Genomic DNA, 142872 nt, shown 5'->3' with positions numbered 1-142872 from the left:
CCATCTCTTGTGGTGATCCACTACAGCTGCTTTCCTCAACAGCCAGACACCAGTAAAGCACAGCTTTACTGTTTCAAAACCTCCTTCCCACATGCAGTGGACACAGTGAGCAACCTTTCACAATCCCCAAAATCAGGAGTCTGCTGGTGTTAGCAGTGTGGTCGGTCCAATGGTGTTTACTCCGTTACAAGTAAGCAGTTTGCATTAATGGTGTGCAAGGCCTTTAACGTCCTTGTGTTACAGAAGCATTTAGACTAATTACCAAAATCCACATGAGAAAGTGCGAGTTCCTGCCACCCCTCCCATTTCATTAGGAATAGAAGATCAAGAGGTTAAAGACCGGCCTTTCAAAAGTGACCGACACTTAAACGCCTTGGCAGCATGGCCCCAAGCAGTCAGCATGAGGCAGTGCCAGAGCTGCAGTGCTCTCCCACAAAGACTTCTGCTGCAAATGCTGCTTATGTTCCTACAGACACAGACCTCTTGTACCCTTGGTAGTAGCCCCATTTGCTGATACGCAGAGAGGTGCCTCAGCAGGGAGTAGAAGAAGGTCATAGAGTCAAAGTCAGGTTGGATCTTCTGCAGGTGCCTGAGAAGAGCAAATTTCCACTGCTCTTACAGTCTTCCTGGGCCAGGTGAGGACAGTTGGAAGAAGACTGATATGGCCTTTTTAGATATTTCTATTGAGACACTTCCATAAAACAGAAGCAAGTGATGCCACAACAGCTGACAGTGCCCTTATTATGACAGAAGAGCTATTCCCATGAGAAGCCCGTAGGTGTACGCATTCCTCAGCATGGCCACATCTTCCAGGTCAAGCACTGGGTGTTGTTTCCTGTCCAGCTATTGTCCTGCATTCACACAGGTCTTTACCTGGGTACACCACAACTCTGCCTATCCCATCAATTATGAAGAAAAATTAAGGCTTTATCAGAAGCAATAACATTTTTGGGCTCTTCTCATATGCAGAGCTAGCAGAGGAAAATGTGTGCAGCTCTGTGCTATAGCAGACAAAGCTAGAAGCCTGGATTTAGCCAAGCAAGCACTTTGCTACTCCAAGAGCATCCTCATGTGAAGTTGGACATGTTAATTTAACACAAAGAACAGCGTTATGTTGGCATGGAGATCTCCTTCCCAGGTTTTTTAGCATTCGAGACATTGGAGATGAGAGCAATACTACCCATTATTTCCTAATAAAAATGTTAAGGGGTCATTTTATTTTGGCATTGCAGTATTTGGTTTCAGGAGGGATGCATTAGGGAATACAAACTCGTACAGAACTGATTTCGCACTGTGGCTTGCCCCACCTGTGAAGGAACCTGGGGACTGCTGGTCAGTGAGACAGACTGGCTCCCCTGTGTCAGTCACCTTGACAGAGCTTGGTGCAGGATCAGCATCCTCTGGTGGGTTCTTCCAGAGATCTGGACATTCATGGTGATCGAGATTGCATCTACCATGGCCACATACTTTGATCCTCATCTGTGTGCTCATGAGAGCTTGTAAGTACAGCTGAACACCAGATAAAACACAGGAGTGGATGTTACTGACATTTTAGGTCTTTTCCTTCTAAGAGATTCTCTTATGTGCATCCTTAAAAATCCCATTTAGGTAATTCTTAATAAGACCTCTATAAATTCCCTGATACTTGCTCTTTGCTAGCTTTCTCACTGCCAATAATTATCGTGGTTTGCCTGTCTCCCAGCAGAACCTTTCTTACTTTCCTAATTAAAATTCCTTTGCGGCCATCATCTAAGAACTCGTAATCCAAAAAACTCAAGCCATTGCACAAACCAGATCCAAGTCATACCTAATACGAGCCCATTGCAATGGAGTCAACAGTTACACCCAAAACCAAAGAACCAAAGCCTGTAAGGAGCACCTGGACTCCTCCAGCCTGCCTTGCTACCGCTGTGGGATTGCTCCCTACACCAAACCTCCCTGAGATTTGTAGCACTGTAGTTTTCAAGACACTAATCTGTGCCTCTGGGATCTCATTTCCGGAGGCATAGCTGGATATTTCATCTGCATTTGCTTCTCCCCACCCTTACCTGCAACACCACGTGCTGTACTAATGAATGGTCGCATCCCTGGTGCTGAACCCCTCCAGCATCACAGCCTGCGACCACCTTAAGCACGGCTCAGCTAAGCTTGCCATATTCTGCTGGTTTAACCTTTCTTCTCCAACACCCCAAATACTTTTTGCCCTTCTCACAATTCTTAATTAGCTAAAGAAAAACCCCAAACCCCGGTGATGCCCAAACCTGAACACAGCCGCTGATGAGGAATATGTAACATCATGTGGTGGTGGGTAATACTCCGAAAATGCCCATTTGTCTGAATAACTGAGATTCATTCCAAAATCATGCCTAACATGGAAACTCCAACACACCACCCTAATACCAATTATTAGCTTCAAAGGCAGCAGCACAGACTAATGCTGTAGACAGATAATATCATACATCCCTATATTAAAGCAAACACAAATGATTTAATTTCATTTCAGATTCACCTGGAAAGTTCTGGCTCTCCCGTTTATTGCACTGGTCCCTGTGTGTCATGAGAATGGCATCAGCTGTGCTCACCACCCCACCTCTGCCCCAGATGTCACTGCTGCCTGCCTGCCATCATCACACTGCGTTTCTGAGAGCAGATACTGGGTGCACAGAGGTCAAAATAAGGCTCTCAGGAAAGAGCTAATGGTTAACTTTGGGTATTAAAAAAGAAAAAACACTTTCACCCAGGTTTCAGTGGTGTTCTCGTCTGGTTGATGTTACTAAAATGAGTATCAAAGCAGCTTAGAGAAGTTTGGGCCATACAGTGAAAGTTACAAGGTACCTTCTGATTCAACCAATTCTTAACAGAGCATTTTTTTCAGTTTAGAAGTGTTTTAGCAGCTCTCAGGAAGATTTAACTAGCTCGTTTCATGGAATAACGTGTTGCAACACGTGTCGGGTGCATGGTGCATGACAGTTAGTCTACACTGACTAATCCACATGGGTCCTCTTGGAGAAACTACTCGGGTCAATGGGATTGTCCAAGCTGAAACTGGCTGTTTGTGCAAGCTTTTGTATCAGCCTGTGTTTTCTCAAGAATTACCTCATTTGTTTCGCTGCAAGTATCTGAAGGTCTGCTCTTCTCACAAGCACTTCTCTAGCGCCCTGCGGTCCCGGCTCTCTCTGTTCTGTCAATAAAACCTCCAGGGAGCCATCCCCAGCCCTACTCCTAGCAGCATCCCACACTGGGTTATGCAGGAAGATGAGGAACAGACCACGCTGGAGTCCTCCAGCACATGGATTCTGAGGAAATGCAAGGAAAGGGGATAGCATAGTTAAAAGAGAATATCTGCATAATGCATATTTACCTTAAATTGCCAAGAATACATTCCATGAATGTTTTTATATGTCTTTTCCAAGGTTTCTGGCTTGACTTCTTCGCAAAGGGGCTTTAGGTCTCTCAGCACAGGCTTGCACATCTGGTTTCATTCACTAAACAGTTTGTCTCCTCATATGATAAAATCAAACCCGGCAGCTGACATATCTAAGCAGAGAAGAGCATTGCCGAGCCATAGCCAAAGCTACTGCAGTCCGAAGCTGGATCAAGACCTCACGAAATACTTTATGAGCTTTTCTCCAGCTTCTTGGGTGAGAACTCACTGCTCCATGCAGCAGCAGCCATTGCAGGGCCGCCAGCATTTGAGATCTGAGAGGAGAGAGCGAATTCACAGGCAGCTCCAACAGGGTGCAGACAGCAGAGCAATAACTCCCTAAACCCAGGCATCAGCCGTTCAGCTCCTCACTGCCAGAACACTGCTTATGAGAAATCCTCATGAAATAGGGATGGAAACAGAGCTATAAAAATGTTATACGGTTTTGTACAAAGTGCTGCAAAAACATGGAGTCTTATTTATATTCTCCCCCAACGCATCCTATAGAATTCTATACTAGAACCCAATAATCCTTTTAAACATGCAGGTTATAAAACAGCAGAAACTTTGGTCATTAAATTCTACAATTCCCTCTAACACTTGCATCTCAGAGGGACTCTCTGGGGCCTTGAACTGTACATTAGGAGTGGTCAAAGCCTTTGGATGCTTCTCTTCATGTGATATAGATCTCTAGCCTTAGGGCTCTCTACCAATTCCCTCTGCTCACTTGGAGTGAAATTCACTGCCATATAGAGCCAGGGCAAGGGCTGTGCTTCACTTAAATCCCCCTTAAACTGTCAGAAAGAAAGGGTATTGCTAAGAGCAAATTTGGCAAAGCAGCAAATTTCACTGACAAAAATAACACCAATTGCTGAAACATGTCCAATGCATCCCCTGGATCATCCCATGGCTATCAACTGGTGACTATTTCCCCTCACCCCTAAATTGTTATTTCCATCTCTAACCTTCTTTCTTTCCAACATTTTCACAGCTATTTGTGCTGGCCTAATCCAAATAAATTTTTAGAGGACCCTCAAGAAATTACTCAGCCTTATCCATTGGGATCCTATAGGAAGGAGGCACAAGGGGAGCATTTCCATTATGGGGAGCTCACTCCATTAAGTTCCCATGAAATGCCAAGTCCAAGCATACAAATCCACTACCAGGAATAGCAAACTGTAATCCCATATCTCAGGATAGGAACAAAATGCGTGTTTTCAGCTCGTCACTCTGAACTTTTCCAGACACTGAAATCTAGAAACACATCCTCCTAACGGGGGAGCAGAAGTGGTCCAACACATGCACCCAGTGGGACACAACCTGGGTTTACAGCCCAAACGCACACATAAATTGCTCAGAAGTGCACAAAAATAAGTCATCCTTAGAACTGATTTCCAGCAGCATGGGATAAGGAATACCTTGCAGAAAAGTGCTAGGACTTGAATTAGGATCCTGCTTTTGCTTTTTTGCCTTTTTTTTTTTTTTTTTTTCTAGAGAAGGGGGAGAGCACACAGTGTGTCACACATCACCCGGCCGTGACACCACAGAGCAGGCAGGACCATGGCACTGCTTCTTGCAGCAAGAACGTGCAGCAGGCGGCAGGTGTCCAGCTCCAGACAGGCTTTAGGATGTCCAGCACAGACATGCCCCAGCACCAGCAACCCATGCCTGGTCTTGCAGCAGATCACATGGCGATCCCATCCAGGATTGCTGCAAGCAGCCCACTTTCTTTCCTCCCTGTCCTCTTTTTTCTATTTCCCAGTAAATTGCTGCCAACTCTTCAAGAGGACCTTCCTTAAAAGAGACCAGATATATGCACTTTATTTTGAAAGGAACATTTGGCAAAAAAACCTGGTCTGCACCTTTGCTAAAGAGCAGGGATTTGGTTGGCTCAAGACTCCTGTCTCCACATTTTGTGGGGTTAGAGGTTGATGGAGACAGTTTTCCCTTTCATATGGCACTACACAGTCCTCAGCATGCACCAAAGCAAAGGCACAGCTGAACACATGGTATGAGTGTGGGCACACCGGGAAGGGCCCAAGGAAAGACTTATCTCATAACCACCTGTGACAAGTTATCTCAGGTCTGATCAAATCCTGTCCCCTACTCTGACTTAATAAAACTTCCCAAAGTACCTCTTCAGTTGGAATTCTGTCCCACAAACAGCCCATGGTGGCTCCGTGGGGGTCACAGGGACAGGGTTACAGAGCCAGCAGTTCCCAAATTTACACCCATTTTGGAGAAATCTGGTCACTGTTATCATGGGAAAACTCGTGTGGCCTGCTCCAAAGCCAAGGGCCAGGTTCCTGCCTGTCGCAGAGCAGCACCTCGTGCCCCCACCAGCAGCTGGAGGCAGGTCAGAGCACAGCACGTCCCTGAGCACAGGAAGGTTTGCCACCTGAACTCCAAAGCACGTTAAAACATTTTGTCTTCACAGACCTCAGCTGCAGTTGCCTTATTTTTGTTTTCACATCATAAAAGTTCTGCCAATTATTTTTAAACAGAAAATGAGCACAATTAGGGGAATGAGAAAGGAGGAACCCAAAAACTGACAAATACGAGTTTGACCTGTGCTGTCCGAACTTGCAGGTAATGGGTTTGTGTCCATTACCCCTACTGCAAGTCCCAACCGAGCACTTTGAGCTCCAGCTTCCCGGGAGATGCACCACGGCGCTGCGGTAATCATGTGTCAGCTGAAACCGAGCCAAAGCCCCAAACTTCCTTTCACAAAGAAAGTAAAAACAGATTCTATAGAACACCTGTGTAAAATATTATACCCACTTCATCGTTGCTCTTAGCTTCAACCATCCCTCCCCACGAGACAAGTAAAGATGTTGATCCTCTGCTGATGAGCTCAAACCACGCCAGGGAGAAGGATCAGAAACTTGGAAGTATCACAGTAGGTGTCCAATTAATCTTTTGGACAAGGTCAGCAGAAAAGGTAAGTGGATTTTTCCCCATGCCCTAAACACGGTTTATTATGCTGGGCGCAGAGGATTGCCACACCAAGATCAAAGCCTGACGCGTTACGCAGAGGCATTAACTGCAGGCTTGCTGTGTGCCATGAGATGCAAAACCAAGTTCCTGTGGTCGGTGGAGACCTCATGACCTCTCACAGGAGTTGACCACAGCATCCTGGTCAAACACCAACACGTTAATTACGTTTTGGCTTCAAGTGTCCTCCGCTGGCTAAGAGTAAGGGAACTTTTCCTCCCAGGTGGTTGGCACCAGCCTCTCGGTGGGCGAGGGGCAGGTGTCTGCATCTAGCTGGTGAGGAGCTGGTACCTAATTTAAGGCAATCTATAGGTAGACCTGGACCTTGCAGGAGCAGAGCTACTACAGCAAATAGGTACTCAACTGCTTTCTGAGCATCATTTCTCCTTCCAGGCCCTGATGGCTCTTAGGGCCTCACCTGTACGTAAGCTGACCTCCTGTTTCTGTCTCTTAATCAGGAATGAGCTTGTTAAAATCTTTTAAATGGCAATGCTCTGAAAGTGGATTTGCTGAATGTGGTTGCTTTCCTTTTTTGAAGAGTATCAATATGCAAAAAATGAAAGCTGAATCCTTCCTTTGGTGGTAAATAGACACAAATGTGCTATCTATGTTAAGATGCACCTTCATCCCCAATGCCATGGCAATGCAATGCAAACACCGCTCAGTTTTCCAGGTCAGCAGGGATGCTGGACACATCCTGCCTGCTCCCATGCATCCCAGCACTGGTGCCTGGCCTCGGGTCAAGGGATGTGACCCCTGTGGAGCTGACAGCTTCACCACTAGGAACATGGAACTGGGATTCCTTTTGGCAATGCGATGTGAAGTTACTTGAGGCCAAAAATTGCCCCTTATATTCACTCATCCCACTCCAGCTGGAAAGGAACTGTATGCCTATGCTGGGGAAAAGAACTGCCATTTTGTGATTGGGGCCATTCTTAAGGCAAAAATCCTGGCTCCAGAGAGACATCAGTAAAATTCCCCATATGAAAAATCTTTACAGAATGATTTACCTTCATCAGCAACCATTTTATTAACTTCTTCACCTTCCCCTCATCTCCCCACTAAAAATAAGCTAAAGCCAGAAATGTATGGCTCCTTTCTATAAATATATATGCTACTATAATCAACTTTTTTTTTTAATGGTCAAGTTTCAGTTCCCTGCCCTAGGTACCTATCATACAAGCCATATATGATACAACATAAAATTTATTTCAGCTGAGATCTCATAGCTTAACTCAAATTTGGACCACAACTCGTAATTCTTTCAGCAAGTTGTATCGAATTATTACAGCTTCCTTGAGACACCCAGCAGCTCCTTCTATCAGCTTGCCATTTCACCGTGATTCATTAGCCCCAAGCTCCAGCCAGGATTAATAATTTAAAGAAAAAAACAGTTAGCTTAATTGGTCTAAAAGCAGTCATTTTCCATTTTCTGTCCTTTGTGAGGGTTATGCTCTTGTTTTTTCAGATGTGGCTACCTCCAGTTTTCTCAGAACCGTTCCCTGTTTGCTTTCTCTCCCCTGCTCACGGGGCACTTGCGGACTGGAGAGACAGACACACAGGGGAGGTATTTTTAAAATTAAAAATAGGAAACTGAGAAGCCACACAAAGCACTCAGCGCAGTGGATGAGACAGAATCAGGCGCATTGCTGGGGGCTGCATGTCTCGCAAGGACGGTGCTGTCCCCAGGGAGACCTGCCCACGGCCCCTCTTGAAACCTTCAGCTGCACAGAGAGACTTTGGCAGCTGGAGAAGTTAAAGACTGAAGCCCGTGTGCTTCTCCATTTTATTTTATTTTATTTTTATGCCAAGCTACGCACCCAAAACACACAACCAAGACTGGTGCAGAGCAAGAGAAGCCACAGGCACCCCTGCAGCAGCTGAGGCTGCCCCGTGAGCTAACAGGTGGAAAGTCCGATTTTACCTTTACCCTCTCACTACTTTTATGACTCCTTCCTCCCTTAAGCACAACCCTGTGAGCAGCTGGGTGGCCTGGCACTTTGCACGGTTTCCGTGGGGCACCGAGGGCTGGGCTGGTGAGGCGAGGAGCAGCCTTTGCAGAAGAGCTGGCCATCGTATTCCACACACTGTGGGCCACCAGTGACTCACAACCAAAGCAAACTCAAACCAAAGCTGCACATGGGGAAGAAACGCCTAGAAGTTGCATTATTATGTAAAGCGAGTGGGATCTGTAGCGCTGAAAATCATTTCTGAGAAACCCACAATACCAGGCAGGGTGCCACAAACCCTGTCCTGCCCATTGTCCCTTCCCAGCCCTGGCGAGGGGAAATTACTGTTTTCATTTACAGCTCCATTGCTTGTTTTCCTGCATGTAAACAGCCCCTGTAAAATCGGGGCACTGCTGCACACAGGCAGCATCATCCCGAGTTCTGCACAGGATGGACCACAAGCACATCACCAAAACCCACCCAGGGCTGCTGAGGACACAGCAAGGGGGTAGAAATCCAGGATAAATGCACAGGATTCACTCCCCTTCAATTTTTGAGCATTAGACAGGAAAATAAGAGCTGGGCTTTGATCATGAGATGCAAGTGCTTCATGCCAGAGGGGATGGCACAGGGAGCTGAGCAGGGGGTGCCTTCACCATACATTTCCTTCATGAGCTGAAGCAAACCACTAAGTAACATAATCACGGCTGCACAATTAACACACACACCCATCTGCACAGGGTTATTGCCAGAGATCCTGTTGGTCAGACAGAACTCGCTGCATTTCCACTTTGCAATTGCCTGAGTGCTTGCAAGCACAAAACTCTCCCACAAGTTTTTCCTCTGCACCCAAAGAGCTGAAACCAAAGACTTTCAGCAGAATCCTCCAGAAACAGCCACAGAACCCTTACCATGGACGTTTTCCTCCCTCAAGCAGGCAGAGCTACTCCCTAAGAGGGGCATGGGGGGAAAAAATCAGCCAGATAAAGCTGTGCCCACACCTGCAGGCTCTTAACTTGCAAATTAGTAAAAGCCAGGGCTGATAACTGGGAGAAAGGAATGATCATGGGGGCAAGCCACAGGGCAGAACAATGCTGCCCCTGCAAACCAGTAGCAAAATGCCACTAGATGGTGACAGTGCCCACAGAAATTCAACCACCCAGGAGAGAATCCTCTCCAGCGCAAGGAGAGGAGCTGAAATAGTCTTTTGGGGATAAATAGTTAGTATCTCCTGATGTAAAGCTTTAATTTAACCCATGCTAAGGTGAGGAGCAGCAGGAGGCGGTGATTTAGTGATAAATGAACGAGTGAGAAAATTCACCTGCTCAGTGTGAGCCTGAGCTGGGTTATCTCCGTGTGGCCTATATGAGACATCAATAAACTCCATTTATCATAATTTAATTGCGACTGCTCCCCTGTGGCTCTGATGTCCACCACTGAGCATAACGTGTGCTGTAGGATTCAGCAGCCTCTCCTGAACAAAGCTGATGGCCTCCTGTGGGCCATGTCACCCCCTGGTCCCCAGGCTCAGGGCCCTGCCCATGCAATGCACATTTACATTTTAAGCTATTTTTTACAGCACTTTCAACATAACACTTCAGCAACGCTCTTGCAGTCCATTAAATTACATGAAATTCAGGAATTCGGTAAAAATGGGTGGTTAGAAATGATCCATAAAGTCTGCATGCACCAGTGCTGATAATTGTGTTGTCCAGTGGATACTGAATAGGATACTGTCTGGGAATTGTGTAGTAATTGGTTTATTTGTTGTATGAATGCTTGTGTTATGCTTGTGAAGTAGCTCCTGGGCCACTTTAATGAAGTCAGAGGTGTGTGAGAATGAGACCATGTACTTCCCTATTTCAGCTACGTGTGTGACATGATGTAAGACACTGGATTCATCTTTCATTTTACATTAATCACCTAAATCACGCTTTAGAGAAAATGCAAGTTTGTCAGTAAGTTAGTAGTAGAGGAGAGACTTTTTATTGGCATTTAATAATCGTCATCATCTCTGCTCAAATAACAATGGATAAAATAGTGGCTTGCTTACATTTGGTAGGTCATCTTCTTACCAAAGGAGATGGTTCTCTCATCCAAAACCCCAGCTAAAACCCGAGGAGCCCAGCTTGAAAGAAAACTACAATACCCAGATTCCTAAAAAATCCATCCACATGTTGTGACCTGCTGTTTGTTAGACTTGTGCTAGCTCCCAGCTTGCTGCAGTGTAACACTGGGCAAAACTGGAGTGATTGCTATAATTACAGCAGAGCAGAGAGCAAAACCACTGTGTTCTCTTCTGCCAAATAAAGCTGCAGCCGTGATGGAAGGAAGGGAAATGTGGAAAGGACAACTTGCAGAAACTGCGATGAGATTTGCTAGAATATAGGAAAGATAACATTCTTTCAAAGACAGAAGGATAAAAATCCTCTGGGTAACTCTGAAAAATAGGAAGACTACCAAAGCATAATTACTGTCTGACTATGGGCCTTGTCTAGCTCCTCCGTAAGCCAGCAGAAACTTTCTCCTTTCTCCAAAATCTCCTATAAATCCAATTGTGTGGGCACTGCAGCCCAGGGCACAGGAATCACCTCGCCAAGCAAGAGCGAATCCTCCCGGTGGGGCCCTGCTGCAAAGCACGCTCGATTACCAGCAGCAGGGTGGCCGAGGGTGTGCATTGGTGCTCTGGTAGCATTGGAGGATTTCTGCATTCTGATAAGGGGCTTGAAGTGCTACAAAAAAAAAAAAAAATATATATATATATATATATATATATATATATGAAAAAAAAAAATATATGAGAGTATGTAGAAAGAAAAGGATTTCTTCTCTGCCTTTGTAAACAGCTGAGAAGTGCATCTGTGAAGCATCTTCACAACTGCCTTTTGGGTGTTTCTGCAAACACCACTGCCCAGCTTTGGTTTTCTGTTTTTCAAGCTCAGAAAACAGAGTTTTCGCATAGAAGCATGCACACACATCGCTGTGCAAACTGAGATATTCCCATTGCAAATCCCCTCTGCTTAAAGATGGGACAATTATTACTCATTTCTAAACAAAGCCTCATCTCTTTATTTGAAAATAACTCATTTCTGAATGGAAAAAAAATATATCAGTGAATTTTTTCACCAAAAAAAAAAAAAAATCAGGTTTCGGTTTTACAGTGAGTGTGAAACACCCTATTCTGCCAGTTTTCACTTTTATTATACATTGCATTAATTTGCACAGCTCTTCTCTTACCCAAGCCAGCAAGACCTCTCACAGGAAAGCCAAAATTTTGCCTCTTCCAAGCCCACCCAAACCTTGGGCCACATGCACGTGGGTCCCATGGGCACAGGAGGAAGAGGAGGATGGGCCGAAGGGCTGAAGGGTGTCCTCGGCTCCGAATGTTGTAGGACCATGGACCCAGCAGCAGAAAACCTGGCTATAGAAAAGTGTTGTGTTAGGAGGCGCAAATTAAAAATCACCCCTCTCAAATGATGCTCTGGCTTCATCCTGGCTGTGCAAGCATTTTTTGTGAAAAGTGGACACCAAAACTCTGCTTGCGTGCCACCACCCGCTCTCAACGTGGAAACAAAGACGGCAAAGAAATTCGGAAAGAAAAGAACATCAACCTAGATTGTATTGTGTGCTCACCACCAGGCCTCGGGAGGTTTTCTCTGCTCTAACATTTCTTTTGTGTTCTCCATTTGGTTTCAAGCAGCGCCACACCGCAGGGCTCTCAGGCTGAGAGCTGGGAGGCAACGCCACAGGCGCAGATCCCAAACTGTGGTTTCCTGGGCAGAGTTCTCTGAATTGCCCCCAGACTGCCACAGGTCTGCAGCTCACACGCCTAACAACATTGTCTCAGTGCCAGAGCTAGCACCTGAGCTTGCAGCAATCTCCACGAAAACAGCTCTAAAAACTCGAGGGGAAAATGTTTTTACAGATTTACAGATGGGTCAGCCGAGGTTGTGCACGGCCGGGATGGGCATTGCTGGAAATCCTCACACAGCCGGGGCTGGGGGGCTGCAGGGGGGGATTCATGCCTGGTGCCACCGCCGTGTGGCTCTTTACAGGGTTCCCCTTTTCCACCTAATGATCTCCGTCGTTTGCACTGTGCTGGGCTCCCAAATTCCCTTCAGCAGCTGTAGGAAAAGCCTCGTCCCCACACCAGCTCTGCTGAGTGTTGTTGCCTCTGTTCGGGAGAGCAGCGCTTCCCAGCGTGGCCCAACCTCGCCCGCAGTAATAGCAGGGCTTCGTTATTGTAACCCGTGCTGCCAAGATGACAATTATTTTTCCAGACACACGAAAACCAAAAATCATTTAAATGTTGCATCATATAAACAACCTGATTCTCAAGCATGGGTTCACTTATTCCGTTCTGAAACAGATGTGCAGCGGAAGATGACAAAGCAAAGGGAAGAGACCACCAAACAAATGTTTTCTGCAGGCAGAGAATTTGTCCAGGTTCCATTAAAATAATCTGCCCTGTCCCAGCAGCGAACGCAGCAAGCTGTCAATGGTTTCCACGTTTCCCCAACTTTCTGGCACACACATGGAAATACGTTGCTGTAAAACGTACGCAAAAATTTCAGCCTAATTAAAGGGCTTTTATCTGGTTAAAATCATATCTTGCGTCTAAAAAAAAAAAAAAGACGTTTCCTTGCCTGCGTGTACTAAATAGCATCTTAGAGTATTAAAGCAGAAAGAAGTTGTACGAAGCTAATTTACATGACACTGTTTATTGTCTTCTGTTTGTTTTTGCATGTCTCCCAGTGCAGTCTCGTCGCTCCGACCTTTCTCCACCAGCACTTTCTAATCAATGGCGTTTTCAGACTCTCTCGCCTGAAAGCAGGAGACAGGACGGTTCAGTGGTTAGGGCACTAGACAGAAATGCAACTCCCTGCTGCCAGTATCCCGTGGGAGCCCGGGCAAGGTGCTCGCCCGCTCTTTGTCTCAGCTCCCCATCTGTAAATCACCATTTTCCTAGGGCTCAGCGCCGTCCCAAAGCCTTCTGTCTGCGCACCGTAATGAGGTGCAGCCTCCGCGAACGGCACCGCCGTTTATCAAAAAAAAAATCCCAAAACGATTCCTGCGAGCTGTGCGTTGTAATTGCAGCAGTAATGAACCTGTAGGTAAGGCGTAGGGCTTTGAAGGCAGGAGACATATGAAAGTGTGCGAGGGCACCTCAGTCCCTGGGGTGCAATGTAAATCCCAGCTTTCCAGGCAAACACCCTGCTCCAAAACTGGAGTGACTTCGTTCGGGCATAAAGGCTCGGCTTTAAATAGCACGGCAGTGCTTTATCTTTCTATCTCGACTATTAAGGAGCTCTCTGGTTTTCAGCAAACTGCCACCGGCCCAAGTGATGTTGCTGCAGCATATGACAGCGGTGTTTGAAATAGGATTAGACACAGCAGCAAGAGATGATCGTTTTTCTCCTTGCACTCTGTGACCAGCTGTCCAGGCTTGGCTGGAGCTGCACAGATGAGTGTGTAGGAGCAGAAGACAACAGGACCATCCCTGGCTCCATCCTGACATCTTAGACTGATGTCATGGCCTTGAAGACATAGCACAAAGCAGCTCTGTGTCCTCCCAAAAGCACATCCCTGTGCAACAGACCCAGCACGGGCATCTGTGATGTGCCACCTGTGCCTGTCCCTGAACTGCTTGAGGTGCAGGCACCACGCACAGCCCCAAAACCCAGGGTCTGCAACCTGAGAAAATGAAACCCCCAGCACGTCAGGGCAAGTAGGCAGTGCCAGAGAAGTAAGCGATGAAGCAGCCTCACAGCACTGCCCTGGGAACGGAACCACTGCCACACCAGCACCAGCCGGGGTCCTCCTCTGGGCCCTGTCGGAGCTCAGGGTCCCCCAGCAGATCTCTCTTTTTTTTTTTTTACCCCTGGAGCCTGAAAACACAAGCCTCAGCTTTGCGGTTGCTCTTGAGCAGAATCTGGAGAGCACCTGGTTTAACGCAAGCAGCTGCTCTCTCTGCCTTCTGTGCTGCAAAACACTACAGGTAGCTGAAGGAGAGGATATCGGTATAGAGTTCTCCACTTCAAACAGATAAAATCCATCCCAGACTAAGAGAGTCCACAAGACTACCAGCTGTCTGGCAGCCTGCGGCCCACGTTAGCTGCTTTGCTGACACAGGCAGCACCAGCATCTGGCCAGCCCTGCTGTGGCTCCTGCTGGCGCGGGGCTGTGCGAACGGGAGGTAACGGGGATAACCCCAAGCACCGGACCCAAACATAGGGCCAGCACTCAGGCAGGGTGTCAGGCTGTGCCCTGGCAATTTAAGCTTGCAATGATGTGAGAAAAAAAAAACATGAAATATTGTATAAAAACTCGTGGTTTGAAACTGAACCCCCAGAGCTTTGCCCGCGCTGATGGGCAGCTGAATTTGGTGGAGTTCAAAGCTTTGGGGTGCACCTGAGGCACATCTCAGGGGGTCAGCAAGATGCTCTGCTCTTTGGGGTGTGACACTGCGTTCTGCATAGGTCTGTCCAACCAGCTAAAAACTCTCCATAAATCCAAATGCATGTGTTCATCACAACTGCTGTGGATGCTGGGTTACAGGAACATATGCTCCTAATGTGTGCGCCGCTCTCCACCAAGGCAAACACTTTTATTTTCTACATATTACAGAGTGAGCAGCTCTTCTGTGTGTAACAGAACTTATGAAAAGGCATTAAAAAAATTATCTGTTGTTTCCCTGATGTACAGGCTAGCACAGTAACCTGTCATTCAGTTACCAGTAAGCTCTCACAACCATAAAACACACACCACTGTAAGCAGACTGAAAATAATAATGCCTACAATTACTGGGTAAAGCTCAGTTTGCCCTAAAACAGCAGTTGGCTCTAATTACTTATATTTCCCTAATTGCAACTTATCACGCCCCTGAATAAGCGTGGATCAGCAGCGCTTTCATGAAGATGCCTCCGAACGCCGTGGTACGCCCCAAGCCCTGGGGTGCCTGTTGGGACTGTGAGCACCAGGAGCTAATCCCTCCTCACCAGCTCCCGACGGTTCCCAGGGCCAGGCCACCCGGTGTCACACCGTGTCACATCGCCCTGCAGCGAGGGACCCCAGCCACCCTCAGCTCACAGCTCGGACACTGCCCCAAGTGTCCAGGAAGGACGGCAGGAGCTGGGTTTGGTTCCTCCGGATAACGCGGGCACCAACTGAGCAGACGCATGCAGATGTTCTCTGCAGCAGGAGGCAAATAGCTAAAAGCTTGTAAATGCTGTAATGCTCATTTCTGCTACGAGCTGCTGATGTGAATCACAGGTACTTATTCAGCAGGATCTTACAGCATGTACTTGATTTAGCTGTGTACCCTCGGTACATGTTGAGATGCTTTTCTGAATCAGGCTCCCAAATAACTAGCCTATATCTTGAATTATTTTTTTCCCCCTGAGGTTTTACATAATATTAAGAGTTAGAAAGAAAATTAGAAAGGAAAGGTTTCTTTTAAAGAATGCAAATAATCCCTTTCTTCTTGCCACCTGTCTGCAGGAATTTCGGGTGGAGATGGGCTGAGGGGCTGAACCATGAGGTCTGCAGCTGAGCGGTGCGAGCACGGCAAGCGCCACCCCTGAGTTGAGCAAACAGCACAACAGCACAACTTTCCAGAAGAATGCATAACGTCAAGTTTTGAATAATGCTCTCAGCTCCTGAAACAGGTACTGGAAAAAAAAAATGCAGTAGAATCAGACAACCATTTGGGCAGAAACTTAGCTGGAAACAGAAATAAAGAGCAAACAAAGCACGTTACTGGAAGGGCCTGCGTGGTCTGGAGGGCAGCTCACCCCTTGCCCGATGCTGTGCAGAGCACCTGCAGCTACCTCCCCACCCTCGCACACCCCAGCACACCCCAAAAAACTCCACGACCTCGCAATGAATCAGCCTCTCTGTGCAGCCTGGGAGGCTGTCACTATCATTTCAGCATGTCTCACTCACAGTATTATTACTAGTCATAATATCATCCAGCTGTAAGCTGTTAAAAAAAAAAAAAAAAAAAAAAAAAAAAAAAAAAAAAAAAAAGACAGCTATAATATTTAACTCTATGGACATTTTGCTGTAACAAGACTTTACCAGATGTTCTGCCCCTTGATTATGCATGCCACAAAAGCATGTTTTATAATCACATAAAACAAAGCAAGATGAAAGCCATGGAAATGCCTGTGTGTTCTTTTCCCAATGCAGCTGCTTTCGAGATGGTTTTTGCATCTGTCAAGCATAAATCAAAAGAGAAAAATGATCCTCAAAACTAGCCCATTTCTTGATAGAGGCAGTGTTTTCTGTCACAAACATTAGTCGATGTCAAGAATTATTCTTCATTATATACTTCCACTTCCCACACTCACGGGGAGGTTAAGTTAAATGTTATTAAAGCATTTCCAGTCCTGGAATGGGAATCACTGAGAATTTCAGACTGAACTGCATTTATTGATTAGCATTATGAAAAATAAATGATGGGTACTGCTTGTGGGGGACATATGCTAGCCATAATTCCTAATTTCCACTCCTAACAGAGCCAAAACACACGTGAGTGTCTACGGCCAAACCTCTGGCCTGGATGTAAGGTGCTTTCATACTTTTGGGGGACAGGCCAATTAATAGCTGGAATGCTCAGATAAGATTTGAGTAAATATTAAATATTATTGTTTAAACTTTTCATGTGACATCGCTGAGGCTCTGGCAAGCAGGGTATCATCTAAATGACAAACATGCTGAAGTAAAAAAAAGTGTTACTGCATAAGCACAAAATGCAGTGATACCAGAACGAGCACCCAATTTTTTCTGACCTTTCCTAAGCAAATTGCTACTGCAGGCAAGTCTTCGGCTGTACGTTACCTATATCCTGTATGAATGAATTCCTTTTTTGTGTGATTGTTCAAAGCCAGTATGTCCGTTTCTGTAGAAGCACCCACAGGATCACTGAAAACCACATATTCAGCTCTTGTTAATGTCACCAATGACGTACCAGAGCAAGTACTTGTTTGTCCTGAAGAAATACAGGACTTCCACCGCTCGAGCATGAGCCCTGCCGAGCGCCTGTTCAGAAAAAAAAAAGAAAAAAGAAAAAAAAAAAGTTGTTGACATTAGAGGAAAAACCAGGTTTCCTGTTTGAACTCTGACAGGTACTGGAAGATATGAGTAACATCAAATCTTGGTCTGCTCTAAAGGCAGTCTGTGGTCAGGGGGTTCTCACATTTGTTTGTGTGGAACAGCTTTGAATTGTTTGCAGATACCGCGCAGAAGAAACTCGGAGATGCTTATCGTCGCGCAGGGCCTGTTATGAAATACATGCATTTGTGAACAGGTTAGAGGAGATCAAAACGGCTCCAGATGATATGCCTCACATGCTGTAAAATGTGGTAGATGCTCCCGAGATACCTCCAAAAATATCACATGTCGCAGCGTTGTCGAGTACAGGCAGCAGCCACCTTTATTTCCATTTCACGCTGCATGGCAGGCGAAAGGAGTTTGGGGGATTTTTTTCCAGATCATTCTTCTTTTGTGCGTGCGTGCCTGTCTGACTGTTCAAATTAAAACTTTCCCTCATTACGATTTTCACTAACGGAGCTACCCAAACAGATCCATTGCAAAAGAAACAAGATGCTGGAGAAAATGCTTAAGCCATCCCAGCTTTGCTCCAGCTGCCCCATGCTGGTGCCACCGCCGGGCAGACAGGGGACGATGCTGGCACAGCAGCATCAGCTCTGTGCTGCTGCCCTAAGAGCCAGCAGGGAGCCCGTGTTTCAGCCCATTTGGCAGCAAAAGGGAGAGATTCAGTGGGAGCACTGCAGGCAGAGCCCAGGAGCTGAGAGCAGGAGCAGCCCTGATGCTCAGCCCAGCTTTGAGGTGTGCCAGCGAGAAGCACGTGGTTTGTAGCAGGCTCTCCAAAGTGCTCTGCCAAAAGTTATCAGCTATAACTGATTATAACTTTATAACTTATAAAAGTATCTCAGTTATCAGCCCAAAGTGCCTCTGAAGCCCTCTGTACATCACAACTGCTTCTGCCAGGCTCGAGGACCGACCCCTCAGCATCTCTGTGCTGCTAACAGTGGATGAAGCCTCACCAGGGGACTCAGCATCTCATGCAGAGCTCAGCAGCTCTCCCTCCAGCCCTTGGAGAAGGGAAGGAAGAGCCCAGAGGGCACTGCTTGGTCCCTTGCCTGTGATGAGCAGATCCCAAACTCCTGCATCTGCTCTCACGCTTACGATGCCATCTCCTCTTGGCCACCCCTAACGTTGTATTACGGTACCTTTGTATACATGAAGCTAACCCTCTATTTTATTTACTCTTAATGCAAACCATCTTTTTTGAAAACTACTAAGAAAAGACCTCCCAGAGCTCTGCTAAATCAAAATCATATCTGGGGATATAGCTGGTTCATGGCTTCACATTGCAACTTTGTGAGTAACTTAGAGCTGCTGTGAGTCGCTAATGGAGGCAAAACTCTCCTCCAAACCACGAACCCCTTGGCCATGCCATCACCTCTCACAGCCCAAACTGAGTCCACACAAAGCACTTCCCCCAAACCAGAGGCAGCTCTGCACATGCATGTGATGGAGACGTGATCCTCCAGGAGGAATGCTCTCCTTGGAGGACATCAGCAGCTTTACCCATTCCCATGAAACCACCAGGCCAAGGCAGCACAGATGAGCTGAACATTCCTCCTGGGCTGTGTCCTGCTAAATGATCCCCAGCTGGTGGGGGAAAGTGCTCTGCACCACCCAGCACTGGGCCTTCAAAGCCATCGGTGTTAGAGCTACCTCAAACCCGCAGCTGATGAGATAGTGCCAGAGAGCTTATTTTAAATACCTGTGGTCCCCCAGAGTTAAACATTTCCCATCCTTACAGGCAGCAGACCAAAAGGCAGGGATGGTTTGAGCTAGAGACTCACCAGAGGCAGTGCTGTACAAGCCTCTTACCGGCTGATTCTGCCTATTCTCCTGGATTTTGTTTAGATTTATTTTTCCAGCTGATGTGTGCAAGCCTCTTCCACTAGAGCAAGTGCTTACAGAAAGCAAATGTTCATCTTGCATGTTGCAGTGGAAGCAGGGGAAGCAAATTAAAAATTAAAACAATTCAATCAAGGAAAAGAACAATTCCCCACAACAGGGCTAGCCAGTTGCAGCTAAGTAATTGGGCTCTCAGATCTGGGCCACTCATAAATTAACTTAGCTTAAAAAAGACTTTCTTGAACTACTTTAGTAACTGAAAAGTTTGAAGTGAAAAAAAAAAAAAAAAACGCTGCAAGTTCCTTAGACACCTGATGCTCAACCCCTCAAGGAGCACCTGGTTAGAGAAAGAAACTCAGCAAATAATTATCCCCTTAAACCCTTTGGGTGTTGTGTTTGTCTTCATTTCTGAGCTGGAAATACTTAAGATAAATTCACAGTTTTCTATACTAATTTTTGTAAACTTAGTGAAAATTTATTTACCCCTCAAACAACAAATTTTGCCAGCTGGGTTTGAATTGTCTGTTCTGGTGAAGCTGGCACAAAAATGCAACATGAGCAACATGTTCCCAGTGTTCTGATTTGAAATTCCCCTCAAATCTCTGGGACCTAAGTGTGTGGTTAACTTAATGCCTGTGCTTAGGATTTTCCTGAAGCACGGCTCTAATTGCAAAAGAAAGCAGGAGGGATCCTCCTTTCACTGAAACCCTCTCATTTTTCTGAGGATATCAGAATTAAGTCATTAAACATTAAACTTTTTTGTAGTAATTCATACAAATGTCATTAGAAATGGACTTGCATAATTAAAAACTGCATAAGATGAAAGCTAACAGTATCAACAGTAAGAAAACCAAGTAGATTCATAACTGGAAATAATATGGAATTAGTTCAGTATTGCATGACGGTAGGGAAAAAAAATAAAAAAGGGAATGCTGGTTGTTCAAATACAGCACTACAGCATCATAAATTTACAAGTGCGAAGGGTTTCCTTTAACTGAATACTAATTTGTGGACAACTTTTGAATAACTTTCAAAGTGAAACTGTTTAAAGCAACACATTACAGGTCTTTGTTCCTTTGAGACTTCAAGTACTGATGTGAGCTATTACATTCCAAGTGCTCCCCATTGATTCAGCCTTGCTTTAGCAAATAATAAGGCCAGGTGTGTTTACACTCTTTGTAGGTTTTGAGTATTAATGGACAATTGGGAAGAGAGTCAAATTTAAACAAGAGATAAGAAAACCAGATTAATTCAATTATTAAATATGATTTGTGCTCATTATATTCATTAAGTATGATTTCATTAAGGAATTTTCCCTTTTTATTTAACTCTCCACACTTAAGTGCTGTTACCAAATGTTTTGATTCTTATTTGAATAAAAAAATTACAAGGAATAATCCTCTTAAACTTATTTAAATTTTTCTTTTCAACTTTCCTTTTAGCTTCTTTTATATGTTGGATTTTGAGACAGTTAATAAGATGCAATGGGGCTCTGTGCTCTGAGCAAAATCTTCTTTTATTATAGCCAGACTTTCCAGGTAACAAACACGCGATCCAGCTCTGCTTGCTAAGTCCCACCAAACAGCTCTCAAATTCCAGCCATCGGCTGCCACACACCTTACGTGACTCCAGACGAGTGAAGCTTTTTCAGAATATTACCCGATTTCATCTCATCAAAAAGGACAAGCAGAGGCCAAGAATCAAAATAAAGTGTTGGCTTATTAGAGAAAAGAAAAAAAAAAAAAAAAAAAAAAAAAAAAAGCATTTTTAAACCAAGCAACTGATTTTCAAAGTGTCTAAATCTTTTCTCTTTTTTTTTCTCTTTTTTTTTTTTTTTTTTTTATATACTTTCAGAATATCTAACCACAAGCATTTGAGCAAACTAGAGAAAAGAAACTGTTGGTAATTTTCTGTAAGTTTCAAAAGACAGCAGGATATACACGCCGTTTTATGTTTCTATGTATAGAGACCTACTGGCAAACGTACAGTGGAACAAAGATAGACATCTAGATATATTTGTACCTACCGTTCATGTGCCTATATGGAGATAGATTCTTAATTAGATAAGTAAACAATGGAAACTTTTAAAATTTGTAGTTTGAGTGTACTAAACTCTATATTTATCTCTCTTACTTCTTTAGTAATAAGGCTTTCTACGCCTTCCCTGAGTGACAGCTGATCTCAAGGCATCGCTCGGGGTGCGTGGTAGGGCAGGCGGTGTGGTTTTGGACCTGCCTTTGACCTGCACTGAAACACAACTAAATACATAAAAGTGAAATAAATATCTTTCATGCTCTTAACACCAAAGAAATATTGGGTTCGATTTTTATTTTTTTTTTTTTTAGCAGAAACATCATTTCTGAACTATCAAGTGAGGTGATTGCAACATGGAAGAACTTGAGCAGAAGTCGTGTGGCGAGATAAAATTTTAGAAATGTGGCTTTATAACCGGTGTGGTGACCTGGGTGTTCCCTGAGCATGGGATCCAAGGGGACCAACGGGCATCTAACTCCAGATGGGAAGAGTCGAACAATTTCCAAACTGCAAAAAATAGATACCTAGCAGATTACAAACCAAACACATCCAGTCCTCTTGTATTTCTTTTTTATTTTTTATTTTTATCTCTTTGCCTTTTATTAACATGCTGGTGCACTGATCTAGCCCCAGGCTTATTGCCAGCATCAGCAATAGCAGTTGCTGCTGCAAGATGCTCTCAGACAGCTCTGGGCTTACACAGCCCCCAGCCATGCTCGTGTTGGCTTTGGTACGAGCAGGGCTGCAGGTTGCTCACCCAGGCACCAGGCTGGCAGAAAGAAGCAGCCAAATGCCAGCACCGTCCCTTCACAGGCTCCTCTCCCCATCTTTGCCCAAAGATACTGCTCATCCCTGTCGCTCAGGGACTGGGCCTTGCCTGTCCCAAGGATCAGCAGGGTTTCCACTAAGCCTCAGAGCTCAGATGAAGCCCCAGTGAAGACATTCCTGTAGCGTAATGTCCTAGTTTATTAAAAACTAAAAAATAAAAAAATAAAAATAAAAAAAAAATATAAAAAACAATTCTAGGGTAGCAGATGAACAGTTGTCCTAAATCTGTAAAGCTCTGGACATTTCAGCAGGACTGTGACAACTCTCACAAATTCAGTTTCAGACCATGGGGTCTGAGATCTCAGGAGATCTGTTCACAGGTTTCCCAGCACTGCTGAAAGAGCTCTTTAACTGTCCACAGAAATCAATCACTCCCAGCAAACCAAAAAGCAGTTTTGCTTATTTTTATTAAGCTTTCTTTTCTCCTATACTGGCAGGCTTAAAGGAAGCAAAGATATAAAACAGAAATATTTAAGAGAACATTCATTAATTTGTAATAGCTACAACATCGTGTGTTTCAAAACCCAGTCTCTCTGGGAATCCTGTGTTAAATAATCATTCCGATAGTTACACAGTTCCAAAGAGGATATATATTTCTTTGCAACCAAACTTTAAAAATTAATGAGGGGAAATAAATAAATCCAGCAGAACCCAGATGATGACTCTGACCAACTTTGCTTTCTTAAAGAAATCTGATGGCTTTAAAAGCTTTCTCCTTCTATCGTGGTCTAGAGTTTGGTTTTAACTATAATCAATGTCTTCTTGGTCATTGTAATAAATGATAAAAAGCACAACCTTCATAAGTTGACAAGAAAACCTGTGCATAAGACTGGAATAAGAAACAGACATCAATTAATAGACTGAAGGCTTTTCCCAGACTCAGCACTCCATTCTCCAGTAAACTTCTCCAAGGGCTTGTTTCAAGAGCGCAGATACTGGAAGGGCTGTCAGGCAGCAGGCTTGGGAAAGGAAAAAAAAGGAGGTTCCTGGAGAACACCATAGAAGTGCATGTGATCTGAAAGTCTGTACAATGGGCAACCTATCAGTGAGCAGGGGGGAAAAAAATAGAAATAAGCAAGGTCCAGTGAAAATGCCATCCAGTACACTGGTATGGGAGATCGCTCTGGTGCAGAGAGCAGGGTTTATAATCTGTTTACCAAAGTGTTCTTCTGAAACAGGCTCTGTAACTTCATTCCTTCTTGGACATCTAAAATAGTCTCTGAGTGTAGGACAAAATCTAACATACAGTTAGGTAATACAAGTAACAAAACCAAATCCTTGAAGATATTGCTGTGTTTCATCTTAAGCAAAATATTAAATTTGTGCATTCACCAGAAATGAAAGTTGACATTCAGATGCAAAGCTAGCCTGGGATCTCCTATTTATGCATTTCTTCAAGCTTCACATGAGCTATAAAAGCTGTACAGATTTTGTGATAATCCCTTGCTTTATTTTATTCCAGGCTGGAGGGACAATAGAAAGCAAAAAGCAGCAAAAAGGATTAGTAAAATATCCTTGCCTTTTTAAGCAAAATGTTACTCTTAGGCTGTAGAATGTACTTTTCAGTTGGTGAAATTCTTAATCCTATCAAACCTTTTTGTGATTTTCACTTTCAAGGTCTGTAAATATTTTATTTTCAGCCACAATAGAGGCCATTTATAACCCCTTGATGTGTTGCTGGGGCTCCTATTGATGCCTTTCCAAGAGTCTCTCTAGCAACAGATTTCTTCCTAATTTTACCACTATCAATTTTACCCAGCCTATTGCACAGCTGGTAAACTCCAGAGAACCTCACGAAATCCAACACTAGGAAATCACCATGGTATTTTATGTCTAGATTTCAACACTAACTCTTCAGCAGCTGGAAATGCAGGCTAGAAGCAGTAATTCTGTTCCTGCAATGCAATAAAAGTACATGTTAGTACCACTATTTTTAGCCAGTACAAAGCTTCCACTTCCCCAAGCTAAAAAAAGGCAGAGATGAATGAGAATTGTCTGCAAAGTGTAAGTACCTACAAGCCTCTAAGTGTGCTTGCTCTGAGTGCTTTTTGATAGTCAGGACAATCCCAGTTTACTTGTTAAAATCCACACCAGCTCCATACATCAGGAGGTACAACTCCACTTTTCTTCAGCTTTCTGGCTACAATCAGCTCCCAGCTACACTTTTTTTCATGGGTCATCTGGACTTACCTCGACCTTCTGCTCCCAGTCCTGCTTCTCACCTGGCCTTGACTACTGGACCAAGTGCCCAAACCCAAATCATGCCTTACCCATAAGCTGCCATCTACACTGCAGGATTTCCCAGACAATATTGTGCAAATGCATATGTGCATTGTAAAAAACTACTATGAATGCAAACTTTCCTAAACCCTTTGATGACAGCAATAGAAAGTGGGACTGCGAGTGCTGATGTGATGTTGCTTACTTGCATTTCTCATTATTGTAACAAGCAGTCGAGCTACAGGCACTACAAACCAAATAGCAGCCAGGGACTAATTCTCCTCTGATTGCTATCCTGCCACTGATAAAATGTTACAGCATAGACAAATTCTGCCCTCAAACTTTCATATAAACACACATACATAAGCAGCCCCGCGAAAGGCACTCGGCAGTATCGTTCCTAATTAGGAAGACGAGGCAAGGCACAGCATTTGTCTGCTTGAGGAAAGTGCAGGAGAAGCTGCACCAAACCAGCAACATCACAGCACCTTTATCTGAATGGGAGCAAAACGCACCCGTAAAGGGGAGAATAGGAAAGGAACTGCATGGCACTGAGTCCCAAAGACACACAGAGCAAACTCAGCTCCCTCAGCCCCAGCCCTCTGCTGCTGCCATAGCCCTGAGGACAGCTGGCAGCTCCCCCGTGGTGCTGGTGCTGCGCTCACCACCCAGACAGGAGAAAGTTAATTCTCAAAACAAAAGCCTGAGCACGTGGGCAGGCTGGCACACAGCACCTGGAGTTTCAGAAAGCTAGCAGTTCACTTGGTTTAAGTTTTCTAAATTTGCTGTATTTCTGTTTTGGTTTTATTGCTGTTCTGTTCCACCTCCTCTCCGTCTTTCAGGGCCCCTGTTGTCAACATTACTTAACTGGAAAGGGCTTTCTCTAAACATTTCCAAGTAGCCTTTGGAAGGATATCTTTCCACAGCCCTTGAAGTTTCTACCGAAATTATTTTCCTCTCCTATCTTAACAATCTTTTTGCTTCAAGAGTATATTTTTTCTTGCTCTGCTTTTTTAACAGGCCTCCACATGGCCACGAGCCACCAGTCAGAGACTTTCCATTGACTTGAAGGAGCTTTAGTTCACACTTCAGGTTCAAAAGTTTTCTGCCCCTTCTCATCTTCAGATCCATTTACCGCAGCGCTTCCTACCCACACAGAAGCTCGTTTGTATGAGCTGGAAATCTCATGAGACGGTGGCTCTCAGGTTGTTTCCAATTCCCAAAGAAGGCAGTGTTTTTGCCCTCAGGCGGTTTCAGTAACTCCCATTCTGAACTGGCAATAAACATAATTTTTCAGGCACCAAAGAGCCTCAGGTTTATTCGGGTTTAGATAAAACAGATGGGGGTACTTGGCCACTTTTAGCCCTATAAATTTCATGAGGTTTGAGTAAATCTTTAGGGCACATGCCAGAGTGGATACCCTGATACCAGTTCCCAGGCATCTGGTCACAGCTGGAGGGTGAGCATCGACAACTCATTATCAAGGGGATGCACCAAGTGAGGGTCTGCAGGACACTTTCTCAGATTCAATTCTGGTCAATGTTTTCCCCAAAATCAGGGATGAACAAACAGAAAGGGCATGTTTAGACTTGCAGCCGATCTGAACGTTGAAGCCACTACTAGTATATTGAAGGGCAAGACTAAAGTTCAACGTGATCTTTAAAATAGAAATAAAAATTGATGAAGTTCAGTATGGACAGGTCATTAAGCACAACAACAACAGCAAAAAAAAAAAAAAAAAAAAAAAAGTAAGCACTAACACACAGTATCAGATGCACCTGGTGAAGAGGTTGTAGTGAATACAAGCCAGATTGTTTCAAAAAAGTGAAAAAGGAAGCACCAGACTGGTGTGTGTATGGAGTATTTCTGGTGCGATATACAACAAAACATTTCAGTTGTGTTCAGCATCACTGTGGGCTCACTCTGGGGCCTCAGCTCCAAGTATACACAGCAGTTGGAGAGAGTGCAGAAGGCAAAGAGGAATGGTTAGACCACCTGAAAACAAGGCCTGTGGGAGAAGACTGAGAAAAAGGGATTGTTGAGCCCAGTGAAAGGACCACCAGCAAGGGAATGGCATGGTTACAGTCCATAAGTGGCACTCAAACAACAAAATAGTTTATTAACCACATCCGTAGATGATACAATGAGGACGATACACTTCAGTTTTGGCAAGATTCGGGTTAGAATTTAGAGAAACTCCAGTGGCAGGGGTGCACTGGAACGGGCTGATTGGAGAAGCTGTGGCGTTCCCATCGTGGGGAGTCTTTAAGAACAGATTTAAAGGTTTTTCACTGGAATGACAAAGGTAGCTTTCCTTGTAGTGGTTCAGGGGATGGGTCAGAAGACTTGAGAAGTCCTTCCCTTGCTCATTAAATAGCTGGCTATGGTTAGGTTCTCTGGGAAGATCAAAGTGAACACTTAGCCAAGTACAATGCAACCGTAGATTCACGGATGTTGTAACAATACAACTTTCTGGATTTTTAAACCCTCAAAAACAGTTAGCAGCCAACCTTGCCTGGAAGCTCCACAGAGCTGATGCAACTGCACTCTGCTGCCAGAAGTCTATGGTGGGAACGGGGAAGAGGCCACCTTGATTGCTTTTCACTTCCAGAGCCACAGGGCTCTCCCAGAACTGGCTTAGCTTGAGTAAGAAGGATGGTGCTCCAGTCTGTGTCTAACAATCAAAAAAAAAAAAAAAGCATTGACAGATCTCTCTAATTTTTGGTCAGCCTATTTCCAACCCTACCCACCATCTCACCATCCCTTATTCTCCTCCACCACCTCTTCTGAGCTCCTCCATCACCTTAACATCTGAGCATTTAGAACAACACTAAGATTTTGCCCAACAAGGGAGACAGAATCTCTCCCTTCTGTGTCTTTAGAGAAAAGATCAATGCTGAGATCAGCCTTAAGGAAATGAATACATGAGGTAGCAAAAAGATGAGTAACAATAACTGTCAAACAGGGAGCAGAACCGCATATTGTTTGAGTGAAGCGAACGCTGTCCCAGGAGCCTCTGCCTTCCACACACATCCTTTCTTTATTCTTCTCAAAATTGGTCAAGCAAAGGTAAACAACCAGCAGAACACCCTGCACTTCACCCAGGAGCAAGACATTGTAATCCTGGGCCAAATCCTTGCTTTATGGCAATGATTTACCCCAAAGGAGGGTCCAGCCACCCGCTTCAGTCCCAGTCCGTCTCATTGTTCCCTGTGTGCATGAGGTTCATTCTAGTTTAGCTCCCTTAACTCTCCTGATATTTACTTACACAATTATTTCATGTAGACTTATTGTTCAAGCCTTCTCTTTTGTTCTTGTAAAGATTAACTTCTTAGAAACATGTTCAGCCAGCAAAGCATTTTGAAATATAATTCTCTGGTGGTCTATTTTCAGAAGTGAAATACTTGGTGGTCACTATGTTTTACTAGTAGTACTTAGTGGTTTTAAAAGCTGTTTTCTGTTCTATGCATTAACATAATTTGTTTACTATAAAAAGACTCCTAAACATATATTTCTCCAACCTTCCTTGCCCATTACAGAAAGAAACCTGAATGTTATATCAAAAAGACTCAAAGTCAAGTCTCAAAGTGTTCTTACCCCAAAACAACTTTACTTACAGACTATTTATTTTCCCAATGAGCTTAAAAGCCCTTTAAACAACAACACAGGCACGTACACCACAGACCATCAGAAATACAGCACATTCCCTTATTGCTGCAAGAAATGCCATGATAGCAAGAACCCCAGCATGCACGAGTCAGACACCCTGAAAGCACAGACCATGCTCTGCACTCCGCAGACAACATCAATGGAAAATAAAGAGTCATTTATGAAGTTACACGGCTTATAGCTGTGTCTCAGCAACTGTTCCTGCTCCCTGCTCCTGCCTGCAAATGAACGAGGCAAGCAAAGACGTCAGAGCCTTCAGAAAATGATTTTTAACTGAATGATAGAATATCTTGAGTTGGAAAGGACCCACAAGGCTCATCACGGGAACACCCCAAAATCAAACCCAATGATCAGAAAAAAACTAATCTTCTTCCCCCATCAGCCATGCTTGCCGCTAGTGCTTCATTCTGGGTAAATTTTTAACAGCGGGCAGTGTTTGATGCCAGTTTGTGGAGTACATCGTTAGGTGGTAGGACAGGGTATTTATTGTCCACGTGTGAGCTGCCCTGCTGAGACAACGGGATCAGCCAGGTCTGCACCCAAAACACAGCCCCCGTGGGCTGCCTATGTGGGTACAAACGCCAGCAAAGCAGCCTGTGAAGTTCAGAAATCATCATAAAATAATATTGATAAACGGCAAGCAGTTCAGAGCAGGACTAGCAAATAATGAAGAGCCTGAGGGAACGGATGGCAGAGGGAAGATTAGAGGAATTGCATATGTATGGCTTTGACCAAAGGAAACAGTCCAGGGATATCTGACAGGTATCAACTTCACAGAGAAGAAGGAAGTGCTCAGGGTGGGAGAGGATGGATAACTGGGAGCAATTAGAGACAGCTGAATAAAAACAAATTTCAGTTCAACACGAAGAAAGAGAATCAGAGAAAAAAAATAGAATATGAAATAGTTTGGGGGCAAAAGGGCCATGCGTAGAAGCTTCTTCACTGAAGAATTCAAAAGCAAGCATGAGAAAGCCCTAAATACACATCCAGCAAGGAGAATCATCCTTTGTGAAGCAGAGAAGTAGTCGGGGTGACCTACTAATGCTCCACCAGCTCCAGGATCTAGCACTCTATTTATACGTGACCGCATCGTGGGATACAACGCAGTGAAGTCGAACACGTTCGCTTCTCAGGAAGCCTTTTCTTGGTGCCTCTGCTCCCACGTGGCCGGTCTTGGAGGCAGCTCCGCAGACTTTTGTTGTGCTCTGGGACATTTGACCGCTACTGCTGGTGGCAGCAGGAGCCAAGCAAATGTAAGCAGTGTCACTCTGATCAGCAACCGGAGAGCAGAGAGCTGCCAGATGCTCTCCTCTCCCTAGAAAAGCTCTGGAGCAATGCGTGCGACTAGGTTCTTCGCCTTTTGCCAGAGTTTACATCTATGACACAAACACAATAGCCTTGTACTGACATTTGCTTCAATAAACACCGGGAGAGCTTCCAAAAGCCAGTTGCAGACAGTTATGAAAACTAACCAAGCCACTGAACTATTATATAAACGGTCTTCCAGGGCTTCATTATTGCAGTTACTACTGGACAATAACAAGACTCTGAGGGGCTCCTACAATGGCAAAGTCCTGTTTCTGATCCCAGAGGCTTCTGGCTCAGCCTCTTCTATTCAGGCGCACCAGAACTAGCCCAGCTCTGAATTGCAAGACACTGTGGGGTTAAAACCCCAGCATTGCATCAAGATTAAATACATCTGTTATGAAAACCTTCTGTGCTTTGCATACATGATTCAATAAAGAGCCTTAGTGGGATAATTATTTCACCCAGGTTATTAACCAGAATTTTCTTTACGTTTTTTATTATTATTATTACTCCCCAGAAAAAATGTTTAAGGTAAACAACTCCTAATTGTGCAAGAATTGCATTAAGTGGGATGCTCTACCCTGAATGCCCACTCCCGGATATTATGTACCATTACCAAAACTCATCCTGGTATTAGGAAATGAGTTTTATATTTCAAGAAGCTTCAAGCAGAAGCTGCAAGCAGGCAGCACACGTATGCAAAACATAACAGTCCCCGCGCAGGTCAGCTCCTGGCTGCCACAGGGGACATCAAGGGGCTTGTGAGATGCCAGAACTCGGCAAAGCCGGGGATGGGCGCTTGGGTCCCGACCACCCGAGGTTCCCCGCGGTGTCCCCATTCATCGGCTGCGGGAACAGAGCGGCGACAAAGCGGTGGCACCGCTCCGGGGGAGCCCCGAAAGCAGCCGGAGCAGGGCTGGGGGAGCCCGGAGCCTGCCCGGCGCCGGCCGCCAGGGGGCCCCGCACGGCCCCGCACCCGGCGGGGCTCCGGGGGATGCGGGTTCGGGGTTGGGATCGCAGCTGGGAGCAGGGTCAGGCCCCCAGGGAAAGGGGTTGGATCCTGGGAAGGCACTGGGGGGGGACAGCAGGCAGCGTGGACGATGTGTTTGGGGATATAAATTGTGATCTGGGCTCTTCTTGTGCCCAGGTGATGCAGAGGTTAATTTAAAAAAAAAAAAAAAAGATAAGAAATTATGGTCAAAGAGGGAAAGAGACACATAAAGATGGGCTCTGAAGCCCAAGACCCAAAGCAGCAGTGCTCAGCACTCCCATCTATTTGCTGGTGACTGCATTTAACCGATAGCTAGGGCCCCTCGCAGCGTCTCAGGGCCCAGCTAAGAACCCTCCGGAGAGCCCCGCGGCACCAGCAGTTATTTCACCTGGAAAGCCTGACCCAGGAGAGCCCTTATAGCACATTTTCCAGATCAGGTGGTGGCTGCATCCCTCTCCTTTCCGCAGCAGGACTCAGAGGTGTGGGCATTGGCTCGGGATGTGGGGATCACGATGCCAGACCTCTCCCCCCCACAGCACGCTGCCCACCAGCCTGCAGGATGCTTGGGTGGGCAGAGGCTGCACCTAAATCCTGCTCTTGATATTTTCCCTTACTAAGTATGGAATATACAGCTTGTGTTCCTGCTCACAGGACAGTTCATTCATCTTGGAGTTTTAAAAAATGAAAAATAAAATGCCTCCTTGCGCCTATTTGCTGTTAGGAGAAAAAGCACTCTAACCACTGAACTAACGCGAACGGAAGGGCTCCAACAGCCTTTGTGTCCAGAGCAAACTGCCATTTGGCAAAATAAATAATAAAAAAAAATCCCAGTCCATCACAAGTGTTGCTGGAGAAGTTCTACAAGTTTCAGCCCTTCCGCACAGACGGGCAGAGCTTTGCCTACTCGGCAAGTCCTGCCAGCGCAGAGGTGTTGAACAACCACCTCAAGCCCCAGTGTCGCAACACGCCGGCCTTGCTCAATCGCCGCCTGACCTTCGAGACTTCTGGAGCCTGCCAGTGCCTTTCTCCTCAAATTCAGCTTGCCCCACAACTTGAATGACACAGGAAGGTGTCCCGCAGTGCTTTGCAGAGGGCCACTTCCCAGCGGGGTTTTGTTAAGGGTAATTAGCTGAGTACCCACAAAGGATGAGATAGATAACTGGGAATGCCACAGTCGAAGCTGAGAGTGACCACTAGTCAGCATTGCAGCCTTTCGACAGAAAACACATTGTTTTCTGCTATGTGGACAAACAGGTTGGACTAATTACTACATATAATCATTATTATTTATGCTCCACAGACATCAGAGTTTTGTCTTTGAATGAATTTATAGAGGGAAAAAAATCACAAAGCCGAATAATCCCTTTAATTATATGCTTAAAAATCCTGAATGGAAGAAATTAGGAGACACAAAGGAACAAACATAAACTAATTATTCCTTGTTTTGCAACTAACGTATTTCTATGGTAACCACTATGGTCTTCGAAGAAATTAAATGAATTTTAAAAAAAATCAGTTCATCAGGAAAGTCACCCAGTAAAGCCACAAAACAAAGATCTTTCAAATAAGTCTAGAGATGATGAAGGAGAAAAGCATGCATTTTCCCAGCTGTTGATCATTAGAGCTACGAAACTGCATTTTCATTAAAACCACCAAGTAGATTCTCCCTTACGTGCTCTGCGGGGAGGTTGGTGGGTATATGAATGGGCACACACACACAGAATAAAGGAGAGAGATGACTTCTGTGCACAGTGTGCCAGTACAGCAAGGTGAACAGAAGACAAGAATGTGTATTTTTTTTTTTTTTAAGAATAGTTACACTTTCTGCTCACACGCATTTTTTGAGGTTGAAAACTTCCAACCTAATTTTAACACAACCTCAGTTCTCCTGTGCAGCTTTAGGTAGATTTTTAAGTGTTGATTTGAACAAGCAGTGTCCCAGATCTGTCTCTCCAGTACAGGAAAATTTTCCAGTAGGCAAAAAAAAGGTGTACAATTTTAATAGGTCAACAACACATGAAGAGTGATGTTGTACTCAGTAAAGACCAAGTTTACACATTTTTGCCCTTGAAATGTAGGAAATTAATCAAAACCAGGCACTTAAAACCTTAACCAGGCTGTCATCAGCTTTACATTATTAAAGTTTAGCTCAAGGGGTGCACTGCCAGAGGAATAATTCAACCAGAATGGTCCACGAAGCAAGCAGATTTGGGCTCTGCAGGAGGTTTGCGTCTTCAGGCTGTGCAGAGCTTGTTAGCCAAACAGACAATTCATGCAAACATGCCTTACTCCTCTTTTGTCTGCACCACCAAAACCAATGGCTTCCCCTATCACATCTGTGGCCGTGCTGGCAGCTACAGATAACGAAATGAACCGAATAGCCTCGTACAAAGAGATCCTCGGTTTTCAGTTGAGGAAAGTCCCTGCAGTTGAAGCCGAGGAGCAGGGTTCAAGCCCTTTTACAGAGGTTCAGAATTTTTTCCACCCTTTGTGCTCTGCATGGCGCTTTTACTGTCATACTCCCATGTCTAGCTTCATTCAGCACTGCAAACAGAACAGGAACTTTGTGCACTGTGTTCAATTTACAGTTTTCTGCAGTAATCTCTCTCTACGCTGGCATGAGTTGTCACAAACAGAAGAAATACCAAGACCCCTGCATGTCAACAGGGCAAAAAGGCTGCCCAGCTCCCTGCAGCATGGCTTTCTGTGTAACAGCTTCACCATTTCTCTTGGGTGGTTTTTGCCACAGCTTTGTAAGGAAAAAGACGTCACAAATCCCAGGCTCAGTCCAGCAACAGATTAATTCCCACCTTTGGTTAACATAAGATTATTAATATTCTTAATAATGGCAATAACAACTCCTATTAAGACAACCTGCTGGCTTTGGAGAACAGGTTCCTATTTTCCTCAGGTTCTAATTTTAGAAGCTTCTGGCGACTATGTAAACTTGTGAGCTAGAAACAAACATGAAAACAATATAAATCATTTGTTGAAAGGATGGGGTGGGCAACAAGACCCAAATATCCCGCAACACTGAAGTCAGCCCCAGACTTTCAGATCTGCAGAGTAGATGAAGTGCAACACAAGTGTTTCACGGGCATGACTGGGTTGATGCTAAGAGAAGCTTTCCCATCAACTTCACTGGAAGACACAAAGCACACAACAGAGTAACCAACACTGGGCATCAAACACTAACCAGATTTGGGAAACAGGGATAAGCACACAGCCATGTGGGGAACCACAAAGGCATCACATCACATGGGTGAAACTTGCTCCCGTTTGATACAAGACCCTCCAGCTCTGTGCTGTGCTCACTGTAGCCCCATTATGCATTTTCTCCACCAAATCCCTGTGCCCACTGCTATGTTTAGAAAGCACGATAGTGGTGAAATGCTCATTTTGCATTTGTTATAAGTTTTCTTCAAAAGATAAAGCAGCTTTTCATACACTGAAACACATCCCTAAGGTCAAGTCTGTTCATATTCCATTTTTCTTTCTCATTAATCCAGAAAAAAAAAAAAATCAAAAGCTACACAGCAATTTGCATCATACTTATAACAGACAAAAGAGCTGAAAAATCTTCATGAGATTTTTTTGGCTCTTTATTCTACAGAGCACTTAAGCAGAAGCTTAATTTACTTCACATGAGTAGTATGTGACTCCAGTGGGACTATGTATCTGATTAAGAATGAATCCAATTGTCTCTCTAGATCAATGCCATAATTTATTCCTCCCTGAGTATTAGATAGATCCTTAAAGTATCTTTGATAAACACATGCAGTGCAAAGGATTAAGTGATCCAAGCTATAAAGTCACACACACTAGTGGAAATCTCTCAGATACATTTAACACCATCACTCAATCATTTTGTTTCTACTACATTTCCTATTTAAATAAACTCCTTGCTTTTGCCAGAAGTCTGTACAAAGAGCTCATAAAAGCAGCCCCTCACCTTTTCCATCAATTTCTTGACAAATTCCAGATTAAAAAAAAAAAAAAAAAACATTTGTTGGGTCAGATCCCTTCAACAGGGATAAATTTTCAAGACTCTGGAAATATAACATACAGACATATATAAGAAATATAACAAAGATATAATATACAAGAATTTTGCAGACCAGTTACATGCCACTAAATCAGATACAGGAGCTGCTTTTGCTGATAGCTGACGCTTTGGACATGGGTTTCTTTACCTGCACTCCAGGGACCCTCACACACTAGACTCTGGAAGTTAGCACTTCCATCAGAAGTATGATTTAATAGCCTTCACAGCAAACAGTGACCCTACAGGAAAAATAAATGAGTATGTGTTGGTAGCTGAAGGCGAAGGCATGTTTTGCACACATGATGTCACTCTTGCAACTCAGGAAGAACTAATTGCTTGGCTTGTTGTAGTCTCATACTCCTTGGGTTCACTTGCAAATTATAGTCGTCTGGAGAGCTACAGTATGTCATCAGCACACAGCAATGTTGTCTGAAGCGTAATTAATATCTGCCTTTCTTTTCAAGTTCCTTATTTACCCTCTTTCCCCCATGACAAATATGTTAATGACCTCTCCAAAACCCACAAGTTGTCATTTTCAAAGAGCCCCCGTCTTTCTGCCTTGAGCTGAACACTTGAGACTAAATCACGGTGAGCCTGTTCTTGCCCCCATTAAAGCTGTTGAGGGTTTTGTCAGTGACTTCAGTGTAAGCAAACTCTCACAGGCTCTAATGGGAGCAGGACCACAGACCTATTTTACTTTGCACCTTCAGCCAGAGGTAAAAAAAAAAATAAAATAAAAAAGCAACACACCAAACAAACAATAGGCAAGGATTGTCTTACAAGTCGGCAGGATTCTGAGTTGAATCAGGTGCCCAAGGCAACATCAGGATCTCAAGCTATCCAGTCCTGTGTGTTGCAAAGCTTGCAGGGTCCTAAGAAGCTATTTGGTTTTGATCAGTTCTGAGAACGTGTTTTTAAAGTTCATTTAGATTTTCCAGCAAAATTACTGTCTGCTTACCTGATTCTAAGTACTTTTCTGCAAAGGGTAAAACATTTCCCAGAGCTGAATATAGCTGCATGTGAAAATAAACATACAAAATGTGTACATCAGTGACAGCAATAACTGTACTGCTAGCCCAGACCATCACTGTGGAACATTTTGATACCAGTTTATAAAGTACTGCTTGCACTCATACAAGGACTTGAATAATCCCAAATGCATGACTTTTTTTTTTTTCTTAATATACATGTATCTTTACAAATGAGTCAGGTTTACAAATAATAAATGCATTTACACTAAAACCAGAAATAGGGTCTCCTATATTTAATTACCCACAACTGTGTTCTACTTTTCCTTTTCTATTAAAAAATCCCCTGATTAAATCATCTGCCATGAGGCAGAAATCTTCATAAAACAAAGAAATACTATTTCCACTACTACATAGCTGTTAGTTTCATATGTGAATAAAGAATTTCCCTTTCCAAGATTTAAGCACATGGCAAGTCCCCATGGCATATTTATCAAGTTTTCACATGTTTCTATCCTGCCAATTACCAAGGTGGATCTTTTGAAATTCTTACCATATTACTAATATGAATGTACTTGCAGGAAAGAAAGTACAAGATACATTTCTTCGTTTGTATATACTGCTGTAAAATAGAGGTTCAGACACCCATATTTTTCTAAATCATTCTCTTTCTTCTCTGTACAATCTCCTTCTCCCTTCCTTAGCTTCTAAAGCATACTTTACACCTAGCCATACCCTGGTCTCGGTGATAGCTGATACTTAGCACACCTCTTATTGATCTAGCAGGACTTGCATGAGCAGACCCTCTTGGGACAATGATTGCAAGCCTGTGTTCATAGCTTTTTCTTCAGCTCACCCTCAGAAGCATTACAGCCACATCAGAAGCAGTGTATTTGAGGGTGAAAATTGTATTTGAGAGACACCACAAGATCTGCTTTGTTGAGACTGCAGTGTTACGCAGTAAATTTTGCCTCAACAGGAGCATCTTTTTCCAAGCACCTTTTTTCCCAGTCAGGAGCATCAAACCATCTTATGAGGTTTCCAAAGTGTGGGCAGGGCCAGGAGGGATAAGGCAGAGAAAGGACCATAAAACAGAATGACTCTGCTACCCCAGCCAGAGGCAGACTACAATAATTTAGGAAGCTTACAGCCTGACACAAGTACATGAGAGTCATCTGAGCCTGTGCAGCAACACAAAACCAGGAAGGGAAGTTTTGTTTTCGTGTCTTTCAGAGACAACACTTACAGAGAGCACTGGGGTCAGTCTTCCAGCAGGGATTTTCAAGATGCAGACTATTCCATAAGCATAAACCACATAGATCCCACAGTAACCCCTTACACTTAGGGCTGTAACACAGTCTCAGTCCTGCTGATGACAGAGGTGGAAGGAAGCCCATGGTCCACAAGCACCAAGGTACGGTACTCCACAAGCTACCTGCCATTTATATTTTTAAAAGGCTTTTATGCTACATTGATAAAACAACGTAAAGGGAACATAGAATATAAACATTTCTGAATGACAGAAAAAAATCAATTCCAGCAGAATTTCTTTTTTTTTTTAACAACTTATATTGATTCTCATTCCATCATGGTTTAGATGCATTTCTTCAGTGTTATTTTAAAAAGCCTCCTGCATTCATCATTTAATAAAGATAAACCCTCTGCTTTTAAAAGCTTTTATAAGTTTCTAAAGTTTGCCAGACCTTGTAGCAAGCCCAATGGATTTTCATGATCTTTTCTCTTTTATCAACAGCAGAACAGGGACCATGATTCAAGATTCCTGGTTTCTTGTCTTCATTTTGCAATACCATCACTGACAAGCTACATTTGACACCTCTGTGCCTCAGCTTGCCTAGTTCATAAATGGGCCCAGCAACACCTGTCACATGGTGTTAAAAGGTTGAGTTAATTACTGCTCATAAATCACATTGCGAAGAGAAATATATATATATATGCAAAGTAGTTTTGATGTTGTAATAGAATTGCATTGCTTTAAGATGCAATTAAATTGTTATGAGATTCATATTTCTTGTATCACTTTGCTACCCATTAGCATTAAATATTACTTCCAGAATATTCAAAACCTAGGTACAATATTTGTGCAATTCAAGACGACGCTACTCAGGACACTCACTGGGGAAGATACTGGAATAGGAACAACTTTCTCTCTCCATCTCCCATTGAAGTGCAGTGATTTTTGCATTCATTTTAAGTGCTGTAGGACCTGAATATATTCACCGTTGTTAATAAGCCTTGAAAAGCAACACTGCCACTTTATAAGACACAAATCCTACATTTAATAGCTCAGTTGCAAACAAACACTTCTCCTCCCTCCCTTTAACTAGCACACTGAGTGACTGAAGGATTTAAAATGAGGCACCATCACTTTGTGAAATGTTTTGAGATCTGCCAAGTACAAAGTAGCATTACGATTACCATTTTCACTTTGATTTTTTTTTTCCTCCATGAACTACTTACTATCAACTACAGCTGCTTTGTGGACGAGGAGCAGATAAGGGGTTTAGGCATGAACACCATACCTTTCAGAGTATCACACACAATCATACACACAAATGTGGCTTGCAGTAGCAGAAATAGGATCAAGTTATGAAGTTTGAATTAGATGAGAAAATTCCTATTTAAGACTGCAATGATTTCCAAAGCTTTTTTTCCTCCTGCCCACTAGAAAGACAAAGAAATATTACAAATTTCCCAGGTCCAGAATTCAATGGTGTCCAGTGAAACTGTCTTTATTTGGGTTTTACCTGAATTTCAGTTATGAGGTATAATCGAAGTAGACATTTTCTGTGCCTCTTCTATGCTACACTGAAATGGCATGAAAAGACAGGAGGAGGGGGAACAAAGCAACGAAGACTCACCAATGGAGCTGCCTATGGCAATAGACTCCATTTCCTACACATTTTCTTTCCATTTCTCTCATTGCTACAGTGGATTGAGTGCTCCCTGTGCCCCAGTCAAACAGCATACATGACCACAAGTGGACATCAGGAGGAGACCTGAATCCCTGCTGAGCAGTTCTGTCCAGATACCCTTTGACAAAATCCCAGACAATGACATGTTTATAGAATTGTTCCCCAGCACTACTCCATCAAGGAGCAAGCGCTCCATTCCCAGAACAGCTTACACAGACTGTTCTACCTCTAAAACAGGCTGATGAATAAATTAGTATGTTTTTTTTTAACTATTTCAAATTTAACTGTTTCTTTCAAAGACTGGATACGTTTAGCTAGTGAAACCTGAGGTTTACTATTGGGATTTTCTCTTTCTTAAATCTTGTATGTGGGAAAATAAAAAGATTACTAACAATGTAGAAATACTTAGCCTGCTTCACAAAACAGACCTCCTGCCTTGGAATTAGTATGGCAATTTGACTTTGGGGCTGAAATTTCATCTTCGCAGAAAAAGCCAAGTGAAGGTTTCTTAACGCCTCCTAGCACCCGATGAATAAATGACAAAAGTAGGTTGTAATTCATCTCATGCTTGAAATCAAGATGAGCTGTGGGTACCCTGGATTGCCCAAATTCTGATCTGGATCCAAAGTCACAGTTTTTAAAAGAAGGGGCTAGACTCAGAATATAGCCACCTCTATGCTAGAGAATGCAGACGGGTAATATAAATCATACATGACTGCAGGATCTGGCCCTCATTTGGGGGCAGAATGCTGAAACTGTAATTGCTCTTGCAATGAATAGCTGATGAATGAAAACAATTAGTCACTTTATTTAACCTGTTGTTAGTTCTGCCAACACAAGTTTACAGAAGTCATTAGTCAGACTGCACACAGAGAAAAAAAATAATCAAGAGATTTGATTTTAAAAATCATGTGATTTAAAAAGCTCCGAAAGAAACAGGTGAAGATGTTTGGCCTGCCCTTCTTTCCAAGCAGGATGGAGGGGCACGGCTGTCCCTGTCCCCCCTCCTCTGCTTGCCCCGCAGGGACAGATGGCTCCTCAGCAGGCACCGGACTCCCAGCGAACACCCTTGGCCCTGCAGCAGCCGGCCCGCAGCATGCCACCATCAGAAACAGCAAGAAACACCTCGCTTTTCTGCATTTAACCTTCTCGGGTTTGAAGGTCTGGAGAGACAGGGACACCACAAGCACAGGCTTGTTAAGTCTGCCGCCCTCCTGCCTGCCTAGCTGGCTGTCAGCCATTTTGTCAGCATCCCCAGTGGCATTGGGCTGGAGGGGAAGGGTGGCCATTTTGCTGCCCTTTGGCCCACACATCGCCCTGCAAGGCAGCAGCCATCTTCACTGGGGGCCACAAGTCTGTGGACAGCCCGTCTTTGAAGTGGGTTAACCGCAGACACCATCAGCCAGCACCACTGGTTGCTCAAACCCCACCAGGAGATGGCAGAGAGCTGCTGCCATGGGCAGTTGCAGCCAGCACGAAGCACCCCAGGCCCTGACAGGAGCCCCTCGGCACCACACGCTCCTGTACCGCTCTGTTAAGACAGAAGAAAAACACTGATTTAGCCTTCACTTGCTTCAGTTCACAAGTTAGAATTTTACTGCAATTAAAATGCTATTTTGTGTGAACAGAGTTACATTGTACGGAAACCATGCATGTTCATACTGAGCTCAGGAGATGTGTTATTAAAAAAATGGACAAATCCAATTTCCCCATGCTTCACAGTGGTGTGTTCTAGTATCAGTATTGGAAGAGAGACTACGAAATAGACTGAACACCAGCTTGTGACCAACTTTGTGCAAGTAACATCTCTCTGTGCTTCACTTCCCCAATATATAAAATGAAGGTACTTATGTACCTTAAAACTACTGCTAAGCAAAAGGCCGACCTCCATATCCATGAAGAATTACAGCCTGGATACTGTTTGTATTCAGTGTACTATGAGGTGTTCATGATCTCCTCTGCCCCAAGCACACGTTCTTTTTGTGCTTTTACTCAAAGCATCTCAAACTCTCTACATAAACTTGTTTGAGGGTTTTTGTTTTTGTTTTTTAAATAGGTGAAAGTTTAAGATGTTTAAAGGTCTTACAGACACATCCTTGTTAGATTCTAAATGAGATTAATCAATAGGTAAACATAAGTGATTTTTTGCTTTAGCCAGACCATCTCAGATATCACAACCAATATCTTATTTAAGGATAATTCAGATTGTTCCATCCACTTTCTAGATGATGATTACTACTCAAGAATGTCACAGACAGGAGAATAAGCTGTACAGTATTTCTGTACACCATATGCTTAGAAACAGAAAGGAGCCTTTTTGTGATTCTTCTGTTTGAGTGAATCCCTATGAATCTCTTGTCAGCTTGGTTCTCCAGGAAGTAGTGCTGAATCTCCTCAGCAGTGTTTTAATTGGCACCGTGAGAACATGCTGTCATTGCTCCCCTTCATTTTCTAAGGTATCATTCCAAAATCACAATGCCTACTTCTCTGATTATTTTATTTGGCAACCTAGAAAGAAAGGCAATTGCAATGTTTGCTATGAGGTTAAATAGAGAGAGAAAACACCAGATCATTTGGAGAAGAGAATAAAAAATAAAAGAATCAGACCAGTAGAACCTGGTTATACTCAAATAGGAATCTCCAAAGGAAATGTGTGATTGTGTGTGAAGTACTGCTGGTGACTAAGAAAGCCATTTTCTTTCAGATCAATACTGAACCAATACTCCAGTATGAGAAAAGGGGCATGGTAACACTGGAAATGTTATGTTCCCAAACAAGATGTTAAACAAATGTCTTTACCATGTGTGGTCATTAAAGATTTGATGTCAAGATGAAAGGTGTTAACCTTGGAAACCTGGCCAGATTCCAACATGGGTAATTACATTCTGTCTCCATAAGTAGTTCTCTGTAGAGTTTCAGCTGGACATTTCAGATCTTAAACCGTTATGTAGCCTTGCTGTGAGTGGCTTAAGAAACGTATTGTCTGATTACAGCAACAACTCAGTGTTATTCTGCATCAAGTACTCATACTATGAAACTGCAAACCTTAGAGCAGTAACAAATCACATCATGGAAAAACTATTCCAGCCCTTGTGCATTGCTGCAGCCTTTTTACACGTGAGTAACCCTAGGAATGCAGAGAAACCTACTGTGCTGATAAATTTTATGGGATGGACCTTTTCAAAAGCAGGAAAACAACAACAAAAAGATGGTATTTTCACTTGCAATTACCACCTTGGAAGAAACTCAGGGATACAGACTTGTGTTGGTATTTTAGAGCAGTTAGCTGTTAAAGTTTGCATTCTAAACTGTTTTTCATAGAGGCATTCCTGCCTGGATCTGTGAGTTACGGGAAAGTTTTGTGGAGTCTTTAACACCATTACCAAGTGTAAGCATCATATCTGTAGCCTGGCCACTGAATGCTACCAGCACATTAAGTACTGTCGCACTGAGACCTGCTCTGCAAGCAGAGCATTACAGTGCCAGACACTCTTCTGAAGGAAAGTTCCCCAGAGGCAGTATCTACACTGCTGGGCAGATGCTCTCTGCAATACACCCTGCAATCATGGTCCCTGGGTACACACCCTTGCCCCATGCTGACTCCATTGCAGGAGATCTGCATGCACACCCTTCCCCACATGCACTGGTTTCCTTTGTATGGAAGCCATGGCACACGTGGAGATGGGAGCTGAGTGGCATGCTGAGAGGTCCCCAGTGGGTACGATGTGCAGACCAGTGCAGTGGACAGTGATGAACTACAGCTGCCGATACTGCAGCCTGCATTCAGAGGTCAAGCAGAAAGCAGAACTGAGAATATTTTGTGCATCTTCCAAATGTTGAAAAGATCATTCTTACCATCCCCCTCATTGCCATTAGCATCTTTTCCTTCCAAAAGGAAGTTATACTTTAGCTAAAGCAGGCAACTCCTCCAAGTCCCATACCAAACACTGGTTCCATGCAAAATTCTGATGCAGAGATTTATCTGATACAGAGTTTACTGAAGCCTGTCACAGAAATTGTCTAAAGTTCAAGTGACTGCAAAATCAGACAGCATAGGAATACATTGTAAAGCGTGTTGCCCTTCTTGTGAATGAGAAGTCCTTATTTATGTAAAAAGTCATGAGCCTACCTGATCTTGTATCGATTGCCATATCTTAGATGTGTTCATTTCAGAAGACCTTTAATAATACTACACAATAACCTGAGCCAGTGACAGTCTCTTTTCAATGCTAAGTTTCTGAAACCACAAAGAACAACACGGATTATTTTCAGATATTTTCCCAGTGCTCAACATGCAATTTATCAAATTCCCTTCAAGCATTCATCACACCCATGCAAATAATTTATTCTACCCTACAGAATGTTTGTGTTTGATCACAATGACAACTTACTGCTGCTATTCTTTATCAAATACATTATGGCATTTCAAACCTGGGAACAACACCTAAATTACGTCGAGGAAACATGTTGAGATGAATGTCCGTTCCTGCAATCTGTGCACCTCATAAACTCAGCAAGATTTAGTTATGTCAGCAAGGTCTGCAGAACCAAGACCATGCTTTTGAAAAATGAGTTGTTAATCTCCAAAAGGATTATCGCATTGGAAGATAGGCAAACACTTATCTCAAGATTATTGTTACAAGAAAGGCACTTTGATTATAAACTACATTTTTATCATTTAGGAGTCACCTGTCCTGCAAATACACATGCACTAATTTGTCTATGAAATCCCTGGGAAACCACAAACAGGTTTTAGAATCTGCTGATCAGCGTAAGTAGTCTGTCAGAATACCTTCAGCAAATAAAAGAAATGCAAAATACCAAAACATACCTAGAGGACACGGTCTTCTGGCTGGGTAAGATTGCAGGCTGAGACCCAAATAGCTGGTAATTTGGGGCGGAATGACTTCTACCAATCAATCAGTACAGAAAGCTAACATCACACAAATTACGCATTTAACAGGCAGTGCTTGACAGCAAGAAACAAGCTACAGCACAGAAAATTTCTGTGTATTTTAAGTCTTCATCTCAAACTTACTCCTCATACAATTCATCTGCAGGCTGTAATTTACTAAATCCATCTGTTGTTCCTACAGCTTGCTTTCTGGAAATGCTGCATTTCAAGGGTCTGCTTGTTAGAGAAGGTCAAAGAGTAAAGCAGGCCCTTTCATTTTAAGTGACTTGAAAGAAAAGGAAAGGAAATTTATATTTAGAAATAGAAATGATTAACTAGGGGAAATATATTAGAGTATTAAAATAAGTGACATAGAAGAGCTCTTACTTCCAATTAGGCTGACTTTACTTCAAGAAAAATATTTATATACAAATATAAAAAGCTGAGGAATGCTAACCTATACTAAGATGAAAGTATCTCATAAAATAATTTAAATTTAGCCTTGAAAATGGAGTATCAGTTTATATACTTTTTCTTCTAGTTGTTCTGAAGTCTCTGCTTCTGTGCTTCCTTCTCTAGCCACCAAAACTTCTAGCAACTTGTGTTTCTCTGTTACCACACTGTCTCTTCTTCTAGCTACACACCTTCCACTTCTCCATAGTTTTCAGAAACGTATCATCTGCTACTACTGCCTTGTCCCAGGATTCATACACAGCACGAGCAGACAACTAACAGATTTACCACAGGATTAAGGACACAGATTCCCATACACCTCAGTCCAAAACTGAGGGTCTCAAGCTAAATCTGGACTAGGATCCACCAAGACACGCGTTTGACTTCTGACTGCATTCAGGGCTTCTGTTATCAGCACGCTTGTTTGCTGAGATAAGGAGCACCAAAGCCACTTCAGAAAAACAGAAGAAAGCTGTGGGCAACTCCCAAGCATATCCCACGATCCGTGAGGCACTGATGGTGGAGCCACACAAGACAGCACAAGTCAGCCCCGAAACCCCAAGGTGTGCCTACAACCCCCATGGACATACTCAAGCCTGTTTTAAATGGGTGAGCTCACATACCACAAGTGCTTTAGCCATCACGAAGGGGAGGAGGGAGACCGAGCCCCCTGCCTTATAAATACTCGGCAGCTGACGCTGTGGTTGCACAGGTGTTAGCTCCCAACTAACTCACTAAAGGTGTGTCACAGCGAGCTGCAGTCACGCTTCAGGACTGCGGGACAGACCACGGTCACAGCTTTAAAGGGGGCAGTAATTGACTCCGTACAAAACAGCTGCAGAGGAGGACACAATCAATATGGCTGGACTTCGACCAGGACGCTGGAATAGCCATCTGTACGTGTACAGAAGTTTCCCAGGACCTTTACTAGCAGAAGTAGCCAGGCTTTCAGCCTAGAAAACATCTCAAGCTAGGTGTGCTAACGTCATGCTAAAACACTGGCTCAGGCCTGACTCAGAAGATCCCATGTCACCTACTGAGTCACCAAAAGCAGCCCTTGCAGCAGGGGTTTCCTTGAAGTCCCCTTTGTAAGCCCTGCTTCGGCCTGGCCCTGTTCTGCCTGTCAGATTTAACATGATGAGAGTCAAAAGTCATATGATGTAATAAGCTGCATGGCACGCCTGTTTTCTTAGGGGCTCTCCCTCCCTCCAACTGCAGCCCTACCAAAAGGCCTTTGTCTGAGAGCAGAACAAGGAGCCCAACAGTGCATTTACTTATGGAAGACCTACTCCCGCAGCTCCTCTCAAGTCTCTGAAGTCAGCTCCAGTACAGTTATTTGGCCTAAGTTCATCTAAACTAAATGGGCTGACTTGGTTCAAATACATTGCACAACCAAATGATAAAATTGAGGGGGTAGGGGGGGAATGACTGGTGATGACACATGTACTTAACACTGCATGTCTCCTCTTTCCAGATTAGGAGGAGCTGGCAAGCTTCAGTCTGTACACATGCCAGCAGCGGATGTCGGCACATATACAACACTTTTCAGAACAACATACTGTTGAAACATGTAGTTCAACTCAAAGGCACCCCTTCTGTTCAGCTAGCCCAAAACAACTACAAGGATTGTCTTGCTTAATATGGTAGGATTTGTAGCACAGCTTTTAATGCTGCTTTAATCTGGCTTCTTTGGAGCTCCTTCAGAAGTGCAGGGATGTAGGTAGGAGTAACCACGCTGTGCTCTGCTCAAAGTCCCCCACATCCATTGGGACTAGGGGAAGTGATGAAACTGTTGATAGGAGGGAAATGGCAAGGATAAGGGGGGGTGGCATAAATACTGTGGGAATGCTCCCTTTAGCATTTACCTTTCCTTCACTCTTCTTTCATTTTTGGTCTGAAGAACAGAAAAGTATGAAGCAGGCAAGCTCACCCTGGCTGTTGACAGTGAGTCTGAAGAGTCACCAGTAAAGATGTGAAATAAATAAAATTTGCAAAATAAATAAAAATATGGTCCAACTAGTAAAGGAAGCATTCAGCATTCATTAGCAGAAGCAAAATTCAGATCTGTAAATCTGCTTGGTTCTTTCCTCCTAATAATTTCCGTTTGAACATTTATAAATTCAGTATTTCCCACCTAGTCCCATGTTCTTTCTTTCCCCTGCTTTATTTTCCCTTTCAGAGCTTCAATTATTTTTTCTTGTTTCCTACAAAGGCAGCAATCATAAACCAACAATAGGGTTAGGGGTAAAAAGTGCAGGGGGAGACACCTTTTGCCATGGGAGTCATGTATCAGAACTGGTCTATATGCCCGAATTATGTGGGTGGCTTTTCTACACTGGAGCCGATTTCCTTTGGATTCCGATCTGGGCAGCCTACCCCACCACCATTATCCTGACAATTTGCTTTTAGTCTCACTTCCTACCAGCTGTTTCCATTTCTTTCACCCTTTCTTTCTGCATAACTCAGGCACTGGAAAGGGGGTGATCAAGCTGCAGAGAACTGGGGTGGGTTTCCTGCCATGCGACTCAAATGTATGTTCGTGCAAGGAAGGGGAAAGCCAGAGCCTCCAGCTCTGCTCTGCAGGAGTTTGATGTGCTAACATGGGGATCACAGAAAGAGCTGCAGCCAAGGCTATCGTAATAATCCCAAACCCGGTCTGCTTGACTCTGCCCCATCTGTTTGAGCACGGTCACCCTCAGTGGAAGATGTGCAGGAAGGGAAGGGGCACTTGGAGGCTGGCTGTGGATGACAGCCTCTTCACCAGGCTCAGCTGCAGCCAGGGCAGCATGTCTGAGCAGCATTTGAGCTCAAAGAACAATATTTGGATTTCTCCTGTACTTTGTTCCATCCAGTGTACAAACAGCGATCCCAGGACAAAGTGTACTTTATGTGAATGGTAGCAAGCCAGTAATGGACAGCAAGGGGCTACTTCCATGGGCTTGTAAGGATTTTATTGACATGTAAGGGACAATGTCAGAGAAAGAAAAAGAAAAAGAAGAAGAAGAAGAAGAAGAAGAAGAAGAAGAAAAAGAAAAAGAAAAAGAAAAAGAAAAAGAAAAAGAAAAAGAAAAAGAAAAAGAAAAAGAAAAAGAAAAAGAAAAAGAAAAAGAAAAAGAAAAAGAAAAAGAAAAAGAAAAAAAAAAAGAAAAAGAAAAGGAAACCAGTACTTCAGTACTTTCAATTGTTAAAACTAAGGTTTTATAGACCCAAAAATCAACATACTTTTCCCTATGGTTTATAGAAAAGTGGTTGTGGAAGCAATGAGCGTGATTCTGCAAATCCATCTCCATGGGTCCTTTTAATTTAGAGGGATGACTCATGGGAGCAGGGACTACTTGGATGATTGTATGACCACAGGATGCAGCCCTGGAAAAGTGTTTTTGTAAACAAATAAACATGCTCCTTCCTGTTTGAAACTCAAATCTCTCAGCATTGGGCAAGTGCCTGAGAACCTAACAATGAAAGTAATAAGAAATATTAAACACGATGCCAGTTGGTTGATCCAGGTCCAAAAGCACGAGGTGAACAAAACACTCAGCGTGAAAAATAGGTGAGCCTTAAAAGTCCTTTAATAATCTGAACTGTTGTTTGTATCAGGAGCAAAGAAAAGACTTTGTAAGTGAAAACTGCCTGAAGAGACAGCCTGACAACCTGACAACATTGAAACAGGATTCTTCTAATACAGGGAAAACCCAAAACTGCACTAGGGAGATTTGTCAATGGCTTGTGCCACACTGTGCGTTACAAGCAGGGAGTTATCCAAACATCACAGTCTCCAAAATGGATTTCACACTATGGCTTTTTACATCTGATAAAGTCTTTTGAGAGAGCTTATCCTCTTTCGTTAGAATTCCCTGGAGAACACGGGATGGCGGCCCCAACTCCGGGACCTTCACTGTTTGCCTCCCAAAAGGGAAAAGAGGAGTCTCCAGTTCCAACAGCTGGAAACATTTCCAGAAAAGCATGTAGACATTCGAAAGCAACCTAAATATTGCAATGTCAAGGAGTCGATGTTCTGCTGGCATTTTAAAAGCAATCTTTTGGCAGCTGCCTGTGAATCCTTTAAGTATGTTGAGATCGATGCATGAAGTCAAATACCAAGATCGTGCAGGATTAAGATGGGCAGAGTGAAACAAGCAGGGAAAAGGCTGAGTGCCTGCCTGACCCCTTTTTCTATCCCAGACCTACAAAAGCAGAGGAGGCTTCGAACCAACCCCAAGCCCTGCTGGACCCAGGCGCAGTGAGCAAAGCGGAGACAACGTGGAAGAAGGCACCGAGGCTCCGTGCAAGTCTTAGCTGGGTCGAGATGTTTCAGTTGCAAGCGATAGATCTATTTTACCCATTAGAGCTTGTCTAGACTAAGGAAATGTTCCTGCTATGACTATGCTGAGGTAATTATACCAGCGTAAACCCCTTCGGGCAAAACAGAGCTTTCAGTGGCCTGATTTACTCTGGTCACTTGCCAGGATTAGTTCAGCTGGTACCAGCCTATTCTCCAGGAGCTCGTGCTCCCAGCTGGAACACACACGGGAGTTTTTATCTGTCTCATCTGAAAAATTCATACTGCCAACCTATCAGTCAGCCGTCCTCATGGGACAGCCGTGCAATTGTTTCTCCAGGAGAATGGTGAATGTTTAGAAGGTTCCTCTGTTAGGGCAGAACTGGTTAACTGGTTTTGAAAAGCAAGCTAAAGAATCTGTTCTTAAATCTAAGCATACTTGGACTCGTGTTTGCCTATCAGGGAAACGTATCTGCTCCAAAAACAATGAAATAGGCAGGCACGTGGAGGGTGTTCAGCCTGCCAGGGATAGACGTGACCCTTACACAAACAGGCTTGTACAAGAGGATAAAATGTGTCCAAAGAGGGTAATATGGAAGCTAATCCAAATTGATTCTATTAAATGAATAAAAACCTGAGAAAACAAATATGCTAAATCAAATAAATCCAAGTGCTTCCGTCCGAAGCCCTTTTTAATGGAACAGAGGGTGAAACCCTAGCCTAAGAGGAGTTAGTGGCAACATTTACATTGACTTTGAAGGAGAGGCTTCACTTAATATAATGCATATGGTGAAGCCACATAATGCCTCTCTGCGTGTTGATAAATGCAGGATGAGGAATAGATGGACTGACAGACGGACAGACTTGGTTATAGGTTAATCTGGTTTACTGTTATCTGCAGGTGTTACAATGCCCTAAAAAGTTATTAGGCACCTTTCATTCTAAACACTTACGGGAAGGACAGTTAGGAGCTCTAATAGTGAAAACAAATGTGCTCCCTCACTTTAAATGCCTCCTTATTAAAAAAAGAAAAGAATGTAAGTCTGAAGCACAGCGATGACATCAGAAAAGTTCCTCAATTCACAGATGGCTGCACCTTTCAAAAAAAATTAAAATAGGAACCCTAGATTGATTTAATCACCCATACAAGCGAAAAAACGTAATGAAGATACTTAGTGCCAAATTGGTTTCTTGGGACCTTTTCCATGTAAATAATACAAATCAAACCTTGAAGTTCAGTGCAGATATGATCTGACAAGTAAGCCAGGCTTTTTGCTTTACTTTGATCCAGCTCCAGAAATATTTTATCCAAGGTAAAGTTGTTTTTAAGTGTTTTCCATTTCAATTTTTAATTTTGGACATTCATCATATAGGAAACTTGCTTATAATGCTTAAAACATAGTCTGGCTAAACTGACTCACTGCACCGAACATAAAGATTTCCTTATATTTGCTCCTAGGAGTGAAAACATAAAAAGCTCCTGATGTGACACGGGATCAATTTCAACTCGCTCTGTTATTTTTAATGGTACACTGAACGTGGGCAACCCGAGTTGAGTATTTCCAAACATCAAGTCAACCTGACTTGAGTATTTTTAGCCCTGTTCCACTTCTCAGAGTTGTGTTTGTGAATAATACTTTTGGAAATAATAGGACGGGCAGGCCTTTGTTTTCTGAGCGGTTCCCCAAATTCCCCACGTGCTGCCCTTCTCTCAGGATGCTGAGGGAGCAACAGGGACTTCTCTTGGAAGAAAGTCTCCACGTGTTGGCCTTATTCTGATTTTTTTGGTATTTTACTTTTATTTTCGCTTTTGTTTGCTAAAAAAAAAAAAAAAAGCCTCTTTTTTGACTCAATTCTAACCCCAGCATGAAGATTCTGCAGTTCAGAAAATTACGCACAGAAAAAAAACAAACCAACCCTCTTCAAAATTTTCAGTGGTGTGTGCCTGAACACGGATTTAGGCACCTTGCTGAAGGCATCCAGTTTCTAAAAAATCAGCTTTTGTGAATAATGTAAAATCCTCTGGATTCTCTTACTTCCACAAATTGGTATGTAGTATATTTAGCATTAGCTGGGCCTCTTTTCTCTTTTCACTCAAATGTGTGGTGTAAGGCTAATGAAAATAAGATGGATCTTTTATTTTGGGTCTTAAATATAACATTATTAAATGTGCCCACCAGAAATGTAGGATAAAATATTTGCTCTGCTTGAAGATTATGTGATATTTGTATTCTAAGCCTCACCACAGTGGGTTTCTTTAAATAGAAGCTATACTTTACTCCTAAATTGCTTAAGGCAAAGGAAGCAGAGATGATGTTTTTATGAATGTTTAAATGCAAATGGAACTGAGAGTGAATGCTATGCTAGCTAACATCAAAGGCTCACCAAAGTCTCTGCATTAATGAGGCTCTTTGTTTCCTGGATCACAGATTACAACAGGTTTCCAACTCATTGCCAAGGCTTTATCTCCGTTTGGGAGGGCTGTAAATCTCAGACGATTTTTTTCACATGCAAAACAAGAGGATCATCTGAAAGAGAAAAAAAAAAAAATCTGAAAGTAGCAAATATTTCATTCAAATGATTATTACTCAAAGTGGCTGCAGCTTATTTTATTTTTGTGATGTTTAAAAGAATGGAAATTTGCAGACGGAGTTTCCTATGGGGTAGCCCGTTCACAAATTTGGATGGGAGAGCCGAGCAGGGAAAATGCGAGCGGTATCCTTTCCCTCTCCCATCCCCTTTAGCATAGCGTAAACCGTGCCCCCAAAATACGAACAATAATTCTATGTCATGCAAAAGCGGCAATTAGCAGAAAGACGGATTTTGCTTCATTTAAATATATTCAGGACTTTTCAAAGTGGCTCCAACTAGTTCTTCTCCTCCCCAAAAAGTAATGAGATTATATCCATAGTAATAATACCCTAATTAACAAGAAAAATAGGGACCGAGATTTTTAGCTTCCTATTCAAGGGCTGAATGTGACAATATGTAGTATATTGGGTCATAAAAAACAATTTACATGGCGTCATTACAGTCTGTAGAAAAGTCTCCAGGACCCAGGGCTATCTTATGCAATCTTAATTAAGGAAAATAAATATCGGTGTGTTTTTTTAAGCTACCGGAGACATGCACAGGACCTGTCGTATGCGATCAGAAGAGATGGGGAGTTTCCTTTTCCATGGGAACTGCTTAGAAGAAAAACCCGACGCCGACACACAAGTGTCTAGTGTCTTCGGAATTGGCTGCGAAGATGTTAATTTCGTGTTTCCTGACCCTCGGGGCCGCTCGGGAGAACTCATAATTTTCTGCCGTCCGACGGCACGGCCGGGCTACCAGGGGGGGCGAGGGAGGGAGCCGGGCAAAGCGGGGCGAGCCCAGCCGGGCCAAGCCAAACCGGGCCAAACTGAGCCGGGCCAAGCCCCTGGGGACCGAGCCGAGCCGGGCCAAGCCGATCCGGGCCGAACCGAGCCGGGTCAAACCCCCGGGAGCCGAACCGAGCGGGGCCAAGCCCCTGGGGGCCGTGCCGTGCCGTGCCCCCCGCTGCCCAGGTGCGCATTGCAGCGTGCATCCCCCCGCGCCCCCGCACCGCGTGCGCGCACACGTGGGCGCGCATCGCTACCCACGCGTGTGCGTGTGCGCCGCGGGCAGCCGCTCGTGCACGCGCCTTGGCTGCGTCCACGCGTGACTGCCCGCCCGCCCGCGCGTGTTTAGCCGTGCGCAGCCGGCCGGCGGCGGCCCACGCGCGTGCAAATGTGCGGGTGCGGGGCCGTGCGCGCACACGCGGGGGGCCGGTGCCCGCGCACACACTCGGCGTGCAACGGGGGGGGCGCGCGGAGCTGCGGTGCTCGCGGGCGGGGGCGCGCGGGCACGGACGGGAGCGCGCACGAGTGTGCGGTGCGGGCAGATGCGGGCACGAGGATGTGCGCGCAGATGCGCGCGTGCACGTGCGCGTGTCCAGATGCGGGCGCGCACAGGTGCGCGCACAGACGCGTGGGCACAAGCGCGCGCACCGCCGAACCGTGAGCGCGCACGTGTGCGCGCAGAGGAGCCCGCACAGCCCCGAGCCCAAGGTGGGAGCTGGATGGAGAGGAGGGGCAGGAGGTGGGGGGGGGTCTCCCCTCGGAGCCTCGCTCTCTGCCCCTTTAAGACCGGCACCCCGCGGGGATGCGCGCACGGGCACGCGCGCTGGGGGCGCGCACGGGTGCGTGCGCCCGCCCCCGGCCCCTCCCCGGCGCTGCCAATCACCCGGCGGCCGCTTTGATGTCGGCAGCCCTTGGCCGCCGCGCCGCCGCGCTCGCACACAGGCACCGGGCGCTCCGTGCCGCTGCCCGCCCGCTGCTCCCGGGGAAACTTTGCGGGGCTCGGGCTCGGGCTCGGCTCGGGGCGGGGGGGGGGTGGGCGGTGGTGGGGGGCGGCCCGGGGTGGGGGGCCCCGCCGAGCCCGGCATCCCGCGACGCCTGCCCGCAGCCTGCCGAGCCCCCCGCCGGGAGAGGGAGGGAAAAGAGGAGGTTGGGGGGGGGGGGGGGAAGGAAAAGAGTTGAGAAAGGACAAGAAGAAAAAAAAAATTATTATTTTTTTTTTTTTAGAAAGAATTCGGAAGGGGGTTTGGAGAAGGAAGCAAAAAAAAAAAAATCGAAGGGAAAAGTTTAGAAGTTAAGGAGGCAAATTAGAAAAGAACTTTAAAAAGCGAGTTTTGAAGAGGGAGCGAGTTCTTCTTCGGGAGGAAAATAAGAACAGAGGGAGAGGAAAACAAATTTACAAAAAAAAAAAAAAAGCCGAGGAGGGCTCGGTGCGGGCGGCGCAGCTCAGCCCTCGCCGGGACGGTCGGGGCTCGGCTCGGGAGGGAGGAAAATGCCGCAGCTGGGCAGCGGCGGCGGGGACGACCTGGGGGCCACCGACGAGATGCTGGCCTTCAAGGACGAGGGCGAGCAGGAGGAGAAGATCCCCGAGAACGCCTTCACCGAGCGCGACCTGGCCGACCTCAAGTCCTCGCTGGTCAACGAGTCCGAGGGCAGCGGCAGCCCGGCCGCCGCCGCAGACCCCGAGGTGAGCCGGGCCCCCCCCTCCCCAGCACGGCCCCCGGCCGGCCCGCACCCCCCCACCCCCTCCCCAAGCCACCCCCCGCTCTGCTTTTTCTCTCTCCTCCCCATGCAGGCCATCAGGCGTGTGCAGGATCCGCAGAGGGTTTATCAGGAGAAGCTCCCGGACCACATGGAAGATGGTTAGTGGCGGCGACCCCCAAATCTCCAGACCCCCCTGGGACATCCCCCGGCCCCGCGACCCCCTGGAGGCCCCCCCCAGGGTGGGAAGGGTTGGGGATGCCACCCCCAGAGAGCTGCCTTCATCCAACCTGTGGTCCCCTCTTTTAGGGCCACGGGGCAAAAAGGCTCCCCAAATAATCCATCACCTCCATGGGCTCCCCTGGCAGGCAGAAGTCACCTGTCGGAAGGCAAACCCTGACAGGGATCTTTGATTTTAGCAGGTATGAAGCACCAGGACCCAGGGATGTATAAAGGATCCACGTATTCTGGCTACCCTTTCCTAATGCTCTCAGACCCTTATCTGCCAAATGGATCTATGTCACCGCTGGTGAGTTCATCCTCTCCTTACCCAGAAGTTTGGTGGCCTCTCATGCCAAAGTGTGCCGCGGGTACTGTGCAGGCACCTCCGTGTGCTGTTTTTCTTGACAAAATGCATCTCAGTTTCTGCCCGGGCACTGTCCTGTCCGAGCTGAAGGAAGGAGCGGGAAGGGGCAGCGATGCTCGGCAGGCAGCGCTGCTTTTCTCCAGCTCTGCTGGAGGAGTTTCTTCTCAAGTCTCCTCTTCTAGGTGTGCCTCTTCCAGCAATCAAAGCCTAAGATCTGGTGTAAAAATGCCTCTTCTTTTCTTTGGGTCTGGAGGCGAGCAACTTCTGGTGTTTGTGTTCAAGGACATGTACCATGGTTTAACTTGAGTTTGGTGTATCTGCTGGTAAAACGGCCAGGTTTTGGCCTGGTTAGGGCTCTGTTGTGGATGATGGCCCAGAAAGTGGATCTTGCACTTCTAAAATGGCAATAGAGGCTTTTCGGAAAGAGCTTAATGCTACTGGAGGGCTATTCCAGTCTTCTTCCTACAAAGTTTTTCCCTTTCAGGTCGAATCAGTTAGTAACTCTGCGTGTTTGGATGTTTATAATAAGTTGTGCTGTATGAATAATTGAACTAAAGGCTGCTGTAGAAAAGCTGTCTCTCCCCATCGCCATCTCTATCAGAACTTCAGAAAAGAATTTGGTGACATTGCAGCAGATACCGAGCTCGTGTCGCTCCAGGGGAGCCGGCATCGCTGCATTCATTTCAGACACTTGCAGTCGGTTAATGAGAACACAGCAGCATTCGGCGTATTTCAGTTTTAGTTTTTAACCTTTAAAGGAATAAGGTTTGAACGAACGTGTAATGCCCTCCTTAGTGTAAGCAGTTCAGTTTTCAGTTGTTGGTTCACTGGATGGGGTAGGATGTTAGGCTGGCGTTGTGAAAAATTGATGGACGGTGGGGTCTGAAACAATCCTTGAGGTGTGATAAAATGTTGTTTGTGGGAATCGGTGCCGTCTGCTCCCGCAGGCAGGAGGGGAGAGATCCCTTTGGCAGCCCCACCGTGCCCCAGCAGAGCCCTGCTCTGTCGGGGGGAGCCCATCTCCCTGTTGTCACTGTCATAACCGCTGAGGTCGGGGGGCAGGTATGGAGGATCTCTCTAAATGTCGAAGTCTTGTTCAGCTCACAGCAAGGAAAGGTGTGCTTGCAAGGCAGGGCGTTGTTGTAATCAGAGTAAGCGTCTTGTCTGTTGTTTCCCACCTCGTGTCGCTTCTTCCAGGTATCCCCCTCGCCCCTCCAAAACATAAAGCTGCTCTCTTCCTGATAGACTGTAAATGGTGATATAGAAATCGTCTTATTGAAATGCATTCAGTTTGCTCCCTTGTATAGAATCTGGACAAGTTCAAAGTTACATTAGCCCAGCAGCTATTTGTTGTAGTGGAATATTTCTTTTAATCTTAAACCCTTACTAGATGGGCACTGAAGTGCAATCGCCTATTTATTAGCAATTATGCTGAAAAGTAGATTGTGGCTTGTGAATTGCCTTTCCCCTTGATAATGTTAAAAATAAATAAATAGAGGTTACTGTCAGAGCAACAGATAGCTGTAAATAGACCGTGCAGAACTCAAAGAGGAGAAAAATGAGTAGCAGGGAGGGAATGATTCCTGTCCCCTCGAGAGCCACAAAAATCACTCACAGCCATAGTGAGTTTTACTCAGATCTGTTCAGATCCTGCAGTGTTTTATGTGTTGCATGATTAAAAAGCTGATTTGATGTTTTCAGCTAAAAATCTGTTACCAAACATTAAGGGAAGAAATCTTCCCATGTCTAAAGGCTCGTCTTGCCTTTGATTTTTGGGGTTTGTGTAGTAGTTACGCCAATATATCTTTCTGAGCAATTTTGTCCCGTGTTTATATTGACTGTGTAAAGGTTATTGTTGCTAAATTATGTATTGCTCTCATATAGATTTATTGCTACCATGTGCATTACATAAAATGCGAGCTGTAATCTGGTGGCTGCTTCCAGTAATTGAGGAGGTCAGATCTGTGACCAAAGATTTCAGATACTTAACCAGCCATAAAAGCGTGTTTAATTAACATTTTAGCACGAGTTGGAGGGGAGGGCTGTGTGAGTAGACGGGATTATGTATCACAGCCATGCGTGGTGGAGGCTGTATTTTGCTTGATGGGGCTTCCTGGAAGCAGTTGTTTGCAGCTAGGATTCATTTCAGAATCCTCAAAAACAAAAATTAAAAAAACAAAAACACGGCGCTTTTGCAAGCAAGCTATCACAGCTTTGCACGTAACTGCCTGACCAGGACGGTACAGCTGCCCTGAAGACGAAGGGCAGTTGGTATCAAGGTTTGGGGCTGAGCCCCCCCAGCTGTGCACCACCAAACCACGATCCTGCTGCGGGGCGCTGCGAGCGGTGCTGGGGCCGGCCCGGTGCGCTGCCCCGGCGGGTGTGTCGCTACCGGTGTCGCCGCAGAGCTGCTTCTGCTCTTTCTCGTATTTATTTTGCTCAGCAGCATCACTTCAGCTTTGTTTCCCTCGGGGTGGTTGTAGCCTGCTGGCTGCTGCCTTGCCCTGGTGGTGCTCACCCCCAGTGTCCTGCTCTGTCCCCGCAGCCCAAACTGTGTCTTTTATCGACGCACACCCACCTGGGTTATCTACACGTGCTGCTGCCGCTCCCGAACGATGCTCGGAGGGTGTCCGGGTACCTGGCAGCAGCAGTGCCAAGCCAGCTGATGTGCTGAGCCCCCACCGAGCAGCAGGATGTGGCGAGAGCCAGCCTGCAGCAAGCGGCAGCTCAGTGCTGCTGGCGGTGGCAAACATCTTCCTAGGGCAGTTGGGCTGGATTGGTGCTGATTTCAGCACTGATTTGAGTGTCCTGGAGGAGCGGCAGAGCTGGCAGAGAGGCAGGAGGACGGATGGCTGGTGGTGGCCAGGTGCTGGAGCTGGGGACGAAGCAGTGGAGCGAGCCCAGGCTCCCTGCGTTTTGGGAATGGGCTGGGGATGCCCCTGAGGTGGCTGCTCCAGGATGGGCACTTCTGGGTGAAATGGGTCGAAAGCATCTCTGTGCAGACCGTGCACGTGTCTGAAATCCTGACATTTTGCAAGGCACCAAGCGAGCCGTTCCTCAGCCGGCTCCCAGATGTCACATGCACATGGCATGAGTCTGCTTCGCCCCTCCTGAAAAAGTCCAGCTTTTTCCAGAGCAGAATATGTAGGATTTGCAGGTTAAAAAATCTGCAAGAAACTTCCAAAGAATATTAACACGCTGAGGAACTGCTTTTCTAAATGAAATGTAAGATCATAAAACTATATCCTTTTTTAAATAGTACAAATGACTTTAAATCAAATTAAGGTACATCCTTAGTAAGAACATCAGCCTTTTAGGTGGTTACAAACATTAGAGGTCAGACATGGTCAAACATGTTAACACTTTGATCAGATTAAAATATTTTTCTTGCTACAGTTGTATAATTGAGTTTAGACCCGAGGGGGTTTTCTGAACATTGTTATATCTTGTACCATGTGGTAGTTAAATTTTAGAAGGAGCACTTATAAGTTCCTTTTGTAAATAGGTTTGTGAAGTCGGGGATGAGCAGCACCCTCCCGTATGTAGGGACGTGGTGGGAGAGCCCCTGGAGCAGGGAAATGCGACGGAATGGGGCTTGTTCCGTTCCCTGCTCTGCTGCACCCCTCTTGTGTTTAGGCAGCTCGTGGGGTGTGGGAAGGCAGAACTTAAGTGTTTTGTATAAAAAAACTGAGGCACTGGGCTTTGTCCTGTTCTTGTGTGAGAAACAGAGGTCCAAGAGCATCTATTTCCAAGGAAAATAAGGACACTAGCTAATTTTCTTGGCTATTAAACTAACTAGAGCTCACGTAGGATCCAAAGGGGGGTGGTACGCTCCCAAGCTCTGCATGTTTAAAGCCCCAAAACGAGATGTCAGGCCCAGGAAATAATGCAGATGTTCCCGAGGTCCACCTGGCTCCTTGAGCTCGGTCCTCACGCAGTGGGTTTGCGCTGTCCCCTTGGGCAGGGCGAGATGAAAGCGCGCTTACTGCTGGCCTGGGGCCACAGGTCCCAAACATGCATCACGAGGTGAAAAAGCTGAGGCTGAAAGTCTCCCTCAGTGGTTGGCAAGAGAGGATCAGTCCCAGGGGGCAGGACAGAAGCTGGAGCAGTGTGAGCTGGGTACTTGGACACAGCTTCTGGGTCCATCCAGGTCTGCTCCATCCCACAGCAGGAGGCTGTTGTCCCCGCAGCAGGTGGGGGACAAAAGAAATCCGCAGCTCAGCGTCTGTGTAGAGGTCTTTCTGTCCTAGCTCGTGCTGTCAGAGCAGTATTTTAGTGCTGCTTTTTCCATGTGAGGTTCTGATCCTGTTGAAACCAGCAGCAGAACTCCCCAGAGTCTCCATGCAGGGGTTTGTCCCTGCACGGGGGCTGCCGCATCCCTCTCCAGATGTGCTGGAGGCGAGCGCTAGCTCGGCACGACACCAGCAGTGCCCACTGTGGTGCGACAGCAACATCACCAGCAGCATCCCAGCTGGCTTCCTTGGTGGCAGGGCTTGCGCTGTAGGACCTCCCCAAGACATTTCCCTTTCCCTGTGAATTGTTACAGTCCTGGCAGAAAGCATTGGAACCACAGTGCCCAGTGGTGGACATCCTGGCACAGGCAGAGGACTGATTTGTTCCCTCCTGGCCAAAACAAATCCACTTCTCCCAGCTCTTCCACCTAGCTTGAAACAGGATAGTGGTGAAAAGCTTTTTTTTTTTTTTTTTTTTTAATATTAAAGTGTAATGCTGGATAGGTGGATGTACCAAGACGCAGGGCTTCCGAGGTCATTTATTGCATGTCTGATTCAGCCTCGGTTCCCCCCCAAGGAAAATTCTTGTGTTAATTTCTGAGTTCATATCACACCCTCAATTTTGAAACAGAACTTCCCTTTGAAATAAATTAGAGAGTTCTGCTTAAGAAGCAGTGACATGATACAGCACTGCATGTGTGTGGTCTAATATAACCTTATTTTTAAATTTTTTTTGGAATGAAAAGAGGAGAAAGAAATATGTCACAGGGAAACGAGACTGAGTTTTATGTAAATCTTTGCCTGCGCACGTGATTTCGACGGTTCAACCATATCTGCTCTCCTCTTGGCATTCCTGCCCAGGCTCTCCTGGAGCTGGCTGCCCAGGCGCGGGGTGGTTGGTGGCAGGGAGCTGCTGTGACATTATGCATGGGAAAGGCACCGTTCCTGCGAGCTCCCAACTGTTGCAGTTCATGAGACGTTATTAGCTCAACCGGTGGAGAATTTGGAGAGAAAAGCAAAACGTAGCATAAACCCGAACTCCCAGAGCTCATCCATGTTAATGATTAATATTTTTGAAATTTTAACTGGGAAGAACAAAGTGATTTGGGGGTTAGTGGCACACGGCGCGTCCGAGATGAAAGGCGAGAGCTGCTCAGCCTGGTATCCCAGGCTTTAGCTGAGCAAACAGGGGAGCAGCAGGAGGGGGCGAGGAGCTCGGGAAGCACCAGAGGACATGTGTGGCACCAGCCTGCAGTCAGCTCGCTGCAATAAGTCTGCAGGCACCATTCAATTCCTGTGCAGGGTGGAAACTCTGACAAATCCGTACAGTTCGGGTTTGCTGGCATTTGTTGTTCTGAGGTACCCGTCTGAGAAAGCACATGGGCGCTTCCATGGCTGAGCCAGACGTTGCTGGGTCCGCAGGGATGACTCTGACTGCTCTCGTGGATCATCTGTGAGGGCCAGATCCTCGCTGCAGATTGCATCCCTCTCTATCTGCAGCGTGATCTGCAAGAGCAGCAGGTTTTCGGGGTACGGGTGGTGTGAGCTGCACACCTAAGATTGCAATCTGCTCCGGTCTGTATGTCTGTGTGCATGTCGTGGCAGTCAGTGGCAGAGCGCAGTCAAGAGCTGAGAAATACCCACGGTTTTGAGGGAACATCTACGACTTGCCATTAACTTCATGCCTGTACTGCTCTGTCTGCCCTTTGTCCCCGTGTGACGCAGTGAGACCAAATTTAGTGTTCGTTTCATGTGGTTTGGCCTTTGAGCCCCTCACTAATTGACTGTAGGGAAGGTAAAGGGAGGACCTGGCTCAGGATGGTCCCAGAGGGATGCTCATGGGGAGGCTGTGCTGGACCAGGCAGGTGTGGGGGAACGGTAGGCTGGCACAGGCTGCCCTTCAGCTACTGAAATCCCCTGCACCATATGTGCCTCACAGATTCCTCGTGAAGTCCCCGGGAATTGTCTTCTCCTGTCTGTCTGAAGAGGGAACGCATCAGTCCCCAGTGCAGACCTTTAGGAGAAGGCACGGCCAATGTGGGAGCTGCGGCTCCTCTCATCTTAGCCCTACAACACTTTGCACAATCCCAGAGCCTCTCCTCTCAGGCGCTGCCCCTGCTTTTCCTTGTTTTCCCATGCCTTTGCCACTCCAGCTCCCTGCTGCTGGTGCCAGGAGATAGCTAGCATCAGCATCTCTCCCCGCCTGATGCGTGTGTGCTGTTACCTCATCGCTTACCAGCGGTGGGTGGAGGGCTCAGAAACAGGAGAGCAGGTCCACGCCGCCTCCTGGGCTCTGCAGAGCCAGGGGGAGCTCCTCAGCCTGCCAAAATCCCCCCCCGCTGCCAAGCTGGGAGGTGGCAGTACCCCCACACAGGCCCTTTCGTGTGTTGTTCTTCCAAACGTGCCTTTAAAAATACACACAACGCAACACTTGCTCCCTGATCTCTGTGTCTGGAAGCCGAAGCGAAGGTTGGGTAGGAGGCCTGGCTGACTCAGAGGGCTGGTAACAGGACACGGGGCCGTGCGCTTCCTACTTCCCAGCTTTCATCCGGCTGATTCAGTGGCGACCTCGCACCCGTTGCTGCCTGGTCCAGCTGCCTGCCCACAAGGGCAAGGCCCCTGCCTTCTTCCGAGCAGGGTGAGAGTCTCATGGCATGGATGATGAACGTCCCCTTGGCCCAGCCTGGCCATGCAGGGAGCTGGCGATGTCCCCACCGAAGCCTCCGCTCGTCTGAGCCGAGGGCCTCGTCCTTGCCCTAGGGTTGCCGCTTCAGCACATGCTGCTGGCTCACAAACCCACCTACTTGATTTCTTAAAGGAAGTGATTGCAACACCATGTGCCTCCGAGTCTTGATTACAGCAGGATCTGTTTTCTTGGTCACCTCCAAATGATCTTGGGCGGGCAGCTCTCCCCTTCACGAGGGCCTCCCTGCGCAGCAGCGCTTCACCGCTCTGTCCTCTGGCCCTTTTCTCCAATTTTTGCCCCTGGGCGTTTATAAATTATGACCCTCCCCAAAGTTATGAAGGGCTGTGCTGCCACGGCTGTCTCTGTGAAGTGGTTTCGTGGAGAAAGTGGGCTGTTTGGTCAGGGTTGACGATGAGGAGGGTTGGCAAAGGCCGGCAGAAGGAGCGGTGCCTACCCGGAGCATCCCGCTGCCCGGAGGCTCTGGGCAAGAGGCCACTGCAGTGGCTCCAAACCTCCACTGCCTCGGCGCTAAACACAGCTCAGCTGCAGCAAGAAGAATCTGGCTCATTGTTTTTCACGGGGTCCCCAAATTAGTATTTTGTAAAACAAAACAATAAAGTCAACAATGCTGTGGGAAGTTTTCGAAACCAAAGTAAAGCTGGATGCTAGAATCTAGAGCACTTTTTGCCTCCGGTTATAACAACTTTACATTTGATTAAATGATAGGCAAAAATAAAAAAAGTCTCAACAGTGTCTCCTTTGTTCCATGGAGAATTGGGAGCCATAATATGCAGAGTGCACATCTGCCTTCAAGAGCTATGCCGCAATCATGGACTGACCAAAAAAAGACTTTTTTAGAGTGATTCCGCTCCTGTGCTATATGTTGAACTTGTTTTCTGCTGTGGTTTGCTCTGAGGAGCAGCATCCACGAGCATAAATAGAGGTTCTCCTCTGATGTGACTTACACAAAGAGAAAATGCGAAAGCCCAGAATCATAAAGTGTGCTTGACTCAGCACGAAGGGGGTAAAATTATAAACACTTGCTGAGGAGGTAGTTTTCCCAGAAATATGCTCAGAAAGGATCATAAATGCGGAACTTGTATTTGAACACTGAAAAGATGGCACCCCGGAGATTGCCTTTATGTTTCGGAAATAAACCCTCTTAAGGTCTACCACATGAAAATTTGTTGTTCTTAGCACGGGCGGGCTGACGATTTGGTTCTCATTACTTGTTGCTTCCCTGGAATTGCTGGCACACGCTGCCGTGTCGCAGGAGCTGGGGTAGGCAGTGAGGAGGAGCCGTCGTCTTCTAAAAATTTCGCTTTGTATGACTTTGCCCTTAAAGAAGAAAGGCTGATTCCAGCGTGGGAGACTGTACAACCCCTGACACCAGCATAACCCAGGTTGAAGTTTGGCCTTTGAACTCTGACTTCCTGCTATAACTTACGCAGTGTGGCACTGCGATCTTTGAAATCCGACCATCTGAGGTGGTGCAGGGATTCAGAAGTCCAGGTGACGCTCGTGGGGGCGCATTGTGCTGTGCTGTCACTGCCGTGCAGTGTTGGACAGCCAATGCTGTCGCACAGGAGAATTAAAAATATGCCTATTAACCTTAAATCCAAAACTGAAGTAATAATATAAAATAAGAGGGAAAAAAAAAAAAAAAAAGAAAGAAAGAAAAAAACCTTTCTGTTTAACTTTCTCTGATACAAAGCAATTTCTCCAGGACTGTGCACCATATGAAACACATTATAAATGCTCTTGTAAAATCCACATCATTATACCACATGAAAGGCTGGCTCCTAAAAATAGCCATTCAGAGAGGATGCAGGCTAGTAGCAATTTCGGTGATCATGAAATAGTTGTGTTGACATCTCTATGCATGCACACCCACAGAAAGCTTTGACTTTTGAATATTCTTAGCAACATTTGTGCTTTGTGGAATTTTCCACGTTCTGGTCCCATGAATAGTCTCTTGGCCAGTGGAGTTCCCTTCTGATCTTATCCTTGTACTTCTAAACTTTATTTTATTGAGAAAATTGGTAAATGATTTTTTCTTTTGCACGAAACTCTTTCCTTGCTGTCAGTTTGCCAGCGGTTGACAGTATCAGTTGTATTTCCCTATCTGCTATCAATGGAAATATTTTCCCTTTCCTTCAATAAACCCACACATCCCTAGCATTTGGAAGGCTAACTGTCAAAATGTAAACCTGGAGCATTAGATGATAGCATGAGGTGCTGCCACATCTACCCGGCCTTTGTATCTGCTTTAGTATTTAAAAGAAAGTAAATGAGATCTGCAGTAATTACACAGCAATGTATCCACAACAGAAATTTCTTCCTCGTCCCAGCAATCAGAATTTGGCTTTTGTTTTGAAATATGAAAGGATATAGCCTCCTGCCTTTGGTGTGTTTGCAGCAAAGCCCTGGCTGGTATAAACTGCCATAGCTCTGGGACAGACAACAGAGTCATGCCAACTGATATCAGTCAAGATCTTTTTGAAGAGCTCATCATATTTTATTTTATTGCTGCCGTGTTTTGTTTTTAGCTTGTTATTTGTTTGAAATCATTACTATAGGGATAGCTTTCTGAAAACTGTTTGAATCTTCATCGCTGATCTCTGTTTGCGTTTTTCTTTTATAAGCAGAGATGGGGATGCTGGAGCCATGCATCTTCAAACGCTTGGATGTCTGAAGGTTGTGGCTAAAGCCTGTCCAAGGTTTTAAGTGTGTGGCCCCTCTAAAGCCAACTGGAAGCAGTTTATTTCTTCAAAATAAGTTTGCTTTTGGAATTGGAGTAAAATCTTTGGCAATATCGAATGAAATAATAGGGTGTTCAGGAAAATTGCATTGCTTCATAAATAGCTGGCATGAAAATCATTAAGTCTGAAGTTTCATTCAAATCAGATGTAGCTGTGGTTCTAATGGGGCAGTACACAAACTCTTCAAGAAATACAACTCAGACCGATTCACTGTGAGAGTTGCAGTCACTCTCCAAGTTGTTTTAACTTAAAGGGCAGCTCTTGTCCCCTGTCCAGCTCTGCAGTCCTTCTCCAGTGGAAGCCCTCTCAAGTTTTTACATCCATCTGTTGAATTCTTGCAGGCTGTTGGTAACTTTGAAGCATCGCATGCTGTAAATCAGCATCACAGAAATATGCTTGCTCTTGCCAGCTTAGCTCCCTAAAACAGCTGGATATGGGGATAGGGAACACCTCAACGAGACAATGACTTTAATTCTTTCAAACATCATAGAATAAATGCATTCATGTCTAAATACAATCAGTAGTACTTTAAGGATATCTTTCCAACTAAGTGCTAAGAAATTTTGGCTCACATGTTGGCATAGAGGCAACAGATACTTGGAAAGAGCCCCAAAAAGTTCCAAACACTTCTACCTTGAAGTTTACATCGTGCCTAAGCCCTTTCTTATTTTCCATAACTAATCTGAGGGCTGAAACCAGGGTTTTATCTGACAGTAGGTTTTCTACTATTCTGATGGACTCCGGGCTTTTCCTGCTAGGAGCAGAATTCAGTTAAAGACAATACATGCGCACGGCTAGGCTGGAGCTCTGAGATTCTTAGCAGTGCTTGAACAGAAGGATTGTTGTAGAGAAAAATTCATTTATTCACTCAAGAGGACAGCAAATTACCTGTTATTATTAGTGCCAGTTGCTTGAATATTGGCACTAACTGAAAATGGTATATATCTACATAACATACATTTAATCTTTGCAAAAATAACTATTTTCAATTTCAAAAAAAAATATAATATTTTCAAATTGTAATATATTTACTGATCTAGTGTATGGATCTACATGTACATCCATACTGGGGGATAAGGCAGGCTGCAGTGCTGTATGTGTGAATCTATGAAAGATGAGCACATCTTTCCAAAAGCATCACTGTTTGCCCAATTTTTTTTTATTTATTTTTTTGAAATCTTGGTCTCTCCCGGCGGGTGCGTTGCTGCTGCCGTGGGTGGGAGCTGCCTCCCTCCTGCCTGTGCCCGGGGAGTTTGTTTGATACGGTGCCCAGCGATCCTGTTACCGGAGAGCACCAGGTGCCGCGTAAATAGCCAAATAAACAGACATTAGTAACACAAGTTGTTTATGTGTTAACACAGGATGTTCTCAAAATCAGGTAAGAAGTGAGGCATGTTACCAAGTTTTATAGCAGAGGAACCGGATAGTCTTGTACCTGCGTGCAGGGCTGCGACTGAGGAAGCGCGGTTTTATCCCAGCTTCTGCTCCGGGTCCCCCAGCAGCTCTTTGTCTGTGACTCAGTTTCCCCCAGGAGCATTTTGAAGCTTTATCGTTGCATGTGTGAGGAGGGTTTGCAGAGCACTGCAGGGAAAGCCATGTCAATACAGAAAAACAAGAACAAAACAACGGAAAAAAAAAAAAAAAAAAAAAAAAAAAAAAAAGAACACAAAACCCATCACTGGCTACTGTGATAGGAGCTGATTCAGAAGCGATTGGAGAAAGGCTAGCCAAAAAAAAGCAAGCTGCACTGCTCGTTAGACCATTTACTTTAAGATATTAAACAAATTGCAATTTCATAATCTTTAAGCAAGTTGCAGGTGGCCCTAAAACCACAACTCCTTCAAGGCGATTGGCATGTTTTCTCACTTCGGAAGCAAATCACTTTTTTAGCCTAAACGGTAATTTCACGGAGTGACATTGGTTGGTGGGAGTGATGACTGGATGGTCCAACGTGTTGTCCCTAATGCACATACCGTGCAAATCCCTGGTGCTAAGCCGAGGACAAAATGTCATTTCTTATTTACCCACTTGCAATATGCTGATGAGAACAACCTCCAGGATTGCACGGCATCGTTTTTGGACACATGTACCAAACTCCTGGATGCATAATTCAAATTCCTTGTCATGAAGAATGAGTCTATTTATCTTGGAACCTTTTTTACTTAAACAGTAATCTCTAGGAAATCATTTGTTAACAGTAGTTAGCTGCCAGTTTGTCAGTTAATGGCTTGAGGCAAAGTCAGAAGCAAATGAAATCTTTTCCAGGCAGATGTCGCATGTGGTGCAGAAAGGTTTATAACAGCTACAAGCATCAGGGGAGGCTCTCGGATGACTTCAGTCCAACTTCTAGCAATACGGGCAACCTGGGCGTCATCGGGTATGGCTGGCCGTGTGGCTAGCACATCCCTTTGTAAAATAGCAAAGCCTGAAGCCGTGCTGCCTCTGTCTGAGCCGGGGCTTTCCTCACTGGAGGCTGCAGGTGCGGGTGTGCAGAGCCCAAAGCCATGGGCTTAGGTCCCGCACAGCTCCGGGGGGACGGGACAGGGAGCTCCAGCCTGGCTCTGAGACGTTATCGGTTCCCCATAGAAGTCTAGCAGTGAGTTTCAGTTAGGTAATGAGGGTTATCTGATTTCTCTTTAATCTGAGAAGCATCACTGAGCATCGCAGACAGAACGATAACCTCAAATTGCTGTTTATCTCGAGCTCGGTGCTGCGTGGAGGAAAAGTGGCAAAAACCAGGGGGAAATTCACGGGAAGGGGAGCTGAGAAAAGTCACCGAAGCCTCCACCAAATCCCTCCTTCTAGCAGGAGGAGCGGGTGAGAAATAACTGCCCTGAGTAGAAACTCTCCCATGAAGCCACAAAATCCAGCTGAAATAAATACCACTTCCCTGCAGCATTATCTCCCACTCTGCGCTGTCTACCCACAGAGGATGGTAGGGTGTATGAACTGGCAGGGGATTAATGGCAGCGTGGTTCATAAAAAACGTTGCTGCCAGAAGGACGTGGGACCCAGACAGAAGTAAAGAGGGGCTGGTTCTCTCTGCAGATGCCCCCAAGTGCTATTTGTCTGAGAGCAGATTTTCCCACAGATCTTTGGCCTTCATATTATTTGAAGAACCCCCTCTGCAGCTGCAATCCTTCCCTCCCCCGAGGGAAAAACAGGGTGGTAACTTTGTGAACTGAATGGTGTGGAGGTTTAGGAGTGCTGCCATGGGAGGGGAAGATTTGGCTCATTAGCGTGGAACATTGTGTTGCCAGGAACAGAGTTTTGGGGCAGAACTAATAACATGGAAGCAGATGCAGTCAGCTTTTATTAAACTGGTTTGTAGATGACTTTAAATAGGCAGCAGTTGTTCGTGGGTCTCTCCCTGTGAAAAGCAGAACAGACCCCAGCAGCAGAACCTGACTTAGATACTGGCTAGCAGGTACCAAGCAGCCAGCCAAACCTGGGCATGTCAGGAAAAAATTCTTCCAAAAGTCCTTTAAGGAAAAAAAAAAAAAACAAAAAAAAAAAAAAAAAAAAAAAACAAAAAACAAACGTGATGGTTCTGTTATATTTCTAAGCTCTTATAGTCCGCTTCTCACTCGGGACAAGGAGCAGCTGTAGAGTCAGAGAGCTTATGGTCTGAAGGAACCAACATTATCTCATCTCCTCTTTATTGTGGTGTATCACCTCTATGTCTCTGACTACTGAATGTCACTCAGTCACCCCAATAGCTGGGTATACCATTAGCTGCTTGGCCGTGTGTTACAGGTCAGGAAGGATAAATCCACCTCCAAGCCCAGTTTTGAAGCACTTCTCCCTTGAATCACCCCCTCTGTAGCGCTCATTAACTCCAGAACGCTTATCTGCATCGCTGATGATCGGTTGCCATTTCCTGACACATAGCATTCCATGGCCACCAGTAACGATGGGCTGAACTCGCTCCGTAATTGCTTTACACAAGCACACAGCCTGCAGAGACCATCCACCAAACACAAATTGCCCATGCTGGCTGGCTACCAGAACCAAACAAGGCGGCTGATAGCTCCGAGAGGTCAAAGATTGTCCATCCATCCCTCTGCCAGGGCCAGCAATGAATAGTGTTGGGTGTCCTTACAGTGTCCTCCTCTTCCACCACCTCCATGCAGCCTGAGCTAGCTCTCTGACTCTTATGAGGCTCCCAGCAAGGATCAGACCCTCCAACACAGCCAAGTCTGCAAATCTCTGGAAAGCTGTCTGTTGGATTTCTGACTTCTCCACAGAAGTCCACTAGCTGTCACTTTCTTCCCCACCAGCTCCAGCCACCATTTCATAGGGCAAGGAGCACCTCCAGAAATCCTCTCTTTGCTGTATGCAGCCAGGAGCAGCCTGACGTATGCATGAGGTCTTCATCCACGTGCTCCTCACAGCCTCGTCATCCCGGGCCCGCTGAATAAGGCTCAAAGAATCCCATTTGAATGCTGCACTCCATCCTACCTTTGTTGTGCAATACTTTTTTCTCAGGCAGTTTCTAATCTACAGATTTTCTGGGATCTGTGCATGGCATGAAGGGAAGCCTCCTCATCACCTCAGGTTCTGTCTTTCAGTACCGAGTGTTTAAGACATAATTCTAGGCGTCCAGGGCTTGCTTTCTCTTTGTGTCTCCTTTGCTGTTGCTTTCATTTACTAACATGTTGAACTTCAAAGTCTATTCTTTCTCCTTCCTAATTTTTATGGAAAAAATGGTCTGAACCCCATTTGCATTTCCTCCCCGAGGATACTGGCAATCCTTAATCCCATATATTAAAGAATCTGAGTTTTCCCAGCAGCCTTTTATTCTGGGACTACTCTTCCACTCTGTTTTCTCCTTGAAATTCTCTCCTGTGGTTCCGAATTGCTCTTCATGGTGCCCCTGACCACTGTCACATTCTGTTATTAGCTATTTGCACGGACGTTGGATCACTTTTAAGTCTTTTTCCTCCCCTTTCCAGCCTGCTCTGTGGCAGGTAATTGGTGAGGGTTTCACGCTCGTGGCGGTGCGTGCACGTTTGCCCTTGGTGTTGCAGCATCCAGTATGGGGCCGTGTGCCATGAAACCCAACGATCTCCAGGGCCCGATGGGAATAACTATTTCTAGAGCCACGAGACGGCAGGATGAGATCAAGGATGGCCAATAACTGAGTGCAGACATATTACACATGGTGCTTGTCCACACTGCAGGCTCCGTACTGCAGTCAAGGACAAGGCAATGGATCCCGGTGGTACTGGGATGGCACTGGGGGGATCCAGCTGCCCCGTCCCTTGTCCCTCTCACTGCTTCCATGTGAGTGTGTGCTGGGACAGCCCCGATGGGGCTCGCTGGGAGGTGCGGGAAGCAAGCAAGGTGCTGGCTGGGCTGGCCAGCCGGATCCGGGGGCTGAGATCACGCAAACCCAGTCTTCTCTCCTACAAGTCATTCTCAGCTATGTGCGCGGGTAATTAGCATGTGCATAAACACTTTGTAATCTTGTGATCATGGCTTGCAGATTAGCTCTTTTGCCAGCTTTGCGATTTCTTTGCCAGTTTTAGTTTTAATTGCAAATCCATTACTGCCAGCTCCCTTGCATATTGTAGCAATAGGCAAATTAAAACACTTGGACACAGTTGGGCGGGTTTCAGTTAAGAAATTAATTGTTACTGCCAACCAGGGCTTTTTAATGTGAGGGTGGCATTTGAGCTTGTTTTTGAGGGCATAATCTCCGAGACTTTCTTTTTTCCCTTCTCCTCCCCCCCCCCCAACCAGACTGCGTTGCCCTGTCGAGCAGCTCCACAGATGGCATGAAGCAAATGCTCGCCTCTTTGATCTCCTAGTCAAGAAATTTGGAAGTCGTTCTGAATTTATGAGAATCCTGTCTGAAATAAATCTGTCTGTGCGCAGGGCCACACTAAGTCAACCCAGAGCTGCAGGCACCGCTCACCTGCATCTCGCCATGCAGGATGCGTCCTGCAGGAGTGCTGGGCGATGGCATAGCGATAAAGGGAAACTTTATGCATGTTGTTGAACATGAAGAAGTCTAGACAATCTACGATTTACCAGTCAGGGTAATTGGCTAAAGGCTTAATCCGCCCTGATAATCCAGTAATGGTATTGTTGGCAGGACACTGATGTAAATATCACTCAGCAGAGCTGGCAGCCTCTGTCTCCTGTGATTGCTGCCATTCCCCATTCCCTGGTCCTGGGGGCTGGTAGGGAATTTTTCAAGTTTTGCAGACTTTTCCTCTTCATTGGCTGTTTTCAAAAGCTGCTCGTGCTCCGCTGATGTTGTTTTTAATTGCATTTGCTGAACAGGCACCATTTGTCACCAGTTCCGAATTTTGACAGAAACATTCACCAAGAAACATCCTTTATTTCCTGACGTGCAGTTTTTCACTCAGCTCCTTCCAGCCTCCTGCTGCTGCGGTGGCACAGCCTGCCATCTCCCCTGAACACAAACGGCACCTGGTTTTGGGGTGGACCCGTGCCAGTGCTATCAGCCACCGTCCCCCTTGTCCAGACCTGGTGGCATTCACTGGGCCATCGGGGTTCAGCAGCAGCAAAAGCAGGGAAGGACAGATGGACAAGTTCCCCCTTACAGTATGGGTCTCCAGCCACTGGAGGCTTCCATCCTCACGTGCTGCCTTCGTGGCCTGTTGCTGTGTTAGAGCGATTCAGCTCTGAGAGCAGACTGAAATTATTGTCTAACTGTGCGTGAAGCCAGCGGATATAATCACCTCTCCTGTCCCTGTTACATTATTCCCTTTAACTCGTTCCCTCCGTTTGCCTTAAAAAATGGGCTGTATTCAGCTACCTCTGCAGCGTTCCCAGGGGTGGTCTCTGGTCCTGTATCTGTACAGCACCGAGCCCGATTGAACCCTGCTGGGTACTGGGACTGGGAGAATACATATAATTTATAATGCAGTCGTATTCGCTCACAGGACAGCCACTTGCTTGCGTCTGATTGCTGGCCTTTCTCTCTGTGCTTCATCACCAAATTATGCCCCGAGTATTGTCTGTAAAATTCCCCTGCCTTCAGTGCGTTTGCAGACGTGTAATTGATTGGAACTCAGCAAACAATTCCCGCGAGGGCAGACAGCCTGGGAGTTACGTCTCTGCAGTGGGGTTAACTCCATGCTGCCAGCAGGGGTGTAAAAAAAAACGACATATATAATAGCATATAGAAACTTACTTCGGTCACTGACCGGCTGAAATGGCTGTGAATCCCTGAGCGAAGTGACACTGTTTTTAAGGCAGCCTTCTTTGAACATTGTTTCTTCGTGTTTTTTCTGCTCAGAAAACAATGGAAGAAGTACAGTTCCGCTGCAAACAAAACCTGAACATGCTCAAACTTACATGCAGAATATCAAAGAGCGCTTATTCAGTACACATTACCACCCTTCCGTTTTACAGCAAACACCTCGTCACAGCCGAGAGACTTTGGGAAAACTATATATAGTGTATTCGGCAGAATGTCACCCTTGCAATTATCCCGTAGCTCTGGCTCCACGATGTTGTGGCTAACAAATCCAACTTTAATTGTTCATGATCTCTATCAGAACAGACATCGGGTTTGAGTTCAGCCGGTATGGAGTCAGGAGGAATAAACACGAACCTACAGTAAGATCAAAGCGGCGGAGAGGTGCGCATGTGCTAATAATAATAGCTTATGAAAGCTCATATTTTCCTTCAACAACATCCTGTCATTTGTGTATTAGCTTTGAAAGGGGTAAAAAAAAAAATTCAGTGTAATTTACTTCAGCAAAAAACGCGATAAGGCAGATACTTGGTTGCACCAGCTCGTGTGTGGTTTGCTGCGAGGATTGTACACGAACCGCGTCCCCCCGCGCATGTGTGAGCCGAGTGTGCAGAGGCTGAGCTGGCTGTGACCGAAGTACCATTGTTATCTGATTTTTACATACAGTCTGTGACAATGTGATGCAGGAGGGAGGATGAGGTAAACAGTCTCAAAGCTGGTAACCGCATCCACACCTGGTGCACCTCGATAAAAATGTCTGTAAACAGTTTGTATAGAGTGAGGTTACAGCGAGGCTGAGGACGTCTAACGGCTCCCTGCGGCCCAGGCAGGCTCAGGAAGGCAAACTCAGGGTCTGGGGGAAGACATCTCGCTGTTTTGGAGTCACCCCGCAGGGAGCAGGCCTGGCCGAAGCCAGGATCCCTCCATGGGTGGCACGGCCCCGCGGGAGGCCTGGTCAGGGTGACCGTGCCACCCCGGGGCGCTCCAGCAGGGCCGATCAGCAGTGATTTACCCCCGGCAGGATGTGACCTACTTCAGGAGCTCTGACAGGCCCGCAGAGCCTGGCACGGCACTGACCATTTCCTCTGCCCTCTTACTTCCAGTTTTCACCCTCAGCTTTTTGATCCGCTGCAGGGGATTGAACCCCACGGGACTGTTTCCCATCCCGGGGGGGTGCCCCGGCTGGCCCCGGGATGCCCAGCGGAGTAACCCCGACACCGAAACCGCAGGGGGAAGGCCGCACAGAGAGGATGCTGGGCACTGGGAAGGATACGGCGTGTTTTGAATCCGCCTTTCACATCGCATGCTGTGGTTGTTGACATTCGGTTTTGCCTGTAGTTCTGCGTGCAAGCAGGAAAGGGTTTGGGGTTTTCGTGAAGGGGAGGACGGCTGACAATAAAAGGTGACAAAGTAGCCCAAGAAGTGCTGCAGATAGGCTGGCTGAGGAAGGAGAGAGTTGTTTAGAAAGAAAACCGAGGGGAAGAGCTCCGACGGGAGCAGATAGGTAGAAGCACGATCACAAACTTTCTGGTCTTCCTGGACAGGTGCTGTCCTAAGGTCCTGCTGTCTGTCGGGCAAGGTGACTGCAGCCGCACACTGATAATAGCAGCGAGTAATCGCAGCGCTAGAGAGGCGTTTTTCAGGGTTGTGAGGCTGAGTGAGAGTCTATCCAAATTCTGCAGCGGCTGAATCGCAGCAAACAGGGACTCGTTAAGAAAGTGGAGCAAATAATAATGATCCGTCTGTTTAATGCAGCTGAAAGGCGTACTTCAAAGATAGAGTTATCCTAAAAAAGCCCAAGTATGGAGGGGAGTAGACTTGATCACCACTTCCAAGTTTTGATGGTAGTGTTGTAAGTAGGTCAGCAAACGGTAATATTTAAATTAACTCCTCTTTCTGGCAACTAGATGGGAATGTAGGTCTGGAAATGTGTAGATGTAGGTTCTCTTCCCAGCGCTGCCACTCTGACAAGTCACTTCATCTCCTCACGCCTCAGGGGAGAATACACCTTTGGGCTCTGCCCAGTAATCATCATCCAAATGCTTCCCCACCTATCTAAAGGGTTTTAGAATATGTGATTGAAAAGTGCAAAGTATTATTAACGTTGAATTAATGTCTGCCATTACAATATGTAATGGAGCACTTCTGCACACACCCCATTTCCTCCTGCTTGAATGTTTTGTCAGACGAGTCCAAGTGTTTACCAGCTTTATAGCCGCCCTAAAAAGAGAGCGCGAGCTGTGACTGCGGTACCGAGTGGGGCCGCCAAGCTTGTTGGCTGGCTGGACGGGGTATTTTGGGAGCTGGCAGTGAAGTGGGGCCAGGGGCATGGGGCTGCCCCATTGCCAGCTGCCCCGAAGCTGCAGCTCCGTACCGGAAAGCCGCATGGCTTGGCTGCGGGGTGCACGGTGGGGCACAGACGTGCCACGCTTCCTGGCGGGGTGTAGAGGGTGGGCACATGGGGGGACAGGTGGTGGGAGATGGAGCAGCCCCATCCATCTCCCACCACCCATGTGCCCATCGGCAGCAGCCTCTGCAGCCCCGAACGTGCCCTGGCAGCGAGCAGCGCGCTGCGCCGAGTGCCGGCATTTCCACCTCCCCGAACGTATTGATTTTCTCCATGCAAATAACAGCTGCGTGGCTGCTGACACATGGCCGTGTTTAAGGATTTAAAGGCAGACCTTTCAAGGCAGCGTGTCTCCTTTTCAGTCGTCGGCTCATCTCAGCAGACAGAAATTCCCGGTCTGCCTGTTGCTCTCGCCCACCGCTGCTGGGTGCACCCGGTGCCGGTGTGCACGGCAGCAGCCTGGCAGCCCTGCCTCGCTCGCTGCCTTCTCATTATCGCACGCCACGCAGACATTTTGCTGCTTTTCTGAAATATCTGAGCGCTCGGTGTGGGTTACTGTCTAGACTGCATCACTTTAGCAAAATGTATTCACTAATATAATATACTATTAGAGCTCACTAAAAGTAACAAACAAAGTGCATTTCTTTGTTCACTCCTTAATTGTTTGTTCATTAGCTTGCTCACTGATTCATAAAACATGAAAACCTCCAATAGGGTATCTAGTCACTAGTGCAAATTAGCTAGTTTCTAATGTACATAAATAAATTATAACCCTGCATTTACAATTCGCCTTTAATACGAGCGCAGCACAGAAGTGCTTTATCTCATCAGGAAAGAATTGGGTCTGCTGCTATGCACACAAAATGACAAGTAAAGGCAGAAGCCGGGAGTGCTGTATTCTACACCCACAAAACACATTAGTAGCAAAACCAATCTCTTTTCTGGTGGGTAATCTGTTTTCTTTAGTTTTAAAGCTGGAATAGATCATCCTTGGATACATACCTTTGTAGGTAGGGCTGGATGTTCAGCTGCTGTAAATTGGCACGGGCATGGTTCACGTACTGAGCAGTTAGGGAAGCCCTGAAGCTCTCGTCCCGGGGCTTCATGTTTTCCCCTGGTTCATGTGATCTGGTTTTGTTCTTCCTCTGTACTTTTTGGCTGTTCATGTTGCTTAAGAAAATATTCACAGAAAAGAGATGTGTCCTCACTTTCCTAAGAAACTTATTTCCAGGTAGGATGTGCTCATGTGCGAGGCTCCTGGAGAATCTCAGATAATCTTGTAATGGTATTTTCTTTCTAGCCTACAGAGTTTTGTGGCAGGGAGTGTAATTCTATAATGCGATTCACAGATACAGTTCTTCACTCGTCTCCATACCACCAATAGCATGCTCGTCACAAAGGGTCTCATTCTCTAAAAATACTGTAGGTTTTTAGATAAATTTCTGAAGACGGCTGTTTAATGTCTGCATATTTTATTGTTTTAATCCCTATTCAGTTCTGTAACTCTCTTAAATAATGAACACAGGCTATCTGGTATAAGCTTTTAATACAAGTTGTGGCTTATGCAGCACAATCTGTCCACGGGAGAGGTTTTCACTAGTGCAGCCTTACCTTGAGCGGTTAAGGGTCCCACAGCAAGAGCACTTGTGTTCCAAGCAGTACAACCTATAGATTAGATATTCAAAACCCAGGTCTTGTCTGATTTGTATGGACGCTAACAATCTATGGTAAAGATTGAATAAATAAGATGTCTTTTGTTCCTCAGCTGATGGTTACAGCCTTTTCCGTGGGCAATGTTCCCAAAGTCTTTACTGTGTGTAGGGCTCAGACCTGCAAGTGCTCACATAGGGAAATGATTTCACATGTGTGGACGGTCTTGTTGAAATCAGCCTGACAATTTGTGCATAAAATTATTTGTATGCATTTGTATTTGTAAGTGTTGGATTTATGCATACAAGATCAAGGACTTAGTTCGTAAATGTTTTTTGTTTTGATACATAAAAGCATTGTTGACTGGGTATTCAGAGGTCTCTGCTGCCTAAATCCTATTGAATTTCAATAGCAACCACTCATATGCCTCTCTTGAGCACACCTAAATATCCATAAAATTAAGAAAAATTATGAGAAACTGAAGGATATTCCAGCAAGTCAGTACCCTGTGGGATGCAACATTGAACAAGGTCTGTTGCCAGCAGTCGAGATTCAAAACATGTATTTTGTACAGAACGAACTGTACACTTTTTTCTCAGCCTCACAATTGATTAAACAGAGATTAAGATTATGTGGGGTGCGTATCTTCAGTTATTTTACCTCATTACTATACCATTACTTTAACTGACTTTACCTCAAAGCTGGCCAAACTTCCTTTTCTTTGCTAAATTTGCTCATGAATTCTACTCTTGCTCACATGGCCAGCACCTCTGCTGCGGATAGATGTTGAAAAAGCCTGAACCAAGAGCTATATCTGTATATCACGACATGTCAGAGGTGTTCCTGGGTGACAATCCTGTGCCCCCCATCGCAGCGCGGCACCAAGCCTCCCTATTGACTGGCACACGGGAGAGGATTTCATCAGCAGGCAGATGTGCAACAGCTAAATCCGGTTCCTGGAGACATTTTAGGATCTCTGTGGTATCCAAGGGGATAATTTTTCATGGATGTTTTGAATTTGAAAATCCAAGTGCGTGATTCATGTGGTGTGGGAGCTGGCAGTGCTCAAGTTGTGCTCTCCAGCTTCACCAGGAGCTGCAATCCACCTGGGCTCTTCAGGGTGGGCCAGTTGTGCCGCCACCTGAATGAAACCCTGCCTTGGAAGGTCGGAGGCACCTTTGCCCAGTTTGACTCTGTCCGGATTTCAGATAGTTGGCTTTTTTCGTGTTTGACCGGTTGCTGATTTCTTTTTGTCAGTGTTCTGCTTCAACAACACAGAACTAGCGCTGGTTAATAAGCCCACAGATCTGTAATTTCTTGTTTATGAAGGAAAACCAGACATTTGGTGACATCTCCTATCCTGCTGTTGGAGCTAACCGGTACGCGATGCTATGAAGGACTACACAAAGACTCCAGAAGGCGTCGTTCAGAAATTCTCTTTCATCTTCATCTAATTCTGCTTGAATTTCTTCATTTAATTGTTCAAATCATTGGCTGTGTTTGGGTTTTTACATTTTTGGTTTGCTGTATGTATAATGCTATCCGGCTCTCTTTAGAGATGACCAGATTAGGTAAAAGAAAATGAATTATGCTTATTTCTGTGCTTTAGGTCTTTGTTTAAGTGTAGTGTCCTATGCAAAACAAGGAGCATGATTCTTTAATGTTTTCTTTAGATCCTAACTCTAACCCAGCCTCCCCAGCTCCACCTGAGTTATATAGTTTTCTTCGCTGTACCTTGTTGAAGGTAGAGGTTATTGCAAAGCGTATGGAAAGCTCTAGATTAATGTCTTTTATTTTAGTAGTAGTTGTGGTGCCGAGACTCTGTTGGTGGAGTTTTTGTGACCACTGGAAATTGATTTCAAGGGCCAGCGCACAGCTCCTCGATGAAGACAACTTTCCTTCACAGCTGGTCCTGTCTGGATTCAGGACCACGACTGGGAGGCAGAATATTTTACCTCAAATGCCAAGAGTTTTAAAGTCCTCAAGCAAGCTTGCATTTAAAAGGAAGAGTTGCTAACTTCGACATACATAATTGACATATAATTTGAAATAATAGCTTTAGAGGAGTGACTGCATAGAATTTGACCTATATATTCCTTAGAATTGGTGAGCATATGGAGGAAGGAGGGAGCATGACCCAGCATGACATTCAGATCTTAGAAGAAGGTTGCATGAGTAACCTTAAAAAAGGCAGCCATTTAATTTCAGTCTTGGAATTGCATCATGAAATCACAAGCCAAGAATCATGGAACCCAGCAGGGGCATTGTTAGAGCCATTTCCTGGTGCTCATCTGCCTGAATTTAAAAAAAAAAAAAAAAAAAAAAAAAAAGTTAACTGCTTTCTTTTGGAAAGCATCAGTAAATGCATCTCCTTGTAACCACCTCGCTGTACTAAGAGCACCTCTTCTGCAGCTGAAGAGGGTTTCAGCTACACCTTCAACTCACGGTATTGCCAGGTGGAGGTGATCCTGCTTACTCAAAATACCTCTGCAGAAAGTTAGCCCAATCCCACAAACCACTCCATATTATCCCATTGATATTCCGCCGGCAGAGCAGCCTCTAAGGCTTTAGAAACCCAAATGGAGGCAGGTGTCTTTTTTGTCCTCCAGCATTCCCAGAAAATCTGGTGATGTGGGATTTCCCCAGTCCTTAGAGGAATCCCCTGGGGGGAAGATACAGACAAGGGTGGCAGTGGGGTACTTATTAGGGCCTGTGCTCTGCTTCCACCTCTTGCTGGGGCAGAGGGCTGTCACCCGTGTCCCTGTGCCGCCTGGGGCTGAGCCCCGGCTCCCCGGGAGCATCCCAAGGCTGCTCCGTCCTCTCCAGCTCCTCCGCTTTGCCATTCCTGGCACAGTGACAGCAGATAGATCACACGTGAAGGGAGGAGGTGCAGCAGCACGGGGGTGCTTACGAAACAGGGGATTAAGCCAGTGACACCAGTATCCCCAGTACCAAGCTCCCAGGGGAGCGCGCGAGGTCAGTGCCTAAGGACAGCAGCGCCCTTGGGCACCGCACTGGGGTCCCGCTGTTCCCTTGACATTTGCTCCGTTTCCTTGCACAGCACAGGCATTGTTGGTCAGCTTTATGGAAAGGACTGCTTTGTATCAACTGTTTTAATCGCTGTCTCTCCTGTCTGTGGAGTATCAGGGCTTCCACGAGCAGCAGGAGTGGCTGTGGGATCGTAGCTCCGGTCATACGACGCAGTGTGCTGTTTGGGGTGATTCACCTGGCACGCTGCTCTGCCCCTCGGTGTGTTTGGTTAAGGCATGACATGTTCCATGAGCCGCAGATCAGGAGTGAAATGTTGCTGCTGTGGTGTGTTTTTTAAATCTGTCCTTAAATGATGAGCAGCGCATGCTGAGAGCCGCTGGACGCTGGTCCTTGCTCTCCTGTCCCTTCATGCAGCAGGTTCCCGGACCTCTGGCTTTTCCCTGGTGAGGAGGATGGGTACAACCAGCTGGAAGCAAGCCCCGCTGCCTCACAGGGAGATCACAAAGGGTTTTCCTCAAACACTGGGGCCACCAACAGTCCTGGAGATCCACGCAACTGCTGGGTCACCCGAAATATGTCCCAAGAGCCGAGCACTTTCCTTTTCCATCTGCCTAATAGTCTCAGCAGCAATTTTAAATAGATATTTATGTGAAATCTCTTTTTATGTTCCATTTCCAAGCCTGCACTCATGGGTTTACGCGTGAGTAATGCATGAGTCGGCAGGGTATGATGCTCATTACTCACAGGGGCCGCGCAGGGAGGTGCTCGGAGCGGTGCTGAGGGCCGGTTGTGCCATGGGTCCGTCCCATCCCCGAGCGCTGGGTGCTGCTGCCTGCAGCTGCCGATGCTGTCAGAGCTGGGAGAAGGAATTTGGGTTATTTGGGCCCATTTTTTACTCCGTTTCTGTCACGGTAAACCAAATCTCTACTGCGTCACCCAGTACAAGTCAGTGATAAGGTCTCATTTCTCCATCTTCTGCCTTCCACTGCTATTTGTGGAAGGGAGGCAGTAAGTGACGTTGGGTAGACACAGACTCTCTTTTACATGGGGATTACATTACCTACAAAGAATGTAGGCAAGCCAGATTCAGTGGTGCAACTTGCTGAAGAAAAGACTAGCAGCCAGCGCTAATAGGAGTATCTGGTCATTCACTAATGGATTAATCTTCTTTTCCTTCAGTCAAACGTTTCTGTTTAAAGCACCTGCTAACAAGGGAGCAACATAATGAAGTGTCTGGGTGGTAAGAAGCATTTTTAGAGCCCTGCTTTTGCTTCCTATTCTTTAGTCGGTGTGTAGAGCAAAGAAAAGGCTCCCATGGCACGGAGACACAGGAACAGGGGTGGGGAATTAGGATCAGGGCCCCGGTGCCTGAAATACCCAGCCTGCAAGGTCTCATGCCGCAGGCTGGGTGGAAAACAAGAGTGATAATTGAAGCAGAGAGACTGACGTTAGGAGCAGAGCAGAACAAATTAATGTGTGATCCTGGAGGGCGATCGCTCCCATTTCTGTGCCTGAGAACGCCTGGGTCCGTGCCGTATCGCAGAGATGCGCAGGCGAAGAATCAGCTGCTGCTGCTCAGAATACAGTCTAGACCAACCCTAGACAGACCAGAAAGACAACATGGCATGGAAATCAAAACACAGGCTCCTATTTGGCTAATGGTGCACAGGATACAGTGGGGCCAGCGTGAGGTTTTTTGCTTGTGGTCGAGAATTTAACTTTCTTTTTTCTGAACGCGCTCTAACGTAAGACAGTTTGGGGGTGAGGGTTTCAAATGAAACAGGATTCTGTGTATGCAGAAGTTGCTTGTTTGCAAATACAGTGATGTGAATTTAAACCCCTTGTGGTTTACCATGGAAAATACAGACTTGGTGTTTTTCACCTGAACGGCGCTACACACACACTGAAGGCAGAGGGGACTGTGTAGCCCAGGCAGTGGAGAACGTGAAACTAAAATTAACTTCCTCGGCGTGCTCACAGACAGATGCAGATAAACGCACACACAAATACTCCAGCAGGGTGATTTCCTCGTACCATTTTTGCTTGCAGAGCGGTTGTGTTGGTGGGGAGAAGCCTGTGGCCTGCTCCGAGCAGCACCAAGGGATTGAGGTTTTTCATGACAAGGGCTGGCAGCAGTGATGTGGGGGGATCACTGCTCCTGGGGAAAGTGCCCTGGCCATGCTCTGTGCAGAGCTAAGCAGAGAGCTAACACCCACAAATCTTTGTAGACAAGTTCAAGTCTTTATACATCCTGAGCTTATTTTCCCAGAAATCAGACATAAATATCTTGCTTTTGCTCATGTAAGACCTGTGCACTTTTGTTGGCAGCGTATTCCCAGCTGGGCAGCGGCAGGGAGAGGGCAGGCTGTGCCCCTCTGGAGGAGCTACAAGAGCTGGGAAGCTGATGATAAATCATTTGAAATGGAAAGTTTCCACCTTGGTGTTGGAAAATAAGATATCTCCCGGTATAGACTCTATGCAAAGGAAGCTTGGATGCATTTATTGTTATGCGTTAATGGGATGGGTGAGAGAATTACCTCAAAACTGCTTTTACTTTTGATTCCTCCTTCAGTGTTGAAGGTTTACAGTCTGTAGCAGAACGTGTGTGGGTTTCACAGGTCAATCAGCCTGCCCTGGAGGAAATGGATTTCATCTGCAGTTTCTCATTCTCGTTTTCTCTGTGCTCTTCAGTGGTGCAGAGCGCCACAATGAGCCACGTGCGGAGCCTCTGCTGGAGGAACCCGCACACGATCATTTTCACATGGCAACAATTTTGTGAGGATTTTGCCTGAATCTACCATTTAGCAAAAATGTAAAGTCTGGTTTTGAGTTAGGATAAGGCATGTGTTAGCTTTGAGGTTTAGGCTGGTAGGGACCTACAAGCTAAACGAGCACAGCTACAGCCAAAGGTGGCCTTGGGGACCAGGACAGAGCGCTGTCCTGCACTGGGGTTAGGGCTGCTACGAGACCCTGGGTAGGAGGGAAGCATTTTAGGAGTAAGATTTGGATGGGAAAGAGTAGCTGGTCTCAGCTGTTCCTCAATTCCTGTGATACACTGATTCATTGGCTCTTTCCCTCTCAGCTTTACGTGCTACCTCGAACCTTGGTCATCAGTGCCTTGCTGGCCATGGGTATAAGCATGGTCCAGGGGCACCCAGCAGTTCACAGATTGTTTCGGTGCCCTGCTGTGTAGCACAGCCTCGTTGGCACCTCCTGGCTCAAGCACTGCTCCTACACTCGGTGCCAGCCCAGCCGACATCTCCCCGTTCCCAGACAAAATGCTCTCTGAGGTTAATGATGGCTCCAGATGTGGCAGCACTTTCGGAGTCCACCATATAATCCGCTAGACTCAAACTCTAGCCCCAACCTCAGCCTCAGCCCTTTCACTGCTCCTGTGACTCCTGATGACCCCAGATTTCAAAAGAGTCACAGATTCACTCAACACGTGCTTTCAATTTTGGTGCTGTCTCCCCCATCTGGGACAGCACCCTTTATTACGCTAGCCCATCAGCTTCTTCTGATAAACCTGTGATCCTGGACCTTCCCAAACTGCTGCCGCCATCACCAGTCCCAGAAAAACATGGGCTTGGAGAGCTCCATATCCTCTGCCCTTCCTTTGCTCATCAGCCTCCACCAAACCTTCTCATGACCCGATTTCATCTCTTCTTCCCAGCCTGGATTGCAACCCTAACGCCTACTCTAGTCTCAGCACTATCACCTTCCCCTTGTCAGATACTAACCCTAGCCAAATCTCTCACCACCTGAAAACAAGATCTGGAGTCCCAGGGGTCCTGGGTGTGGGGCAAGCCATGGCCAGGGGTGGCGTGAGGGTGACAGGCATCCTGCACTGCCCCTGCAGAGCGCACGGTGCCAGCTGTGCGTAGGGATAAGGGTTCCCTGGGGTGGCTTACTGCTAAAGTTAGGGCGGGAGCTAAGTTCTGAGACAGCAAAAGTAGGAGAAAAAGAGTAAGGACTGGGCTCGGCAGTGCCATGAAGCTGTGTTTTGACATACGGAAAGACGCCAGTTGGGTGTGGGGTTAATATCGTTCTCCAAATTAAATTTAGGGATTAATTCAAGCTGGGGTTTCACAGGAGCCACGAGGTAGGAAAAAAAGGCAGTGCTGATGGTGCCTCCAGTCGCTGGGGAAGCTTTCCCAAGCGAGTGGATCCTGTCCCACATTTCCTTGCCTGCTCTCACGTGGATCAAGCAAAAATTGGAACTGTAGCTGCACGGTCTGACAAAAGTCTTCCTTGGAAAAAACACGTTTCAAGGAAGCGTATCTGATGTCGTCACTGTGAGATGACTGGGCTAGAACAGTCTCCTTAATTAACCTCCTGTAAATGAGGTGCTTTAATGGGCTGCAGCTCAGCAGTGGAGCAGAGATCTATTTCTGAGGAAATTCTGAATTCCAGAGGAGGTAAAAGCGTTTTGAGGGGGAAGGTACTGTATCCAATAATAGCTGCAAAGCTCGCAAATAACACTTTGATCTCTTCTGTATCGTGACTCCACGTTGCTTCTGAAAGGTAGCTGAATCTTCAGCCCCGTGAAAAAAAAAAAAAAAAAAAAGAAAAAAAAACGAAAAGAAAAAAAAAAACAAAACAGCTGTTTTCCTTCCCCTGCTGACAAGGCGGCCGGGCAGGTGGCAGGTTCTGGTGGTGCGAGGAGCTGAGGAGATGGCCTCTCCTTCTTTGCAGCTTGGTGACAAACGCTCAAGAAATCTGAGTATGACAGCTCCTCCTGTTTTACATATAAAAAGAAGGTTTGGGATTTATGTAATCAACAGTTTGAAAACTATCAGAGGAACGAGAGGAGCTCCAGGCTGTTTGTGTGTTTGCTCGCAGCTGAATACAAAGCCTCTCGAGGCCAAAGTCCACCCAGACCCAAACACCCCCGTGTCACAGGCCACCCTGATCAAAGTTTCATGAGGAAAGGCTGTTCTGTTCCCAAAATTGCCTTCCAGTGACAGTCACCCAGCGACAGGGGGAGGGCGGCCATCTGTGCAGGTCTGGCTGGCAGGGCGTACAGCTGTGAGCACATCCTCGCGGGTTTGAGGCTCCCCTGTGAAAGGATGAACGTCACGTAATGCATTCAGATCCGTCCCCATTGTGCCCGTGGCCACTCGAACAACAAAGCGGGCACCAAGAAGTTAGCCCAGTCACAGGTTTTTCCATTGATTCCCATTCAGACTCCCAGAGGTGCTTTTTCTTTCTCTGTGTTTTATGAAGTGCTGTGTACACCTACTTTCAGCTATAAATAAAAAATAATCATGTGCATTTAACACTTATTAAAATTCTTTTTAAATTTATATGCAAACGAGGAGCAGCCACAGGCTCCTGGCAGGTTGCCTATAAAGCCCTTTGTTCTGTAAAGATTGTACACCACTGATGAGGCAGATAAATTTGTCTTCAGTGCCATAGTCTTGTCTTTGCTCTGAATCTTTTTTATAACTACTGGAAGGTGTAGGTTGAGAAATGCTGGTTTGATTAGCTGGGCTTGTGGTTGGTCCCTTTTCATGCCAAAATCATTTAAGTGTTCCAGACATGGCATACACCCATGGAATCTACAAATATATCTCTCCCCAGTGCGTCATAATTCCTAGGGTAGTAAGTGATGAATCATCAGGATCTAATGTGAAGATAAGCTAATTAGCATTAATCAGAGCTCCTGCCTGAGGTGGGAAAATGCTAGGTGAGCAGTCTGTTGGCTGCCATTTGCCTTATTTAATTATTTTTATTTCTTTCGATTTTACAAATCGGTCTCTTCAAAGCTCCCAAGCTTCCAGACGGTTTTCTTTAGTGCCATGCAAAATTTAACAACCTGCAGTGTCCCTGAGCCTCCATCCTGCCCCGATCTCACCCATCGTCTCGCTTCTCAGCGTGCCCTGAAAGTCCGCAGACCGCGGCTGGGTCCCATTACGGCATGAGATGGCTCCGTATTTAAAACTTTCTCCCTGCAGGAAGCCTGCCTGCAGCCCCCTCCTATTCAAATCGCAAAGTGACTATCTCCAGAATTTAAATTGCTCCTAACATCTTGCAGTATCACAGAGAGTGCTCCCGTCACATGCAGTAAGCGGTGACGAGAGCATTTCCCTGTCAAAACCTAGCGTAGAGCAGTTGCGGTATCAGGCTGCGCTCCCTTCTTTCTACTCTAGGGACTAACTCTTCATATGAACTTACAAAACTACTACAGTGTTTTTCTTCTAGTAATGTACCTTCTAGCAAAAACCCCAAGCAGCAAGGAGCACAGTAAATCCTTCATTAGCTGTCCCGCCTGGGTGCCAGCTGCCATACCTTGGTCGGGGCAGCCGTGTTGCAATCGGCGTTCGAGCCTGTGGTGCAGAAGCACGAGGAATTCAACCTCAGCAAAAAGGCGACATCAAACACCACCCTCCGTGACTGCTGGCCTAGTTGAAGAATTGTTTATGACAAATTCCTTTACATCCTGGCATCTGCAGCATGCCTCCAGATTTTGAAATTAATTGGCTTTGCTTGTGCAGCTCCTCCTCTGCGTTCCCTGCACGCTTTGGTTTTGGTAGCAGGAATTCTGGTGCAAAGGGAGTTTGGAGCTCAGGCTTGGCCATTAGCATAGAGATAATTAGCTTCCAGCAAGACCCAAGCCCTACAAGGAAGTCTTGTAAAGATGTTCAGGCACCTGGGAACCACCCGCAGGCTCCGCGGCACTTGGGGAGGTGATGCCCAGCGTAGCGGCAGCAACATTGCTGCAGGTTCCCTCATGAAGGGATGCACATCAGTGGTGCCCCACGGCAAGAAAAAGGAGAAGTGTTTTCTGGTCTGTGGGCTCTGGAGCCCAGCGAATTTGGGTCAGAAGGTTGGTGTGTCTGTGTGGCCCTTTGCTGTTGCCCTGTGTCTAACACATGCCTCTGCCACCCAGAGGCAGAGCGGAGGTTATCATTCCCTGAAACTGCTGGACGTCTGCCGCTGGAAATGGATTTCTTTGCCCTGCATTTTGCCGCGATCCCATAACTTATAATTACACAGACTCTTCCATTGTGGTGAAATCCGCCCCTTCCTTTTTTAACTGCGGCACATGGGCTTTTGCAGGAACCACCAAGAAGTCTCAGAGCAGCGTTGGGCTCTGTGGACTGCTTGGGTGGGTCAGTGACTTTTACCTCCTGAGCTTGCTCAGATGGAGCATAATTACTCCTTTTCACATAAATACTGCTCCATAGCTCTGCGCTGAGCTGAAAACAAACCAAAAAAAAAAAAAAAAAAAAGACCCACAACCCGAAAGCACAGGAGCACGTAGCTGCTTCTCTTATGACAGGGAATAAAACTACCTGGGCCAGCTGAGAAGGTTTGTAACCACCAGCAGATGTCATTGCACCAGCACAGCCTAGGACACGCTGGGTGAGAGCGGAGGCTCTGCAGGTATTCAGATAATACCCGGTGGAAAATTAAAATAAAAAAATAAACCATGTAGCCTCTGATTGCCAGGTAGCTCACTCCTAGATCACTGGTAGCTAGTTTACAGTAGATAGAGTAGATATGAGGGATTAAATTCCATGCTACAATTTGTTTTCTGCTGAATAATTATGATTTATTAGTCTCAAGCACAAATTATAGTAATTTAAAATATTAATACTTTTTTTTTTAAATAAATAGGGAGCACACAGGTGGATTGTTTAATGGGGCTAGCTGGGCGCTGACACCCTGAGGGCCAGGCTGAGCAGGCTGTGGCTGTTGGGGGGCGGCCTGGACCCCAGCATCTCACGATGCTCGGCGGTCACCGGCCACTCTTATCCCTGTCACAGGGCTTGTGGAGGCTCCCTCTGCCTGGCTGTCCCCTCCTGGCCGTTCCTGCATGGCATCAGGCCATGCTCCTGCTGAATTTGGTGGCACAGTTCGCTGCTGTAAACATAAAACAAGGAGAAACAGCTACTGGCTTTCCTTCTCCCTATTCCTCTGTAAGTTTGCCACTCATTTTCTCCCTCTGGGGTCAGCAGACAGGCAGACAGGCAGGGAAATGCCACTGAGAGGAATGTAAGAACTCAGTCAGTAAATGCTAATTGTTAGCATACTGTAGTAAATATGCATAAAATATTATAAAATACTATAAAATATATGGGAATGTTTTACACACTTTGTTGTATACCTTTTGTATAAATGCATGACATTTATAGCAAATGTCTATGCGTAAATTTTCTGTATGTTTTGTATAAAATACGTGTTTACTTCATACAGAATATCCTGTTTCAAGCAGTGTTTACAGCTCGCACCATCAGGATCACAACCAGCAGCGAGTCTGCTCCATCGCGCTCAGATGCAGGCGATAACAGGTCTCCGCCCTAGAAAGCGCCTTACAGTTAACGCAACTGCTGTTAAATCCTCGGGCTGAATATAGCCCTGCACGAATACGAAACAGTTGCGCCGGGGCCGTGAGCAGATGTACGCGGAGATAAGCGAGGCCGGCTGCGCGCAGCCTGTTGCAGGCCACGCCGGCGAAGCGGCGTTTATCTGGGGGGAAGCTCCAGGTGACGGGCGCTGCAGGAACCCAGAGAGCCGGGGCAGTGCCCCCGCTGTGGCAGCGCTCAGCCGGCTGCACGCAGGCACCCAACCGAGCCCCTTTCATGTGGCCGGCCGGGGCGCGGGGCTGCGGCCTGTGCTGCTCCCCTCCTGGGCCTGCACGTGTGACACCGAGCCCCGCGCCCCAGCAGCTGCTTAGGGCAGTGCATGGGGTGAGGCGGCTTCCCGAAATGAGTAAATGAGGGCCTGAGCGAGGTGCCGAAACGCAGCGGCGCTCAGCAGAGGAGCGTGTCCTGCTCCTGTTCAACTGCCGCTTCTCGGGGGTGTGCTCCCCCGTCTCAGTGTGCCTGACAAATTGAAAGCACTGCGTGTTTATGGATGTTTGCAGACAGAAAGCGCTGCAGATAAAGTACCTGCAGTCCCCCAGGCCACTGAGGTAGGGCATTTTACATTTCTAGGAGCCTCCAGAAATCGGAATGAACGCCTGCCAGCACTGGAGATAAGCGCGTGGCTTTGAAACCGGCCCTGAGCAAGATAGATCAGTGGAAAAACTTGCATTGACTTTGGCAAGGATTGAATTAGGGAAGCGTCCCAAATGCTAAAAAACCTTCTTGTCTTTCTAACAAAGCCCTAAATTCCGGTGCTCGCAGCTCGCTGGCCGCTTCTCCTTCCGTCAGGCTCCTGCGAGCAGCGCTCACTGTGCCAGGCACAGCGGGGGGCTGTAGGGGGGCTCACCCCTAAGCCCTTCGGCTGTGCCCCCAGGTTCGTTCCTGCAGGCTGCCAAGGGCTCTGAAGTGGCAGAGAGACTCTGCTGACAAATGAGAGGGACAGGATTATGTTAAGCACGTGTTTTAAAAGTGAATTGCTTTCTCTGCGTAGCGCCAGAGTTAAAACCAAAAGAAGTGTGAAAATGTGTAATTCTCTGTAGTCTATATGGGGCTCTCTTTCTGCATCCTAAGTGGCTTAGATGATGATACACGGGTTCATTTTTGGAGTTGCAAACTTTACAAGGGGAAATGTAAACCCTGAACCCATTGAAACAGTGATTTAATTGGAGATTTTAGCACTTGTTATAAAGAGCACTTTTATTAAAAAGAAAAAAAAAAAAAAAAAAAAAAAAAGCTGGCTAGATCATGTGGTGTTAGCCTGAAGAGAGGACTTTTTTGCCTGTGGAGTATTGTGCTAACAGCAAGAGAAGTTTTTCATTCCCAGATTGTCAGAAGGCAGATGTGGGACACACAGACATCCAGCTTGGCCCTAAGTAGTACCTACGCTGAAAAATTGCACTGTAGGCATGTGGAGGTTGTGTGCACGTAGGTGTGGCAGATATATTTTTTAGTGTAATTGGTGTTCTGTGTAACCTCAGTTTCATCATTCAGCACATACTGCTGTCAGTTATTGTAATAAGTCAGAGGACGTTGCAAGTAGGTTAAAAATAAAGCCCGCGTTACAAAATGACCTACAGTTAAACAGCTGATCCCTGGTGGTGGGTTAAATCAGTTAATTGTCTGGTTAGAAAGCATCTAGCCAGAAGCTTGCTGCGCTGATGGTGCCCTGGGTACCCGCTGGTGTCTCGTAGCGAAGGCCAGCACAAAACAGGACCCCCATTGTTCTGCCTCTGTGAAAGCCCTGAGGTTTTTGCTCATGTGAAAACTGGTTGAAGTCCCCACGCGGTCCCGAGGTGCCACCCAGGAAGAGCTAAGAAAGCACCTTTTGTGACAGACCCCCCAAAAGGAGCTGCCCGGAGGAGAGCAGCTGCCTGCAGGCCACCAGGGCCCTCCTTGTGGTCAGCCAGTGTGGTTGTGTGAAGGGGCTCGGACGGTAACAGGTCACTGCTGCGGTCCGACTGCAGCACGCAGACAGAAAAAGAAAGGCTCAGGAAAAACAGGGCTCGAATCTGGGTCTTCTGCCGGCTGGGCTGGCACATCCATCAACCAGGACGTGCTTCAAGACTGTCCCTGAGATTTTCCAACAACGTACAGGTGAGAGCCGCAGTGCCCATGAGTTGGTTTTTCTGACAAAAATGCATAACATTGTTTGAAATTCCTGACCCTGACACCAGTGGTGAATCCCATCGTAAGGGCCGGATCATTAAAACTGCACCGAGTTCCGTGACTTCGTGCCTTGCGGGTTTGCACCCAGGGCTTTTCATAGTCAGATGAGCCCCAAACTCAAAGCAAAACCAAGTTGAAAGAGCCGTGTTTCATCAATTATTTTTCTCATCAAAACCATATGAAATCGTGACTTTCTCATTTTTTCAGCGTGAAGCCTTTGATCAATCCTGCCCTGTGAACTTCTGATCAGCCTGGCTTAAAATGAAATCCAAGACTGGGCACATTTTGTGTGGTCTCTGGTTTCGAAGTGAAAATTTTTGGTGTCTGCACCAACCATGTTATTCCCGGGCTGTTATTTGCAGTCACTGTCATAACACCATAGCCAAAAACTTACTGGAGCTGTTGGCATAAATACACTGAGAAGCTGTCCTAGCTGTAGCAGCATTCGTTTATCTTTTGTTACTTAGCATAACACAAAGAGAAGTTGCTGTTTGCTGTGTTTCATTGCTAGTCCAAGTGATAATCCCCCATTAGGGCATCACCTTGCACAGTATTTAGCTTTAACATCATAAATAGGAAACAAGATCTTAACCAGAATCTGAAGCTCAGAAACCAGCTCTCCAAAAACTGGTTTCCACGCTGGAAAACCCAAAGATGAAAATAATCACGTGAGCATCCACTCACATAGTAAAATCTGATGCAATGAGGTCTGTGAATCTCAATACCTGAAAAACAGGACCTGGCGACACTTGACAGGAGCCGAGTTGAAATGTGCGTGACTTAATTCCACCACGGCAGTAAGCTGTGCCAACGCCGGTGCACGGAGATGACATCGAGGCATGGAGCGGGCCTGGCACGGAGCTGAGGTGTCCTCGCGTGTTCCCAGCCCTGAAAGCGAGCCCAGGGAGCATTTCCAAACAGACTGTTCAGGCAATTCTGAACGAAACGTGGGAAAAGGTCTACAAAGATCCCAGTGTGGCGCCAGGCATGGCTGTGGCACCTCGTGCCTCGTGTATCTCCTGGTTTCCCAGCTCCCAGTGAGGAATGAAGCAGGAGCACTGTGCGATTCCCCTACACGCACCCAGTCTTGTGTAAGGTGCCAGGATCAGGCCATTTACTCCCAAACCTGCTGCCCTTGTCCAGGAGGCACAAGAGCCTTGGTGGCAGCCCCCATCTCCACAGGAGGTGAGTCGAGAGCACACAGACTGCTCCTTGGCCCCCATTTCGTTGGAGGTAACAGTTAAGGAACTTCTAGAAGTCAAGTGGCAGGACGAGATTAATTAGGATTCATTTCTAATCCTAATTACAGTGATATTTGCTTCCCACGACAGGAGGCGTTCATTATCATATGGATAAGTTTGTTTCTTTCCTCTGTCTGTGTCCCTCCCCCCAACAAAAAAAGGTTAAATAATATCTAATACATTTTTGCAGTCATTAAAAAAAAAAAAAAATCGACTCTTTTTAATCTGGTAAAAACATCAGATGGGCTGAGGAGAGAACCACTCAATTCCCTATTAATTTCCCCTTGCTGTCTAATTATATGCAAATCCACCAAGCCCGGGTTTTAATTCAGCCGTTTGCATTAAGAGATCAGAGAGAGATTCAAAATGGGAAAGCGGAGTTTGACGTGGCGTTGGGGGCTCTCAAGAATTCAACGGGAAGATAAATTCTACGTTTTAATTAAAATGTTTATTTCGCCCTGCACAATAACGCTCGCTGGCTTTCAGAGGAAAAAAGGGCATTAAGCGTTAAAGGAACTAATTCCTCCTATCGAGAAAATGAGGATTTCTCCCGGGCAGGCACACAGCATCATCCCGGATTAGCGGCTGTAGCATTCTTTGTCAACATGTCACCCTCGAGAGCGAGCAACAAGGAGAGCTGCTATTGCCTTACAGCTGCGGGGTGTCAGTAGAAGCTGCCTGGGACTCCAGGGGGGATTATCTTCCCCCGCGTCCTCCAGGAGGAGTTTGGCACAGAGACTGGGAAATAAACGTTAGTGCAGGTCGCTGCAGTGGTGGCTGAGGACCTGGCACGGGGCAGCCCCCCTGCGCAGGGTCCCCGGCCCTACCCAAAAGGTTTTTGGGGAGCCCTCGCCCCTCAGTCTGCCCTCAGTCATCAGGGTAGGAATGCTTTGGGCATCTGTATAAGCACTGAAGGATTCCACCAGAGCAGTTAAATGCCCAGCAAAGAGCGATGATAACTTCCCCAAATTATCATCCCTGCGTGTACCACCTTGTCTGTCAATTAGCCAGTTGCACAGCTGCGTCTGACACCAAGACATCTTCTCGAGGGGTGTCTGACACCAGGAGAGCACGGCCTTGGCAGCCGTGTGTGGCAGGACAGAGCTCTGCACAGACCAGCAGGATTAGGGTATCGTTATTATTGCCACTGGTATTATTACTGTTATTACCATTGTTTCTTCGCGGTGCAGTCGCCGAGCTGGGGATTTGCTTTCAGACAGGCTGAGACACTTGATTTGTTGTCTTTCTGCAGCTGGTGACGTTCTCACACGGTGAGATCCCCCCACTGCTGGGCTTTGAGAATGGCAGGGGATTGAAATAAAATACAGTTTAGTATGGTTTAGTTTGGTTTAGTTTGGTTTAGTTTGGTTTAGTATGGTTTAGTATAACATAACATAACATGTCGTAATTCATCAGGGAGTGTAGTGCCTGCCAGGAGGGTCTGGCAGCCATCCCATCCCATCCCATCCCATCCCATCCCATCCCATCCCATCCCATCCCATCCCGAGGTAGGGCTGGGTGACAGCGGGGACAGCAGCAGGACTGTGTCCCCGCGGTGGCCACGCGCCCCCGCCCGCGCGGAGGGGCAGGTTTCACCCCTCTGATGTTCGGGGAATCGAAACGCCTTAAGTCACATCAGCGTTTTTTGGTGTTTTGGTTCTTTTTGTTAATTCCCCTACGCTCTTTCAAGTCAATGGGCTGTTTGTGTTTTTGTTTTTGTTTTAAATGGAAAGAATCACCCCAGCCAAGCAGCTGCGAGCCCTCTCGGGAGAACACTTGCCGCCTGAAAAACGCCTTGCTGACACCTCGAGGTTTCCTGTGCGCTTTGCTTGCCGGCAGAGACACCGAGCAGTGGCACAGGGCTTTCCATCCGCTGCTGCAGCGTGGCCTCAGTGCGGAGGGATGCCACAACCAGGCGTCCGGTCCGGAGCCACCTCTGGCCTTGCTGCAGGGCACGGACCCGTTTGGGTTTTGCAGATTTTCCCAGAACTGGCTGCTGAAACCCCACTGCCCCGGCAGGCACGCGAAGGTGAAGGCGGCCGGTGCCTTCGGGCAGGTAGCGCAGGGCTTCCCCTCACGCGCCGGCTCTGCTCGTAGTGCTGTTTGCTTTCCTCCCTCGCCCTCCTGGACATTTTCCTGATTAATTCTGGGTATTAGACCAACCGCTCGACTGCGAGAAGCCGAACAGCCTAAAGGAGGTCAGATGGTATCAGCCTCTGCGGGTCAAGTCGGTGCCTTCGCGTCTGCAGCCGTGACAGGGGTTACTGGCAGCGCCAGCCCCGGCAGCCTCGCAGAGAAATTCGCAGAACTGTGGCACAAAGAAGCAAAAAACACCCAGGGCCGTGCTCCACCTCTGGAGACCGGGGGGACAGGGGTCGTTCTCCACAGCCAGGACCACGAGAGACGCAAAAAACAGGGATGGGCACTATAGGAGAGGGGAAATAACCAGGCCAGCACAGCCCCTGGGTGGTGTTGCCCCAGCATTTGGGGGAAAAAAAACCCTGGGATGTATGACCCTGGTGTTTGTTTCCACGAGGCCAAGTGCTGTCGGTTCCTGGCTGGTCTGGCTCTGTGCTGCTGGCACTGGCGAGGCTGCTTTTGGCATCACGACAGAGGTGTTTCAGGAGCAAGGCGAGCACCAAGCACGGGAGCGAGGCAGCCCCTCTTCTAAATGGGGCAGCAGATACCAGGCGGTGATGCCAAACCCAAAATAATGTTAATTTTTCAGGGGTTCTGTTCTCCAGTGTGCAGCTTAATTGCCTCCGCACTCGCCCCCTGTCACCCTAAGAGCAGCCTCTGGGAGGGACTTTTAATCTTTATTTTTCCATGCCTTTTCTTTCTTTCTTCTTTTTTTTTTTTTTTCATGAAGAACCACCTACATCTTTCTCTTAGAAGATAAATACTTGAGAAGCGAAACAGCTCTTCCTGTGCCCGTAAACGGTGAAAAGCTCAGCTATTTCCCCTGCAGGGCTTAACTTAAAAATAATTACCATCACTGCTTAAAAACAGCGAGCAGCAGCGGAGGGGCAGCCGGGCTGCTGAGCGCTGTGCGGCTCCTGTCGAGGAGCAGGAGGCTCTCGTGCCAAGAGAAGGGTCGGGACGGGCTGCATCGGGTCACATCCTGGACTGGGATATGGCCAGCAAGTCACTGAGGGCTTTTAAAAAGTATTTTGGTTCTTTCCCTGTATTCATCCCCGCTGTGTCTGGGCCAGCTCCGTGCGCTGAGCGGCCCCGAGCAGCGGGTCTCACCCCCAGTTCTTCTGGCAGGAATCCTGCTCTGCCCTTCGACCCCACTGAGCTTGCAAAAAGGAGCAGGTGCCTCGCCAGCGCTGTATTTCAAAGCAGAATTGGATTTTAAAGCTGAGAGGGAGCGGAGGGAAAGAGAAGAGCTGAGAGGATAACCCTGCGACCACAAAACGTGACGCAGAGGGCTCACACCCTGCACAGGGGCAGTAGCTGCCGGCAGGTGCGGGCGGTCCTAAACGCATCAGCCCCTTCTTGAAGCCTGCATGTGGATTAAATGCCTTGAATACTTTCCCCATCGCCTCAGCATGGCCCTTGAGCACCTCTGGGTGAGATGGGGATGGGACAAGGGGACAAGGGGGAGACCCTACAGAGCCTTCGAGGGGTCAGGGGGCAGCCCCCTTGGGTGCCCAGCTCCCGGCGGGGCGATGCTGCCTCTGCTGACGCCCGGCGCTGCTGCGGGGTGAGGGCAGCGCCCGAGCGTGGGTGGCTTTAACTTTCCCTGCTTCCTTTCTGCCGCGGCAGCGGGCTGGGGAGATGTGACTGCAGCAAAAGTGAGAAAGGAGAACAAAAAAAAAAAAAAAGAAAAAGAAAAAAAAAAAAAAAAGTGCTGTGATGAGAAATGAGTAGATGCTGCCGGGCGCCCGCGGGCTGCGGGGGTCCCCAGCCCTGACGCCTGCAGAAAATGGTCTGTGCTGGGTGTTTCTGGGGAGATTTCATCCCAACATCTCCTGCTGCAACACCACGGGGGCTGAAGGGGTCTGGTGGCACAGTCCGGTTTAGTTTTATTCCCAGGGGAGCCCTGAGCAGGGAGATGTTATCAGAACTCGGAGGTGCCCTGGAGCTCTGCAGGGCTGGGCTGGAGCCACAAATGGGCTCCGGGTCCTTTTTTCTGAGAGCCCCGAAGCACAGCGCTGCCCTCCAAGCCCTCCAGCAGCTGATCCCATCCTGCAGGATGCACCCAGCCCCTGATAATTTCCTAATTTGCACTAAATTTTGGGTACAGAGCAAAAGGCAGAGCCCCCGGTACCCAGCAGCTTGTGCAGCAGCAGTGCCTGCTGGCTGCAGCCTGACCTTATACCTTCGTTTCTGTGGCACGGTGACTAATTCTGCAGAAAAAAGGAATTAATTCCTCATTGAATCAGCAGCAGCAAACTCCGTAGGTTTTGTTTTTCATAGCTGACGCGTAGACTCATCTCTCTCTCTGAGAAGTGACGTTGAAGCAAACACGCTGGGGGTGACTTCTGGCCGGGCTGCAGCCTCTGGCACATCCCAGGCGCTGCTCGCCCGACCTCGGCACTCACCCCATTGCCAAAATCATCTTTGCTGGGGGCGGTTTCTTCGTGTCAATGCTCACAGCAGCACAGCCGGGCACTGGGGCTTCGAGGATGCCCAGACCCCGGCTGAGCCGTGAGCCCCAGCAGCCGTCCCTTGGCCCGGCCTCTCGCCCCCCGCCGCCGGGCTGGCCCACGGCTTTCTCATTTCGCTATTTTTGGGGCCAGCGATGTGGGAAAATTTGAAAGTGACGTGACTAATCTCGCCTCACCGCGGCTCGGCTCCCCGCGAGCGCTGCAAACCACAGCGCTCTCCCCGGCGCCGCGCCACGGGGTCGGCTCCTGCGCACCCCGGGGTGCTGCCAACCACCCCGCCGGGTGACCGGGGTGCCCAGGAGGGCTTACGGGGCTGCCCCCAGCCCCCCTGAAGACCCCGATGGCTCAGTGCAGGGCTTCCCAGCAGACTGGTCGCCACTTGGGTTGCTTTTGGGATGCCTGCAGGAAATTCAGCATCCGGAGGCTGGGAGCTGATTGTGGCAGGAATGGCCCTGGCAGATTGTCCCCGTGCCCTGGCCTAAAGGGACCCCGGTGTGCTTGGGGTCCCCTATATGTATGGGGTCCCCTGTGTGTATGGGGTCTACAGTGCCTACAGTTTGCCATGTTTCAGGTCCCCTATGTGTGTAGGGTCCCCCATGCCTGCAAATTCCCTGCAGGGTCCCTCAGGGGCATGGGATTCGCTGTGTGCATGGGGTCCCCTATGAGCACAGCGTCCCCCGTGCCTGCAGGGTCCCGAATGTGGGTGACATCCCACATGTAAGTAGGGTTCCTTCTTCCTTCGTGGTCCCCTATTGCATGGGGTCCCCTGCAGCAAGGAGGTGAGGCTGCCAGCTCAGAAATCCCACCTGCGGGGCTGACCCGCAGTAAAGCTCCTGGGGCTCAGGGCTGTCTGCTACCAAGGGCGAGCAAATTCTTACGTTCGTTTTATTTCCAAAAAAAATCTGTAAAATGAAAGTTTTTGTTCCTGCAAAGCAGGCTTATTTATGTGGCTTTGCCTTCAAAACAAACTATGAAAAAGCCAGCTTTTCACTAATTCCGTTTTTGTTCAAAGCTGGGGGGGGGAAAGTAAGACTTCTTCAAACAGTCATCTGCAAAACCGAGCAGCAGCTTTTCCTAGGAAGGGTGCTTTGTGCCGCTGTGCAGCGGGGCTGATCAAGATCAGCCTCATAAGATGAGCTCCTGTGTCTGGGTTGCTTAGTTTGAATTGTGGTTTGCTCTTCTTTAATACACTAACTCCAAGCGTTATCTGCTGCTTGTGCTCTTTCTTTTTTAATAACCGGGTTGATGGGAAGAGAGCAGAGGGGACACCCCAGTGGGATTGCAGGAAACTGGACGCCGTGCGGCTCGGGTGGGCAGCCCTGGCCGCCCCACACAAGGACCGGCTGGCTGCTCGGTGCACAGATCGAGAAAGTCCGTAAAACCCTTTTCACTAAATTATGGTAGAAATGGCAGCAGAATCCGGCTGCTTTGTTTTAGTTATGACTTGTCCTCTACCAGAAAATTAACAAAAAAGTTCCCATCGCAGCAGCCCCGGCGCAGCACTGGCTGGATGTGGGGATGCCCAGGCAGCTCGACGTGACCGCCGCTGCTTTCGGCTGTAGCAAGGAGGAGTTCTCACAAGTTAACAAAAAAAACACTCCTTTCTTCTTTAATTATTTTCTTCTCCTAAGATGATTCAAGCAGAAAAAAACATCTTTATATTTTTTTTCTAATATTTTCAGTGTTAAAAGTGATACTCTTTATATTGTAGAAAATCCATGAAAATTTTCAGTTTTGACAATTTCACTCCGATTTTGTCTTTTGACCATCTGTGCTATGTTTTCCTAGGATTAACTTTAAACTTTACAAGAAAAAAAATCTCGTTCAAGCCAGCAAAGTAACACAGCTCATTTAGCACGTCACGAATAAACATAACCAGCCTTTAAAAATTAGTCAAAGCACCTGCTGGCAGTGAGGTGCTTTCCACAAAACTTCTGATTACAACATACCACTATTTTCTGAACGAAAAAAAAAATAAAAATAATAAAAATTAAAAAAAAAAAATGTTAAAAAAGACTTAATTGTTGGATAACCCCACAACTGGTGGCGGTCTCTGCGTGCAGGGCTGATGCTGCCTGCGCTGGGTGCAGGCAGCGGGGATGGGAGCAAACGGGGAGGATGCTGCAGCGCGGCTCTGAGGGCGAGCCTCCTTGGAAAGACCTGCTGGGTTTGTGTGTGCTCAGCAGAAGGAGTTTTACGGCTTGCCTCCAGCTTCTCTCGCAATCAGGCACCCGTGTGTGAGCGGTGAGGTCTCCTAATTCTGCCCTGCCAACAATTAGTGTTTCTTAATAATGAGCGCGACTGGGTTTTCGCCTTGCTCATCAGTTCTTGAAGTCACTTTGCTGCTTCGGGGTGGGAGCTGCCTCCGTCACAGCCCTTTCTCTGCCTTCAGCCTGGCTGCTGAGCCCTGCGAGGGCGATGGGCTGTGGCTCGCCAGGCACACGGGGACCTGGCAGCACCCCAGGGACCCGGCAGCACCACTTGCCAGGATTAATTGTTGCAATTTAGCAGGTTGGAGAGGGAAAACGGCCCTCTGGGGGTGCAACCCCCCTGCTCTGCTGCTCTGTCCCCCCTGGAAATGCCATTCTGGTGTTGCTGTAAACGCGCCTCTTCATTTCTGTAGCCAGGTCGCGGCTGCACAGCTCATTCCCCAACCTGCCCCCGAGGGGCTGCGCTGGGAGGGGTGAGACAAAACCGTCCCCAGAGCCTTTTTGTCACCCCCCCCGGGGCTGCTTGAGGTCACCTGGGCCGCGGGGCCGTGACGCCAGGCACTGGTTATTTCGGGCAGGCCGGTGGCGAGCGGCTCCATCACCCCCGGTCTGAGCTGTACTGAAACACGGAGGAGACACAGCGAGATGCTTCAGCAAACCACAGCCGGGGCGAGCCACGGTGCTGCAGGGCCCAGGGCCCTGCTGGGAGGGCACAGGACACGGTGCCCTCACGTCGTGTTGCTCCCCTGGCAGAAATCCTTTGCGATCAGGTGGATTTTGTAGCTTAAGACATCGCCAGCAGCTACCTTCGGGCTTCGAAAAGCCTCCCCAGGGTCCACGTGCTGCAGAAAGTAAATCTAGACTGCATTAAAAAGAGGAAATGGTACCATTTCTCTGGCGTATAGGTTTTTATAAATGAGATTTTATAAATGAGACTCATCCGGTGAAGGCCAGGAGCTAGGAGCCTGGCCACTGGTGGCCAGCAGCAGCAGCAGAGTTTAAAACTGGGGATCAGCACTGAAGGATTCTCTGCTTCTGCGGATCCTGCAGCCCTATTTCCTCCTTCCCTGGGTTGGTTCAGGCTGGGAGGCAGGTCCCTGTAGCGAGCTCCCTAACTGAGGAGGTGGCAGTGGGCAAGCAGCCTCTTTCCTACCCAAGTTTCGGTCTCGTTTCTGTCCCGAGCATCTTTCCCTGCCAGCGTTTCTGTGACTTCAGAGAGGAACAGCAAAGAGTTTTCGAGCAAGGCGAGTGCAAAGGCAGAAGGGATGCGGGGAAGGCCAGCTCTTCGTGCTGCTGCCTCGTCTCGTTTCCCATCTGAACTGGTGGAAAGTCTGAGTAACCGCGCTGCAGCCCGCTGTGCAGCCCCGGTGCCGTGCCCTGCGCCCTGGCCTGTTGTGGATCGGTGTCAGGAGGGTGCAGCCTGCGTCTCCCCACGGTCTGAGGGCTGTTTGCAGCCATCAGTGGGCCAGGCTTTGGGTGCAGGCTTGTATGGAAGGAAAACTCAGCCCACGATGGAGGCTGAGCCCTTGGGGGGCTGAGATTTTCAAAACTGCTCAGCACCAAGCTGGTCCTGGTCCGGTGCGACGGCAAAATGCCCCCACAGAACTGCACATCCCTCACTCGGGCTGTCTGCCACGTGAATCTGCTAAACTATTGCTAGTTCTAGAAACAATGCTGAAAAGCTACCCCTCATCTCTTTTTTGTTGGCAAGAAAAGTTGAAGCTTGGAGCTTCAGACACGTTTAGCAAAGCTGGAGCCAGCCCAGATTGTTTTTGGAGGTGCACGTCCCCCTGCGCCCCGCTGTGTGCAGGAAATCCACACCTGCTAAGCATCAGGAGCTAGGGTGTTCGCTCACTCTTAAATGCAAACCTGCATCCCTCTTTAATTTTATTTGCATAAGCAAACTCTGCGGGCGAGGCGGGTGGGAAGCAGCGTCCCCATCCACCAGGGCTGTTCTCCTCGCCGTTTCAGGGGTTCCTCCTTGGAGCCAGATGGCGTTTCATGCTCGCTCTGCCTGAGCAAAATCATTACCAAAGTGAAAGGCAGCAGTGAATCAAGTCCAGAGATCTTAAATGACTTGTCAGGAGGCATCTGGAGATGCCCTGATAGGACACGAGAGCTTTGGCGAGCAGCACCCGCGGCAGCTCTCTCACGTGCTCCGCTCTTTCCTCCTGCTGCTGCCGTGCCTGGTCCTGGTTCTCCTTCGGGATTTATCCGGGGCAAATCCTGCAACACTCCACCACCGAGGCGAAGTCAGTTTGGGTTTAAAGGCAACCACGGGCGAAACCGGGCGTGTAGGGAGCGGCTTGGGACGCTCGAGGCAAGGAGGCTCGCAGCAGACAGCGGCGTGCGCACGCGGGCACGGCTGTGCGCAGGTGTGAGCGGCTGTGCGTGAGTGTGCACGGGTGTGTTTCCCTCACAGCTGCTCAGGCCTTTTGAACAGGCTCTGCTCTCTCTGCCCCAACACCCGGAGATACCCTGGGGTGTGTTAGAGGAGCTGCTGGGCCACCCATGGTCCCGTCCCGCGTAGCCGGGAGCAGCTGCAGAAGCCCGAGCGCAGTTTTCGGGGTGAATGTGCAGGATGTGGGGGGTCCGGCTGCAGACCAGGGCAACGCACGGGACTGTGCGTGTGTGTGCCAGCAAGCTGGGGGAGCAGAAAACAAGAGCGATGCCTTGGGTGACATGCTTTCAGCATTTATCCTGGAATAAAAGATGCTCGAAGTGAATTCTTCAAGTATTCTGGATTTTGACAGCATCACGTTGATTCGGGTTGATTTGCACCTCCCGTGCAATCAGCACCAGCTGTTACCACTGCGTGATGGTGGATTTCTCTTGCAGGATGTGTTTATTTAAGCATAAAAGGGTGTTTTCTGCCTTCCCCTGGGAAGCCTGTTGTAATTGCCAGCCCCCTCGCAGCAGCAGCACCCCAAAGGCCCTCGCTGCTGGCGGAGCTCGATGATCCCGTGCCCTTTCCTCGCAGCCCGGCCCCCGCCTGCCGCTGAGCCCTCTCCTCCTTCTCTCTTGCAGTCCAACAAAGTTCCCGTCGTGCAGCCGTCCCACGGAGTCCACCCGCTCACCCCGCTCATCCCTTACAGCAACGACCACTTCAGCCACGGCTCCCACTCGCCCCACTTGCCCGCCGACATCAACCAGAAGCAAGGTGAGGGCACCGCTGGGACCGGGCACGGGCGGAGGGAGGGGACGGTGCTGGACACCGCAGGGATCACAGCCAGCACCTTTGGGAACACCCCCTGGCCCCAAATCAATGGGAAAATGAAACGCTGGGGCACTGCTGAGAGGTAGGAGGTTGTTTAGCTTCTTGGCCATGCTTGGTAATCTTGGTCAGTAGGAGTTTGACACGAGAAGCAGCAGCCCCGCTGGGGAAACGGCCCTAATTCACTGTGCACGCTGCCGTGGGGCTTAGCCCAGAGCAGAGCCTGCACGATGTGCACGAGTCAACCAGAAAATGGAAAGTCTTCTTTCCTTTGACTCATACCCAGACTGTTGTCAGGCTGTCATTTTGAGAAAATAAATGCTTGAAACAGGAAATATTTTGACTAAATAGGATCAGCGTCTGAAACCTAAATGGACATCGGCGTGTGTGTCCCCACAGCCACACGTGCGAGCTCGTCACACGTTGGGCTGCTGGGGCTCCTGCGTGAGCCCAGCACACACCAACTAACCCGTGTGTACGGCGTGTAGGGGTTAAACCCTGAGTTGTAAATACAGGAACACAGGCAAGGTTTCACCCCAGACCAGCGTTCCTGGGGGCTGCAGAGATCCCACAGGTCCTGTTATGGAGAGATCCAGCCCAGCACCCCCAGCTGTGCATCCCCCAGCCCTGTGCTGTCGGGGCAAGGGCTCCTTCCCCCTTTGGTCGGGCTGTTGCCCTTCTCAGCCCTGAGGTAGCAATACCTGCTGCTCTGGCTGTGTCCCGACAGAACACAGCTGCAGGTAAATTCTCCTACTGAGTTACATCTTCCTCTCGGTCCTGTTACACATCAGGGTAGTGAACTCCTAATAAGATGGAATCCATCGGAGTCAGTCCTAATTACAACCTTATCAGGAATCCGTCTGGGGGAGTAATCCAGATCTTGAGCTTGCAGGCTGCTGGCAGCTCATCACCAATTCCATAAACGCATTTATGGCCCGGGGCAGCTGCTGGACAACCCCTGCACGCTTTCTGTAGCCTGAGGCTCCTCTGCAGACAGAGGCGAGCTGGAGTTTTACCCTGGAAAGCCCTGCTGCTTAGCAGGGTGCGCAGCTCAGGCAGCTGTATCTGTTTCCTCCCTGGGGGATTTAAGTGCCTCGGGCCACGAGCCCAGAACCCAAATTCACTGCCTGTGAGCCTCCTGCTGAACCCCTCCTGCCCTGAGCTGGCTGAAGGGACGAGGCACTGTTCCCCAGGACAGAGAGCAGCTGGGGGAACTGCAAGAAATGAGAAGAGGAAGCCCTCCCTGCCCATTTTTCTCCAGCTTCTCCTGGGCTGCTCCCAACCCCGGCAGAGCCGACAGGAGCAGGAGATGCTGGGCTGCCTCCCGTGCCCGTATCTCTGGAGACCAGGCAGGGATTCCCCCTACGGAGGGAGAATTCCCACCTGGCACCATCCCCTCCTTCCCAGAGCCTGTGAAACGATCGCTTTTCATCCCAAACCATTTGCAGACACCCACTGGAGCATCCCTGCTGGTCGCTGCTGGGATCCCAGGGGTGAGCGATGGGCTGGGGGCTGTAGGAACAGCGCTGCCCCCGGGCTCCCAGGTGCTGCAGAGAGTACCACAGCAAAGAAAACTGTGACTTCAGTGCCCTGCCTCCTGCAGACAGCAATTCCCCTGTCCACCAGTGGCTGTGGGCAGAGCAGATGGGGCCGGGAGGGGTCCGTGTCAGCGCCGGCTCCAGCTCACCTCCTTCTCCCTTCTCCCAGGAGTGCACCGGCCCTCCCAGACCTCAGACATCCCCGGCTTCTACCCGCTCCCCCCGGCTGGGGTCGGCCAGATCACGCCCTCGATGGGATGGTGAGTGTGGGATCCACGCGGGGGTCGGCTTCCCCTGCTGCGTGCGGCCCCCGCTGCGTGCGGTGTGCCGGGGAGGGGGCTTTCACCCCGTGCAGGGGTGGGCAGTGGGTCCGTGGGGGGGTCCAAAGGCATCATCCTGCCCAGGGCATCCCTGGAGCAGGGGACAACCTGCTGGATTCAAAACCACTGGATTGGGAAGGAGGGAGGGCTTCTTCCCACTTCTTCTAATCACAGCCAAGCCTCTCCTTTGGAGGAGGAGGGATTTTTTTCCCTCGCTGGGGTTTTCAGCACAAGCAGGGCTCTCCCGGAGCGTGGAGCACGGGATGCTGCGCCCGTGGTGCCTCTCGGGAGGTGAGGCAGGAAAATGTGCCCCCGGGCAGAGACCTGAGCCTGGCAGCCTCGCTGCTCCTGGTGACGGGAGGATTTGGAGGAGGCTGGCAGGGGGCTGCGGGGCGCAGGGCAGGTGGTGGCAGGGGGCAGGGGGCACTGCCCTCCTGCTGCTGGCTCAAAAAACCCCGACAAAACCCAGCAGAGCCGTCCAGGTACGAGGCCGTATCGCCAAATCGCCAAACGCGTTAAAACGCCGAGTAAAAAGTCAGCTTTCTGTTGTCGTTGTCCATGGATTTCGTGCTGCAGATATTTAACCACCAGGAAACAGAGGCTGAAGCCTTCGATACAGAGCTGGGCTTCAAAGAGGTGGCATTCTGCTTTCTGTGCTCCATCTGCTACTCTCGGGCGATGATTTAACTCCTCATATGACGTGATTCATCCTCAGGAAAAACAAGTACTGCGGTGACCGTGCCGTAACATGAAAGAAGTAGCTGGGGGTGAGGCAGGAGCTCCCCAGCGCGAGGTCCACTCGTGGGGTGGGAAGCTGCTGAAGGCAGCCCCGCTGCACGGCGGGGAAGAGCCAGCTTCTCCCCGAGGCTTTGTCGGGAGGCTGCTCGCGGAGGAAGCCGCACTGCTGGCAGCTCCCAGCGTCTGCGGGGTTTGGCATCCCCGAAAAACCTCGCCAGGCGTGCACGTCGCTGAGTAATAGGGCAGATACGGCACGGCCACAGGCAGCAGGCCGGCCTGAGGGAGTGGGGAGCACGCATGGTGTCTGCAAGAGGCTTTTGTCCTATTTTTGCTTGTGCCGAATTCACAGAAAGAGCCTCAAACCACTCCTGAAGTGCCCAGCCCTGTGCCCAAAGCCGGGTGGGCTGGGGCACCGCAGTGGCACTGACCCCACAGGAGGCAGGGGATGAGGACGGGGACAGGATGGGGACAGGGATGGGGTGGGGACGGACGGGGAGCACCCACCGGTGCAGGAGGTGACTTCTCCTCCCCAGCTGGCCAGCAGGAGCTGGGCACAAGGCTCGGGAGGACGAGCTCTGGAGGAGGCATTGTCACTCCTGGCTGGAGCTGGATGCCTTAAGCTGCCTTAACCCAGAGCAGCCACTGGTGCTTCGGGGCAGCAGGATGGTGCTGTGATAAGGGGCTGCTGCTGCTGATCGGTGCTGGGAGTAGCCGTGCTGTCCCTACAGCAGCTCTGCACAGCATCTGTGCAGCCACATTTTGGGGTTCGAACATCCCGGCTCGCCGTCCCCAGGCGTCTGGGCTTCCACGCGCGGTTTCAGGCTGGGAGCGTGTTTTGGCAGCCGTACAGAACAAACCGAGGTGTTTTTGAGCTATCTCCATATGAAAACGTGGGGGCTTTCCCGTGCTGGGAACAACCAGGAACTTCCTTCATATTTATTTTACTATCTCACAAATAATTTCCAGCTCCAGGTCTGGTACATGCCCGATTCCCAGTGTGAAACGACTTGAAAAAGAAAAGCAGGACCTGGCGTTGGGCTTGTTTAAAAACAAGAGGCATCCCTTTGAGGATGTGCAGGGGCACTCAGAGCCTTTCTGGGACACGTGTGGGGCACAGGAGGTGCTCTCTGCCTGGCACCCCAAGTTGCTGTGCACCCACACCCTCCCGGTGCCGCCTGCGGCCGTGCAGCCTCGGGTGTGCCAGGCAGAGGGGCTCTGCCCAGGCTGCAGCTCTCTGGTCAAACCCTGCCCTTCCACTTCATCCGTGCAACAGCAATCTCTCCTAGCTTTTCAGCAAAACTCCGTATTTTGACTTTACCGAGACCCTAAACTCCAAAAAAGCCGCAGAGCTACCCAAACTGGGGGCGGAGGGGGGTCAGGTTTGGAGGCGAGCTCCGCAGGGAGGTCCAGCTCCCCCTGCACAAAGCCCAGACCCCACGCTGCCCCCGGCTCCGAGCCCCGTTAGCTGAGGGTATCTTTAGGAAACGCCACGTGGCTGGAGATACTTGATAGACTCTTTCTTCCCGATCCCAGGCAGAGCCAGTCTGTCTATCCGCTCCCGTCATGTGGATTTAGACAGCCGTATTCGTCAGCACTTTCCGCTGGGGCTTCTTTCTCCAGGTGAGTATGTGTGGGCCGGGGCAGCGGCCCGGCTGCCCCCGCAGCTTGCAGTGTGTGCAGTAGGAGCTTGCAGCAGAGCCCGGCCCCGCGGAACAGCGAGCGGCCAGGGAGGACGCCCAGCGACTGGGTTCCCACCAGCACGAGGCAAAGCAGAGCCAGAAATCCCTGCCTTGGGCTCAGCGTTGGGAAAAGGGGGCGAAATCCATCGCTCGGCATTTCCCCCCTTGTCCCTAACCGTGATGGCGAGTACATCCCAGGCGCAGGGCTGGGTTTTGCTTTGCAGGGGGTGATGTGTTTCACCGGGGCTCAGCTTTTAGGGCAGGATGGGCAGGGGGCAGGCACTCGCTGCCCTCCGGGCCCTGCAGCTTGCTCGCAGCCCGCAGCCAGAGCCCAGACCCCGTGCAGGGGCCTCGGGCAGCGAGCGCAGCCCTGGGGCAGCCGCAGCGCTGATCTCCCAGGGAGCAGGACACGGCCCCCGTGGCTGGGAATCGCAGAGCCTCGTGCCTCTGGGCGAGCTGCTGGGCAGGGCAAAGCCCAGCCCTGGCTCCCGGCTGCTCCCCTGCCAGCTTCTGCTTCTGCTTCGTGTTGTCCTGGAGAGCACTTAGCGGAGGCTTCCCGCAGGAAAACCACGCGAGCAGACCTCCGGCCACGCAAACCCTTTCTCCGTGCAACCCCTTGTCCACGCAAACCCTTCTCCACGCAGACCCCGATCCATGCAGCAGAGGCAGGAGCGTGCTGCCAGCCCCCCTGGCTCTCCGAGGCATCGCTTCTCGTGGCCTCGGGGGCGCCGGGCAGGACGAGCTAACGGTTCCCTGCGGGGCCACGGAGCCTCCCCGGCTGTGGCACAGGGGTTCCCGCTCGCAGAGGGTGGATTTTGCAGCGCTGCTGCAGACGAACGAGCGAGTACACCTGGTCAGATAAGGATCAGACTTCAGACGGTGCTGGTGGATTAAATTAAACAGCTTTTCTTTTCGTGCCAGCATATCTAATGAACAGTTCATCTCCCATGGGCGATTCTGCCATCTCAAGCTGCAGTCATAAAGTGGCAAGCTTGGCAAAGCCGACTGCTCTGGCTTTACCCTCTAAAACTCTAGAGAGCTAATGAGGCTTGAAAGCTAGCGAGACCTCTCATGATCTCATTTCTGTGTTGGTGGATAACATTGCTTAGGCGAGGTGCACCTCCTAGAGTTGCAGTTTGGTTCATGTTCAGACTTATGCTTTTTCTGTTAAAAGGAAGGTGTGGGGTGGTCCTAATCTCTCAAATCCAAACGTTGGTTTGAGTTTGTTGTTCCTTCCTACAGCGCTAATAAGATATTGCAGCAACAGAGATCTGAGTGTCTGAAAACGCTCGTTAAAAGCGCCCTTGATCTCGGCGAGGCTGGCTCACGCCGCGGGCTGCTTTCTGCAGCCGACTCTCAGCACCCGGCCGCCTCTCCCCGCGTGCGTTCGGCGCGGCTGGCAGGGGCCAAGGAAAGAGGGAAGAGATGCCCAAATCCCTGCTCCCCGCTGCGTTCACTCGGTCCCCAAATTTTGCAGCCTGCCAGGCGAAGGAGGCCGCGCCGCCGCGGGTTCGCTTTCCGTGTCCTCCGCTTGCCGTCTGCTTCTGCCGCCCCGGAGTGCCACCGAGGGAGAGCCACTGCTGGGGCTGTTGGGGCTGGCCCACCATAGCCCCACAGCTCCCCGCACAGCCCTCGTGGCCACCCCGAAGGCTCACGGCTCGCCCATCTCCCCTGCAGGTTCACTCACCCGCTGATGCTGGGCTCCGGCATGCACACCACCGGCATCCCGCACCCCGCCATCGTGCCCCACTCTGGCAAGCAGGAGATGGAGCACTACGACCGAAACATGTAAGTTGGAAGCGTCACTGGGTTCCCAACACCGCGGGGTCCCCCTTGGTTGTCCCCTGTGTTGTGGGCACAGGGCTGGGCGCTGAGCACTGCGTGTGCCGGGGCAGAGTTTGGCACCGGGTGGGTTTGGCACCGCACGTCTGGGTGCTGGGGTGGCTCTGCCTGCTGACACTGACTGCTCCTCTTGTGTCCCTGCCAAGGAAACCTCAGCCAGAACCAAAGAGAGAGAAGGAAGCCAAGAAGCCCACTATCAAGAAGCCCCTGAACGCTTTCATGTTGTATATGAAAGAGATGCGGGCAAAAGTCATTGCTGAGTGCACCCTGAAGGAGAGCGCAGCTATCAACCAGATCTTGGGCAGGAGGGTAAGGGCTCTTCGCTGCGCACCCGTGGCCAGGGTCAGCGTCCCCTGGGGGGTCCAGGGGAGCAGAGCAGCAGCGTGGGGCTCGGCAGGGCAGTGATGGGACTTGTGCTGTGGTGGGGGGCGTGCGGAGTGCGGACACCCCCAGAAACAAGGGCAGGGAGCGGGGCAGAGGGGGTTCTCCCATCGCTCTGATGGAGATCGGGGTTTTGTTGGTGTTGGAGGCACTGCCGCCTCACTGAGGAGCATCCTCAGGCTGGAAAGAGGGTGCAGGAAGACCCAAAAGTGGGAGAAAAGGGAAATGTTGCACCCCAGTAGCAACGCTGAGATGGCAAGGTCCCCAGCGAGACCAGTGACCAGCGCAGCACCCTGTCCCCTGCAGCTCCTCTTGGGCACCTGCCCCCAGGTGCTCCTCCCTCGTCCCCTGGAGCCCGATTCGAGCTGGTGGCCGCGGGGCAGGGGCGAGGGGACACAGCTCAGCTCCGTGCTTGTCCTTGCAGTGGCACGCACTGTCCCGGGAGGAGCAGGCCAAGTACTACGAGCTGGCACGCAAGGAACGGCAGCTCCACATGCAGCTCTACCCCGGCTGGTCCGCACGGGACAACTACGTGAGTGGCGTCGCGCCTCGGGTTCCCACAGAAAAACCCCCAAAATGGCCCAAAAATGATCGAGGGGGGGCTAAAATCGGTGCCTGCCGATGTCCCAGTTGCCCCTGGTAATGCAGTTTCTGCTGGGGTGGGGTGTGTAGAAATTCAGCGGTGCTTGGAGCATCCCCGTGCTGCTCACAGGATTGTAATAATCATGGAAAATAATTTTTAAAAATGCAGAATAGGAAAGGAAAAGCTGCTTTGCATGCGTTCCACGCAGAGCTCAGCCTCACGGGGTGCTCGGTCCAGCTCTAGGACTCCCTGCGGGGCCGTGTCCCAAGCAGCAGCCCCGGTACCCCCGGCCCATGGGGGCTCGTCTGCTGCCCTCGCAGGGTGACGGTCACCAAGTCGGTGCCTGCCCCCCTGGCATTTTGGGACTTTGATCCCACCCTGGCCACTGCTGTGAGAGGATCCTAAGCAAATCAAGCACGCCACGTTCAAAGTATTCAAATGCAGTCTGAGCACACGCAGACAGCAGCACTGCTTGCTCTGCGAGCTTGCGAGCGAGACCCAGCTCTCCGGCGAGCCTGATTCCCAAGCAAGGTTGCCATTAGGGACGAGAAAAATCTTTACAGATGAAAAAAAAAGGGGGAAAAAAGGTCCCAAATCAGGCAGAGAGGGGTCTGCAGGGAGCAGTGGCCGTGGTGGCAGCTCCCAGGCTGTCTGGAGGCACAGCACGGCACAGCACGGTGGATGTGCTGCCCGCTGCTTCGCGGCACGTCCCGCTTGCAGGTAGCAGGGCTGGCGTTTGGGGAGCCTCCGGGCTACTCAGTGGAGCATTTACAAGCGAGCATTAGAAGAATTCATTTCCTCGTAGCTGTATTAATAATGCAAGAGGCACCGCGGTAAGCGAGGTTCCACAGGCGGTGCGGCGCTCCCGACGCAGGAGATGCCGCCTTTTCTAGTGGCTTTCTCGCCTGTTTTGATCTCCCATGTAAAGAACCCTGCCTAGCAGGCTCACTGGGACCTGAAGCAAAGCACACGTAGATCTTCAGATGTCTGTCCATCCACTCCGGGGCTCTGTTGGTGGATCCAAGGCTCCATCGTTTCCCTCCCAGCCACTTTCTTTGCCTTGGAGCCGTGCAGCCCACCCTTACCCTTCTTCCAGCGCTGCTCAGGAAGCCCAAACTCCACCAAAACGTCCTTAAATAACAACAACAACAATTAGAAATGGAGTGCAAATGCAGAAAAAAAAAACAGGAGAGGTTCTGGGAAGCCCCAGGTTGTGTTTCCCCTGTGACAGCACAGATGCCCCTGCCTCCTTGTGAGTGCAGACTGGGAGCTCGGCATCTTTGCGGGATCAGTGCCTGCTGAGACCCGAGGGGTGCCCGCAGAGAAGCCGGGGCAGCACCAAAGGGCGCTTCTCTGCGGGCATCCCAGCGTCTCAGCCAGCATCTCTGGAGGGCAGCAGCGATGGTAAGAGCCAGGCATCGTTTTCCTCCACGCCCAAGCACTTCCTCCAGCAGAGTCCCATCCCTCCTGCACCTTTCCTCCCGGGAGGCACCGGCTCCTGCTCCACAAGTTGTCCCTTCCCGGCCAGCAGACGAGCTCGGAGCACGTTGGCTCTCCCTCCCGGCACTGCCGAGCAGCTGCTCCGGGTCTTGTGGTCGCTGCAGGAGAAGCTTTTCTCTCTGGAGCTCGAGCGAGGAGGAGGAATGTAGGTCACCTCCGCGGCACGTGACTCGGATCTCAGGCAGGAAATACAGTTGCTCCCACACCGAAGAAAAAGCTTACCGCAGCTCGGAGCTTTCCACCTTCACTCAAACCACAAGAAGTCATATAAAAAGTCATAGGTCAAAGGCAGCCTGCAAGCTGTGCTCCCCACGCAGGCCAGATTTGCTCCAGCTCCACCGTGCCCTCATTAAGGAGGTCACCAGGAGACGCGGGGAGTCGTTCCGTATTTGGGGTCAGGGAGGCAGTTTGGGGATAGGGTTGTGTTTTGCTGCTCGGGAGTGAAGAAAACACGTGAATGAGAGGTGGGTCCAGAGCTGCAAAGGCACTGAAGCAGGGAGATGAGTTAAAAAAAAAAAAAAGTAGTAGAGAGATGAGTATTTTAAAACAGTCTCTAGGGACTTGCACAAACTGCCTATCCCATCTGAAACCAGGGATGCTCCTCCTGGTTCCAAGTCACTGAGCAATTTCTGTCCAGGTGTCAGGAGCAAGTGAGTGTGTGCTGGAAATGGGGAAGGTGCTGGAACAGGGCAAATGGTTTATAGGAACACAAGGATGGAGGAGGAGATAGAACGTGCCGGGAGGGTGAGCTGTTGCTCGTACAGCCTCAGTCGCAAGTGGTAACTCTTGTTTAATTCTGTTAATTTAGTTAAATCTATTAATTAAAGCGATGGTGGGTGGGATTCCCAGGTGGCACACGTAGGGTGGCTGTGGCGTGCCGGCAGAGCAGCTCCGGCACAGAGCTGTCTGTTCCCATCCCCGTGAGCCCCCACAGAGCTCCCGAGGGTTTCCACAGCACTCCAGGGGGGCAGCAGAAATGCTGTGGTTTTAGAACAGAAATCCCATTTCTCACCCATCATCGTCAGCTACCAAGGGGGCTTCCCTCCTCAAGCATTTTGGTACAGACGATGAGCTGACACGGCCTCACACTGCAGTGCTATGGCTCAGGCAGGCGCTTTGATAGCTCCTCACTGCTGTCAGGGACACGGAGCACCCCAGGGCGCTGCCCCAAGTCGCTCAGCACCGCACAGCACCGAGCACAGGCAGCTTTCAGCGTGCCCACGTGGTTCGTGCTGCTGGGCTGTGCCAAGCTGCTGCCCACGGCCGGGCGAGGAGCAATTTGCTCGGGTCGGTGCCGAAGTGAAAAGGTCCAGTACTCACCATGTCACACAGACCAAACGCCCTGGGTGAAAGCCGCTACCACACCATTTCCCTAAATCCATTCAGATCGGAGTTGTGCCGTGTCGTGCAGGTGAAACCTCAGTGGGATTTACTCTTGGGCTTCTTTGAATTGAGGAGCAGAGCTGGGTGATCGTTCACAATAACGCCCTGCAAAGAGCCATTCTCCAACCACATGCACTAAAATCTTATTTTGCAACTTCTTACGGGGGCTGCAGCGTAAGTGAGGGGCTCGGCTGCATTTGCAGCGTGGCTGTGGGCTCACGCAGTGCTGTCAGACCTTGCCCAAACATTTCAGGGCTCCACATCAGGAAGAATTGCCAGCAATGCAGCCGGGTGACAGCAGCGCTGTGCCCTCTGTCTCTGGGTTTCTGCTGCTGCCCCTGCGAATGCGCTCAGCTCCTGCACGCCCGTTCGGGCATGCCGGGGATGAGTCAGAACGCCTGCGGTGCTGGATCCAGGGATGCTGACAATTAGGGTTGTTGCTGAGCAAACGTACGTGCCCAGAACAAATTTGTGCCATGTCAACGACAGCCGTAGCCACTTGTGCAGATGGTTGGCTCGGTGGCTGCTCTGAGAGTTCCCCCTGGGTCTCTTCTGTGGAGCACCAGGCCAGCACTGCACGCAGCCGCGGCTTTCCCAAGGGCCAAATCCAAGCCCCACAGCCCTGAAAACACCGAGGGGCATCCCTGATCTCCTGGGAGTGCGGACTAATGGGCTTTTCCTTGCATTTCCTAGGGGAAAAAGAAGAGACGGACACGGGAAAAGCAACAAGATTCCAACTCAGGTAAATCCTGCGGTGCCAAGCCACGTGGTTCCTTGGTGGCTGCCACCTTGCTTTTGCTCGGAGCGTATAATCCACAGCAGTCGTTGGGTTTTACTATGGTTCCTTTTATTTTCCTGATCTTAACTAATGAACTGCACGATTTAAAGGCAGTGAATGAACATTGCTGTGAGTTCTTCATAGGTGTTAGAACATGCGTAGTGCATGGAAACTGAAAAGATCAGATTTTGGCAAGCAGATAACTTAATATATATTATCACTCGAGTTAATTATTCATAACAAGCAGCTGAATGCCCCCATCGGCCCCACAGGTACTGTTAAGGAAAGCCCTCAGATGAGTCAATATTGCGTGCGGGACTAAATGCAGTGAGAGGCCTGAAGACTGGCACTGCCCAAAATTTGTTTCGCTTTTCATAATAAGGCAGAGCTCGAGTAAAGTCAGACTAAAAACTAGGACAGGTTTCCTCCCTGCACCACGCTGTTTATCAGAAAAGGCCCTTTGACAGGTTTGAGCTGCTCGCACACACATTCCCGTCATCCAGGGCCATTCCCATACTGGCTTCTGGAGCATTTCTACTGGGAATGAATCACGTCTGTTCCAGTAAGCAGGCATTGTAAAACATCAGGAGACCATCCCTGCCCACTGTGGCATCGCGTAGCCTTCAAGTTACGACCCGCAAGTTGAGCCCTGGCTCTGCTGATGTGCTTGCCGGGGATTACGGGGCCATACAACCAGACCCTGCAGCCCGCATTAGCACTCAGAGTTCAGGTTATCTCATTAATCGCTGCAGGATGATCCCTTTGGATTATCCATAAAAAGCAGTTCCGTAAAAATGTCCCAGTGATAACTTCGGTTTGGTTAACGCTGTTAAGCCATTCAGTGCCTGGCCTGCAAAGGAGCACTCAAGCATTTAGGTTTCTGTGTAGTGTGAATGTATTTACATACCCAAACGGCTTGTGTGTGTGATACAAAAATAGTAATTTTGCCCATTCCGGACTGAAAGCCTGGTACACAACAGGAAGCACTGGTGGTGGCTGATAGAGGCGGTGTGAATCCAGCACAGAAACCCTTCGAATCCTATTGCAGCACGGCAGAACAAGCACGATGTGCCTGAAGGAAAGGCCACAGAGGGTGGCTTTTCCACCCGACCTGGAAGGGGAAGGCAGGGGACAGAGCAGGATGGCCGGGGCTGATCTCCGCGGTGCTACCTCTGCTTTCCACCTGCTTCTGCAACATTTCCTCTCTTCTCTTCCGCCTGCAGCCCGCGCTCGCTGGCAGCCCGGTTAGTCACTGCTGGGAAGGCAGGGAGCAGGTAAGGATTCAGGCACAGCAGGCAGCGTCGCTGTCCTCTGGCAGCGCTCCCAAACCTAAGAGATTGGATGCGTCACGAAAAGCCGTGAATTTCCCGGTAATTGCTCGCATTTCCTGGAGCTGAGCTGGATTTAGCTGAGCTAGGGAAGCACGACGAGAGAGCAAAATCCAGGAGAATTCAGCCAGGAGGCCGTTTCCCAAAGCTCCTCCTTCCCCAGCTGCCATCACTGACTTTGCCTAACGCTCGCTTTTTTACAGGAGAGGTGGTGCCGGCACCGTTGCAGAACCAAAAAAAACGGGATTGTAGTCTGTTAGTGGTGTGTTAAGTGGCTGACATGATGTTGCCTCTTTTCTTCCTCCTGCTCCTCCTCCTCTTTGTGCCTCTGCCTTGCCCATTCTCCGCCACGCATGCTTCTGTGTTCAGATCCTGCCTCTCCTAAGAAATGCAGAGCTCGCTTTGGCCTCAACCAACAAACGGACTGGTGCGGCCCGTGCAGGTGTGTATCGGCAACCGGCGGCTCCTGGGCACCTCGCGGGGTTTTCCTGGGCCAGGGGGTTCGGCTGCGCTCGGTGCTGTGGTGGTTTGCTCCCTCGGGGGCTGCTGTCCCAGCTTCACGCTGTGTCTGGCAGCCGCCGTGGGCACTGCTCCTGTGGTGCTCTGCGTGGTCTGGTCGCTGGCTGATGAACCTTAAAAGCTCATTTGCAGGTGATCCTGGTGTGGGGCTTTCCTCCCCTGTTTAAGATTTCCTATCCCATAAACACCCCTCCGGGGCCAGTAGTGAGTAGTGAAGGTTTTCCCTGCTTATCCTGGGACTAACCGTGTAATCCAAGCTGTGCCCTCGTTGGCCCTGAAGTTTTGCAGCACCCACCATGGGGTGGGAGAGCCTCAGGCAGTGAGGCAGTTTGCAAGCTCCTGGCTTCTAGGGCAAGACCATGGAAAGGCAGCAGTGAAGCGCAGTGCCTGAGCCACAGCAGTACCTGGCTCAGGGTGTCTGCAAGTGAATCCTGGTAGGAAAAGCTCAGGGGGGTGCTCCTGGACCGGGACAGAGGTCTGTGGCTCACAGCACAGCAGGTGCATTTCCAGGTTTCCATACCCATGTGCTGAAGACTAGCAAAAGCTGAAAGCACAGCGAGAAGTATTGCTTAACGTGCTTACTGCAGCGTAAAGCGAGGGAAATCATTTAATCCATCCAACTCTGAATCCTGGAGGTGTAGCCCTGCAGAGTCCCGGCAGTGCTTGGTCACGGCTCACCCAGGCTGTCCAAGGTCCCATCCCCTGCTTTAACTGATTAAGTTAAATCCCCTGATTTAACTGATTAAGAAACTGAATGTCCAGAGGGACACCCGGGATGTGGCAGAGAGCTGAGGGACAGCAGGTCGGGGGCAGCTCCGCTCCGATTTCATTTGAACTCTCTTAATTCAGCTTCAGCGCTAACCCTCTGCATTGCTTCCGATTAACACAGGCTGCTGAAGTGTTTGTAGACCTTAGCATGCTTTTTATTTTTAAACTTTTGCCTCTCCAACACTATTTAGTCAAATCTTTTCTGCAATTCTTTGTACTAACATGTCGCTGCCAGCTCAAAGGCTTCTGTCCTGCGTGCTGTGGTCACCGATGCCTGCGGAGAGCAATGCCCACCAGAGGATTCCCACTCCACAGGAGGAGAGTTTAACTGGTTAAAACTGGGTGGTCCTGCTCTGGAGGTTTCACCCTCAGCCACCTTAAAACCAGGGCAAAATGCTCCAGGGTGCCGTAGTTCCTAAAGGACAGGGATAAATCCTTTTAGCTGTATGGTAGCCATGCCAGCCCTAGCCCACTAAATGCTGCATTATCAACAATCTGTAGTATCAGATCTGCTTTTTCTCCGTTATTTTACATCTAATTGAATCAGTGGATGGAATGGATAGATTTGTATCATCTCACAAGTAGGTCGTTGAAACTCTCGGTCCTGCAGCTACTCCTGAAATGTCTGTGGGAAACACAGCTTGTCCTGAGGTTTGTCTGCTCTGGGAAATTACAGCCCGTGCAGAATAACCTGTGTTAAATATTCCATTCAGCAGGGCTGTCGTGTTTCATATCACATTAATTGGGTCACCACAGCTAACTATGACACTGACAGCAGTAATACCACTTCTCTTGTTCACATCCAGTGCAAAGTCATGTTTAATACTGGGCTAGTTAATGCATATTCCAACACTGTCTGGTTTTTCATTAGTAAGATCAAAGAAAGGTGTGTGCCCGCATTAGCAAGTTCTCCATTTGATCTGTTTTCCTCAGATGAGACAGTCGAGGCAGGGAGCTGAGCAGGAGGAAGACATTCTTTTTAGCTATTTTAGCTATAAAGTCATTAACAGCATCTCCAGCAGAGGAATTGTTCCCTCGCTACTGTTAAGGTGACATCTTGAGAGCTCTATTGTTTAAAACTACTGAGCTGCTCAGAGCAGGTGACATGAGGGCTCTGTCAGGAGAAGAGAAGGAAAACCAACTCCATACAGAGCGTGTACAGACAGCGTGAGACAGTGCGAGGTGCTACCTGAATAGCCAGGAACGGGTCATCTCCGTGTGAGATGGCAACTGGAGCTCAGGTAAACACAGGCTACATGTTCCTGCTTTTGGTCCCAAACAGCAGAATTGTCCTGGGATGCAGTGAAACCATGTCCAAGTCTGGCTACAGCAAGGACAATGTGTGGCTTGTATTTTTGAGCCCCCAGACCAACAGGGGACAGCACATCCAACAGAGGAGCAGCAGTTTCTTACTAGGAATGTGGGGCTAGCGGGGAGTGATTGTCAGCAGCTGGGTACTTCTCTGTGAAACCCTTTTTGTGAGCAGATCTGCCCCTGGCTGCTCATTCACACACCTCTGCCGAACCCCCTGCTGTGTGTGTGTGTGTGTGCACTGCACTTTGAGCTTGTGCCTCAGCTTCCGAGGAGACAGATCACCGTGAACACTTTTTGCCCAGGAAAGCCCTGGGCTGAAGTGTGAAGGGTGGCACTGTCCTAGCAGCTTTTCCTTGGCCTAGTTAGTAGATTGAAAGGTGATGGATGCTCCAGAGACAAACGAGTCTTGCGAACGGCTCAGAGCTGCTCTGGCATCTCAGGCAGGACCTCAGCCAGCCTCAGACCGTGCCCTCCGCCAGCCGGTCGCTGGCCTTTTTCCTCCTTCCTCACGAGCCTGTTGAGTGCCTTCAGCTCGGCCGTGTCACTGAGTCAGAGGCAGGAGTGAATGTGAAGTATTTGGAGGGTCAGAGGTGTTACGAATAGGCTGAGATCAGAGGCTTTTGCTGCAGAAAAAAAAAAAAAATAGAGCTAAGTAGATGATACATTGCATGCAAGTCTAGGAGAGCGGTAGGAAACGTGCTACAGGCAAAAACACTCCTGAGACATTGACAGTTTGGGTTGACCGGCATTGCCTTGGGAGGAAAGCCAAAAACCGATGGGGTCCTGGCAGCGAGCGCTGGGGCTGCATCCCACGGGGCAAACAAGAAGGGCACGGGTTGTGCCGCATCGCAGCGGGGATCCCTGTCACGGCCAGAGCTTTGTGCCCACAGCAAGGACGGGCCGGTCCTTGGCCCCCATGGGGCCGGGATTTGGCCCTCAGCGGGCTCTGCCCTGACGGGGCCTGGCCCCGCCGCCATTTTATCGCCCCCTGGCGGGCGCTGGGGGGAGCCGCTCATGGTCATGGCCACCCGCCCACAGCCACCCCGTCACGGCCACAAGCCCACGGCCACCCCAACAGGGCCACAAGCCCACGGCCACTCGGTCCTGGCCACCCAGGACCCCCGCAGAGCCGGCTGCGAGCCCCCTCGCCCCGCACCGCCACCCACCCGCCCTTAGGTGCATGTCCGCAGGCTCGCCCGCTATTCACGGCTAACTCTCTTCACTGTTCTTAGGAGGAAAAAGAAGTGCATTCGGTACTTACAAGGAGAAGGACGCTGTGCCAGCCCAGTTTCTTCCGATGGAAGTGCTATAGACTCCCCTCCCTCTCCCCTGGATGCACTCCAACGCGTACCCTCTGCTTTCCCTTCAGACCAGCCCGCAGCCCCCGCTGCCTCCGCGCACCGAGAGCCTCCCGACCCCTTCCCCGTCTCGGCCCACGCCGGCCCGGCCGCCAGCTCCTCCAGACCGAGCGCCCACCGCTCGCCCCGCACGCCCGCCGAGCCCCCGGCGCACAGCGTGGCCCCCGCGGGGACGTAGCCCCGCGCCCGCCCGCCCGCCTTGGCTGAGACACCGGGCACCTTGCTCGCTCCACAGCACCGGAGGCCCGTCCAAAAACTCCCCAAGTTCACTGTCAAACTTGCAAAGTTAGGCGACGGAATGATTTAAGGATGCTGGAAAACTCTCTTTTTTTTTGTTTATTTTTTTTTTGGGGGGGGGGGTGGTGGTTAAAGATAGAAAAGTGACTTTAAAAAAAAGGTTAAAAAAAAATATTTGCCAAAATTTCTAAGTGCTGATGAGTAAACAAGCCTTTTGTCCCTGCCCTGTGCTGCTTTTTTTGTTTGTTTGGGGTTTTTCTTTTTTGTTTTTCTTTTTTTTTCTTTTTTCCTGCATTATCTCCAAGTATGGCAGAAAGCAAAGAGGAACCCCCAGCTTGCTGCAGTAGGTGGTAGGTGCTATAAATCTAACACTGGCTTCCATTTCCTGCCTTCTGAGCTGCTTTAAACTGTAGTCGGTCACAGATCTCCCGTAGCTGTTGTACCACAGGGCTGGAAAAGCTGGAACAGGAGCATTTTGTAAAAGCCCTCGTGTCTGAAGACTAAATGTAGCGATGCTAGCTCCCTGATCCAACCGATAGATGAAATATTTAAACAAATGAGGTGTGTTTTTTAAGCTTCGTGTCCGAGGACAGGAAGGTACTGTTTACAGGTAACAGGTCTCTGTGCAGACGTCGATCCCACTAGCAGAGCAAAGCGGGGCGCTGACCAGGCACAGCAGGAGGTCTGACTGCTGCCCGCGTTGGTGCGGGGCCTCCCTTGCTGTCGTGACTCGGTCCCTGCATCTCTGGCAGCCGAATTTCCCATCCAACAGCCTGGGGGCAGCCTCAAAAAGCCTCAAACTCTGCAACCAGCTGTGCACTGGCTCACGGGAGGAGCACAGCAGGTGTAAAGCCGTAACGCCCGTCCCAGAGCCTTTCCCTTGGCAAGCAGGGGTGAGGACAGGCGGCCGCGTGTGCTCTGCCCCCTCTTGGCTCTCCCCTTCCCCGGGGCAGGCCGGGAGCAGAGCAGCACACTGCCCGGCTCTCTACTTACAATCCGTACTTACCCTCTGCAAGATCAAAACCATTTCTTGATGATTTGGTGTAGAACTTTAAAAAAACAAAAAAAAAAAAACAAAAAAAAACTTATTCTAGCTTTTTCTGAGAGATCTTCCCTCTACCTCCATAACGATGCCAAATGTTAATGTCTTCTCTCCAGCTTGAAAACATTTACCAGTTTCTGGTATTTTATTTATATGTTGAGCTTGACAAACAAAAACACTGTGGACAGATTCTGATCTCCACCATAAACTGATGTAAATCCCCAAAAAGTTATTGATTTACTACACATTTGCATACCTGTCACAGAGAGCAGAATCTGCCTGAAAGAAATGTATTCTAGACTGCTGAAGAGAAAAATAACAACAGACAGAGGGAGAGGGGGATCTATTTTTTTCTACTTTACAGAATAGGTTTTAGAGTACTGAATGCAAATTATGTAGTAATATTATTGTAGAACTGCAAGAAATTTAAGATGACCTTTATAATGTAAAAATATTTTTATATTTTTTTCTTAACACAAAAACAAAAACCCTAATTTTTTTACATTGGACTAAACAACTTTTTAAGCAAGTTAATGCATCAAAGATCAAAAACTTTAAAAAAAAAAAAAGATTAGTCTGTAGAGCATCTTTGGGTTTATTCCCTTTATTTAGGTACTTTTGCTTATAGTAGTGTAGACTTTTTAATTCCAGTTTTAGCTTAGATCTAAACCTATTGCTTAATTCCTCTCCTGTGTAAATGTAACTTCAGAAGCACTGAATGAAAGCTACGTGCACAAACCTGAAAGTCGTTTTAACCCTCAGAGAAGTGACATTACCTGAAGCGCCGTCCACCTGTACTTGGCCATGTCCTTACGGCACTCGGAGGGTTAATTACATAGCACTAGATCACCACACAATCTGCTCAGTTTTAAATTATTTTAGAAAGCTTAGACAACAGCATGGTCCAGTGCTGAACAGAGGAACTCAGCAGACTATTCCCAGACCTGACATAGATTCTTCTTATATATATATAAAAAAAAAAATCTAAAAAAAAAAAAAAAAAGCTGTGTCTCAGCTGACCACTTTTCATGGTGACTCTGATGTAAGGTGCTGTAGAAGTGTCAACTACTGTAAAAGCCACAGCTGACAAATCAGCCACACTCAGCCCATCAGTGGCCTAGCGTAAGGCTGGCACACCCTAATACCTGATCACTAGGTGGTGGTGGGATAAGATGTAACTTAGCAGCAAAGCAAAGAGGGGTATAAAACAAAAAAATAAAAAAAGCAGATGTGTTTAAATAACACCAGAGGAAATTTAGGGGAAAGTCCTGCACAGTATTAAGCTGCGCATCTTGACCAAGGGTCGAGTAGCACCGGCATGCCCAGAACAGCCGTCACTCATTTCAGAACTCGTTAGGACTTTCACCCGCTTATTTCAAGGCTACTCAGGGCCCTCCACGGCGTTCGGGCTGCCTGCCTTGGTTCGGGGCACGCTGAGCAGGGAAAGGCCCGTCTGTATTGCAGCCTCCCCTCACCACGTTTATTCCATCTGATTCCTGCAGTCTCCTGGTGCACCGCGCTGCTCCCCTCCTGCGGGACCTTTCCCTGTGCGTGCAGGGCGCAGGCGCAGCGCTGACACCTCCACCTGCCCCCCTTTTCTGACCGATGCCCCAAAACGGGGCCCTGCGCCCTGCTCTGTGCCAGACCTCGCCCCGTGGCTTCAGCTACTGCAGGACAGACACCATTTCCACCTGGTGCACCTACCAGCGTCAGTTCGTACTGGTCTGAGAAAATTTAATCCCCCTCCTCCCCCAAAACATGCAAGAAACAGACCTTTAAACTGCCCCTTTCTGAGACAGAACAGCAAGCGTGAGCAACTCGTGCTACGTGCCCTACGGTTAACAATCAATGCCAAAACAGAGCTACGTTTATTAATACCAAAAAAGTGTCTTTAGAAATGCTATATGAAGTGTTACTCTTTTGTGTTAATGCTCTTTTGTAATAGAAGGAAAACTTTGCCCTTAAGTTTTTATCGCAACAAGATTTTTTTTTTAGTTCTTTTACAGCAATTTCAACTTTTCTTGAAATACGCATTTGAATTCCTGAAACCAGTTTGAATGTAGAAGTCATGGAAATACCACTTCATTAAACCAAGTAAAACCACTGTATGTATGTAGCAGGGATAAATGTTTTGCAGCTGTACTTTCATTTGTCCAATGATTCTCCATCATTTGTTGTAATTTTTTTACTTCATTGAGTTTGTATTTTTTGGCTTTTATGTTCAAAATATGTTTATAGCTTTATAAATAAAGTAATTGCCAGACTGGCTATTCAGAATAGGCCACTGGAAGTTATAAACCTATCAAGGTGTCAAACAGTTATTCCTTGGAAACAAAGAAGATTCTTGCTTTTTTTTTTCCAGCATTTGTATGTTTAAACACTTTTTAGAATAATTGCCAATAGTCTTCAACAGAGGTAAGACTGAAATTGTAAACCAAGACTAAGGAAATATATATTTTATGTAAAACAATCACTACAGATGACTTCCTCCTCCTCTCCACAGCCCATTTAATCACTTCTGCCAAGAGCAGCTCTCTGAAAAGGCCATGACTGGGGAAAAAATAAATAAAGTAAGGCAGCACCATACAAGTTAAACAGAAAAATAAAGCTTAGCAATGGGAACTCGGTTGGTGTCTCCCTTTCAGAAATTCCAAAATACGCAGCCTCTGTCTTTTACAACAGCAGGCATCAGGTCCAGGAAAGCCCATGTAGCAGCTGCAGTGGACCCCAAACTATCCCACAGCACCTTCATAGAGAGGCTGGTTCTCTACAGCCCAGCTCTAATTGCTCGAACGGATGAGACAGCCGAGAGGTTGGACATTCAGAGGTTAAAAAAGGCGTTTTCTCACACTGACATACCCGTCTGGCAGCTACAGAATTTGAATGGAGTCTGAGACAGCACTACAGGGTAATTCCAGAGAAAATAAGTCACATGGAATCCTAACAACCTGGCCTACTAAGAATATTAAAATTTGTCACAGCCATATAAACCTCTGAGCACAACAGCCCTTTGTTGTGCATATTACTCTACCACCACAGTTGCAGGAGTTGTGTGCGCACTCCTCCTATCAGCTGCCCACTGGCACCACTCCGGACCTTCAGCAAAGGCCACTGCGGTCAAATGCTTTCGTGGTGAAGCTGAGGGGTTATTTGTTAGGCAAGCTGCCTTAATAATTAGCAAGTCTTGCCACAGGTGTGTTTTGTGCAAACCAAGTAGAAGCAGGGTAACACGGAAGACAAGCTCTGCCTCTTCCTCATCCTTCAGCACAGAGGCACGGCGTCAGGCAGCAGCTGCCAAGACACAGATCCCAGCCCGCTGACCAGCCCCTACAGGAATCACACACACGTTTCTGCCTTTGAGCACAATTACAGTGCGAGGCTTCTGTATCAGAAGCACAGCACTCCAGGAATGGAACCCGGGTGATCCTGGGACACTCTGTGCTTCACGCACAGAGATGGATTTGTTTCCTGAAAGAACCCAGGTTCAGCTGAATATTCAACTACAAGAATCCTTATCAGAAGCTTTTCTCTAGCAGCACTTTGAGTTGCTTTGTTTGCAATACAGGATGCTGGGAAAGCTGCTTCATCCATCCAAATCTGCAGCGCTGGAGTATTTTATGCCCACTGACAATGCCATCACCAGCACAGACACAGGCCCAGCAGCCTTATGAATAAGCATGTGACCAGCAGCTGCATCCAAAGCACGGATCTGAGCGCTGCTTTAGACCAAGTTATGAATGCTTTCATTAATGGCTACATCAAAGCAAGATTACCTAAAAAGCTGGTAAGCCATCAAAAAAATCCATCTGGATTTAGCTTCAGACTTAATTTGAGCAACCCACTGTGGCTGACTAGTGACTTGCATTACAGTCATTTAAAACAAAAGATTTTATTTCAATTAGGTGCTCCCTCAGTACTAGTATTTGTATATTCAGTAGTGAATGACACTAGGATTGTCTGGTTTCAAATAACTAGAACCATTTGCAAACAAAAGTTTAAAAGCCCTTTATTAATTCAGAAGTGAAACACATTTAAAGTGAGTTAAGTATGTTTATTAAGGTTCATTCTACTCTAAGGTTTATACAGAGAATGGAATGCAATACAAGCTAAGAGCACACCTCAAAGATCTACCACACAACCATCCCCTACTCCCTATAAGGGAACTGTAAAAAAAAATAATAATAAAAATCAGGAAACCAGTTACTGTTTAACTAGTTGCAAGTGGCTTTGTCCAAAGAAGTCAAGCTTGATACTGCATTAGCTTTGTATGCAATAATTAAGTCTCTACAAGCTGAAGTATCACATACAGAGGCAAAAGGATTTCCTGTGGACACATGAAACCATGTTTTAAAGAGCTACATCACAAGGATTGTTTAAAATTGCCTAAAAACAGCCACTAATGGCATGCACAGGTCAATAATATTAACTTTGGTAATGTCAGTCATTTTTGGTCAAACCTGGATTCCACTTTTAGCAAGAAGTATAAAAACACACCTGTCCTGTGCATAAAGCAACACACTCTCCAATTGCTAACAGCTAGAGGCAGGTCTTCAAGACATGGTTGAAGTATTCCAATTTAACTCTCAGGAGCTTGCTTAGCCCTAGATTACACCTTACACTAGTCTATCAGGCAAGACTAACAGGACAAGAAAGTGGACAGATTTTTTTTCTTTTTTTCTTTTTTTTTTTTTTTTTTTTTAAATGCAGAAGAACAACCTTTAAAGTTATATAGCTTTAAGTAATACTAATATTCCCAAAATGCTTTTGGAAGAAATCAGCAACATTTTTTTTAAACTTCACGTAGTTCCCCAAGACACATTTTAGGTGTTTTTTCCTCTCTGAAGCTATCAATACCCTGTACGTAAGTGTTTTGTTCTTGAGGAAGAAATCATAGGTGGTTTTATTTACAATGGTGAAGTCAATGCTTAAGATTGTAACTGGACTTGGAACAGTTAAAAAGAGTAATGAAAATGACAACCTTAAGTGCTACTTCCCATACAGAATCCACACTTAGATCAGTTTTATTCGTTGCAGAGTAAAGTAAAAAGACATCCAATTACACTAGTAAAAACTCAGAAGATTTAAATTTATACTCAAAAAAAACACTACACATGCAAAGGGAACAATATCCTGCTAACACAACTTCATTTGCTGCTGCATTTGTCTAATATTAACAATTATGAACAGAGCAGTGCAACTAGTATTTGGAACAATCCTTACAGTGTTCGAGTGTCAGGCACAATACTTCACTTCTCTTCACACCACTGGTTCTCTTTACGTACCTGAAAGAAGATTTCTCAAGTTAGCTGCCAATTCCCATAAACGTTCAGGATTACTTACTGCAGAAAGGTGTGCGCTTGGAAGCAGCTTCCCTTATACGTGCACAATTTAACTACAAAGACTTCTGAATTGACCTGTTTATCCCTAGAAATCAAGAAACTTCTCGTGCCCAGATTTGATCAGAACCGAATTGTTTCACCAAGTAAAACAAATGGACTGGCTTAAACCTTAACTGCTGGCTTCGTGACACAGTACTGGAGACACACTAAAGCATACAATTCACTGCCCTTGTATTTAAACAAGGTATCTTGGTCTGATCTTTCCCAGCTTAACCATTTGGCACTTCATTTGTTGTTGATGTTCTGAAGGCGATGAATTAATGACTTAGAGCTGGGAATCTAAGCATCTTACCTTTCAAGCCGCATGCAAGAGCACACCAGCTCTGTTACTACAGCTCCATAACCGCAATCCAAGACTCCCATAAGCAATCCTACTTCCTTTCTCACAAGGCACACATGTGTTCTAAGAAGTCAACACTTTCTGACCTTCTACAAGTAATGGGCTGCCAGCACTGTAGGCACTGGAAGGTCTTTCACCAGCAGCAATCCAAGCATGAGTAGTTAATGCATTAGTTTACATATATTGTTAATAACCAGTCAGTTGCATCACACACAAAATTATGAAACATTGCACATTTGATTCAGTAGGAAAAAAGCTAAATTATAATTAAACCCAGATCAAGTACCTGTGCTTCTTCCTCTTCAGTGAAGTCATTCTTAATATTGAATGTCTTGCGAATTTCTTCTGGAGTTTTTCCCTTGATCATGTTTGCAACTGTCTTGCATGTGACATCAAGCAAGCCTTTGATGTCCAAGTAATTTGCAGCCTGTAGAAGAGTTTCCAAATTTAAAGCCTTGGTATCATTTTTCTGCCTCTGTAGATGTACTACCAACATTTTGCTTACAGCACTGTAAAACGCTGTAACCACAATCACATCATCTCCACTTTGAGAAGCTTCTAGCTAGAACCTTGAAATAACAGTACCTAAAACTTCCTTGCCAAAACAGGAGCTATTTCTACCATGAGAGACCCATCCCCTTCTTCTACACAGGGCTTTCAGAATCCCAAAGACATCTGAGATCTTCAGCGTTTACCTGCTGTTAACTACCTAAGACAAGTACGACTGGGTCACAGTACCACAAAAAGTACAAATTTAAAAAAATAAAGCTAGACAAACCTCACAACAAAAAAAAGCTAAAACAAACCTCACTCCCTAGCATGAGGTTAACATCCTAACATTCACTGATTTCACCCAGCAGTAGCTGCCAGAACTACTTGCACAACCCACATTTCCCCCCATTAAGAAGTTACTCCAGAAGCATTAGGACTGTATTTGTAAACAAACAGAGGGCACTGCACAGGAACAGTCTTGATGCTTCAGGAACGTACTTACCAGGATAAGTTCAAAAAGTGTTCCTTGGTCTACTTTCAGGAATTCTTGATCCCACACAGGGATGTCATCTGTTCTTTTCTCTTTGTTCTCATCATCCTCAGGAGGAGGTGGATCATCTTTGTGATGGGTGCACCACTGAATCACCTAATTATAGTTTTGGTATTAATTTTTTTATCCGAGTGATTCTTCCACTAGACCCCAACTCTAACTTAGCTTCATTTTAGAAGAACTGTACCTTCTGCTCTAGATCAATATTAGAAAATACAAGGTAATGGAGCATGTTCTATGATTCATCTTAGAAGAATCAATTCCCAATCCCAGAGTTCAACAGCCTTCAAGAAGACCACTTGAGACAGTAGCTAGTAAATTAAATACTTTGGATCCTAAAAGGCAGCTCCCGGTATTAACAGTAAGCCCTGAGCTAACACAGAACTGTGCAGACAAAACCTAAGCCTCATTTTGAGGCTTTTGCACTATTTGAAGAACAGGGAAAAAAAAATCGTACTGAACAGAATACTATAAAGGGGAAGAGTATAGAGAGCTATTAGCTACCCACAGGACTCCACAGTCTGTACACACTCTGTACAGTGCAGAGTTCACCTAGAAAACAAAACCTTGCAAACTAAGGTGTTATTTATTTTAAATAAAATTAAACCCTATCTCAGCACCCAGTCAATTCAAAGGAATAGATATCTACTGTAAAATCCTGTTCCATTCTGCCAACCCGAAGTAATTCCCAAGTTAGAAGTTAATTACATGTACCTCCACAGAGAAGTAATTCCCAAACCTGTACTAACCCCACAGTCCAGCACTTACTTTGGCTCAGAGTAAAAAGCATCTTAAGGTCCCACAACACGCTTTTTCCATTTTTTTTCATTTGACCCAACAGTAATCACGCTCTATTATTAAATTTAACACCAGGAGTGTACAGTGGCTATGAAGCATTTCAGTGCCACACAGCACGGCACCTGCACAACACGCTTACTGTCACTAACTCCCACCACTGCCTGTGCTTTCATCCTTTCATGAATTTCCTTACATTTGGATCTCATGAACAGTCACCTCAGTTCGAATCAGAGCTTTAAAGCCCTGAAATGCCAGCGTGCACAGATGTCAGGCACCACCTCGATACCACAGGAAGGAAACCTTCCAGAAGGTGACTCCTGCAGGTCTTCTGCCGCTAGCTGCCAGCCTCACCCCCTAGGCTGTTCTCAGACAGCCCAGCTGCCTGTGCTCATGTACCTCATATTGATTAAGCTCATGCTAAGACATAATAAATGTTTTTTATGGTACATCTCTGACTCCATCGTTAATTCTGTATTTCATTACTGGTATATAATACTGCAACTTTCAGCATCTTACCTTTTTTAAAATAGCTGCATTAACATTTGGAAGAGGGACTGGGTCATCATCACCTTCATCATCCATTCCCAAATCTAAAAAAGGAAAGATGACTAAGCAATCGGCAGACAAAAGAATTGATTTTCCCCGAACTGGGCTGCCTCAACAATTCTCCCCTGTTTTATCAACACTGAGGCTGAATGGCCTGGTAGCAAAGGAGCTATAACTGGGTTAGCCAGAAACTTGGATATTTTTGGTGAGGCTCTGCAGAGCACTGGCTGCATTAAACATACTTAACCTCAGGTTGGTATAACCTGGTAACTAGTAAGGCTGCCTCAGATGAGATGCCGCTATGCTTTGAGCACGAACAGTCAGTTCAGCAGCCAGTTACTTGTTTAGAGCAGAACTTGATAGTTTTGTGCTCTGGGAATGCAGTATGTTCAAGAACCCAAAGAAAAGTATTTAAATATTTTTACCACTTTCAAGATCTGAAGCCACAAGTTCAACCAAATCGCTCCAACTGAAATCCCCGATTCAATTTATCATTAAGTAAGCACTTAGACCTCCTGGGGTAAGTGCAGCCGATGTTTTGTCTCACACAGCAGCAGTAAATACCGCAGCCATTGAGATGCTAGTTAGCTGGCCTCCGAAGCACCTGCATTGATTCTGAGCATGCAGATTTCTTTGGCTGGTAACACAGTAACACAAATCCTTCAATTAAAGAAAACAAATATGCATTTACAGCATAAAGTTTCCTATAATCACTGTTTTAGAAGCCTGTCAACAAGAGCATGACAGAACTGGATGGTTTGTCACTTCAGCTCTTGATGCGATTTGGGAGTCAAAGTCAAAACAAGACAATTAAAATTTGGACTCTTTACACAGAAGAAATACCACTGAATAGAGAATAGGCAATTTTTTATTTATTTATTATCCAATAGCTGAATGACACCCCAGCTCTCATAGATCAGCATTGTGTATCAGCTACGTAGCTGAATAACACAGGCCTCCACTCAAGCACAGATGAGCCAGTTCTACAACATTGAGGAATTTAATTTTAAGAACAGCTGTGACACCATCCCTGATCAGATTTGCACACAAGTAAAACAGCGTGTGCTTCTGTATTTAGACAAGTCAACCACTGTCATTAGGGGGACATCAGGTAGTACTACTTTTTGTTTAAATTAACTAGTTTTATAGGTTCTGAAACCAAAATATTGACATTAAAGGGTACTGCATAAAGTCACCAATTACTGGAAATTTCAAACGCGTACTTTGAACATGCAGATACCAGTGTAAGAAGTGACTGACTGTTATTTGAGCAGTACCCCAGCACTGGCCAACTCTGCTCAGCTCCCCCCCGCCCCTCCAGCACTGGGATTTCAGTTATCAGAAAATTAACACTTCGCTGGTGGGCTTGTGATGCCTGATGCAACCCCTCCTCCCAGCTCCTCCCCCTTCACTCAGGGCACCAGAAATACAAAGCCCTGTTTATTAACTGCTGATGCTTAACCACCCGTACTGCGAGGCGCCTTTTATCTGTGCGAGGAGGCTGCTCCTTGCTCAGATCAGTCCAGCTGGCGGTGCCTAGCTGACAACACTCCCCACACCTAACTTCCAGCCACACGCGTGCCACCGAACGCTGGCAGTGACACAGCCTGCGCGTGAGGGAATGGGACGGAGTGATGCTCCCCAGTATTCCCACCAACTGCTGTGTTTCCTGCTCGTGTTGCTTGGAGGTTCGAAAGCAGCTCATTAAGCAGAGTGTGCAATGGTTGGAGCACTTCAACCTTGTTGTTGTTGTTCTTACGTGTAAGGTGTCACAACCAGGCAAAGGTTTATACCCCAGGACATCATTTTAACTATATCTATGAAAAGATTTTTTCTAAGTTGATTTGTGAACACACCCAAAAGCTAGAAAAAAAAAACAGTAAACAATGAGGATTTGCACCAGACAGATTAGACACAGCTTGCTCTGTATCCCAGCCATCTGGCAATTTCCCCTCCCCCACCATGAGTTCTTTTGTTTCAAACTCATGTCAGCAAGAGATCAGAACCAAGTATTTACCCCACCTTATTTCACTGCATAAGCTCACAACATAGATTTCACTTCAGATCTTTATTCAGTGCATTAGTTTCTGATCTCCCATCCCATTTCAGAAAACACAGTTAGGGAGTACGACTGGTTTGCATGATAAAACAGTTTGTTTTTAATACAGAGCAGAAGTTCCATTTGCTTACTTTCCCGAAACTGAAGTAGGCTGTAAGCAAACAGGGGGGCTTAGGATTTTATCAGCCTCACTGGAATTGCTCGTAACAAGTGGACTGAACTTCAAGCTCTCTGAGAGAGCACATTCACCCAAAATGTAGTTTAAGCTCCAACACCAACTGCTCCAGCTGTTCTGCCCTAAGACAGCAAGCTGTTTACAGGCTGGGAACCCTTCTTCAGCACCATACCAGTTTGTCTCCTCTGTCACAATTCCTGCCCAGGAAGCATTCCTGCACACACTGCTACCTCAGCACCAGGCTCCACTCTTACCTTCCAGCATAGTCTTTATGGTTACAGACTGCTTTGCAATTTCAACATCAACTTCAAAAATCTCTCCATCTGAACTCTGCAGTTTAATTGAAGGCATCTATAAGAGAGGGAAAGTTATTTTCACACAACATCCAGCAGACATGACAAGCTTAGCTGACTCAAATACGTTAAGTTACCTTCATTATTTACATTGCTTCTGAGCAGCAGCAGAGAGCCCCGTGTTGCTTACAGCACACCCAGGTTATTTGCTGCTTGAATCAAGAGGCCTAAATTCATTAGTCCTGATGCTTAAGAAGGATCAATAAAAGGAAACCTACCACCAATTTAAAAGAGAAGGGAGGAAACTTTTTTTAAGTTGAAACCTCAAAATAAATATAAAATTGATTAGTCAATAGTGCTTTTTTTTTTTTTTAAAGATACAACACTAGAGCTATCTCTCTCTTGAAATAAGCTTACAACAATTCCTGAACGATACTTGTCTTCAAATGCAAACAACCACTGCTCATTTCTACCACTACAAGGAACAAGATCAGCACTTAACGCTGCTCTTACACAGTAGGAAGTTACATCAGCGCTTTATTAGCATTAAGAAACAGTAAGACAAGCAAGTATTTAACACAGGTAAAACAAACAAACTTTGTTTTAATAAAGTTTTTCAAACAAGATAAGACCTAAGATATAAGCAGTAAAGATATCCTAGTAAGTCACAATCAAAATTTACAAGGAAACATCTTTCCAGATGCTTAACTCCAAGCCAGAAGTAACATACCAGTGCCTAGCAAGCCGCTAGGTCACTGCCTCTGTCCAAAACCACACTTGAGGTCTGTGTGGGTATCACTGGACTCAACCAGCTGACCCAACAGCCACGACAGACCTAACTGCCTGGCTGAAGAGCTTTATAACCAGTTCTCAGACCAGCACCATGCGTTATAATGGCTCTACCATTTGAGATATTTGCTAGGAGCAGACCATTGCTCCTGGCTCTGTGTAAACACAGCCTGCAAGGCACTGCAGAGGAAAACCCCAGCACCAAAGAACTCCAAATTCCTTTCCAGATGTACTTCCCCTGCCCAAGCTCACCACCCCTGCGTGCTAGCTCCTTGCAGTGGTACCCGGCTACCAAAGGCGAGCCAGCTGCCCTACCTGGAGCAAACTTCCACCAGCCCTTCCCAACGCCTCCCACAGCTCCTCACAGCTCAGCCTGACAGTACTGCAGCAAACCCAATCCAATGGAGGCCAGCCAAGGCGCGTTATTAAGCAGCTTGCACCAGCCTGGAGCTCTCCTTGCTTTAATTTCCATTTGGCAGAGCAGGGAGGCAGTTAATGTTTACAAAGCAACGTAACCCTGCATGACAGGGCCGCTTCTCACCGGGATTGGCGCTTCGGAGGGATGCAGCCATGATTGTTGCAGAGACAGGCGTACGTGTGTGTGTGTGTGGATAAATATACGTATGCACACACAAACACATATGTGCGGGTTTATAAATAGCTATCTGCGTGCACAAACACCCACAGAAATAAAAAAAGGGTTAACACATGGCTCTGAGTCAGCAGCTTGAAAACACCGGGGGGCAGTGGGGAGAAGGGGGGCAGTGGGGAGGATTGGGGGGGTCCCATAGAGCCCCTTTGGCCGCTCCACCCCCCCCTGCAGCCCCCCGTTACACAACGCGGCCCTGCCCGTAGCGCCGGGCACCCACCCGGGCCCAGCTCCGCCTGTGGAGCTCTGAGGGGCGCCCAGGCGCTGAACCAGGCCCAGCGGCCCCGCTCCTCGCCCCTTACCCCCCCCCCCCAGCCCCAGCGCCGGGCCGTGACCCCCCCAGAGCCCCCCTGTCCCCTCACGTCCCCTCACAACCCCTCACGGTCCCCTCAGGGCTCCCCCCAGCCCCTCACAGCCCCCTCAGGGCCGCCCCCCCCAGGCCCTCACCGCGAGGCGGCGGCGTCCTGCGGGCGCTGTCGGGAGCTGGCGGCGGCGGCGCTCAGGGCCCGGCTGCGGCGGCGCTTTTATAGAGGGGGAGGGGCGCGAGGGGGAGGGGAGGAGGACCCCGCCTCGCGCTGCCTCGCAACCGCCGGGCTGCCCGCCGAGAGCGCCTGAGGAGAACGCCGCGTTCTTCGTCGCCTAAGAGGGGAGGGTGGAAGTTAGGAGAGAGGACGGTGAGGTAGAATGGAGGTGAGAGGGTGGGAGAGGAGCGGGGAGGCGGAGGGGAGCGCGGGGAGGGTGTCCGAGCGTTTTTCAGGCAGCGCCGGCGGCCGCGGCGGGCACCTCGCGGGGGCTGGGAGGGCCCCGCGGGACGGTGGCTGAGGCGCCCCCCGGCGGCCCCGCCCCTTCCCCCCCCCCCAAATCCCGTCAGGAGCCCGTGGGGGGGGGGGGGCTCGGGTCCGGCCCCGCCGCCTCAGGCCCCTTTTGGGCTCAGCCAAACGCGGTGTTTGGGTGCCCGGCGGGTATTGGTGGTGTTAGGGCCCCAAAGCGCCCCCGAACTAAACGCACAGAGCCCCTCAGACGCAGAGCCTCGCTTTGTGCGCGTCAAAGTGCAGGGAAACACACAGCGATCGCCCCGCGGTTGTTTTTCCGCCTTTACCTGAGGGGCAGAGCCCCCAGGGCTGTCACGTTACAAACATTCAGCCACCAGGACAGCAAACACCAGAGCTCAGACCCTACAAGTATTCACCACAAAATAAAAAAAAAAATAAAAATAAAAAAAAAAAAACAACCCCAAAAACCCAACCCTACAAATATTCACCCCAAAAACCCAACCCTACAAATATTCACCCCAAAAACCCAACCCTACAAGTAGTCAGCACTAAAATCCAACCCTACGTATATTCACCCCCAAAACCCAATCCTACAAATATATATCCCAAAAACCTCAACCCTACAAGTATTCACCCTAAAAACCCAGCCCTACAAGTAGTCAGCACAAAACCCCAACCCTACAAATATCAACCCCAAAAAAACAGCCCTACAAACATCCACCCCAAAACCCCAATTAGCAGGCAGGGGTTCAGCCCAGAGCACAGCGGGCTCCCCGCAGATGGCAGTGGTGCCAGCACCGGCTGCCAGCCGGCGGTGACGAGGCTGTTCTGTGCTGGGTCACGTCACTTGAATCGGTTTCTGTAGAAATTCCAGAGAAGTGCTGGAGGTGACTGCCGGCCCTAAGAATCTTGTTCCGCAGGCCTGGGGGTGCTGAGCAGCTCATTAGTTACAGCACACCCCAAAATGAGCGAGCAACCTGACCTAGCCTTAACAGAGCTAATCCTGCGTGGAGCAGGAGTGAGGTCTCAGGACCCTCTGTGGCCTCCTCCAACCTTCTCTGCAGAGGTTCCTCAGAGATAGTGGTGTTAGGAACCAGATAGCCCTTGTTTACAATTTATTAGGGCCTAATTATATGTAAACCTGTATTACATGTACAAGATACATTGGGTATATTATGTGTGAAGCCTCCAAACTATGCCAACTATGCCTACCGTGACCTTGTACAGTCAGCACATTTACCTCTTTCCTGCTAAATCACTGCACCTCCTGCTCCAGTGTTGAGAACAACATTCACTGTGTTAAAAACAAACAAACACACTGCCTTTATTTTCCTTAAATGTGCTTTTTTTTTTTTTTAATTATTTATATTAAGTACTCGCTGACTTAGCGGATCAGATGATGACAGAAGGTGGCCTGTAAAAAACATCTGCAAATCCTAAATCCCTTTTCTTGATGTTGCCAGAGATCAAGGTTTCTGATTTGGAGTGCGTACAAGCTCAGACTGCAAAGCAGAGGCAGTAGAAGGGGGTGGGTTTTGCTCCCCACACAGGACAGATGCAACACAATCTAGGAACAGGCAGAAAGCAAAAATCCCCATCTAATTATGACCTATGCATCAATTATAATTCAAAGTGATTGAGCTTTATACTTGATACAGTTCTCCAAAGGTGTCAGAGAAAATTCAGTCCCCACTGGACTTTATCGGTGGAATGAGTAGTCTGGGAGAGTTAAAGCAACAAAAACACCACACACCCTAAGAAGTGGCAGACGTCTGTCACAGATATCCCGTAATCACGTGAAAGCCGCCTCCCACTGTGCCCTACATATCACATAATGAACCTCCCGAGCTAGTCTGGATGCTTTCTGCTATCTTTGTCACGAAAAAACAGCTGCTGTGGAGGTGATAGCCAAAGTCCTGGAAGTCAGGCAGAATTGCTAACACAGAAGACTTGTCCTTGACTAAAGCTGCAAGGCAGAGAAAAAGATTTTTCAAGAAAATTAAAAAAAAAATGGGTGGGCCAATTTCAATTGTTAGGTGCACAGATAATCATTCCAATGCAAATAATCCTAAACCTAAGCATTGCCGTCCTGCGCTGTAAAGATAATTGTTCTCTGCACCAGCCACAGATAAATTACGATTAAAGGCCTTTCACCGCTGAGAATCCAGAGGAGGAAGCTTAACACTAAAGCAAATATCTGGAAATATTGGAGCAACCAACGTAAGCTTGATTTAACACTTATCAGATCCAGAAGAGCTCTGACCTACATTCTTGCAGCATCACTGAGCTGCGGGCAGAAGCCAGCTGAAGAGCTACGCAGCTGCAGGGGGAAGGGAATTTTAAGGCACTGAGCACGGCATTAGAGGGAGAGCAGCCTCCCAGACACAGCGCTGGGTTTACTCCGCAGCCTTGGATTCTCTTCCCAGCTATTTCTCTTGCTGCTTCGATAAAAATGACTGCCCCCCAACCAAAACCAAAAACTTAACCCTCTCCATTGTTATAGACAGAGAAGTTTATTCTGTTAGTGATGGTGGTGATAACGGAGATAACACTGTAAAAAGATTGAGCATTTTTTAATACCACACGTGTGACATGGGCTTATAAAAGAGACCTCAGCTTTGCTTCATTGGTAACAAGTTGGGAAATGTGGCAGGACTCAGTTTGGATTTCCAGAAGGGAAGGCAGCCCTGTGAAGACCAAGCTCCAGGGCTGCGAGAGCAGAGCTGCTCTGGCACAGGCTGGCATTTGCTGGGATGCAAGGAGCGACCACTGGATCTGGACAAGAACCTGGTCTATGTGTAGGGGAGATAACAGCAAAAACGTTCTCCTCCCCCAAAATACAGAAAGAGAAGAACATTTTTGTAAAACAAGCAGCCACATCAACACTGTAAGGAAAACTAGGACTGGTTCAGTGTTTAAAAAAAAAAAAAAGTTATTTATCTGATACAGATATTGGAAAGAAACTGCTCAGCTCAAAGGCTTGGGCTTCTGCTACTTAAAGCAATCTGACAACAACACAGCAGAAGAGGAAAACTCTTGTCCCCCCCTCTAAACTCCAGAAATAGCTGTGATTGTTTCTTGTATTACAGGAGCATCCTTAAGATGTTGCTTTTCATCTAAGCTGTACCACAGCAATGCAAGGCACTGAGGAAGGCAGAGCCCCCCTTCAGATGTTAGTCAGGCTGACAACTCGCTAACTGCATCATGGCAGGCAGACATGAGCTCTGTTTTCTTGATCAGCTTCTGTTTCTCCCTCTAGCAACGTTCTCCTTGCATAACTACAGGGATTCAAGATGCACAGAAGACTGTAGATGAGGGAAAAAGTGATTAAAAATAGAAGCAAACCTACCTCAAGCATATTTGCATCTAACTCCCTAATCTTCAGTCCACCTCCACATACTTAAACATACTGATTTTTATTTTTTTGAACCATTTTTGCTGTAGCATCCATGGAAATAATTTGGACTGCTCAGACTCCGTGGTCCTTGTGGCTGCATAAATAGTGAGGGAGATGCTGCTGGGTGAAAGCTTTCCCCACCAGCACGGTTAGCAAAAGGTCACCAAATCCCCGAGTGGCACAGGCAAAAAAAAATCTGAATATCCTTGAGAACCTAGCCTGATAGTGAGAAAGCTGTGTTGGCTTTATAGGGTTTGTTTCTTTACTACAGGCTACACAGCCCGTCCTTGGAGGGATCCAGAAGCCGCCTGGACGTAGTCCTGAGCGGCTCGGGGTGGTCCTGGGGCTGGGCCAGAGGGACCCCGAGGGACCCCGAGGTGCTGCTGTTACTCAGCCTGGCAGCTGTTCAAAGTGCAAGGGGCAGGTTCTGGGCTGGTCCTGACGCCACTGACGACGAAGAGCCAACGCTTTGAGGTTTCGAAGTCCATGGGAAGAAATATGCCACGTTTCAGAAGTCAGGCTGATCTACAACATTTAAGGAGATTGTAAGGAAAAAGTGACAGTCCAGTGAAATTTGGAGATGGCTAAACTAAGCTAAGCTGACAGCAGGTAACCACGCTCACAAGCACCATGGAATTTTGTATTTGAAAGGGGGAGGAAGCGAGAGCAGCCTCCCAGGGAGCTGAGGCACCTCCTCACCCACACCCGGGGCAGCGTTCCTCTTCCCCGAGGACAAAGGCGGTGGTGGAACAGGAGCAAAGTGGGTCAAGTGTATGGTGAGCAGCACAGGATCCTTCCAGACAGCCCTCCTCCAGCACCTCCCCTTTTCTTAAGGGAAAAAAAAAGAGAACTTACACTGACAGGTACAGTAGGGAATGGTTTTTGATGGGAAGTTTTACCACCAGCCAGCACGGTGGCTGTTTTTTTCCAACTGCCTGAAAAAATATAGGCAGTTGGGAAGGAGGCTAAAGTAGTTTGGGCCAATCAATCTGAGATTACTGGTGTCAGCACTACATTCCTACCTGGCAGTTCAGCACTGTTTCTAAATGCATCAGCCATTTTCAGGCAGTATCTATATCTGATGAGGAATATATATATATATATATATACACAAGTCAATGAGAGGTCCAAAGAGCAAGCATTTTGTTTTGTACAACCTCACGCAGCAGTACAAGTATTCACGAAATCGACTGTCCTCTCCTTAAAAGCACCTGCCCCAGGTTTCCATCAGGGTGCTCACCTCAAGTCGTGCTGCTCCTCATCCATCACTGGTCCCAGAGCAGTGGAAGGTGCCAAACGCAGCCACTGGTGAGAGCAGCAGCAAGGAGCCGATAATCATTCAGTGCTGTTGGAGCCCCCCTGATTTGTCTGGCTGATGCCTTGTAAACCAAAACCCTCAGCAGCTTCACAGCAGTTTGGTAACAAGGTCACAGGATAACCACCTATCCTGGGTCTCACGTGCTGTAACCCAGGAAAATGCTGTTTAAAACCCAAAATTGTAGACTGGAAGGCATCTCAGCCGTCCACCTGAAGCAGCACCAGCCCCAGCCCCAGCTTAGGTGTGGCCTTTTCTAAGCTAGTCCCAAAAGCTTCCAAGAACAGACACTGTGCAGCCTCTTCTCCAGTGCCACAGGACCCTCCTGTGCTAAAACCTACATTTTTGTGTTGCCTTATGTCAGGGAATTATATATAAAATATTTAGTTACTATTAACATTAATGTTTTGTACACCAGAAACAATCAGTTTCATCTTCATCCCAAGCCAGTTCTGTTCACCATACAATAATTAAGAGATCAGGAGCTGTAGCTACCAACCCATCTTAAAACATGTTTTTAAGCCATAGCCTAAGTTTTAAAAGCCTAAACCATGCAGCGCTGCTTAATTTAATACCTAGAGTGTTGTTTCAGCCTTTTTCCTGTATGTATGCCAAAGAACTCCAGCCCCTTGCTCAAGAGAGCAACTTGCCTTTATTCTCATCCAAAAGGAGTACAGCCAAATGAATTAGAGCACCAAAATAACTTCTTAAAAAACCACAGTAAGCTGACTCATCAACTGCTTGTTCTGCAGGGCTTTTTGAGTGTATTCACATGTCCTGAAAGATTTCTACACAGTCTCATAGAATTTTTAACACTTAACCTGTTCCCAAACTACCTTGTCCTGGGACTCACAGAGAACGGATGCTCTGTATAACGATCACTGTAGTGTTCAAGAAGACCCCACACTTTCTACAGGACTTCAAAAATGACCACTCACAAATACTTTGCTCCAAAATCTAAGCTCGTATAAGCCGCGTGTATGGCTGGGGGAAAAAAAAAGACAGGATGGAACACTAAAAGGCCATTTCCCTTATGTACAACTTTCCTTTAGCCTATGCAGGCACAATTAAATCCACACCACTGTTCAGGCGCACTGAAGCCGAGCACGCTGCTGCTGAGCAGCTGCATCACACCGTGGGTCTGGGCAATACCCCAGAGAACGGGGATTCAAAAGCTGTATTTGCAGACTGGAAAAAAAAAAAATTAAAACACCCTCAATTTCCATGAGTGCTCAGCATATAGAGATAAAACAAGCAACTAAAAAGTAAGCGCATGGCAGGTATATAGGGAGGTAACAACTGAAGCCATGCCTTAAATTAATTGAATTTAGAGCAGAGCTTAATTGGAAATTCAGGATTGTCATTTGATCACACTGGCCTCTCCTTACAGACCGTTTTTCCAGAGGGAACAGGCACATTTATCCTTCTGCACTGCCCCTTGCAGCACGGCTCCTCCTACAGCAGGAACTGTGTTCTCACCAGCAAGGAAATGAAGGGGCAAGAAGGGAGGAACACAGGGGTGTATTTATTGAACTATGATGAAGATGCCAAAAATAAACCTAGCACCTGCACTTTTTTGTATTGTGTATGAGAAATCCTTGGCCTTTAAGATTCATGGCAAATATCTAAATTGCTAAAGCCTTTGTCCCATCCCATACTACGTAATTACTTTATCAAAATGACTTTCAGTGACTATGAAAAAAATAATCCAGACTGACCTTTGCTACTACCCAGCCTGAAGCAGTCAGGTGAAACGTCAAAGCTTTCATCAGCACCGTGTACGCTCACTGCCTCTTTTTCCAAGGCAGAATTATCATTCATCCAGACACAGAATACCGAGGTAACTAGCTCTGTCCATCTTCACTTGCCTGCGGGTCAAGTAACCTTCCAGGGTATCGTCAGGAGATCTAAAACAGATAAGGCAGCCAAAGCATGCAGAGCAGCGATACTGAGCTTGTCTAGAAGTGTCAGCAGCTGGAAACGATCTGACTTCAGCCCGAGCCAACAAGCACAGGCGCTGATACACCTCAGAGGGAAGGGGCTCCTACATGCCCATGCCAGCTGCCCTCAGGGACAGCCAGCAGACGGGGGGACAGGGCAGGAAGGGGGACCAGAGAAAGGGACCAAACGGGCAGAGAAAAAAAGGCAGAGAGAGAATGGAGGGGAAAAAAATGGCAAATCGACAGGCTTCAAATCCTTCCCTCTTCTCCTTTCAGGAAAGTAAATTACTGGATGTTTTCCCGTGTACAAACAGGGGTGGATGTACTAACATTTTTGTTTGTTTTTGACTGAATGACACCTCAGTGCAGAAGCACAGGCCCCTACACCTAAAAGTAAGCACCCAAAATGAAGGGTGTTTACTTCAGTCTGATATACAAGCTCAGACAATGATGTCCTGCATTTTGGCAACTTAAGTGTGATTTAAGTAAAGGGCAACATGGAAAGCTCAAAACCCTTCCGCGGGTGTCAAACAACAAAAGGTTTGTACTTATTCTATCCAAATTCTAAAAAACAGAAGGAAAAAGTGAAAGGTTTAAGAGTTGTTTGTAGGAATGCATCCAATTTCATTCATGACTGCTTCTAACACCAAATGCAAGTATTAGCCCTCCTTACGATTACGATCTCCTGCTTAAAACAAAAACCATTACTCAACGATGAAAATACAGGATTTCCAGCTACTCTGATTTCACCTTTCCATGGACTTTAGCAGTCTTTGCAATGCAAAAGAAAATATTAACACTGATCTCTGAAACAAATACAAATCTAATTATGCTCATCCAGCCTGCATCATTGCAGTTTGAAGTGAAGGAAGCTTTGCTCCCATGAATTTCTAATCAAGCAGCTACCAACAAAATAACCAGACTAATTATTTCTAATTGAGGTTTTCTCCTCTTGGATCTTCCAAACACACTTCCAGCTGGTGAGCACTGCTGGTTGCCAATCTCCATGAGTAACAATTCCCTGTTCACAAGGTGATATTCTCAAAAAAAAGGCTACAAATGGCCAGTCACAGCACAATTACGGAGAAAAGTGCATGAAGTGGAGTGACTGTAACCACCAACTTCACTAACAGCTGCTTGTATTTGTATATAGAGACTGAAGAAATGAACTGCTGAAACCCCACCAGAGCAGGAGCTGAGTCACACCAATTCAAGTACGAGGGAAAACAGGCAATAGGGCAAAGTCACTCCTTTTGAAGGAATGGTGTCAGCAAAAGTGCAAAGTTCTATCTATAAAGACACAAATATAGAGATAGCAAGCAAAAGAAGAAACCTGAACTACTCTCTACAGCAAAGGATTTTTTTTTGATAGTGATCAAAGCAAAAGTTCCTGACATACAAAAAAAAAGGACGCCTTACATGTGCCTTATTTTTAGTGCACGTCTTCCTGTAAGACATCAAGCTTCAGAAGACTGAGCTCTCCAGAAATAATTTGGAGCCCAAACTGAAGGGCAAACCACAATTTTTACTAACGGAAAAGTAACTGCTCAAGCCTTTCAGAAAAGGCACAAAGTAACGCATCATTAATGAACTGTTGTCTTCGCAAGTTTGAGAATTAAGCAGCCCTTTATCAGAAAACCCCAGAAAAGCAAGAAAGTCCCCCAAAAGCACCTGAAACTAGGCCTACACACTCACAATATTTCTCTATTTTCTCTTACAAGCAAGCAGTGTAAAAAGATTCCTCTGTTTTGTTGCAGAGTCTACACTGCACCCAAACAACTCAGTGTCTCTTAAACATTATGAACATTAAGAGTCCTCCATGAAAACAGCCACATCTTTTTAAGGTATGTCCTATAAAAAGCTTCAAGCACAAGCCTTAAGGTGGCAAAAAATTTGAATGTTTTGAATAAAATCAGAATTCAAATTAGGTGAAAGGAAAAGACTTTAACAGAGGTTAACACACATCAATGTTCATTTTCAGAATGGAAGCTTGGGCAATAAACATAGTACTGAATTTCAAGTTATTCCTTTAATATTTAGAAAACTGGTTTTATTCTTAGCTTTTCAGATTTAAGTATTAGCACCTACATTGGAAATAACTCAAACTCAGTTTTACACTTGAAAAAAGGCATGCTCCATTCAGTTATCCTATTTTCTTCCATCTTTGAATATTTCAGTAGAGCACCAAGAGGGAAGAGAGCAACATTTCAGTAACAAGCAAGCTCTGTTCTCAGCTACGTGACGTAGGGCCAGCCATCTCCCTGGTACAGAACCCAGAATACCAGAACTTCCCAGCACACTTCAACTCCTTGTGGGGTATTTCAGGTGGAAACTTGTACGCAGGTTTATAAAACCTATCCAGCTACGTGTTAGTTTGTTAAACCAGAGCTGACCTGAGATGCAATTAGAATTTGACATTTTTCCATACTTAGTTCACAAGTTTATTATGAAAAACACTGCAGCTCTGTCCTGCAGTAACATTGTTTTACAGAAAAAAAACAGTTCTGTTCGAAGGAATTCACTATGCTCGGACAATTACAAGGGACAATATGGTAGGGCAAAGAGTGGGAAAGGGAACTGAGTGCAGACAAAAAAAAAAAAATCAATACAATTAAATTAAACAGTATTCCCTGAAAATAAAACAAACAAACAGTTTCAGAACAAATATGAGGCCTTGGTACTTATTTTAAAAATGTTCTTTAAGCTTCAATGATTGTTTGCTGCTACCCTTATCTACAGTCATGCTGAATAAAGCTATAGCTAAATGGAAAGTTAAATGTATTCACGAGGTGTTAATGTCTACATCTTATTATTTGCAGTCTCTCAGAGAAAGCAAAAGTAACTACAAATAGCGCTATGCCAGAAACTGGTTTCTTGACCAACAATGTTGCTTCAGCATGCAATGAACTGGTTCATTCTAAAGTGGTCACAGTTGTTGACGACAAGAGGCTTTGTATTTGAATATGGCACGTCTTTTGGTCCATGTGAAAACAAGTTTGAATGTTAAATATTTTCTGACACTTTGGAGTTACTGTTGCTCTTCCCGTTTTCTTTAGGTCAACATATGGTTCATGGCAATACTGTACAGGTCTAAAATCTCTTTACAGGAAGTAGTCTGGGGTGCGACGAGTAACATGCGGTTCACCTCTACGTGGTGCTGGGTCAAACTGCAAACTGAAAAGTACACAGAGTATTAATCAAACTGGAAGCATTCCTTTTACAGGCAAGTATCTCTTCTGAATTATAGCAGCAGTGGTCTTAAAGAAGGTGTTTTTTTTGTTTGTTTGTTTTTTTAAGTTTTTCAACCAATTTAAGACTTCCAGAATAACTGTTCAACTTCTTCCACTCCTATTAATACATAGTTATAATAACGATATTTTAAACTTGTCTTATGATTACTATCACAATGCACTGGAGAGAAATTTATCTTGGCATTAACATTCAAACCAGTCAAACATTAGTGTATATTTAGAAAATAAAAGTCTCCAGTAATTGTCAAAGGGGGGTAATTTATACAATGCTTTACACAATTCTTCATTTATTAGTAAAGCTACTGCTGAGATAGTTAACTGAACTTCATCAAGTCAACATCCCAACATCTAAATAATTCCAAGATTCTTGCCTCTTGCCCTAGACTGACAGCAGTGTATTACCTCAGGTGTGACAGGGTCCTACTTTCAAACTGCACCACTCTGTAGTATTTTGTTAAACTTCAGTTATATACAGTGAAAGCAGAGTCTCACTCTAATCTGACAGACCAGGTGTCAACAACAACAGTTCCAGAATCAGGGGCAACTTCAATCTAATTTTTAAACATACTTACAAGGAGTATTTTAGAGTATCATCAAGTTCCATAATTGCAGCCTGATTGCCACAACGGTAACAATAATTTGGAGCACTGAAAATTGTTACTACATTCCGATCATGGCACCAGTTGTACCCCTGGAGAGGAAAATAAATTAATTATGAAAACCATGTTCATTTGTTGCACCCCATATAACCATCTAACTACTAAACTGAAAGTTAGTGTTCAAAACCCTAGGTGGAACTTGTAGTGTCATTTTTAAACATGATTAAGTCTGTATCTTTATTTCTCAGCAGAAAAAAAGAATTTTGGACTTTTTGTGCTATTTCTTACTTGTAAGCATTAGCTAAGTGCATTTAAAAGAGCAAGAATTCTCCACTGCGCTAGTGTTAAAATAATTTAACCAATTTTGAACTACGCAATCTATTCTGAATCTTACTATCTTTAAACTTAAGCCTGAGTTTTGGTTTTGATGATCACAAGTTAACTTCCAGGAACAACTACAAACTAAGAACAAAATCACATGTTTACAGTAAAAAGGACAAACATTTTTTCAAAGCACACATTTGCATGCATTTTCTCGTTGAGGGACTCAGCATTTATGTTCAAGAATGTTTTTATCTACACAGAAGTGTTACAATTAAAGTCCATTTTTGCAATGTTGCTGTAAATTTTCAGAAAGAAACCCAAGAAAGCTGTTCCACTAATTTAGAAACTTATTTAGTAGCACACCAACATTATCAAAATAGTTTCTGGAAGACTCTCAGCTGGATCAGCAGTTTTTGTCACAGCAGCACACGCACACCCCAAATGCACTGTGTGGTAGCAGCGCACAAACTCCACAACCAACAGTTTAACCACACAGGCTGTTTTGCTTACCTCCATTACCAACTGATGAGCTCTCGAAACCAACGTAAGGCCGTTAGCATGGTTAAAGGTTTCTGAAATATCCTGTCCAAATGTATAACCTGCACCTCGAGGAGAAATTCCCCAGCCACCACGATCATCTGGATCTGACCATAGCAAGTCACACATTGGACCCTGAAAGAGATTTGGAAGGTATTTCACAAACCAAGCAAAAGAACTACACACACATCTGCACAACTTTCTGCAGCACTGCTTTAAAACTTGGGAAAAAAAAAAAACAATATAACAAACCCCACCCATCAACTGCAAAAGCTAGTGCAGTTTAGACTTGAAATACTATCAGTAAGTTAACCTGAATGATGAGTCTTCATAGAAATAGCTCCTACCACTGAGATAATTTAGTGGTACCTGCTGATATGCTACGTAAACTGTTTCTTACTCTAGGTAAGAACATGCTGCTCAATTCCCCTTCAGAAAGCAGGTACAAGACAACAAAAAGGTGCTTTCAAATTGCTACACCACTTTGAGCTTCATCTTCTGTCTGTGCATATATTCAAACATGCAATACATGGTGAATCATGAACCCCACCATGAGTTTAGGGAATTAATTTTCCGTACCTCATGGGGAACTTCCTGCAAGCGATCAAGTGCTCTGATGTGATCCAGTGTATCTATCGATGGAGACAGGCCACCATGTAGACAGAAAATCTGGAAGAGTTAGATATGAAGATTTATTTCATTTGTTTATTTTATTTCAGTACAATTATTATTGCTTGGTATAAAATATTAGGAAAAATCTGCAAGAGATTACTTGAAAGAATATAGAACACTGATAGAATACAGTGTTAAGAGCTCCCTTCACAGCCAGTAACATTTAACTTCACCGAATTTAAACATACCTGGCCATCCACCAAGGCAGTTAGAGGAAGGTAATCAAAAAGGTCTGTAAAGTACTTCCAAACGTTTGCATTTCCATATTTTCTTAAACATTCATCATAGAAACCATATACTTGTGTGATTTGCCTGCTTTCATGGTTCCCTCGGAGAATTGTGATACGTTCACGGTAACGGACCTATAAACGTAATAGACAGAAATATTTTAGAGGCACATCTTCCAAAAAAAAAAAAAAAAAAAAGCCACAACAGAGTTTGCTTTCCCCCACCCCCATGATATGACAATAAGAAAAAAAAAAACCCTTAAGACTCAATTACAATCTTAGAGGGGAAAAAGGACTAATTAAGCCAGATCTTCAACTGACAGATACTCTGAGATTAATTGCAAGCTTTATCCACTGTTACTAGTGGACTTCACTACACTTGTGCATTAAGCTGGTATCACATACTTAAATATTGCTACTTAGACAATTAGCGAAGTGGCACTCACTTTAGAAAAAGCTATACAGGCTTGCACCTTAACATTACGTTTTTCAGAAATATCCTTGAAAAATAATAAAGGTAACATTTCAGCTTTCACACCTAAAAACACTGCATAATCATAACAGATATTAAATGTAGTCAGGAGTGATTATACATGCTTCATACAGACTTAGCTGAGAAGAAAAATTACCTTAAGAGCTACGAGCAATGTGACTGTTTCCACTGAATAATAGCCTCTGTCAACATAGTCCCCCATAAACAAATAATTTGTGTCTGGTGATTTGCCTCCAATTCTGAAGAGTTCCATGAGGTCGTGAAATTGTCCGTGGACATCTCCACAGACTGTGACTGGACATCGCACTTCTTGGACATTAGATTCTTTTGTCAAGATTTCTTTAGCCTAGAAAACAAACAAAAAAAAAAAAAAAAAAGAAGAGAAATTGTGAGATTAGTTGTCCATGAACAGCCTTATCCAAAGTATGCTCTACTTGCAATGCTGCAACCCAGCCTCTTTACAAACTCACCTTTTCCTAGTCTGAAGTGTATGGAATAAGAGCTTATCTTTACTTAAAAGAAGATTTGGCTTTATGAAATGATTGTTTTCTCCCCTCTCCCAGCATCAATTAGGTATTTTAGTTTCCAGCTTAAAAAAACAACTCATCCTTTCTATACAAGTGGTTCCATGAAGCAC

The 142872-nt window shown here is 47.3% G+C and overlaps 3 protein-coding genes across 4 annotated transcripts in view; 1 reads left to right on the top strand and 2 right to left on the bottom strand.

Annotated features, from left to right (window-relative positions):
* Positions 1-52796: 52796 nt before the first annotated feature.
* Positions 52797-115516, top strand: TCF7 (transcription factor 7; the record flags this gene model as incomplete). 2 transcript variants are annotated; one of them, XM_084295287.1, is made up of 11 exons in its annotated part: positions 52797-52991; positions 53100-53166; positions 53428-53534; positions 99123-99255; positions 101017-101107; positions 105262-105372; positions 105573-105735; positions 106232-106339; positions 109967-110015; positions 111749-111821; positions 115213-115516. In XM_084295287.1, 11 exons carry the CDS (start codon positions 52797-52799, stop codon positions 115514-115516), a joined length of 1401 nt encoding a protein of 466 aa, XP_084151413.1. The 2 variants fall into 2 exon arrangements, with proteins under 2 accessions (XP_084151413.1, XP_084151414.1); XM_084295288.1 differs by lacking the exon at positions 111749-111821 and having other exon boundaries at positions 53425-53534; positions 115213-115399.
* Positions 115517-120607: 5091 nt separating this feature from the next.
* On the bottom strand, positions 120608-129227 carry SKP1 (S-phase kinase associated protein 1). Its single transcript, XM_084295101.1, has 6 exons — positions 129155-129227; positions 127231-127327; positions 124713-124786; positions 123351-123494; positions 122643-122783; positions 120608-121899 (listed from the first exon to the last, which is right to left on the bottom strand). Exons 2-6 carry the CDS (start codon positions 127325-127327, stop codon positions 121864-121866), a joined length of 492 nt encoding a protein of 163 aa, XP_084151227.1. The 5' UTR covers positions 129155-129227; the 3' UTR covers positions 120608-121863.
* A 9332-nt stretch (positions 129228-138559) lies between these two features.
* PPP2CA (protein phosphatase 2 catalytic subunit alpha) overlaps positions 138560-142872 on the bottom strand; it is a 15357-nt gene continuing 11044 nt past the window's right edge. Inside the window, exons 2-7 of the mRNA XM_084295384.1 lie at positions 142372-142581; positions 141704-141877; positions 141423-141512; positions 140817-140978; positions 139956-140074; positions 138560-139306 (exon numbers count right to left, since the gene is read on the bottom strand). Coding sequence (XP_084151510.1) covers positions 139234-139306; positions 139956-140074; positions 140817-140978; positions 141423-141512; positions 141704-141877; positions 142372-142581 — 828 coding nt within the window. The 3' untranslated portion in view covers positions 138560-139233. The remainder of the gene's footprint in view (positions 139307-139955; positions 140075-140816; positions 140979-141422; positions 141513-141703; positions 141878-142371; positions 142582-142872) is intronic.

This window comes from Netta rufina (genome assembly GCF_964035555.1).
Source record: "Netta rufina genome assembly, chromosome: 14".
NCBI classification, from domain to species: domain Eukaryota; kingdom Metazoa; phylum Chordata; class Aves; order Anseriformes; family Anatidae; genus Netta; species Netta rufina.
This window is presented reverse-complemented; position numbering and strand designations above follow the sequence as displayed.

What these genes read in the sequence shown, in the direction of transcription:
- SKP1 (XM_084295101.1), bottom strand. Translation starts at nt 127,327, where the DNA reads ATGCCTTCAATTAAACTGCAGAGTTCAGATGGAGAGATTTTTGAAGTT. An exon ending in CATAAAGACTATGCTGGAAG is followed by an intron (nt 124,787 to 127,230) that starts GTAAGAGTGGAG and finishes TTCCTTTTTTAG; the next exon opens with ATTTGGGAATGGATGATGAA. An exon ending in CTGAAGAGGAAGAAGCACAG is followed by an intron (nt 121,900 to 122,642) that starts GTACTTGATCTG and finishes ATCTTCTTTCAG; the next exon opens with GTACGTAAAGAGAACCAGTG.